This window comes from Tursiops truncatus, chromosome 9 (assembly GCF_011762595.2).
Source record: "Tursiops truncatus isolate mTurTru1 chromosome 9, mTurTru1.mat.Y, whole genome shotgun sequence".
NCBI lineage: Eukaryota > Metazoa > Chordata > Mammalia > Artiodactyla > Delphinidae > Tursiops > Tursiops truncatus.
The window spans coordinates 98,955,168-99,074,089 of NC_047042.1; the positions used below are offsets into that span (position 1 = coordinate 98,955,168).

Genomic DNA, 118,922 nt, shown 5'->3' on the forward strand with positions numbered 1-118,922 from the left:
CCCTTGTGCCACAATGAAGGCCCGATGCAGCCAAAAATAAAACAAACAAATAAATAAATATTTTTTTTAAAAAAAGCACTAACAATCTGGACACCAACAGAAAGAAAGTGTGGATGGAGGAGACAGCAAAACAGTCCCACTGCAGGGACTCTCGGCACGGAAGGAAAACAACACTTTGGTGAGACATGTGAAAACTGTCCTGAAATTTGTGTATGCCACACAGAGCTAAATTAATCTGATTTTCTCACACTGCACAGAGAATGGAAGATAAATTTGATGTTCTTCTTCTAAAAATACTCTACTATTTAGAAACAATAACGGGTCCCTTATGGCCTATAGTAACATAAAGTGTTTCAAGTGGGTTGATGGTTATCTGGCTTGATATTTTAGACGACAATCCTGCATCGGCTGAGAAAACAGATTGGCTAATGTCTTAAATTTTAAATTACGTACATCTATTGTAGGTAAATAGAGCTTATAAATATTGACTCCGTTAGAGACATAAAGTTGAAGTAGACCAGTGATCATGGAAGAATGGACAGAGAAAGCAGTCGAGGTGCTCCCCGCAAAACATTATCAAGTCCCAGGTGGCTTCACAGCAGAATTCTATTAAGCCTGCAGCGATCAGAGAATCCCAATTTTACTTAAATTATCCCAGAATATAGGGAAATAAGGTAAACCTTCAAATTCTTTCTAAGTGACTGTAACTTTGAGCTGCAAATCTCACAAAGATTCTACCAGAAACTACAGATGAATCACATTTATGAATATCAATACAAAATCCTAAAACAATATTAGCAAAAGCAGAATCTGAAACATTCTTAAAAGGGTTACAGTATAACCAAGTGGGATTTACTCTAGAAAACTAGAGAGCGGGGGGATGTTCATTAAGAGGAAAATTATTAACATAACTCACCAATAGCCATTCTCAGTAAAAACATTCTGTAAAATATGAATTGACACATACTTTCTTATCTATTTCTCTACTCATCCTGAAAGCCAGCAACTTACAGTGGGGAAATACTTTCTCACTAAAACTAAAACCATCTTCAACTCACTTTCTCATGGTAGTTGAGAAATCAGTCCATGCAAAGAGAAGAAGTAATTATAGGAATGAGAATTAGAAAAAGAACAACAGGGAAGGCCAGATAGTACACAATATTGTAAAGCCCCTTAGAGTATTGGTGCATGAATAGAAAGACCAGTGGGAAAATCAGAAAATCTAGAGAAACACTCATTGGCATAGGGAAATTTAGTGTATAACAAAGGCAACATCCCATATCAGGGGAGAGCAGATGGACTTTATAATGAGAAGTATTGAAATAACGGAATAATCTTTTGAAAAAGTGTTAAAATTGGATTCATTCCTCATACCAACCCAAGAAGTATTCCAAATGCATCAGATAGTTGTTAAAATAGTAAACTATGAACTATTAGAAGAAAACAGAAAAATTCTTTCAAAACCCGAGAGTGAGGAAAACTTTTCTAAATTGAACTCAAAGTACAGATGCATATCTGCTCTGTAAACACGTTCATAGCAATCAGGTTTTTCAATGATCATATTTATCAGCTAGAAATAGTTAACTAAGGCAAATTAAATCATTATCAAAAATGATAAGAGTTGTACCTACGTATCCAATATATTGAGTGCAACTTAGAATTATTTTTAACGTATTGCATTAGAAGGGAGTAATAAGGCCTTAGGACTCCAAGTACAGGTTAATTTGTAACCATTTTCTCTTTTCACTTCAAGCTTTGTCACTGGACTTATATATTTGGTTCCTTATTATGTTTTCATTACTCAGCGATTTCACAATTACCAGGAAAATAAGTTAATTCTTTGTAGGTTCTTTTTTTTAATTTATTTTATTTTGTTTATTTACTTTTGGTTGCGTTGGGTCTTCGTTGCTGCGTGTGGGCTCTCTCTAGTTGCGGCGAGCGGGGGCTACTCTTCGCTGTGGTGCGCAGGCCTCTCATCGTGGCGGCCTCTCCTGTTGTGGAGCACGGGCTCTAGGGTGGACGGGCTTCAGTAATTGTGGCTCATGGGCTTAGTTGCTCCACGGCATGTGGGATCTTCCCAGACCAGGGCTCGAACCTGTGTCTCCTGCATTGGCAGGCGGATTCTTAACCACTGCGCCACCAGGGAAGCCCCAATTCTTTGTAGTTTTAGACAACAACAAAATACAGATGCAATATGGAATCCAATTGATAAATTTGACTTCCAGATTCCAGTTACATGTCAGGAGCTTGGAAGTCACTACTCCATCCTAAGAATAAGTGAAAAGTTGAACAGACTGAAAAAGCAACTCTTCTTAAATCCTTAAGAGATCCTTTGAGGACACAGGGCAAACTGCTGCCCCCAAGTCTGGAGAACAGACAGGCGAATGCAGGGAGTCCTGGCTTTGCAGAGCCCAGACTCACCCTGGGCAGCAGTGCTGGGCAGGAAGCCCCGAACTGTGATTGACGAATTACTCGATGGTCAGCCTGGAGTTAAAACTCCAGGGGGACCCAGTCATGGGGGGCGTCACCACACCTCTGTGAGTTTCACTTCTAAGAGCTCCACCAGGTTCTCACAGTAAATATCGGGGGGAAAAAATCCCCTGTGGCTTCCTGCAGGGGGAGGGGCAAAGGAACCATTTTGAAATAGAGCAGAGCATCTTGTTCTTCTCAAGAAGGCCTGCCCTCAGGGGAAACCAGTTAACCAGAGCCTAACCTGCAGGGGTTTTATCAGAGCCTCACCAACCTGGAGGAAGAAAACTCTACAACTACAGTCAGCGCTAAGCCTTTCATGTCAGAAAAGGGAAATACCCACTTCCAGACCACTGGAACCCTACTGTCCCACCTAAGTCGGGAGAAGAAAACTGAAAAACACTTGTGAGGTCCACAGTCCAGAGGCAAAGTCTCACTAGAACTGAGATATAATCATAGGACTATAGAATACTTCTCCTCCCCCACCCCATCACCCCATTACTAAAGGCTTCTTTACAGCAGTTCTTTTTCATGTCCAGCTAACAAGAAAAGTTACAAGGTGTACTAAAGAGCAAAAAACATAATTTGAAGAGACAGAGCAAGCATCAGAACCAGACATGGTAGGTGTCGACTGAGCAAAGGTGCACAGCCTAAAAGTTGAGAATTCTGTTTCGTTTGAGGAATTACTGAGGACTATAGCTGGGGAGACAGCCTCTCAGATAGTTCTGAGGGACTGTTCCAAAGAGGTAGTGGAGGAGCCTGGAGATATAGGAGTTTTTGTTGAAAACAAAACAAAACAAATATGTAGTCAAACGTCAAAAGGTTATTGCTAGTCACACAAAAACCGGACATCTCAAGTTAGTGATGTAATGTCCGGGAAGATGCAAGAGTCTGGGCTCACTGAAACCATTCCTTTGATATTCATCTTAGCTATCCAAGGGCAAGTATCCTGCTTTCCTCTGTTCTGAATTCCCCTCAGGGCCCACTGTCCAGGGGCTGCAATGCTGATGGCTTGATGGGCAACATTCATGTTTATAGAAATGGCAGGCAAGATTGTTTTGTCCACGCAGAAATCTTGGTATTATTAAACCAGGAATTTAAAACAACTAAGATGAATATGCACGGACTATAATGTAAGAACAGATGAGCCATGTAAGCAGAGACATGGAAATCCTAAGAAAGAACCAAAAGTAAATGCTTGAGATCAAAAGCGATGTAACAGGGCTTCCCTGGTGGCACAGTGGTTGAGGGTCTACCTGCCGATGCAGGGGACACGGGTTTGTGCCCTGGTCCGGGAAGATCCCACATGCTGCGGAGCGGCTGGGCCCGTGAGCAAAACAAAACAAAACAAAACAAAACAAAACAAACAAAAAGCGATGTAACAGAAATGAAGAATGTCTGTAATGGGCTAATTAGACCAACCAGATTATAGTCTTCAGGACCAGTTTCTACTCAAAGAAACCAGGGATTCTTGGAGAAATGACTGATTCAAAGTCTGAGGCAGGAAAGGCATGAAATGACCTGGGATCATCTTATAGGACCTTTTTTTTTCTTTTTCCATCCTGATTCAAGCAAACTAAACTGTAAATAAATTATGAGATAATCCTTGAAATCTAAACTCTAATGAGAGGATATTTGATAAAATTCAAGATTTATAGTACCTTTGATACTGTGGTTATGTTTTTTGGGTTTTTTTTTTTGCGGTACGCGGGCCTCTCACTGTTGTGGCCTCTCCCGTTGCGGAGCACAGGCTCTGGACGCGCAGGCTCAGCGGCCATGGCTCACGGGCCTAGCCGCTCCGCGGCATGTGGGATCTTCCCGGACCGGGGCGTGAACCCATGTCCCCTGCATCGGCAGGCGGACTCTCAACCACTGCGCCACCAGGGAAGCCCTGTGGTTATATTTTTAAAAAATCATCTTTCTGTTTTAGATATGCATACTAAAATATTTACAGGTAAAATGATACAATGTCTAGTATTTGCTTCAAAATAATCCAGGGTTGGGATGGGAAGTAGGTTGGGATATACGGGAAACATGAATGGTCAGGAGTTGATATTTGTCAAAACTTGGTGATAGATATATGGGTGTTGATTATACTATTCTTCTGTAAATGTCTGAAATGTTCTATAGCAAAAGGTTTAAGATGTATGTATGCCTTTGCAACCACTACTGAGTATATACTATATTCCAGACACTCTGATATGCATGTTTCATAGGAATATTTACTACTTACAAATATTCTAGGGTGAAGGTAGTATTATTTTTCTAATGTTGTAGGTAAGGAAACTGTGGTTCAAAAGTACTGAGAAACTTGCCCAAGGTCATGGTGCTAAAAAGTACTGGGCTGAACAGGAATTTGAGTCAAAGGCTGTCTGACTACCATGCTCACTCTTAACCGCTGCACACTACGGCCTCTTCTTGTTCCTTCTCGGACCCATCATTGTACACTTTACATCAGGTCAGAGGCGGATCAGGGGAAAATAGTCCACACTCTTTCCCAAATGGTAAACTGTTAGCAAGCCTGTCATTAGGGAAGGCAAGGAGGAGGGTTCACATTTCACAGATCGTTTTTCTCTCTCTTCCACCTTGGGAAGCCAAAGGTGGGAGTCATAGTCAGGGGAAAAAAAAAACATTTAAAAATGTTTCTCCAGTGGTTCTTGGAAGATCTAGAGGACCTCCAGGTGAAAGAAAGGCTGCAAAGTGAAAAAGGCATGTGCTTCAGAAAAGAACCAACTTACACTGTGAGTCCAGATCCACCACTTCTAGAAAATTCCTTCAGCTCCCTGAGGTTCAGTTCTTTCTGCTATGAAAAGGGACAATAAAGCCAATCTTGCAGGGTTGCCATGAGGCTTTCGTAGGATAGAAATCTCTATAAAGATCTCTTACGTTGCCTAGAGCATGGCAGCCACTCAATAAAAAGGTAGTGCTACAAAGTGCATTGAAATATAGGAAAACCCGGGAAAGAAACTTAACTGAGTGACTGAGAGACACGTTGCAACTTAGAGATTCAGCTGGATTTACAGGTTATATTCTTTCTTCAGAGTAGCTAATCGTCTCCCTATAGCACCCCTCCTGCACCCCACACCTTGCACCTGGAGGGACACAGCCTCCTTCTTGTGAAGTGTTGGATGAATCCAGATGAGAGTTCAGTGGGCAAGGTTCTAATCTTTCCTTGTCCACCTCCACGAGCCTTGGAGAGCCACCAGTTCTCTGGAATTTGAATCTTTTGGAGAGTCACCAGTACTCCGGAATTTGATTCTTTTTCAGTGAGTAAAGGGAGTTAGAGTAGATTTAATGGAATGCTCTCTAAATTGCCTTCCAGGTCTGAAGGTCTGCCTTGGGAACACTAACTACCTAGTAAAGGAAAACGACAGGTTTCCAGGTAAAACTATCACAACAGCCACCGACTAAAAAGTGCACTATTTTTTTTAACTTTTTATTTTATATTGGAGTAGAGCCGATTAACAGTGTTGTGATAGTTTCAGGTGCACAGTAAAGGACTCAGCCATACATATACACGTATCCATTCTCCTCCAAACTTCCCTCCCATCCAGGCTGCCACAGAACATTGACCAGAGTTCCCTGTGGTATACGGTAGGTCCTTGTCGGTTATCCATTTTAAATATAGCAGTGTGGACATGTTGATCCCCAACTCCCTGAATATCCCTTTCCCCCACCCTTCCCCGCAGTAACCATAAGTTTGTTCTCAAAGTCTGCGAGCCTGAAAAAGTGCACTATTAAGACAAGGTCAGCCCCTCCTAACAAAATTGTAAGTGTACAATACATTACGCATCCCCCAGCCTCTGGCAACCACCATTCCACTCACTGAGTCTATGACTTTGACTATTTTGTATATACACGGAATTATACAGTATTTGTCTTTCTGTGACTGGCTCACTCCACTTAGCATAATGTCCTCACATTTCATCCATATTGTCTCATATGGCATATGACTTTCCTCTTTTCTAAGGCTGAATAATATTCCACTGTACATAGATACCACAATTTTTTAGGCACTCATCTGTTGATGGACATTCAGGTTGTTTCCACATCTTGGCTATTGGGAAGAGTGCTGCAATAAACATGCAAGTGCTAATATTGCTTCAAGATCCTGATTTCAACTTTTTGGATCAATGCCCAGAAGTAGAATTGCTGGATCATATAGTATGTTTATGTTTAACCTTTTGAGACACCTCTAGACCTTTTTATGGTTAGATTTCACCTTAAATGTTCTTATCATAAAAAAATAAAATTAAAAAAATCTAAAACCATGATGTAGTAGTTATAGCAATGGCTATAGAACCATAGGACCAAGAGGCCAACAGATCACAATACTATATAATAGAAAAGAGAAAGTTATCAAGATGAAAAAAAAAAACCCAAAAAACCCAATGCATCAACTGGGCAAATGCCACTGAAAAAATGAAAAAGGAAGAAGTTAGTCAAAATGTGTGTGTGCATCTATACACACGTACACATGCACACATGTATATGACACATAAAATGGAATCCAATCACAGTAGAATGTAACCCAAAGTAGAGAACATTCCCACAAGTGCTTTACACTATGAAACACTATCATAAGAACACAAACTCAAAAATGAAAACAAACTACCAAGAGGAGATGGTAGAACAAAGATTCCTATACGCTAACAATGAAAGAACAGAAAGAGAAATCAAGGAAATAATCCCATTGACCATTGCAACAAAAAGAATAAAATACCTAAGAGAATAAACCTACCTAAGGAGGCAAAAGACACATGTGCAGAAAACTATAAGACACTGATGAAAGAAATCAAAGATGACACAAACAGATGGAGAGATATCCCATGTTCTTGGATTGGAAGAATCAACATTCTGAAAACAACTATACTACGCAACACAATCTACAGATTCAATGAAGTCCCCATCAAACTACCAATGGCATTTTTCACAGAAGTAGAACGAAAAATTTCATAATTTGTATGGAAACACAAAAGACCCCGAATAGCCAAAGCAATCTTGAGAAAGAAAAACAGAGCTGGAGGAATCAGGCTCCCTGACTTCAGACAATACTACAAAGCTACAGTAATCAAGACAGTATGGTACTGGCACAGAAACAGAAATATAGGTCAATGAAACAGGATAGAAAGCCCAGAGATATACCCATGCACCTATGGTCACCTTATCTTTGACAAAGGAGGCAAGAATATATGCTGGAGAAAAGACACCCTCTTCAATAAGTGGTGCTGGGAAAACTGGACAGCTACATGTAAAAAAATGAAATTAGAACACTTCTTAACACCATACACAAAAATCAACTCAAAATGGATTAAAGACCTAAATGTAAGGCCAGACACTATAAAACTCTTAGAAGAAAACGTATGCAGAGCACTCTTTGACATAAGTCGCAGTAAGATCCTTTTTGACCCAGCTCCTAGAGTAAAGAAAATAAAAACAAAAATAAATAAATGGGCCCTAATTAAAAGCTTTTGCCCAGCAAAGTAAACCATAAATAAGATGAAAAGACAACCCTCAGAATGGGAGAAAATATTTGCAAACAAAGAAACTGACAAAGGATTAATCTCCAAAATATACAAGCAGCTCATGCACCTCAATATATATATATATTACCATGTGAAGTGGGAATATGTAAACATTTTTACCAGCAGTAAATATTTTAGACTTTGCAGTCACAATCACTCAGCTCTCGTGTTGGAACACAAAAGCAGCCCCAGATCATAGTAAACTAGTAGATGGGTGAGGTAGCAATGTTACACTGAATCTTTATTTACAAACAGGCAGCAGGCTCTATATAGCCCTTGGAGGGTAGTTTGGGCACCTTTGCTTCAGAGTCAGAATTTTCCATATATCATGCCAGAAAAAAACTTTTAAGTGTTAAATTTTATAAAAACACTAAACTTTTGTCTACATTTTGCAATAAATGTTTGTCATTAAAATCGGGGCACATTGTTGAAAACTCAGTAAAATAGAGAGCAGTTTGAGAAGAGAATAAAAATTATATATAGTTCCACTTCCAAATTAGAGGCTATTTAATATGAACATCTTTCCTTTTTTCGTGTGCCTTGTTTTTTCAACGGTAATATATTAATGATTTTATATCCTGATTTTTATACCTAACATTATATCATAAAGAATTCTTATAACAACTAAAACTTTTGTAAGCATAGAAAAAAAAAGGTCTGTCCTATTAAATATGATATCTATGGACATCACACAAATAAATCTCTGAGCTTCTCCTCCTACAACCCTTCCACTCTCACTCAGGCCCCCTCTCTATTGCTCTTTCCTCTCGCCCCTCTCTCCCCCCAGCCCACTCACAAGCTCCATTGGCCCTCTTCTTGGCCAGTCACATTCTCTTGCAAAATTGATGAGATCTCAAGTTCTCTCCAAGAAAACTATCTGAACTGGTATTTGCTTTCAGTTAAAGAAAAGTGTGTTTGCTCCTTCTGAAATCTCTGACCACAGAAGCTTGGATCGGGTGCAGCCGATGAAGACAACATTTTGTATTGAAACAGAAAAAGAAAGTGTTGCCTGGTAATTTGATTGGTGCTTCAGGGTTGCCTAGCTGAAACCTTTACCTCCATGCACCTGCTGTACTACTGAGATTCCCAAAATCTTAGTCATTGCTTTGGATTTTAGTGTTGGCTCCAGAAAACCCTGTGAAATGGCCCCAATTTTTAAAAACACAACTACAGCTGATTTACAATGTTGTGTTAGTTTCAGGTGTATACCAAATTGATGTATATATCAGATTTTCAGATTCTCTTCCATTATAGGTTGTTATAAGATACTGAATAGAGTTCCCTGTGCTATACAGTAGGTCCTTGTTGTTTATCTATTTTATATGTAGTAGTTTGCACCTGCTAATCCCAAACTCCTAATTTATGCCTCCCCTCATCCCCTCTGGTAACTCTGTTTTCTTTGCCTGTGAGTCTATATCCATTTTGTAAATAAGTTCAATTGTATTTTAGATTCCACATATAATTGGTATCACATAATATTCATCTTTCTGTGACTTACTTCACTTAATATGATAATCTCTAGGTCCATCCACGCTGCTGCAAATGGCATTATTTCATTCTTTTTTATGGTTGAGTAATATTCCACTGTGTATATCTATCTATCTATCTATCTATCTATCTATCTATATATACACCACATCGTCTTTATCATTCATCTGTTGGTGAACATTTAGGTTGCTTCCATGTCTTGGTTATTGTAAATCGTGCTGTTATAAACATTGGGGTGCATGAATCTTTTCAAATTAGAGTCTTCGTCTTTTCCAGATATATGCCCAGGAGTGGGATTGCAGAATCATATGGTAACCCCATTTTTAGTTTTTTATGGAAACTCCATATTGTTTTCCATAGTGGCTGCACCAATTTAGATTACCATGAACAAGGTAGGAGGGTTCCCTTTTCTCCACACCCTCTCTCTAGTTGTGGCGTGCGGGTTTTCTCCCTCTAGTTGTAGCGCGCGGGCTCCAGGGCACATGGGCCCTGTAGTTTGCAGCATGCAGGCTCTCTCGTGTGGTGCACGAGCTCAGTAGTTGTGGTGCACCGGCTTAGTTGTCCCGCAGCATGTGGGATCTTAGTTCCCCGACCAGAGATGTAACCCGCGTCCCCTGCATTGGAAAGTGGATTCTTTACCACTGGACCACCAGGAAAGTCCTCGTAGTGTAGTATTAATAGAGGAAAGAGCTCATATATGTTTACAGCAGTGGACATTTTGGTGAGGAGCCCAAATACTGAGGAGCCCAAATTTTGCTCCTCAGTATTAGTATATGCTCTGGTCTGCTACTGAGATCCACCCCCACCGCCATTTCAGGACTGGAGCCCCCAGCCTCCCAGCTGATAGGAGTGTTGATGGAGGGTAACTCACCGCTGACCCCCTCCCGATAACCTTGAGGCATTCCCTCAGGATTACTGTCCGCGGAAGAGATTCAGCTCCTGCAAGATCGTCCCGCCATCCCAGGGCAGTCACATCTCCTGACTGGTCGATGTAGAGGCATAAAGGCCCCAGTCTGGGACAGCTCTGTGCCTCCATCGTAGCTCCAGCTCCTGGTAAGGTTGACCGAGGCCTCTGCTGTGACTCATCGCAGCCCAGTGTCTCCTTCTGCCCAGTCCTTCTTCCTTCACTCCCCCACAGGTTTTGATCCCAAGAGCGCTCCTGAATGAATTTCACGCCTGCACATTTTCATCTCAGAATCCGCTCCTGGTGAACTCAGCCAGTGATTCCCATCGAAGCACACAGTGTAATCTTCCTCTCTGAGTTGGGAGGGAAGCGGGGAAGAATTGGGGAGAAGGGGTCCTGGCTTAGCATCGGGGGCACCCAGGTTGTGGAACGTAGGGCTCGGGGCATTTCCCGGTGACTCCATCGTATGAGATTGTTTTAGTCCTTCTGGAAGCTGGCTTTACTTACAGGTGTATTTTCATCTGTACTTTAGAACCAACTTCCCTAACCAGTATAAAAAAAGAAAATTACAAGGACCTTTAAAAAAATCGGCATTGAATTAGATGCATCAGTAAACCTAGGAAGAATGTACTGACATTTTCACGATAGCGTTCCTTCCAGGCGTGTTGCATACACTTGCATTTTCTGATCTATGATCTTGTGTGTGTTCATTAGTCACTTTCTTCTTTTTGTTTTCAATTTTAAGTTTTTGTGCAGTATAGTATATTTTTAAAATATTTATTTTCCTTATTTTTTGGGGGGTGCTGCTGCATCAGGTCTTAGTTGCGGCACTCAGGATCTTTGTTGTGGCATGCGGGATCTTTTCATTACAGTGCTCAATCTGCTTGGACTTCTCTCTAGTTGCAGTGCGGGCTTCTCTCTAGTTGTGGCGTGCGGGTTTTCTCTCTCTAGTTGTAGCGCGCGGGCTCCAGGGCACATGGGCCCTGTAGTTTGCGGCATGCAGGCTCTCTCGTGTGGTGCGCGAGCTCAGTAGTTGTGGTGCACCGGCTTAGTTGTCCTGCAGCATGTGGGATCTTAGTTCCCCGACCAGAGATGGAACCCGCGTCCCCCGCATTGGAAAGTGGATTCTTTACCACTGGACCACCAGGAAAGTCCCCGTAGTGTAGTATTAATAGAGGAAAGAGCTCATATGTTTACAGCTCACTAAATTGTCAGTTGTCACAAACTGAACACATCCAAGTAACAAGCACTCAGCTAAAGACACAGAATGTTGTTGGCACCCCAAAGCAGGGGTTCTCAACCCCCGGATGGTGGACTGGTCCTGGTCCACAGCCTGTTAGGAACTGGGTGGCACAGCAGGAGGTGAGCAGTGGGCGAGCGAGCGAAGCTTCACCTGCCGCTCCCCATGGCTCCCCATCGCTTGCATTACCGCCGGAACCATCCCCCCATCCAATGGCATTACCGCCTGAACCATCCCCCCATCCAATGGCATTACCGCCTGAACCATCCCCCCCCATCCAATGGCATTACCGCCTGAACCATCCCCCCATCCAATGGCATTACTGCGTGAACCATCACCCCATCCCTCCCTGTCCGGGCAAAAATTGGCTTCCATGACACCGGTTCCTGTTGCCAAAAGGTTGGGGACCGCTGTCAAAAAACACAGACCCACTTTAAGAGTGAGATTCAATCCCAACATGATGCTTCCTCTCCTTCACTCCCTACCCCACATTAGCAGGAGTCCAGTATGAAAACGGTGAATTAAAGCTGAGAGAACAGCAAGGCACAAGCTCTAAGAAGGGGTTTCAGGGAAACCCACAGACAATGGGGGAGACAACACAAGGGCACTAGAGGAAACTGAAGCCTCTAGCAGCTACAACAAACATTAAACACAGCTCGTAGCCAGATCAACGTCAAACCTCACACCATAGGCCTATTCCCCTCAGTTCCTAATATCTGACATATCATGTCTGGCTTTCAGCAACATTACAGGGCGTGCTGCAAGGCAGGAGAAAACACACAAAGCAAACACTAGGACCAGACTCAGATGTGACACAGATTTGGGAATTTTCAGACGCAGAATGTGTGTGTGGGCGTGTGTGTGCATATGTGTGTGTGTGCGCGTATGCATGCCGTGCGTGTGTGTGTGTGTGTGTATATACACACACGCATGTAGAGAGCTTATAAAGAATTGGCTCGTGTGGCTCCTGGTCCATGGGATTATGGAGCTGATGAGTCCCAAGATGTAGGGTCAGCAAGCTGGAGACCCTGGACAGCCAGTGGAGTGGCCGAAGGAGGAGCCTGGGGGAGAAAGAGAGACAATGAATATCTGTCATGACCCGGAGGACAGAGGATGTCTGCAGGAAGTGGGCAATTCTCAAAAAAGGGAGGAAATCCGTAAAATCATTCCCCCGGCGCAACATTTTCTGAGATCTGCTGCTTTCCTTTAAGCCTCTGAGCTCTAGTTGTGCTAGTGCAGAATAAAAATCATAACAATGCGCGTGTTGTTTTTCCTGTGGCTGTTATCACGGCTGCAGAGGAAGTGCAGCCGGCAGAGCTTCCTGGGTGTTCCTACCACTTCCTCTTCCCTCATCTCACAGCTCACAGCTGCACTTTCAAGGGCAGTTTCTGAGCTGAGCTCTCAGATCACATTTTGCTGAAAAACTATAAGCTATGTCCTCTATCTATTCACACGCCCGGGACACCTTCTTTTACCTTCTCCATTCAGCCTGCAATGTGGCAGCTCTCGAAAGGGAAACAAAGAATTCACGAGTGCCTCCGACCCCGGGAGACACAGAACACGGCCATTCGTCCTGCCCAGCGGGCAGCAGGGCGGTAAGTCCGAGTGTGTGGGGACTGTGTCTGTGTGTGATGTGTACTTGTGTTTGTGTGTGTGTCATCTCTGAGAGTGTGTAGTGGGGATGGTGTGGGTAGTGTGTTTTTGTGTATGTCTCTTTGTGTGTAGGTGAGTATATGTGTGTTTTCTGTGTGTGTTATGTTTGTGTGTGTGTGTGGTAGGTATGTTTATACGTTTGTGAGTATATGTGTGTGAGTGGTGTTTGTGTCTTATGTTCGTGTTTGTGTATGTGTTTGTGTGTTGTGTTTGTGAACATATATGTTCATGTGTGTTGTGTAGCTGTGTGTGCTATGTTTGTGTGTGTTCGTACTTTTGTGAGTGTATGTGTGTAAGTCGTGTGTGTGTGTGTGTGTGTGTGTGTGCACGCATGTCCGAGGTACAATGAGAGGAGCCAGGGCTGAGAGTCGGGAGAACCTTGGACCCTTTGTGCTCTGCCTGGAAGTCACTGCTTACTCCTGGGCAAGACGCTTCTGTGAGTTTCGCTGCCTTCCTGAGAAACCTCACAAAGGTGACGTGTCTGCTCCGTGTTGGAGACAAACACTGTGGCACGTGGCACACATGTGATGCCTGTCAGGCAGCGTGTAGGCTGAGGCGGCCAGGGGCAGGGCAGACGCGCTGTCTGGGCGCGAGGGTGGAGTGCAGGGTCTGCCCTGGTCCCGGCCCGGCCTGTATCTTCTTCTCACCACCCTTCTCTCTAGAGGAGGAAGGAGGTTTCCTGGGTGAAGTGCTGCTTCCGCTTCCACCAGTGATGTAAGGGCGCCAAGGACAAAGAGATTGAGGGATCTCCACTTTGCAAAGACAGGGGGCCCCTTTGAGAGGTAAAAGCCTGTGTCCTCACAAGAATGCGGCTGAACAGGTCTGGGTGAAGATGTTCACCTGGCCTGGTCACTCTCCCTGGAAAGTCACCAAACCTCCTGGGCTGGGTCCACTCTCAGCTGGCACGTTAGAGCTGACATCACTGAACCCCCAGTCCTGCAGCCACAGCCCCGCAGGTCCCCGGCCAGCCCCTGGGATCTGGCGAGGACTGAGGTGGTGGGCCAGGTGAGCAGAGAGCCTTAGCCCCCCGGGGATGCTGTGGCAACGGGAAAGCTATGTCTGTGGACGTTCCCCCGGAGTTACCATCCCCTCAACTCAGAGCCTCCATCTGGAGAATGTCATCTGACTGTGATTGTCTCTGAGTGTCCTACACATTCCAGAAAAACAGTCATGGGGCCACACCGTTCCCTCCCCATCCCACAGAGACTACCAAGCAGCTACAACATGATGGGCCCCTGAAACAGGGAACCGTGTTGGTCTGCAGGGTGGAACGGATTGAAGGCAGGATACGCTGCTCTCTCCTCAGGATGACGCCAGTTCCTGGGTGGGTGACACGGCCCTCCTTCGCAAAGAGGACTAGGAATCGCTCTACAGAAGGTCAAAAAATGTGCTGGAATCTTCTACAGGGAAGAGATGTCACGAACATGTAGTTGTGGCCCAGCACTCACACCTCCAGGGACATTGAGGCCCAGGCGGTGCGACCACCTAGCTGCTGGCCTGGGGAGGAGCGCCGAGTCCCCTGGGCCCCCAGCAGGACCGGGACTGGGCCCGACGTGGAGAGGGAGCCTGTCCGAGTCTGCCGCCCTCCTCACCGTCCAGCTCTTGGCCTCTGCGGCCCTTGCTGCTGGGCTCTCCCCACAGATCATCTGGCCCCAAGAGCCCCTCAGCAGCCCCTCCAGCAACTTCCTGCTCACGTCCCCCAGGCACGCTGGCCACTGCTCCCAGGACAGTAGCTGTCAGGATGCATCCCTGATCCTTTCTCTCCATCACAGAATCACCCCAAAATGGAGACCACAGTGCAGGGGGGAGAAAGGAGGAAACAGGGTCCCTAAAGGATGTAGAAGGTCTCTTAGACTTCCCCTCACTCTGTCTCTCCCCCCCAAACCAATGCAAACAACTTCCTTTTGGCAAGAGAAAGGCACAAGTCAGGTGCCTCTTAAAACTCGGTGGAAAAGTCAGTGAGACATATGATTCTTTTTTCAGGAGGAAGAAGAATATTATGAACTCATTCTCCCGGAGAATCGCGAGGAAGGGCTGTCTCAGGATCCTACACAAGACGGGTCAGGAGGTAAAACATCTTTCCAGCAGACATAAACTTAGAGAGGCATGGCCGGGGGACCCGTAGGTGCAGGGGGCGCGCTGGGAGAGGCAGCAGGAGCTCCTCCTGTCAGAGATTTGCCCACCCGGTGGCCATCGAAGGGCGTTTGGGTTGGGCCTCTCTTCAACACGGCCAGATAGGAGGGAAAGGCCCCTGATGGGCGCAGTGGGCCGAGGGGGTGACGCACAGCGCCAGCCGCCCCTTCACTGGGTCTCAGGAAGGATGTGCTCGCCCCCGGCCTCCGTGTGGGCATCTCGCTGGCTCGAGTGTGAGAGCTCTCAGGGTCATGAGGACTGCAAGCACTAGTGAACAAGCAGGATGCACTCAGGTGCCCCCAGGACCGGGCTCCGCCTTCCCAAGGGACTCCCTCCCCACGAAAGCTGTTGCATCAGGGTCAGGGCTTCACTTTCATGGGCTCAACTTCACCGTCTAGCCTGAGGACACAGAACTTAGGGATATAGGAATGCCGGAAATCCATCCACTTTCCTGGCCAGAAGAATTGATTTGCGATTCACCATGCATTTCAACAGGACTGATTTTTTTTTACTATATGAACTTCAGTGACCTGAGCCATTGAGAGAAAGCCATATTAATAAGCTGCACAGGAAAATTACAATACAAGTGCTGACACCTGATTTCCCTTTTTTGGCAGCAATCGAGATTAAGCATTACTTTAAAAATCTGGCTTTAAAGTCCAATGACGTGGGCGCCTCCAGGCTTGCCCAGACAGGAGACCCCTGTCTCCCTCCAGCTTCGCATTGGAGGGTGGAGATGAACACTGCACCTTCCCTGCTTCTGTGAAACTCCCACCCATTCACTCAAATTCCTTTCAAGCCACCTGAGGGAAGCTGGAGGGAGCCAATATCATCCAGTCAAAACTGGTCGGAGGGTCAGGCAGCCAAGGGAGAAAGGCAGCAGAAACGCGTTGCTGGGAGATTTGGAAGGAGGCGGTGCCAATCCTACTTTCAGGAGGCCGGGGCTCTGTCACAGAGACACATCTATGTCCTCAATGTGGAACAGACTTGGAAGCCGGCTGGGGTTGGGCGCTCCTCTATGTGCTCTGGCTCCTGGGAGCCCACGAGAAGGGAATTCCCTTCCTGCCCTCCAGCTCCGGTCGTTTCTAAAACATCTGGACATTGGGTTTCTAAGTATTAGATTGGCATGACAAAGCTTCTCTCAGCTGATGGCTCTGAACGTTCTGCTGGGTGAGAATGTCCAGCCCCAGCTCCAAGGATGTAGCTTAAGAATGTGACCCCAGTGTGCAGCTGTGCTGTGGAGCTGGGGCTCAGGCTGAAAAGAACCCACCCTCACAACACTCCTCGCTGGGAAAACTAAGGGTAATGTGACGTGGTCGATCACGTCAGGGAGAGGACCGACACAGAGGCTGTGTGCTTTCAATTTCACCACTCTTCCTGAGAAGGGTCTCCAATCAGAGGTACTTGAGGAAGCTCAGGGTCCCAGGTCATGATGGGATGATTCCCACAAAGGTGACCCTGAGAAGAAGTTTCAAAACCTAAACATAAAATGTAGCTTTTCTACCACATCATCCAGCAATTCCACCTCTGGGAATATAGCCCAAAGAATGGAAACAGATGTTGAACATATGTGCATCAAGGCTCATGGCAGCATATTGACAATAGCAAAAAGGTGGAAACAACCCCAAAGTCCATATATATATATATATATATATATATATATATATATATACACATATGAATAAACACAATGTGGTCTACACCTACAGTGGAATATTATTCAGCCTTAAAAAGGAGGGAAGTTCTGACACATGCGACAACGTCGATGAACCTTGAAAACATTATGCTAAGTGAAATAAGCCAGACACAGTAGGGCAAACATTGCCTGACTCCACTTACATGAGGTCCGTAGAAGAGTCAAACACACAGAGACGGAAAGAACAGGACTACCAGGCGTTAGCGGGAGGGAGCAATGGGGCGTTAGCGCTTAACGGGGACAGGGCTTCAGTTTGGGAAGATGGAAAATTCTTGGGCTGCATAGTGGTGATGATCGCACAACAATATGAAGGTACTTAATGCTACACCTAAAAATGGTAAACTTCATGCTACGTATATTCTACCATAATTTTTTTTCTAAAAGTTACAAAAAGAGAGAGGGAAGGAAAGAATGTGAGTCTAGGGCACGTCTCAGATGCTGACGCCGGTCTTCCCTGCTCCTGATCCCCGCCCCCCCGGACATTCTGCCCCTGGTGAGGCTAGAGTGGGTGGATGGGCTCTAACCCCGGTCTCCCACCTTCTCTTGATGCTTCCAGGGCTGAGGGAGGATGAAGGGACCCCGCAGAGGCTGAGGCTCATCCTGGTGGGAAAATCCGGAAGCGGGAAAAGCGCAACAGGAAACAGCATCCTCGGCCGGAGAGTGTTCGAGACCAAGGTCAGCGCCGGGCCCGTGACCAAGGCCTTCCAGCGGGGGCGCCGAGCGTGGGCGGGGAAGGAGCTCGAGGTCATCGACACCCCCGACATCCTGTCCCCGGGGGCGGCGCCGCGAGGGACCACTCAGGGCCCCTGCGGAGCCATTGCCGCCTCCTCGCCAGGGCCCCATGCGGTGCTCCTGGTGATGCAGCTGGGCCGCTTCACCAAGGAGGATGAGGAGGGGGTCAGGCGCCTCCAAGAGCTCTTCGGGGCGGGCATCCTGGCCCGCACCATCCTGGTGTTCACGCGGAAGGAATACCTGGGCGGCGGCACCCTGGAGGAGTACCTGCGAGAGACCGACAACCGGGAGCTTGCCAGGCTGGACGTCCTGTGTGAGCGGCGACACTGTGGCTTCAACAACAGGGCGCAGGGGGCGGAGCAGGACGCCCAGCTGAAGGAGCTCATGGAACAAATCGAAGCCATCCTGTGGGAACACGAAGGCCGTTATTACAGCCACCAGGCTTACCGTCAGTCCCAGCGCGACGTCCTGCTCCAGTGAGAGCCGGCGGGGCGGGTCCCCCAGGGCCAGGGCTCCGAGGAAGGGCGCAGCGAGGAGTCCTGGTGGCAGGGACTGTGTCGCATCCGGAAGGAATCTGGGCGCACTGACACACAGCTCCTGGGGAGGCCGCCCATCTGAGACGCGCTGGATTCCACGCAGCCGCGGCTGCTTCCTGCCAGCCTCCCTCGGCCCCGGAGTCTGCCTTCCAGCCCCTCACTTGCTCTCTCCGTCCCACAGGTCACTGACCCTCCCAGTGTCCAGGGCAGGGTCTGGGGTGGCGAGCGGTGTGCGGGCTCCTGAGTTCGCAGGTCCTTCATCACACCTTCCAGAACACGCGGGCCCTCCCTCCTCTGTGCCCCTCCATCCTCACGTCTCCTTGGCATTCCGAGTCTGCAATAGAACACCGATAGGACCACAGCTTCCTGCGGGCAGGCCCGTGCCTCATTCGCCCATGTAACTCCCACAGCATCCTGGCCACTGGAGTCACCGCTTAAACGTCGATGTAGCAAATCAGTGTGGGATGTCGACCAGGTGCCTCTGCATCTCTTGGGCTGTGTCCTTGCCCGCTAAGGGGGCAGGCATGATGACTTTTAAGGCCCTGTGCCATGTGGGGCAGGACAGGCACTGGGCTGGGGAGGAGAAAGCAAGTAGAAACGGGAGGGGTAGAAGGTGCAGCCCTTTTATTCACTCTTGAAAGAGGCCACCCAATCGCAGCAAAGGAGCCCCGTGGGAACCTCTTGGTGGGATGATGAGCAGAGCGGGGTGGGGGTATCCAGGGGGCCAGGTCTGGTCAAGAAATGGAGCCTAGACCTGGCTGCAGGACATGGAGGCCCCCGGAGGTGCCAAGTGGGCTTGGGCAGAGAGGAGCACTTCCCTGAGGCAGACTCGGACTAGGGAGGTCACACACCTGTTACTGCCCCTTGTGATGCCTGCCGTCCGGCTGTAGAGAACAGAGGCGATGTTCAACCCCTCCTCTGCTTCACCTGCAACTGCTTCCCTTCTCCCTTGAGAGTGGGGAGAAAGTGTGGGTGGGGTGTGTCTTGGTGTGTAGGTGGGTCCCCAGCAAGGTATTTTGGTGCACAGAATGGGAGGAGGCAGAGAAGAAAGGGAAGCTGCAAAGCAAAGAAGCAGGTGAATGATGTAAGACGTCCTAGGGAACAGCCTGCCGGGCTGATGGGGAGAGCCCTGCAACACGCGGCTGTCGTCTTCTCCAGACGCAGCGGACGCCTAAGAAAGCTTAAGCATTTCTTTTGCTAAAAGATTCAGACAAGTGTCTCGAGGCAGAACAGAGACTTATTTTGGTATATGCTTACGATAGCCTTTGTGCCAGATCATTTATTAAGCAGGTGATCCGCGTCCCGCTGAACTGGAACGCAACGTTTATCATATGTTAATTTTTCATATTCCCTAAGATCTCTGTCAGGATTTTCGATTCTGATCTTGTCTTCTGACTTTTCTACTCCTGCATGAATAAAACATGGATTTGATTAGAGTGGCTTTGATTATAATGTGACACACTGATTTCCTCCCCAGTCTCCATTTTTGTATTTCCTTTGTTATTTTCAGGCATTTATTCTTCTGTGTGAAAGTTAAAATCGCTTTGTTTAATTTTCAGAAAAGAATCTTGTTGGGATCCCAGTTGGAATTGTCTTACATTTATGTATTAAATTTGGGAGGATTGGAAGTAAGATAAGTTAGAGAAAGACAAGTACTGTGTAATATATATCACTTATATGTGGAATCTAAAATGTCAAACCTGTTTAAAGAAAGAGTAGAACGGTGGTTACCAGGAGGTAGGGGCACAGGGGATAAGACTGGTGGTATTTAAGGGTCCAAACTTGTAACAAGCACGAAATAAGCCATAGAGATCTAAGGTACAGTATACTGAATGTAGACAGTAACATTGTACTCTAAGAATGTGGTGTGATGAATATTGTTACAGCAGCCATACACCCTGCACACCTTAAATTTACACAATGTTAAAAGAAACTCTTTCAGTTACATTAAAAATCTAAAACACAAAAAAAGTTGGGAGAATTGGTAAATGCCTCCAGGATAAGTGAATTAAGGCCATCTTGTTTCTAAGTGAATAGACTCATGACTTCAGAGCTATTGAAGTAAAAGCTAAAATCATTTGCATTTCCTTCAGGAGAAGAAGATACATTTCTTTAATTTAGGTACTTTTGTTTGAACTCTGCTGGCTTGATTGATTTCATAATGGAAAATACAAGCACCTGACCAAATGACACCCATCCAGTGACTCTAAATGATGCGCCACTCAAAACATGTCATTCATTAAAAATTCTAAAGGAATTGTTTAAAATTATATCGAATATGGGGTTTTCTCTCCTTTATTGCTAAAAATCAGGGAAAATACCTCCCACGACTTTTCAGAAGGAGGGATAGATGTTGCTTCATGCCATCACTCCCTCAGCATCAGAGAACGGGGAAGGCATGTGTCGGTATGTTCTGGAAACTCCATGGTCTGTGTACCAATAGGAAAGAAGTGGTGTGGGTGAGGGTGGGGGCAGGGGGAGGAGAGAGGGTTGTCTTGGCCAAGGCTGTGAAGATAGTGAACTTTGGAATTCATTATTCTCAAAAAATATCTCTACACTGGAGCAAAGCATGAAAAACACAGATCTGGAGAATCCAAAGTGCCCAGTGAGCACGTGGGTTGCTTCCTCCTTGGTGGGTCAAAGCAGCGGCTAAAAACCCCAGGGAAGGCTTCCAGCTCCCAATCCTCCCGTAATGACATTCATACACTATGTAGAAAATTCAAAATAATGAGAATTTCTAAACAACTGTTAGAAGATACGGAAAAGTGACCAAATACAGGGAGACACTATAAGGAACTTGACAGTTAACATAAGGGGCCATGCAACTGCCACTTTTTTTTTTTTTTTTTTTTTTTTTGCGGTACGCGGGCCTCTCACTGTTGTGGCCTCTCCCGTTGCAGAGCACAGGCTCCGGACGCGCAGGCTCAGCGGCCATGGCTCACGGGCCCAGCCGCTCCGCGGCATGTGGGATCTTCCCGGACCGGGGCACGAACCTGCGCCCCCTGCATCGGCAGGCGGACTCTCTTCCCTGGTGACTGCGCCACCAGGGAAGCCCGAGCTGCCACTTTTATGTGGCTTTTCCCCCCCGAGAGCACTTCCCCATCTTGCTGACCCAGGGATATCGCTCAAGCAGAAATTCACAGTGACCTGAGAGTAAGAGGATTGAGTTTGGGGGCAGCCAGAGAGGGTAGAAATTGATGGAGAACTCCCAAAAGGAGCCACACAGGGGGTTGGGTGGGAGCATTAGAAATTCTTCATATAAACTCCCTTCAAGTCTTTGACTGACCCATGAACGGCAGTCTCTGGAGGGTCCAGGGGAAACTTTTTTTGGAAGGCTGAAAGAGGTAGTTAGAGATTTCAACAGTTGCCCTCAGCAGCAAAGACAAAATTTGAGATTCCGGTCCACCACGTATTCCACTGAAATACCAACGGGAGTAAAATCACATCAGGACTAAGGGACTTGCCCTAAAAGAGCAAGATTGGAATAGCCCCTCGCTAATGACGTCGACAGCCAAGCCTTCCCAAGTTCAAAGGGATCTGCCAGGAATTTAAGTGCCTGCTAGAGCGAACACAGTACTATTCAGAAGACCATAATAATACCCAGAGTCCCTACAACATACTATCGACAATATCCTGTAAACTATTAAACATTCTCCTTTTCTAACATAAGGATAGAAAGCAATAAAATTTCCCTCTACACATGTTTATCTACATCTCCCAAATTTTTGTGTGTTCTGTTTTCACTATCACTCAGTTTGTAACATTTTGCATATTCTTTGTGATCTCTTTTTTCACTCATGGGTTATTTAGGTGTATGTGTTTAATTTCCAAATATTTGAGTATTTTCTAGAAATTGCAATATCCAATATGGTAGCCACCAGCCATATGTGGTTATTGAGCACTTGAAATGTAGCTGGTGTACCTGAGAAATTGAATTTTAACTTTTATTTCATGATAATTTGTTTTAATTTAAATTTAAACACTGAAGCACTGTAAAATATTTTACCATGAAACACAGCTTTGTTGTTTGGGTAGAAATACACTTCACTCTAACTGTTGTATCACATATTATTGCTGTATTGCAATGTAAATTTTGGCCACATTTATTGTTTCTAGTATGAGAACATATATACATCATTGATCTAGTCAATGTCAGAAGATTGATTCCCTTTGAACAATCTTCCTAATGCAGTGATGTAATACTTTTATTCGAATACTTTGTGTAGACAGCATGAGTTATAGTGATACCTGTCTACATTGTAGTAGATAATGACCATTAAATTTAAATACAGTTTATTATTTTATTTATAATGGGGTTGAGTTAAATCTTAATTTAAAAATAAGTATGGACAATATTTAATCTTTAAAATGAAGGCATGATATTGATGCAGAATGAATGGAGATGACTAAGCAGGTAGTAAAACTGGAACAGGAGAGAGAAAGAGGCTGGAAGATGTGTTATAACATTCACAGTGGCAACTGCAATTTGATGCTGTGTAGCAAAACCAAAAAAGAAAAAAAAAAGCTGTTAGAGACCTTTTCAGCAAACACATACAGGATTTGATAAAATGTTTCCTCTCAACCATCAAAAACAGACTTGACAACTGAAGGCAGAATTAAATGTCCAACAAAAACCTCTAGACAACTTTTAATAGGCTCTGAGCTTATAACTTGGGCCAGGTGTAAAACACTTTGGATTACTGCATGAAAAAGAAAAACACTTTTAGTTGGAGAGATGGTGAAAACAACTTATTACTTTGGTTATGGAAAGTTGTTTTTTTTTGTTTGCTTGTTTGTTTGTTTTGCGTTACGCGGGCCTCTCACTGTTGTGGCCTCTCCTATTGCGGAGCACAGGCTCCGGACGCGCAGGCTCAGCGGCCATGGCTCACGGGCCCAGCCGCTCCGCGGCATGTGGGATCTTCCTGGACCGGGGCACGAACCCGCGTCCCCTGCATCGGCAGGCGGACTCTCAACCACTGCGCCACCAGGGAAGCCCTATGGAAAGTTTTACTGCAAATTTTTAAAGAAAAGACTAAAAATTCTAAAGTATGCAAAACACGAAAGACCTTCCATCAAGGCACCAAACAATTGCCCAGAGAAGGTAAGACTTTTAAAATAATATCAAAGATGAATTGATTTAAGGTTTGAAAAATTGCAAGTCTCTTTCTTTAGAGTTATATGAGAAGTGTGACTTAAGACATGATCCGAGTGATACTTTGAGTATGTCTTAAAGTCGTCCCACGTCTAGGAAAAGATGTAAACTCAGGGCAAAAAAAAAAAAAAAAAAAAAAAAAAATTCAAATTAGGGGTATAGATATTTTTACATCTTTCAAAACTGTCAGAGAATTTTAATAGATACTTGGCACAAATTGCTCATGATGGAAGCACATGCAGTCATCTCCAGTCTCACACTTGTACTCTGCGCCCCAGAATTCCTGGACCATATGCTCTTCTCCACTTCTGGATCCTGCTTTATTTTGCCTTGACTGTTTCCAGTAACATTTCATCCCTCTCCACTTATACAGAGTATTCGATTAGGAAAACTGAAGCCAATCTAGGTACTAAAAGTAGGATGAACTTTTTGTTTATCCTTCTAAAATGGTAAAAAAAAAAATTTTTTTAAGTTGCCTTTAGATACATTAGATTGGTGAGTGTATGACTTTCATCCACATCTTTCTTTTTCTTTTCTTCTTTTCATCTTTATTGGAGTATAACTGTTTTACAATGTTGGGTTAGTTTCTGCTGTACAACAAAGTGAATCAACTACATGTGTACATATATCCCCATATCCCCGCCCTCTTGCGTCTCCCTCCCACCCTCCCTATCCCACCCCTCTCGGTGGTCACAAAGCACCGAGCTGATCTCCCTGTGCTGTGCAGCAGCTTCCCACTAGCTATCTATTTTACATTTGGTAGTGTATATATGTCAATGCTAAAAGTTGGATGAACTTTTAGTCCAAGGAATGAAAGGCTTGCCCTGGCCTGGGGAGCGAGGTGGTGTGCTGACCTGGGTGATTTTCAGCAGCTATGAGCTGTGAAACACACCGCCGTCTCCCGTAGTCTATTTGCAACGGTTGCCATGTGCTCCTTCTCCAGCAAGTTCCAAATCTTGTGGGAGTGCTTCTCATTGGCAGACCGTAACCCGGACCTGTAGGGAAAGGGATGATAAGGAACGTTGGCCCAGGCTCCTTCCCTGAGATGCAGAGGACCCAGGAAGAATCAATGGTGCCCCGTTTACAGCATTCAGCACAGCTCAATAATTCAGATGGAAGGATTCACCTTACATCTGACCTTAGGGAAAGCTTTCCTATCTCATCCACGACATCGAATAGGAGTTACACCTATTTGATGCTGGGTATGCCTGGGACAAAGCATTAAAATATTATCTTGAATTTTCATTTCAACATGTACTCCCTCAGTAGTGAGTGGCAGCTAACTCTTCCTGTTCACTCCTGCGTACCAACTTGCTGGCATACGTGAGGCCCTCACTAAATATTTTTTCACCCTACCCCTTGAAGAGTTGGTGAAACTTGGCTCAAGCTACATTTCCACAGCATGGAGAGCCCCAAATCTTTCTTGTTCTTTCTGGGAATTTCCTGAGCTCACTTCTTTATGCTTCCCTCTACTTTCTCAGTCATGTACTACTGTTCTCTATTTGACTCAATTTCATGAAGACTCAAAATTCACTTCTTTAGCTGGTTTCCACAATAACCATAGATACTAAGCTTCTTGTACGTACGCTTCTTGTACGCTTTCATCTTTCCTAGTGATTTTGAAACTCATGGGGCGGGTCCCACGGGCAGCAGTGGGTGTTATTACATCAAGTCGACTGCCTTCCCTCTAGCTTGGAACGAGGAAGTGCTAATCCCTCCAGAACCCAGGAGGGAGAAACTCTGGAGTGACACTTCATAAACGGTCTCCCTCTCACGAAAGGCAGAGGGATTGACCTGTTTGGGGATGTTAAGAATGTTAGGAGAGCCATTAGACCCATTAGACCACTTCCTGCTATGAGTTTCATTTTTCAGAAACAGGAAACAAACGGCCCTCTCAACCTTTTGACCTGCTGTGATCAGATATGACCAACACTTTTGGTTCCTTGTTTCATCCTATAAGCAGACCAAAAAAGTCCTCTTTCTGGTGGTCCAGAGGAGTCTTGCTTTTTGGGTTTCACCTTCTCAGACTATGACTCTTTGGTTGTCAGGTGGCCCCATTATGTGAAACTAGCTCTCTTCCATTTCAGGGAAAAGAAGGAAGACTCCTAACTTAGGTTTTTCATCCCTGCTCTGGTCTCCACTTCATCTTTACCAGGGAGTCCTAGAATTCTGGTAACAAGATGGTATTTAGCTTTATTTGATTCAGTTCTTTGTGTGTATAGTTTTCCTGCAGAATCCTGGAGGGGAGAAGGGTCTTTGGCTCCCTGGCTCTGGCTGGTAACATTTGGAGCAGGGGAAATGCCTTGATAATTATTGAAGTGACTTTCCCTTTTTATTCAAGCACAGGATATTTGCTCCAGTGTAATCACTCTCAAAGTATATTCCTGGACCAGCGAGATCGGCAATGCAGGGAACTTGTTAGGAATGCAGATTCCCAGGTCCACTGACTCAGAAACTTTGTACGTTAGCAAGTCTTCCGGGCGACTCTGATGCATGCTAATGCTCCACAAAATACAGGAAAAAACCTGAATAATCAGATTTTAATATTTTTAAAAATACTAATAGAATTTTGTCGAAAGATGACAACCTTGTCAAGCTGGGTGTTTTCTCTAGAATGGATGGTCTGTATTCTATCACTTCTCCAATTTGCATGAAAAGGTTTAGGCACTAAGCGATAACATTTTACACGGTAGAAGTCCAGCTGATAAGAGATGAGAACAGCTCCTCTTATAGGGGAAAGGAAACAGGAAGGCAGAGGAATCAAGCCATCAGATATGTGTCCTAAAGTTTGTGTCTCCAAGTTCAGGAAACAAGAGGTATATTAGATAGTTAAGTTCTGGTCACTTCTTGAGCTAGGATCTGGGGAACACCCTCTGCGAAAAGCCTTTAAACCTGGATGTCACCCTATGTGGTCCTCGTCTCAAGGATGGAAACACTTTCCGTTTCTATCTGGTTTGGCTGCTCCCCGGTACTTTCTAGCATTTGATTCTTCGTAGTTTATCCAAAGTTTATCTGTAGGATATTTAGTATGTTACAAGCCTCTGTCCTTTTGGAACCAGACTCAAGTTCTGACGTTGTATTCTCTTTCTTGGTTTGTATGTAGAATGAACAAGAGTTTAGGATTCTAGGAAAGTCTGGTTGGGAATTGGCAAAGGAATTCACCATGAGGGTGGGAGTGAGGTCGCTCTAGAGCCAGGTGTAGAGCAAACTCGCCCCAGCTGCCTCTGGCACGTGCCGCTAGTCATCTGCTTACTAGCATTTACCCCTCCTGTTCACTAACAAAACTACAATTTTGCTTATAACTGCAACGTACCCGTGTGAAATACTGAATTGCACAGTGTTTCTTGCAGCTGGGGGTAACCATATGACCACGAGGTAGTAGCAGAAGCTCTGTGGACATTTCTGGGTAGCCTTTGCTTCTGTAATAGATGTGGCATTCTGTCCTCCTTCTTGTGTCTGTGTTCTTTCCACCCGCAATTCAGACATGAGGCTGAAGGTGAAGCAGCCGTCTTACCACTTTGAGGACAAAAGTTACTTGCAAGTAATGGTGGAGAAAAAAATCAAGTTCTTTGGGTAGTTACATGGGCTCTGGACTTACCAGCCGTAAACGCCTTGTATCACAATTGAACCCTTTGTTAAGCTGCTTTGGTGAAGTTCTCTTCCATGCAACCAGACATAGCCTCCAGCTTACATTCCAGGGCTGAATGAGCGTCACTGCCGGACCAGCCACAGAGATTTTAGACCATCAGGAGCTGTGGTGAAGTCAGCCAGGAGACCCTCAAAGGGCACTGCCTGGAGTGAGAAATTCATTCACTTGGTGACTTTACACCAGCTTGTGGACTTTCTTGTTGGGGACCAGCAGGGCTGCAGAGGCTTGACAGACATGGGATGTCACCCAACAAGTAGAGGAGACAGGGACTGAGGCTTGGAGACCCCATCTTTCTCCGCAGATCACGATGTCACAGAAGAAACCCATCCCCCACTGAAGGAAAGAAATACGATGGTTGCAAGGAGTCTCTAAGTCACCTAAATGGGGACTAAACACGGCTCTTTAGCAGATCCGATTGGACTGGTTTTTAAACAAGAGTAAACATTTAGTTGTATATTTTCCCTAGAAGTAATGCATGGGATCTAGGAAAGAGTATAAAATTATAGACAAATTAAACAGGTACATTTTCTATTTGTGTCCTAAATGTAGTATATGTTTAGTTTTGCCTCGTAGGCTGTTTCCAGTGAATTCCAAATTGTTCCACAAGAAGCAACTGACTTATATTCTCAGAGGACTCGTTTCCACAAGCTTGCTCAAAGCATTTTTTCTGCAAATGCAACTATTGTCTCAAGAGAAATTAAAAATAGAGTTAAAATTTCCGTATCTCATTATCCTTTCTCACAAATCCTATATCAGAGACATAATGCCTAAGAAAATGTACGCACTACATAGCATAGCCATTGTGTATATGAAGCAAAAAGTACAGAAAATGCAAGGAGATATGGACTAACAGGTCCTAATAATATGACTTTAATATAAACTTGTCAGAAAAGACAAATCAAGTAGACAAAAAATAAGTAAGGAGATAGAAGAATAAACATAATGAAGAAAGTAGCTCTCTTGGATTTATAGAAAATACACTCTTTTTGCGTAATATCAGAGAATACACCCTTTTTCAAATGCACATGGAACATTCACAAATATTGATCATATATTAATATACGTTAGCAAACATCAGTGAGTTCCATGAAGTAGAAATAATAAAAACAACACTTTCTGATCATGATGAGATAAAACCAGAAATTACATTTGGAAAAAAGTCCTTCCATCGAGAAATGAAAACACCTTGTATTAAACAACTCTTGTTGAAAAGAAAAATACAAACTGAGGCTTTAGAATTTCTTACAGATCATACTAATAAAAATACTAAATGTCAGAAGCTATAGGCTTCATTTAAAGAAGTGATCAGAGGGGCTTCCCTGGTGGCGCAGTGGTTGAGAGTCCGCCTGCCGATGCAGGGGACGCGGGTTCGTGCCCCGGTCTGGGAAGATCCCACATGCCGCGGAGTGGCTGGGCCCGTGAGCCATGGCCGCTGAGCCTGTGCGTCTGGAGGCTGTGCTCCACAACGGGAGAGGCCACAGCAGTGAGAGGCCCACGTACAGAAAAAAAAAAAAAAAAAAGAAGTGATCAGAGTAAAAAGCATTGCACCAAAAACTTCTTCAACTAAAAAAAAGAAGAAAATGAATTAAATTCTCACTTCCAAAAAAGCTAGAAAAAGTACAATAAGGTAAACCAAAAGAAAGTACAAGTATGAAAGACAAAAATTAATGTAGTGGAGAAAAAAATACACCTAATTAATAAATCAAAATCCTGGTTTATTGAAAAAATTTAAAATTAACAAACTACTCATTAACTTATTCAGGAGAAAAAGAGAAAAGGGCACAAATAAAACTTCCAAAATGACAAGAGGAACAACCATTGAAATTGAAGACAATTTTAAAATTTAGAACCTTTTTGCAAATAAATTTGAAAACCTAGAAGAAATGGATAATTTCCTAGGGAAATGCAGATTACCAAACTTATCTCCATTAGAGACAAATTTATTTTTAAAAATATTTTTAAAAGGTTTTTTGATGTGGACCATTTTAAAAGTCTTTACTAAATTTGTTACAATGTTGCTTCTGTTTTATGTTTTGGTTTGTTGGCCCCAAGGCATGTGGGATCTTAGCTCCCCAACCAGGGATCAAACCTGCACCCTTTGCATTGGAACGTGAAATCTCAACTACTGGACTGCAAGGGAAGTCCCTAGAGAGAGAAGATAGACCAGTGTGCATGGAAGAATTAGAGAAAGCTATTAAGGAACCACACCACAAAGTAAGCACCAGGGACAGACTGTTATGCATGGAAATTCTTCCAAACCTTCTAAGTCCAGATAGTTTCAGTGCTCTTTAAATTGTTGCAGAGCATCGAAAACGATGAGAAATTTCCGAATTGCTTTTTGAAAACAAATCTAACATTGATACCTAAGTCTGATAATGATGGTACAAAAAGATAAAACTATAGAGCCACATCTCTTGTGAATATCAACACAAAAATACTAAATAAAATATTAGCAAACAGGTGCCAACACATCAAGCATGTGATACATCCTGACCAAGAGGGATAGAAAACAGAAATGAAAAATTGGTTCAATATTGGGAAATCTGTTCATATCATTCACCATGATAATTCTCATGGATGATTTTTTAAAAGCCTTTAATGAAATTCAACAGCCACTCATGATAAAAACCCTCAAGAAAATAGTGATTGGGGGATACTTGTTTAACATGATTACACACACACACACGCGTGTGCACACACACACACAAATACATGTACTACTGTAGCTCAGCAGCTGTCTCACTTACCTAATTGGGAAACACGGAGGGCGTATCCAGGAAGAAAGCAAGTATGCCCACCCACTACTAATCAACATTATAATGGAGGTTTTAGCAAATGCAGTTTGACAAGAGCAATCAATTAGGGGCATAAGAATAAGTAAAGGAGAAGTGATACACTGTGGGACATCAATAAGATGGAATAGTAGTCAGCAATAAAGGAGAACAAGCTCTTGGTACACACAGCGTCAATGATTCTCAAGATCATTACGCTAAGTGAATGAAGCCAGTCTCAAAAGGGACTTTGTTTTACTTATCTCTAGATTCTCAGTGTCTCGTATAAAACCTACCACCAAGTACAAACAACCAATGAATGTTAATAAATAGATGAATAGGTATGAACTCCCAAAAGTCTTGAGAGAAGAGAACATGCTTCATTCTTCTATTGTATTAGTCACAATGCACAGTTTCATTAATCTGTCTGCCTTCTGCCCTGGGAGGCAAATAGGCAAAGCTGCTCTCGGGATATGTCACACGGGCTTCTCATTTCCTAACTGCTAGTCAAGAGCAAAACCTTTTTCTTTGTCTCATCTACAGCATTAACTCGGAGGCAAGGGTAAGAATAATTGAATGCATTTACACAGAAAATAACCACTGACGTTAGAATTTTCTTCGTATTAAGCCTGTATTTACTTTTTCTTGGGAGGTGTATGTGGTTCTTTGGTTAAATATTTGTTAATAGAAGGTTGTAATACAATAGCACATTAAATTCATATCTCAGAATTTTGACTACAACGCCAATGATGAAAACAGTAGAGACAGAGATCACCCACCTTCTGCAGAGTGAATCCAAATCTCTCTACTCAGAGCGACTACCTCTAAAGGAGTCATGTGCTTCTTTGCACGGTGCTTCTCATATGCGTGAGCCTTTGCTGATTTTTATTAAGTGTACAGTCTAAACTCCTTGTGTTTGGGGGAAATCATGGAGAGACATATGCCCTAGTTTGAGCAAAATGGGTTAGGACATGGAGAAGACGATTTTAAGGTGACAGAGCAAGGAGAGTTGGCATAGGCCACATATGACCACCAGAACACGTTGGTAGAACATGGAAAAGTGCTTTGGGGAAGCCTAGAAATTATTAGGTGAAGAGTACTCAGTAGAAGAGTAGAAAAGGGATAGGGACTTAGCTATTTTTATCCATATATTAAAAAGAATTGTTGCATCAGGAAAGCCACAAAGGTCTCAGAAACGTAGGTCACGTGTAATTTCTATCAACACATAATGAATGAGACCAAGGGCAATGTAGTCTCTGACTGTCAGAGGCGTTGAGAATGTGGCTGAAACCTTCCAGGGAAAAGGAGAAAGGGAGAAGTCTAGAGGGTAGACCAAGCCTACTTCCAAAAGCATCTTGAACTTTTGCAAAAGACTATAATTCATCCCTGTGCTGTTAGAAGAAATAGTGGTAGTATTTTCCAAAAAAAGATTCCATTTTGTACAAATATGAGAGAACAGAAAAGTTTTATTATAATAACAATAAGCAAACAATTCAACTGGGTGGGACAGCAGTTAGTTTCCCAAGAAAAGGAGAGAACTGGTTATTCAGCAAATTGGCTGGTGTTGGTCAAAGAGTTTCTACAGATACATCTGAATATACCAAACATTGTTCTCTTATCTGTTGAATCTCTTTCACTCTTTCTCGCATTTCACATAGTTGAGTTCTGAAAGATCTATCTTCCAGACAACTCTGTTCGTCAATGGGCAGACGATAAGGAACAATTGAGTCCTTCTGTAAAATTGTAAGTAAACAAATTTCCATTCATCTACAAAGAATTCTATAAACATCTCCATCTATAAGCTTAACTAATGCAAAGAATTGATCTTTCTCATAAACTATAAGGTTAAGATGATCACTGTGATTCTGAGGGTAAAATAAGTGAGACGAAACCACAGGGGGAGATTACCTACCAATCTAGAAAGAATCCAGAGGAGAAACATTTACTAGGGATAAACAGAGAAAGCTTGGGGTCATTTTCTTTGGTCTCCTGCATTCCTTCTCTCTGTGTCTCTGAGAAAGAATTCACAATTAGGGAGCATCAATACGTTGTGCTTTGGAGTTTCACAGATTGAGAGTTTGTCCCTCCCCTGTTAAATCAATCGACATATACCAATTCCCAGCAGTGAGCTTTACTCTCCTTAGTCCTGAGAGTCTGAGAGACAGAAAAACGAGAATGCTCTGACTTACATGGGGCAGGGCCAGCTGAAAATATGCAGGAAGTATAGACACATTTTCATGAAGTTGGATCTTAATGTTTAATTCTTAAACAGAGAGAAAACCAAAGAAACCACCTTAAACAGGCCTAAGATGAATTCAAGTATCCCGCTCTGATTCTCAACTTCGTGTCTGGCATTTTGCTGCCTTGCAGCACAGAAAGCCTCCCTTTCTGCCAACTGCCTCCTCATTTGCATCTCTTGCTTTTGCTGTTCTAGTTCATCCTCCAGCATTCTGATTTTCTCTTCGTACTCCTGTCTTATCTGCGCTTTCTGTCTCTCTAGCTCTGCTCTGTAATTTTCTTGTATCACTAGGATTTGTTTCTGAATCCTCTCCTCGACCTTTTGATACATGTTGTTCGTGAAGCACCTGCCTTTGCACTCTGCGACCACGCGCTGAACCAGGACCAGCAGCTGCTGCCTCTGGTCCTCCTGCTCAGCTCCCGTCGCCCTGTTGTTGAACACACAGTAGCGGTCTCCGAACTTGTCCATCAGCTCTCGAATGACTTCTGGAGCTTCCTTTAAGTAATCACGGAAATCGGTGCCTTCCAAGTCATCTTTCCGGGTGAATAAGAGAATCATGTGTTTCCTAGCTCTCTCTCCAAACATTTCCAGGACCTTTTCCGTGGCTCTCTGCTCTTCCGGTGTGTACCGGCCCAGTGGGATGACGAGGAGGAGAGCATGAGGCCCTGGGGAGGTCAGGGCCATGCAGCGAGCAATCTCCTTGCAAGTGTCAGCATCCTGTACCTCTGTGTCAAAGATGCCTGGCGTATCCACAACGACGACTTCCCTCCCGTTCCAGGTGCTGTCTCCTTTCTTACAGGACCTGGTGATGGATACTGCAGAAAAGCCCGAAGGAAACACTTTCTTTCCGAGGATGCTGTTTCCTGTTGCACTTTTTCCTGCCCCAGTCTTACCCACTAAGACGAGTCTCAGTTGTGAATCTCTGGGGTCTTGGTTTCCAAGCCCTGGCACAACAGGAAACAAAAGCCGTAGTGTTAGAAGGAACTTCAACCGTCTCCCCTGCAAGGCTCCTGCCCACTGGTGCCCTTCTCTGTTGCCTGCTAGGGTCCTCCGCACTCAAGGGATGTCTATAGAAAGCCCTCTGGGCTCGTGTTCCTCTTGCAGTCTTTGGGGACTGCCCAGGTACTTTTCAGCATCCCCCCTGAGCTTCTTACTGTGACCTTGTGTAGGTAAGTAGCCCACAGAGGAGGAAACAAAATGGTTAAGAAGAGAACTCTGAGCTGCTACTGGTAGCTGTTCTTCATAAGATAACATAGGAAGTAACACAAAATTGACGTTGCGTATTTTACTTCCTAGGAAAGTTCGAAGTTAATAATCAGAGCAGCAGAGCACAGCAACTGAAACCTTAAGTAACATACCAAGTCATCTGATAGCTCTTTCCGTGTTTGTATTCAGCAGGTCTCTGCATATCTCTTTAACGTGTCTATAAAGTCAAAGTCTGCCCGATTTGCTAGGCATAGACCCAGGACCGGCGGGAAGAGAAATGGCAATCACGTTTGAGAGGCTGTTTCCCCGAGAAGACAGACCCTGCCAGCCGGCCCTTGAATGTAAGACTGATTCCTGCGTGAGGAATCCTGTGTTATAACTACCTATTTCTGCTTTGAGACAATCCATACATTAGCCAAGTTGATTAGCCAAGTTGATCCAGACCCAAAGACTGCCCAACTGACCCAGAAAACCAAGAGCCAGCTAAACGGTTGATGTTTTAGGCTCCTAAATTGTGGGGTGGTTTGCTAAACCAGCAGAAGCTCAAACGATATAATCAATGTCTATGGATAAGGGAGTAGAAGCAAGGTTATGTGAGGAATGGCGTGATCAGTCTGTTGAATTTGTTGGTTATAGTGAGGCCACCAGCAGCAGGGAATTTAAGGAACTGAATGAGGAATTAATTACATCCACGTTCCTCCTTCCCAATCCTCTCTTGGGCTGAAGAGAGGGGCAGAGAAACAATCAGGGAGGCTACAGCCCACTGTTCTGGTGTGTCCACGCTGTAGGAAGTAGCACATAAGAAACCTCACCAAGTCCGGATCAATCAGGATATTCTAACTCTCTTCCTCTTAGCTGTTTAGCTACATCACAAGAAGAAGGCATAGAGGGTCGAGAGAAATGAGAGAGCAGAGTAAACGAAGGGAAAATAAGAAATGTGGTTGAAAATGTTTTGCTCTTGTGCAGAGGGGGGCTGACTGACGGGACAGGAGAGACCCAGCCCTCCTCCCCCAAGCCTGGCCGGCCTAGCCCCGAGCAGCCTCTCACCATGGCTGGTCCTGGACTTGCTGGGGTAAAGGGCTGCCATTGTAGTTTGAATTCCTGGAAATAAAGAAAAACAACTATGTCATTTCAGGTAAATGGAGAGTAACTGGAAACTGGAAATGTCAACCTCATGTAACCAACAGTTTCTTTTTCTTTTCATAAACTTGCTTGCTACTCGATTTCTCTTCCTCTATTTCCCAATACTTCTCCATTCTCTGTTTTCAGTCTCACTTTCAGATTGTTCATTTTTCTTTACACAAATGTAAGTGCTTCAGGGCCTTCCTCGGCACTGGTTCTGGGTGCCCTCGCCCACTCTATTCAGTGAATTATTGCTTTGAATGCCATTTGTACGTAGCCTGCAGCCTAGACCCTTCTCAGAGTTCCAAACTGTCAAATCCCATTCAACTTGTCCAGTTGGCAACTTTATGGGCATCTCACAGAGAACTCAGACAAAATTGAGCCCTTGACCTCCATCCCCAGCCTGGTCCCCATTTCAGTAAACGGCACCCCCAAATGGCTCATGCAGAATCTTGGGGTCACATCCACAACACTTCCTTCCTCACTTGCTCATCGGTCTGTCACCAAATCCTATTGATTTTACTTCCAAAAATGCAAAACTCTCCATTTCTCCGCATCTCCATGTTAATCCAACCCACTGTCATTTGACTGTAAAGGTAATAGGCTCCCAACTGATACTGCATCTTCAATCCCTTCTCCACTCAATAATCAGACAGCTTTTTAAAACTGAAATTTGATTTTTTTTCCTTGCTTAAATTCCCTAATGGATTCCTTTTGCTTTTTATTGTTCAAATAGTTGAAAACCCTTGGAATGGTCCAAAAGGCCCTGCATGATCAATTACTCTCTCTCTCTCTTTCAAAAGACTTGAGCCATACTGGTCTCCTCAATGTCCCGTGAATCCTCTAAGCTCCCTCCAGCTCCTAGACCTTTGGGGAATATTTCCCCCTCCCTGGAGCACTCCCACACCCATCCAATGCCCAGCTCATTTCTGCTCAGCCCTGAGGCCACCGTGTTCTGTTATTTCTCCAGAGAGGGCTTCTCCATCCCCATCACCAACCAACAAGTTAGCTCTGGTGTGGAGTTTGTGCTAGCCACACTCCAAGGGTTTCTACAGAATACGTACCACAATAGGAAGTTGTTCGTCTGATTTTTTTACTGTCTCCTCGTAGACTGTAAGCTTTGTGATGGTCAACTGTCTGTGTCTTGTCTGCCCCGTTATTCCCTAGGGACAAGCACAATGTTGGACAAAGCATGGATCTCAGTAAGTATTTGTTAAATAAATGAATTGATTAAAACAAATCCCCCTGATTCTTGCCTTCTCTCTGATTGAGCTTTACGTCCAGCCTAATCCGGCTTGTGAAAAAGATTATCCTTTCCTTATTTTTTAAAAACTTAATTAATTTATTTTTTGGCTGCATTGGATCTTCATCGCCGTGCGGGGGCTTTCTCTAGTTGCGGCGAGCGGGGGCTACTCTTCATTGCAATGCGTGGGCTTCTCATTGCAGGGGCTTCGCTTGTTGCAGAGCACAGGCTCTAGGCACGTGTGCTGCGGTAGTTGTGGCACGTGGGCTCAGTAGTTGTGGCTCATGGGCTCTAGAGCTCAGGTCTTGTAGTGGTGACACACGGGCTTAGTTGCTCCATGGCGTGTGGGATCTTCCCGGACCGATGATTGAACCTGTGTCCCCTGCATTGGCAGGCAGATGCTTAACCACTGTGCCGCCAGGGAAGTCCCCTATCCTTTCCTTATTAACAACACCTAGCATCCTTGAAACACGGTAATACGTTTTAAAGGTTTTCTTTCATTGCTACCTACTAACGTTGGGCAACGGAGAAAGCCATTTGAAGAACTCTTAGCAGATCAGATTTTAAGTAGGACAGGCTGAAATGCTAGTTGTTAAAGAAAGCGTGTCTGATAGGAAGCCAACAAATACAAATTTCAAACACTGTTAGAAAGACAGGCACTTCCTCTGAAAGTGGATTAGGAATAAGAAGTAGGAAACAGCTTCTTGTAAACTGGGAGGAGAAATCACAGAATTTAAAAAAAATCAGCTTTGGTCACATGGTTGATGTTGGTGATTGATTTCAGGAGAAGGAGTAAGATACCAGAACTAGGAAAACAAAAGGTTTGGGGTGTTTCTTAAACACCATTAAGAATGGTGTTTCCATTCAGTCTGTGGACTTTCTCTTCAGCATTCTTTAATGCTGTTCTCTTTCTCCTAAATCTGATGTAAAACCAGAGGTCTGAACTTCTCTCCATACTGACACTGGATGGCTGAATTCTCCTCCTACTGCCTAAGGAAGAAGCACCCATGCATCCCCAGATTCTCCTGAACTGTAGATAGTAACATGGGCTGGTATTTCCCTCCTCCTATCTCCTAAAAGTTCCCCTTCCCCAACTCTGGGTGAAGTCCACGGCGGGACTGTTCCTGAGGAGGAAGGTCCAAAGGGGCAGCTCTGAGCAGATCATTAACTAGGTAAGAGAGTCTTGGATCCTGACCGTGTGCTGGCTTTGTGACACGGGGCTGCTGACTGCGCCTCTTACATCTCCTAGTGCTCTTTTCACCACCAGCTCCCCACACAGCTAATTCTGTCTGCTCAGCCAACACAAACCATGAAAGCTTCAACTTTACTTATAAATTCTATCAATGGTGAAAACAATCATTTTTTCATACAAGTATCCTCTGAGCAGTGACTGCTGAAAGAGTTATCAATTTGTAGAGCTCAGTCTTCAAAACAGATTACTGCCTAAAATCAGCAAAGACGGGAAGCAGGAACCAATGAGAAATCTATTCTGAGAGCAAGTTTGCAGGGAGTTTTAAGATATAGATCCAGAAGAGAAGTCCCCCCTCCACCAAATCACACATTTCCCTCCCTCTCTTCCCACCCCCACAAACACCCCTATTCCCTTACCTAAAAAAATTCTGGGTCCTGCTCCCTCCTCTGACTTTGAAAGCAATGCTAAACCAGGAGGTGACACTAAGCTATCAAGAAGCAAGAGGAGAGAGGAAGTGAGGGGAGGAGCTGTCCAAACTTGCTCATGCAAGAGACCTGCCCACCTTATCACCTAGCAGCACCAGAACTTCCTGCAATGATGAGATTGTTTTGTGTGACTCCGTTTGGTAGCCCTGAGCCACATGGGCTATTGAGCTCATGAAATGTGATGAGTGTGATTGAATTTTTAATTTTATTCCATTTTGATTAATTTAAAGTTAAATAGTCACATCTGCCTAGTTGCTACCATATCAGACCATGCAAAGACTCTATAGGGAGGGAAGAAATATGGGTCATGCTGTGAAGTTTGAGAAAAAACCACTGGGTCAAAACCAGAGAGTTGCCACTCAGAGTGTGGCCAAGATGGTGGAGTAGGAAAACCCTGAGCTCACCTCTTCCTATGGGCACACCAAAATTACAGCTATTTAGAAAGCAATTATGACCTAAAAACTAGTAGAAAAGATTTCTCACAACTAAAGATATAAAGAAGGAACCACAAGACAGATAGGAAGAGGTATAGTCAAGGCCCATACACCTAGGTAGGTGACACATAAATGGGAAGATAATTACAATTACAAAGGTTCTCCCCAAGGAGCAAGGGGTCTGGGCCCCACTTCAGGCTCCCCAGCCTGGGGGATCCTGCACCAGAATGACGAGCCCCCAAAATATCTGACTTTTACGGCCAGAGGGGCTTGCACGTGGGAGAGCAAGAAGGCTGTGGGAAACAGAGACCCCATTCTTAAAGGGCACGGACAAAATCTCCATGCTCTGAGACCCAGCATAGAAGCAGTAATTTCAAAGGAGCCTGGGGCAGACTCACTGGCTGATCCTGGAGAGCCTCCCAGAGAGGCAGGAGGCAAGGAGGACTCCCCTAGCGACGTAGACTCTGGCAGCAGCTGTTTGGGGGAGTTTACTCTATGACAAGGACACCTGTCATAGAATGGAGTCTTCTCCATTCTTAGAGTCTTCCCTCTAGCCTATTCCTGCCAGGGGCTTACCTGCCCACCAGCCAATTGGCACCAGTCCCAGAGCCTCCCAAGCCAAACAGCCAGCCATGAGAGGACTCAATGCCACTCACCAGGAAACTGGCACCAGCCCTGCACACTCAGGCAGCCACCCCAAACCTGGGCCCACCCACCAGTGGGCCAGCACCAGCCCTGGAGCACCACAGGTCCCACAGCCAGCTGCACCGAATGCCAGCCCCACCCAGCAGCAGGCCAGCAGCCAGAGCACAAGCCAGGGCCTGGCAGCCAACGGGGCCAGAAAAACCTACAAAGAATCTACACAGCAAGGTTCTGGTTCAGATTTAATGGAGAGATCAAAAGCTTTACAGACACGCAAAAGGGAAAAGAGTTCAGCACCACCAAACCAGCTTTATAACACATGTTAAAGGAACTTCTCTAGGAGAAAAAGGAAAAGCCACCACTGGAAACCAGAAAATTACGGAACAGAAAATGCTCATTGGTAAAGGCAAACATAAAGGTGGGAAATCATCTACGCACGAAGCTCGTGGGAAGGTTAAAAGAGAAGAGCGGTAAAATAATTTATATCCACAGTAAGCACTTAAGGGACACACAAAGCAATTAGATGTCAAATATGATGTCAAAAACAGTAATGAGAGGAGGAGAGTGCAAAAGCAGGGATTTAAAAATGCGTTGGAAATTAAGAGATCAGCAACTTACAACAATCATATATATATATATATATATACACCTCATGGTAACCACAAACCAAATATCTATTATAGATACACACACACACACACACACACACACACACACGGAAAAAGGAAAAGAGAAAAAAGAAAAAGGAATCCAAACATAACACTAAAGATCGTAATCAGATCACAAGAGAAGAGACAAAAGCAAAAGAAATTTATAAAAACACCTACAAAAACAACACACAAACAATTAAAAAAATGGCAGTCAGAACATACATATCAATAATTACCTAAAATGTAAATGCACTCAATGCTCCCATCAAAAGACACAGAGTGGCTGAATGGATACAAAAATAAGACCCATATATATACTGTCTACAAGAGACTCATGTCAGATATAAGGACACACACCAACTGAAAGTGAGGGGATGGAGTCCCTCCCATCAGGAAGCTTGCATAAGCCTCTTAGATAGACTCATCCACCAAAGGGCAGACAACAGAAGCAAGAAGAACTACAATCTGCCAGCCTGTGGAACAAAAACCACATTCACAGAGATACAGACAAGATGAAGAGGCAGAGGACTATGTCCCAGATGAAGGAACAAGATAAAACCCCAGGAAAACAACTAAATGAAGTGGAGATAGGCAACCTTCCAGACAAAGAATTCAGAATAATGATAGTGAAGATGATCAAGGACCTCAGAAAAAGAATGGAGGCAAGGAATGAGAAGATGCAAGAAATGTTTAACAAAGACATAGGAGAATTAAAGAACAAACAAACAGAGATGAACAATACATTAACTGAAATGAAAAGTACACTAGAAGGAATCAGTAGCAGAATAACTGAGGCAGAAGAACGGATAAATGACCTGGAAGACAGAATGGTGGAAATCACTGCTGCGGAACAGAATAAAGAACAAAGAAAGGAAAGAAATGAAGACGGCCTAAGAGACCTCTGGAACAATATTAAACATGCCAACATTCACATTATAGGGGTCCTGGAAGGAGAAGACACAGAGAAAGGATCCAAGAAAATATTTGAAGATTATCATTGAAAAGTTCCTTAACATGGGAGAGGAAATAGCTAGCCAAGTCCAGGAAGCACAGAGAGTCCCAGGCAGGATGAACACAAGGAGAAACACTCAGAGACACTTAGTCACCAAACTGACAAAAATTAAAGATAAAGAAAAATTATTAAAAGCAACAAGGGAAAGATGACAACACACAAGGGAACTCCCATAAGGTTAACAGCTGATTTGTCAGCAGAAACTCTGCAAGCCAGAAGGGAGTGGCACGATATATTTAAAGTTCATCAACAGGAAGAAACTACAACCAAGAATACTCTACCCAGTGAGGATCTCATTCAGATTTGAAGGAGAAATCAGAAGCTTTACAGACAAGCAAAAGCTAAGAGAATTCAGCACCACCAAACCAGCTCTATAGCAAATGCTAAAGGAACTTCTCTAAGTGAAGGAGAGGACCTACAAAAACAAACCCAAAACAATTAAGAAAATGGTAATAGGAACATACATATTGATAATTACCTTAAATATGAATGGATTAAATGCTCCAACCAAAAGACACAGACTGGATGAATGGATACAAAAACAAGACCCCTATATATGCTGTCTACAAGAGATCCACTTCAGACCTAGGGACACATACAGACTGAAAGTGAGGGGATGGAAAAAGATACTCCATGCAAATGGAAATCAAAAGAAAGCTAGAGTAGCAATACTCATATCAGATAAAATAGACTTTGAAATAAAGACTGTTACAAGAGACAAGGAAGGACACTACACAATGATCAAGGGATCAATCCAAGAAGAAGAGATAACAATTATAAATATATATGCACCCAACATAGGAGCACCTCAATACATAAGGCAAATGCTAACAGCTATACAAGAGAAAATCGACAGTAACACAATAATAGTGGGGGACTTTAACACCCCACTTACACCAATGGACAGATCACTCAAACAGAAAATTAATAAGGAAACACAAGCTTTAAATGACAAAATAGACCAGATAGATTTAATTGACATTTCTAGGACATTCCATCAGAAAACAGCAGATTACACTTTCTTCTCAAGTGCACATGGAACATTCTCCAGGATAGATCACATCTTGGGTCACATATGAAGTCTCAGTAAATTTAAGAAAACTGAAATTGTGTCAAGCATCCTTTCTGACCACAACACTATGAAATGAGAAATAAATTACAGGGAAAAAAGAAACATAAAAAACACAAACACATGGAAACTAAACAGTATGCTACTAAATAACCAAGAGATCACTGAAGAAAACAAAGAGGAAATGAAAAAATACCTAGAGACAAATGACAATGCAAACATGACAATCCAAAACCTATGGGATTCAGCAAAAGCAGTTCTAAGAGGGAAGTTTCTAGCAATACAGTCCTACTTCAAGAAACAAGAAAAATATCAAATAAACAATCTAACCTTACACCTAAAGGGACTACAGAAAGAAGAACAAACAAAACCCAACGTTAGTTGAAGGAAGGAAACCATAAAGATCAGAGCAGAAATAAATGAAACAGAAAGAAAGAAAACAGTAGCAAAGATCAATGAAACTAAAACCTGGTCTTTGAGAAGATAAACAAAATTTATAAACCTTTAGCCAGATTCATCAAGAAAAGAGGGAGAGGACTCAAATCAATAAAATTAGAAATGAAAAAGGAGAAGTTACAACAGACACCGCAGAAATACAAAGCATCATAAGAGATTATTATAAGCAGCTCTATGCCAATAAAATGGACAACCTGGAAGAAATGGACAAATTCTTAGAAAACTATAACCTTCCAAGACTGAACCAGGAAGAAATAGAAAATATGAACAGACCAATCACAAGTAATGAAATTGAAACTGTGATTTAAAATCTTCCAGCAAATAGAAGTGCAGGACCAGATGGCTTCACAGGTGAACTTTATCAAACATTTAGAGAAAAGCTAACACCTATCCTTCTCAAGCTCTTCCAAAAAATTGCAGAGGGAGGAACACCCCCAAACTCATTCTACAAGGCCACCATCACCCTGATACCAAAACCAGACAAAGATATCACAAAACAGAAAACTACAGGTCAATATCACTGATGAAAATAGAGGCAAAAATCCTCAACAAAATATTAGCAAACCAAAGCTAACAATAGACTGAAAGCATTATACACCATGATCAAGTGGGATATACCTCAGGATGCAAGGATTTTTCCATATCCGCAAATAAATCAATGTGATACACCACACTGACAAACTGAAGAATAAAACCATATGATCAACTCAATAAGTGCGGAAAAAGCTTTTGAGAAAATTCAACATCCATTTATGATAAAAACTCTCCAGAAAGTGGGCAGAGAGGGAACCTACCTCAACATAATAAAGGCCATATACAACAAACCCACAGCAAACATCATTCTCAATGGTGAAAAATTGAAAGCATTTCCTCTCAGATCAGGCACAAGACAAGGATGCCCACTATTGCCACTATTATTCTACATAGTTTTGGAAGTCCTAGCCAATACAATCAGAGAAGAAAAAGAAAGAAAAGGAATACAAATTGGAAAAGAAGTAAAACTGTCACTGTTGGCAGATGACGTGATACTATACATAGAATATCCTAAAGGTGCCACCTGAAAACTACTAGAGCTCATCAATGAATTTGGTAAAGTTTCAGGATTCAAAATGAATACACAGAAATCTCCTGCATTCCTATACACTAAAAACAAAAGATCAGAAAGACAAATCAAGGAGACAATCCCATTCACCACTGCAACAAAAAGTATAAAATACCGAGAAGTAAACCTACCTAAGGAGGTAAAAGACCTCTACTTAGAGAGCAATAAGACACTGATGAAAGAAGTGAAAGACGACACAGATGGAGAGATATACCATGTTCTTGGATTGGAAGAATCAATATTGTGAAAATGACTATACTACCCAAAGCAATCTATGTATTCAATGCAATCCCAATCAAATTACCAACGGCATTTTTTACAGAACTAGAACCAAAAATCTTAAAATTTGTATGGAAACACAAAAGAACCCAAAGAGTCAAAGTAATCTTGAGGGGAAAAAAAAAGAAAAAACGGAGCTGGAGGAATCTGACTCCCTGACATCAGACTTCAGACTATAAAGCTACAAGAAACAAGACCACATGGTACTGGCACAAAACAGAAATATAGATCAATGGAACAGGATAGAAAGCCCAGAGATAAACCCACACACCTGTGCTCAACTAATCTATGACAAAGGGGGCAAGGATATACAATGGAGAAAAGACAGTCTCTTCAATAAGTGGTGCTGGGAAAACTGGACAGCTACATGTAAAAGAATGAAATTAGAACACTCCCTAACACCATACACAAAAATAAACTCAAAATGGATTAAAGACCTAAATGTAAGACTGGACACTATAAAACTCTTAGAGGAAAACGTAGGAAGAACACTCTTTGACGTAAATCACAGCAAGATCTTTTTTGAGCCACCTCCTAGACTAATGGAAATAAAAACAATAATAAAGAAAGGGGACCTAATGAAACTTAAAAGCTTTTGCACAGCAAAGGAAACTATAAACAAGACAAAAAGACAACTCTCAGAATGGGAGAAAATATTTGCAAATGACACAATGGGCAAAGGATTAATCTCCAAAATATATAAACGGCTCATGAAGCTCAATATCAACAAACCAAATTCAAAAATGGGCAGAAGACCTAAATAAAGACCTAAAGACCTTAATGTCTTTCTCCAAAGAAGACATACAAGTGGCCAAGAGGCACATGAAAAGCTGCTCAACATCACTAATTATCAGAGAAATGCAAATCAAAACCACAATGAGGTATCACCTCAGACCAGTTAGAATGGGCATCATCAGAAAATGTACAAACAATAAATGCTGGAGAGGGTGTGGAGAAAAGGGAAACCTCTTGCACTGTTGGTGGGAATGTAAATTGATACAGTCACTATGGAGAACAGTATGGAGGTTCCCTAAAAAACTACAAATAGAATTACCATATGACCCAGCAATCCCACACTGGGCATATACCCTGAGAAACCATAAATTCAATAAGACGCATGCACCCCAATATACATTGCAACACTATTTACAATAGCCAGGTCACAGAAGCAACCCAAATGTCCATCGACAAACGAATGGATAAAGAAGATGTGGTACATATATGCAATGGAATATTATTCAGCCATAAAAAGGAACGAAATTGTGTCATTTGTAGAGACGTGGATGGACCCAGAGACTGTCATACAGAGTGAAGTAAGTCAGAAAGAGTAAAACAAATTTCGTATATTAAGGCATATATGTGGGATCTAGAAAAATGGTACTGATGAACTGGTATGCAAGGCAGAGATGGAGACACGGATGTAGAGAACAAATGTATGTAAACTCAGGGGCGAAAGCGGGAGGGGGGCATGAATTGGAAGATTGGGATTGACATATATACACTAATATGTATAAAATAGATAACTAATAAGAACCTGCTGTATAGCACAGGGAACTCCACTTTGCTGTACTGTAGAAACTAACACAACATTGTAAAACAACTATACACCAATTAAAAAAAAAGAAAAGAAAGTGAGGGGATGGAAAAAGTCATTCCACACAAAGGGAAATCAACAGAAAGTCAGAGTGGCAATACTTATATCAGCTTAAATAGACTTTAAAGACTCTTACAAGAGACAAAGAAGGACAATACATAATGATCAAGGGATTGATCCAAGAAGAAGAAAAATTATTGTAAATATACATGGACCCAACATAGTAGCACCTAAATACATGAAGCAAATATTAATGATATAAAGGAAGAAATTGATAGTAACACAATAATAGTAGGGGACTTTAATCCCCCACTTATATCAATGGACAAGTCATCCAGACAGAAAATCAATGAGGAAACACTGGCCTTAAATGACACATTAGACCAGATGAACTCAATGACATATAGAAAGCGTTCCATCCAAAAGCCACAGAATACACATTCTTTTCAAGTGCACATGGAACATTCCCTAGGTTAGATCACATGCTAGGCCACAAAACAAGCCCTGGTAAATTTAAGAAAACTGAAATCATATCAAGCATCATTTCTGACCACAATGCTATGAGACTAGAAATCAACTACAAGAAAAGAAACTAAAAAACTCAAATACGTGGAGGCTAAATGATAGTCTACTAAAAACCAATAGATCACTGAAGAAATCAAAGAGGAAATGAAAAGAATACCTAGAGACAAATGAAAATGAAAATATGGCAATCCCAAACCTATGAGACACAGCAAAAGCAGTTCTAAGAGGGAAGTTTATAATGATGCAAGCTCACCTTAGGAAACAAGAAAAATCACAAATAAACAAGTTCACCTCACAACTAAGGGAATTAAAGAAAGAAGAATAAACAAGACGTAAAGTTAGGAGAAGAAAAGAAATCATAAATATTAGAGCAGAAATAAAATAGACTTAAAAAACTATAGAGTAGATCAATGAAACTAAACAATGGTTCTTTGAAAAGATAAAAAAAATTGATAAACCTTTAGCCAGAATCATCAAGAAAAAAAGGGAGAGGGCCCAAATCAATAAAATCAGACATGAAAAAGGAGAAGTTACAACTGACACCACAGAAATATAAAAGGTTACAAAGGATTATAAGAGACTACTATGAACAACAATATATGCCAATGAAATGAACAAGAGAGAAGAAATGGAAAAATTCTTAGAAAGGTACAATCTCCAAAGACTGAACCAGGAAGAAATAGAAAATATGAACAGACCAATAACCAGTAATGAAACTGAAGGAGTTATTAAACGACTCCCAACAAACAAAAGTCCAGGACCAGACAGCTTCACAAGTGAATTCTACCAAACGTTTATGAAAGAGTTGACAGCTCTCCTTCTCAACTGTTTCAAAAAACTGCAGAGGGAGGAACACCCCCAAACTCATTCTATGAGGCCAGCATCACCCTGATACCAAAACCAGACAAAGATATCACAAAACAGAAAACCACAGGCCAATATCACTGATGAAAATAGATGCAAAAATCCTCAACAAAATATTAGCAAACCAAATCTAACAATACATTAAAAGGATCATACACCATGATCGAGTGGGATTTATCCCAGGATGCAAGAATTTTTCAACATCTGCAAATCAATCAGTGTGATATACCACATTAACAAACTGAAGAATACAAATCATACGATCATCTCAATAGATGCAGAAAAAGCTTTTGATAAAATTCAACATCCATTCGTAATAAAAAGTCTCCAGAAAGTGGACATAGAGGAAACATACTTCAACAAAATGAAGGCCATATATGACAAACCCACAGCTAACATCATACTCAACAGTGAAAAGCTGAAAGCATTTCCTCTACGATCAGGAACAAGACAAAGATGCCCACCTTCACCACTTTTATTCAACATAATTTTGGAAGTCCTAGCCACAGGAATCAGAGAAGAAAAAGAAATAAAAGGAATCCAAATCAGACAGGAAGAAGTAAAACTGTCACTGTTTGCAGATGACATGATACCATACATAGAAAATCTTAAAGACGCCACCAGAAAACTATTAGAGCTCATCAATGAATTCAGTAAAATTGCAGGATACATAACTAATACACAGAAATCTGTTGCATTTCTATACACTAGCAATGAACTATCAAAAAGAGAAATTGAGAACACAATCCCATTTACCATTGCATCAAAAAGAATGAACTACCTAGGAATAAACCTACCTAAGGAGATAAAATACCTGTACTCTGAAAACTATAAGACACTGATGAAAGAAATTAAAGATGACACAAACAGAATGGAAGATAATACTGTGTTCTTGGATTGGAAGAATTAAGATTGTTAAAATGACCGTACTACCCAAGGCAATCTACAGATTCAATGCAATCCCTATCAAAATGTCAACGGCATTTTTTACAGAACTAGAACAAATAATTTTAAAATGTGTATGGAAACACAAAAGACCCAGAGAAGTGGAAACAATCTTTTTTTTAAATTCCTTTATTTATTTCTCTTTATTTATTTTTGGCTGCATTGGGTCTTTGTTGCTGCGTGCGGGCTTTCTCTAGTTGCAGCAAGCGGGGGCTACGCCCCATGTCCCCTGCCTTGGCAGGCGGATTCTTAACCACTGCACCACCAGGGAAGTCCAGCCAAAACAATCTTGAGAAAGACAGTTCTGGAGGAATTACACTCCCTGACTTCAAACTATACTATTTAAAAAGCTACAGTAATGAAAACAATATGGTATTGGCACAAAAACAGACACATAGATTAATGAAACAGAACAGAGAGCCCAGAAATAAACCCATGCACATATGGTCAAAGGAGGCAAGAATATACAATGGGGAAAAGACGTTCTCTTCAATAAGTGGTGCTGGGAAAATTAAACAGCTACATGTAAAAGAGTGACATAAGGACATTTTCCAACACCATATCCAAAAAGAAACTCAAATTGTGTTAAAGACCTAAATGTAAGACTGGATATCATATAATCCCTAGAGGAAGACATAAGCAGAACCCTCTTGACAGAAATCGCAGCTATATTTTTTTGCATCTGTCTCCTAAAGCAGAGGACATAGTATAAAAGCAAAAGTAAGCAAATGGGACCTAATTAAACTTCAAAGCTTTTGCACAGCAAAGGAAACCATCAACAAAACAAAAACACAACCTAGAGAATGGGAGAAAATATTTGCAAATGATATGACACATAAGGGGCTAATGTTCAAAATATAGAAGCAGCTCATACAACTCGACATCAAAAACAAACAACTTGATTTAAAAACAGGCAGAAGACCTGAATACACAGTTTCCCAAAGCAGACAAACAGATAGCCAACAGGCACATGAGAAGATAGTCAACATCGTTAATCACCAGGGAAATGCAAATCAAAACCACAATGAGAGATCACCTCACACCTGTCAGAATGGCTATCATCAAAAAGAACACAAATTACAGAAGTTGGTGAAGATGTGGGGAAAAGGGACCCCTCCTGTACGTAACTTGGTGCAGCCATTGTGGAAAACAGTATGGAGGCCCCTCAACGCTAAAAATAGAAGTACCATGTGACCCCACAATTCCACTCCTGGGTATATATCTGAAAAAACAAAACAAAAACAAAAGCACTAATTTGAAAAGATACATGCACCCCGATGTTCACGGCAGCATTATCTACAATTGTCGAGACATGAACGCTACCTAAGTGTCCATCAACAGATGAATGGATTAAGAAAATGTGGTATATATATAGACACAACGCGATACTACTGAGCCATAAAAAGAGAGAAAATTTGCCATTTGCAAGAACATGGATGGACTTGGAGGGTATTATGCAAGTGAAATAAGTCAGAGAGAGAAAGACAAATACTGTGTAATATCACTTATATGTGGACTCTAAAAACTACAACAAACTAGTGAATAGAACAAAAAAGAAGCAGACTCACAGATACAGAGAACAAACTAGTGGTTACCAGTGGGGAGAGGGGCAATATAGAGGTAGGGGACTAAAAGGTACAAACTAGTAGGTATAAAATGAGATATAAGGATACATTGTACAAAACAGGGACTATAGCCAGTATTTTACAATAACTATAAATGGAGTATAACCTTTACATATTGTGAATCACTATATTGTACACCTGTAACTTATATAATAGTGTCCACTAACTATACTCCAATTAAAAGAAAACACAATGAGATATGAACTCACACCTGTTAGGATGACTACATCAAAAAGCCAAGAAATAACAAGTGTTGTGAGGATGTGGAGAAAAGGGAACCTCATGCATGTCGGTAGGAATATAAATTGGGGCAGCCACTGTGGAAAACCAAATGGAGGTTCCTCAAAAAAATTAAAAATAGAACTTCATACGATCCAGCCATCTCACGTCTGGGTATTTATCCAAAGAAAATGAAAACACTAACTAGTAGAGATATCTGCACCCCGATGTTCATTGCAGCATTATTTACAATAGTTAAGATATGGAGACAACCTACGTGTCCACTGATGGTTGGAAGAATAAAGGAGATACACACACACACAAATAGTATTCAGCCACAAGAAAGAAGAAAATCATGCCATTTGTGACAGCATGGATAGATCTCAGGGCATTAGGCTAAGTGAAATAAATCAGAGAGAAAGACAAATAGTGTACAAACTCATTTATATGTGGAATCTAGACAAAGTAAAAGCCAGGCTCATAGATACAGAGAACAGCATGGTGGTTGCGAGAGGCGGGGGCTGAAGGTGGAAGTGGGAGAAGTGGGTGAAAGGGATCAAAAGGTAAAAATAAGTAAATAAATAACTAAATAATAAGTAAATAAAATGAATACTCGTTGCAATGTGTATACACATATATAAGCTCATTACAGGCTCGTATATAAGCTCACATATATACGTCAATACCAAGCTTAGAAATATTGTTTAACTGATTATTGAATCTACTGGAAAAAAATGCATGAATTTTATTTTATGCAAATTAAAATTCAATAAAGCTGAAAACCGCTGCTTGTCCCGTACTGTTTCCTGGGATGCCTGTAACGTGCTGTATATTATGTGTTGCAAAAAAGGTTTGACATTTTTGAGAAAGATACGTAGAAGCATTATCGGTTTTTATGTTGTCGGGAATTTCCATAACAGCAAACGCTTCTAATAAATGAGTTACTACAGCATCAGCTTTTTCAGAAGATAATGGAGGTGCCCATGAAAAATGAGAGTAGGTGTCTACAGAATGATGAATATATTTTAACTTTCCAAAACCAGGATATTGAGTTACATCCATTTGCCGGATAGCATTAGCAGATAAGCCTTCAGGGTTAACTCCAATATTCAAACAAGGTTGATTAACGGCAGCACATTGCGGGCATGTACGGAGAATAGTTTTTGCTTGTTTCCATGTAAGATTAAATTTATTTTTCAATCCTCTGGCATTAGTATGATATCTGTGATGTTCTGCTGTAGCTAATTGTACAGTACCCACTAAAGTATCAATAAAATCATTTCCAGCTACCAATGGGCCGGGTAAATGAGTATGAGCACGAGTATGAGTAATATAAAGTGGTGCAGTACGTAGTCTAAGTATCTGTTGGAGTTGCAAAAATAAAGAGTGCAGTTCGATCCATCATTTGGGATAAAAGCGGTCTCAATATTTTTAACTGTAAATTCCACATACTGAGAGTCTGTAATTATATGAAGAGCAATTGGATAATCTTGTAACAATAGTATTACAGCAAATAGTTCTGCTTTTTGAGCTGAAACATATGGAGATTGTAATACCTTTTGATCATGACTGTTAGCATATCCTGCTCTTCCTGTTTTATTGGCATCAGTAAAAAAGGTTGGTCCTATAACAGGATCTGATTGAACTATTTTTGTCAAAATCTGATTAGTCTTTTTTTAAAAATGTAAACGTTTATCAGAAGGATAATGATTATGTATTTTGTCTATATAATGAGCACAGGCCATTTGCCAGTTATCCTCCAGCTGAAAAAGAGTTTGTATTTTTTTGTTTGAAAAAGGGATTATAAGTTTATGTGGGTCCTGACCACATAATTGTCTTAATCGTAACCTACCTTTAATAATAACATCAGCTATTTTTTGTACATAAGATTGTAATGTTTTTTGAGCTTTATGAGCTAAAAATATCCAATTGATGAGATTACTGTGTTGTTGTAGTAATCCAGTAGGGGAATGAGGAGTATGAAATACAGTAAGTCCTAAATGATCCAGAGATTCAATCCGATCCAACTGTGCATCATGTATATGTTTTTCTATCCATTTAAGTTCTTGTTCCGCCTGGGGAGAAAGTCCACGGTGACTATTCAATGCTGGATCGCCTTCCAAGGTGTGAAATAAATTTTGTAACTTATAAGTAGGAATTCCTAGGCTAGGATGTAACCAATTAATATCTCCTAGTAATTTTTGAAAATCATTTAATGTTACAAGAGAATCTCGTCTAATTTGTACTTTCTGAGGAATAATCTGAGTATTGGTTACAATTTGTCCAAGCTATTGCCAGGGAGCACATTTTTGAATTTTTTCAGGAGCTGTCTGTAAACCCCATTCTTTAAATTTCAACTCTGCTTGTTGTAACATCTGCTGTGGTGTTTGCTGATGGGGATGAGCAAATAGAATGTCATCCATATAATGGAGACTACGTGCCTCAGGATACATGTGAGTAATTCCTCCAAAGGCTGATTAACAAAAAATTGGCACATAGTTGGACTATTTAACATCCCCTGAGGGAGAACTTTCCATTGAAATCTCTGAGCTGCATGTTCTTGATTTAAGGCTGGTACAGTAAATGCAAATCTTTCACAATCTTGAGGTTGTAATGGTATAGTAAAAAACAGTCTTTCAAATCTATAATCATAAGTTCCCAATTGCGAGGGAGCATTGCAGCAGGTGGAATTCCAGGTTGTAATGCCCCCATTGGTTGAATAATCTCATTAATTTTTCGTAAATCTGTCAACATTCTCCATTTTCCTGATTTTTTCTTTTTTTTTTTTTTTTTTTTTTTTTTTTTTTTTTTGCTGTACGCGGGCCTCTCACCGTTGTGGCCTCTCCCGCTGCGGAGCACAGGCTCCGGACGCACAGGCTCAGTGGCCATGGCCCACGGGCCCAGCCGCTCCGCGGCATGCGGGATCTTCCCGGACCGGGGCACGAACCCGCGTCCCCTGCATCGGCAGGCGGACTCTCAACCACTGTGCCACCAGGGAAGCCCTCCTGATTTTTTCTTGATTATAAAAACAGGTGAATTCCAAGGGCTAGTGGATACTTCAATATGTCCTGCTATTAATTGTTCTTGTACTAATTGGTGTAATGCTTGTAATTTTTCTTGAGTTAAGGGCCACTGCTCTGTCCATAAAGGGGTATCCTTCAACCATTTTAATGGTAATGCAAATTTTCGAGCAGTGGCCCCTATCCTAAATTTGGATATCCAAGCCCAGCATAATCTTTCCCTGTTTTAGTTACATGTTGGGGTTCAGTAGCATTGTTTTTATTTTCTTCCAATTTAGCCATCAAATTTTCCAACTTTGAAAGTATATCAGAAATCTCATTCTGTTGAGAAAGTGGCATTTCATTTTGTTTGCTAGCTTGCTTCTAACCTTTATCATCATCAGAAAAAGCCCCTTCATCACTGGAATCCGAAAAATCCTCTCCTGTCTCAGACACAAGGGGAGGAGGAGGGGAGGAAGGTCCTCTATAGGAGACTCACGGGGCAGAGTACGAAAAGCAGCAGAGTGATCGCGAGCAGGATTCGGACGCTGAGGACGCGCCCCATATTTACTTTCAGTTTCAGATTGTAATGGTTCCAGGGCAAGGGAAATTAATTTACACCAAACACGGACAGATATAAGGTCTCCATGCTGATGAGCTCTTCTTAAGGTTCGCATAACCTGTTTCCAAACTTTTAAACTCAACTGGTTATGACTAGTAGGTTGAAACCAGTAACAATATTTACGTACCAGCGCAAACAATTCATCAATTCATCAAAAGATTCTGGTTTCACTTTCACTCCTGAACTCCGTAATAACTGTTTCAGGAGTTTAATGTATTGAAATTCTACTGAATGGGAATTCCCCCTTTCAGTTACTCTACTGTTGCCGAAGGTTTCGCTCTGAGCGGACCAATTTCCCCTTCGGTCCCGCCATCACGCGATTACTTACCTTCAGGTCCCTGTTCGGGCGCCAAATGTTGCAGTTTATCTTATGACAGGGTTTCCGAAAGCAACCTCATCACTCGAGATGAACTGTGCCGAAGCACAGCAGTAGAGGGCTGCCTCTCGCTCAGGCAAAACAGCGCCGTCTGTCCTGCTGTGGTAGCTTTCATTTACGCATTATCTATGTTTACATCTTAAGACTTGTTTTCTTAACATTCCAGAAATGCCAAAGCAGCAACATATGCTTCTATCGATTATACAAGCAACAGTGGGCTTTCTTGAAGACATGCCGTGCTACGCGTCCTTGAGCTCAGAAGCGGCACAAGGACATCTCCGTGTGTTCCCATCATTCTGATTATACTAAAGCAGCACAAGGACGTTTCCTTGTGTTCTGATTATACTGAGGTCATTTCATGCATCAGTGCCCAAAGTCTCCAGGACTGCCTGCAGTCCTGGCTTATTCGCCCGCCCTCGGTTTGCCGAGGGGTGCCAGCCCCTTGCCTTGCAGAGGGGCTCTGGCCTATGGGTCACGTCTCCTTTCCATGTCCTCGGTTATTTCACTACACTTTAAAAGCCTAAACTTTATAAAGAAAACTTAACAAGTCAATTTTTTATCATTGCCCATTTGGAAGTAATAGCAACTTGAAATTTGTCTTAGAATTTCTCTATTTCCAAGTTGTAAATGGCCACAAATAATTCTGTGTAAATATATATATGTAAATGTTGCTCATTCTCTCTCATTACATTTTACTTCTATTTAACAGGAGATCAGGGATTTCAGCATCCAGATAGCAAACTGGCCATATGCCAAGCTTTCTGGATAATGAACTGAGATCAGTTATCGACCACAGACGTTCTCTTTCTGCAAACCCTAATAAAAACCAGGATGCCATAGACAATTAGGAGTATAAGTATCAGAGACAAGAGGTTTCAACAGATTTCTGGAAGGACGCATCGGAGCAGAACACCCACGGCCAACATGGCCCCAGAGAGGCTGTCCTGAGGTGCCCGCGGATGTTGACGGAAGCACCTCGGGGAGGTGGGCTTCAGAAATTTCCACTCCAAGGGGATGGGGCTGTAGGGCTGAAAGCAGGGCATTCGTGGAAGAAGTGAGTATGAGACACATGATCCAGTCATCTCCTCACTTCCCCCTCATTCAGAACCTCACACTTCAAGGTCTCTCTTCCCGAGTGGGTAATTGAAGGAATCTCCCCTAGAGGTTAGAGCATCTCCAGAGAAAATCCTCTGCATTCTGGCATTTTGCATTCCCTCTACATAACAGCCTGTCCTGCGGTCACCTCAGGTGAAGCCTGCAGTCGGCACCCTCACTCAGACGTGGAACTTCCAGGTTTTCTAATGATTTATTCCAAACTACGAAGAGGCAGTCAGGGAGAGCTGCTGTTTGACGAAAAACTGCGATATGAGAGACAGTTGAAAAAGACAACGATAAACAGCAAAAATAACCCCACAGGGAGCCATACACACAGGAAACAAAACCAGGAAAAGACTAACCGAACATAAAAATCAACTTCTCTTTCAGATATCTAGATTACTAATCCTCCCACTGAAATCAACTAACAATACTGAAAAATATTACACACATTTTCTTAAAAGCACAGGTGAGCAGGCAAGAAAATAACCTTTCTCAGACGCGGAACTAAGTGAAGGTGGGCAAGTTGAGCACAGCAGCTAGCTGTCACTCTGAGGGTATTTCACCAGCCCTGGAGAATTTAAAGTCTGCTTCTCAAAACCACATTGACAACAAAGACTGAGAGTTCTTGCCGCCAGCACAACCTCACTAAGAGAATTTGTAAAGAGTGTGCTTGAGGCAAGAGGAAAGTAATCACAGATAGTAAATCAGAGGTTGAAAAGAAAGAAGAAAGAAAGAAGAAAGGAAGGAAGGAAGGAAGGAAGGAAGGAAAGAAAGAAGGAAGGAAAGACAAAAAAAGGGAGAGAAGATAATGGTAATAACTTCTAGGGCTTAAAAAGGAAAAAAATACACAATAATGCATAGATGGGGTGGAAGGTGGGGACGGAGTTTAAATGTTCTATAGTAATTGGTTGTATAAGAGGAAGGTTAAAATATAGATTCCTTTTAGACTTTGTTAAGAATATGTGTTGTATGAGGAATATAGCCAATATTTTGTAATTACTGTAAATGGCATGTAACCCTTAAAAATGGTATAAAAAATTTCAAAATTTTGAAAAAAGAATATGTGCTGTGGCCACTAAGAAAATTAGGAAGAGTGTATATAATTTCCAACTGAGTAGAAAACAAAATAGAATGTGAAAAGAAGAACCAAATAATCCAACTTAAGGCACAAAGAAGAAAGAAAAACAAACTATGAAACAGGTTGGACAAGTGGAAAGCAAAAAATAAAATATTACAAATGCATCCAAATAGATCATAAATTATAACTACGATAAATACACCAAAGATTTCCGATCAAAAATAAATATTGTTTGGAGTGGATTGCAAAGGAAATCCAAATCTAAAACATGAAACTTGAGAGAGGTTGAAAGCAGGAGTAGAGGCAAATACAGCAATCCGATTCTAAACAAACAAGAACAAAATATCAAATGAGATAGAATTTTCATTCAGTGTTTCTTGCGAGCCTGTTATGTGCCAAGCACTGTTTTAGGCAATAGCAAGGTAAAGATCCTTGCCCTCCGGGCCTTTCAGCGTTCCTTGAAGGGACAGAAAAGAAGCAAAAAAGGAATAGTGTGTGAATTATAAAATAAGTATAGAAGATGTTCACTTATGTAAGAAAAAACAATCAGGGAACATATGGTAAAGAGGACCAAGAGTGAGAAGGCAGGTTAAACGTCAACAGTGTGGAAAGGGAATACCTACAAAGTCCTATTCTGCAACATGGCAACTTGCTGATTGCAAATCTCAGAGAATGCAACCCAATCTAGGAAGAGTTTTGGATAATCGAGATGCTTTTTAACAAGAAGAGAGAAATTTGAGAACAATTGCCTTGGATATTCCATTTTTTATATTTGTTTATAAATATAGATGAGACTGATGTTTAAAAATATAAGTTGGTTTGCAACGTCCTCGGGATCTTCCCAGGTGTCATCTGAAACCGACGGTGAGGCAGACCACTCCAGGTGGGCAGCCGGCAGGTTTAATAAGCAAGGAACTTACAAGGCTTGTCCTGAGCGGCCACGAGGAGAATAGCTCTCCACCCGGGTCTGCCAGAATCGTCAACCTTTATACAGAGGCCTTCAGTGGGTTCGGTCCTGTCTAGCATCCAGATAGTGTCAATTTCTACTCAAGGCTGTATCCTTGGGGAGGCTTCTGGGAGTGGGGAAGCCAAGCAGAACACACATACCACGGACAGCGGAGTAGGTGGGGAGCCCCCAACTGGCTGGGTCTAGTTCTTAGGTCCAACTCTCAAGCCCCGTGACCCGCTCTCGCGATGTCACAGGCTCGCGGCTCGCGCAACGCGCCCTGGCGGTCAGCGAGGGCTTTCGCTAGCACGGAGGTGGCTGCTTTGGTAGCTCCCTGGCTGCATTGGTGGCAGATGTCACAGCAACAATACAGTCACATGCAAGAGAAAACGCAGGTTAAGACAATGATTCCCCAAATCAATGACCAACTTTTTCTACCAAGAACCTATGATCGGAACCACTGATTTACTAGGTCCCCAGGTAGGGGGGTCGGATCACTCAGGGGCTTCACTTGTGCCCTCATGTGACTCAGTAAAGATGATACATTAACAGTCTCATCAGTAGGAACACACTGCATTCTGTTTGGACAATGGCACGGGTGCCTCCTTGCCAGGCAGGGATCACGTCCAAGGCCATTCTAGTTTGGAGGGCAGCTTTTCTCATTAGAGAAATGTCAGCGTTCAGTAAGGACAGGCTTCGATGGCTCTCATTCAAGACTTGCTGGGTGAACTTACCAAGGGCTTCTCTGTGTGTATACCTTCCAGAAAGGATGCGATTTTGCCTCTATGTTCAACAAATTACCCTTCCAACGAACTTTTGGTCGTTCCTGGATTATATACGCAGCACTTTACAAATGATTGCTCTGTCTCAAACGTGCCTCCTTTGACCTCGGGGCTCATTACTCAACATCTCTGGAGCCCCTTCTGCTGGAGTCATCTTTGAACTTAAAAGCCACAGTGGAAAACAAGTCTCTGATTTGTAGCTTCTTTTTTTTTTTTTTTTTTTTGCGGTACGCGGGCCTCTCTCTGCTGTGGCCTCTCCCACCGTGGAGCACAGGCTCCAGACGCACAGGCTCAGCGGCCATGGCTCACGGGCCCAGCCTCTCCACAGCATGTGGGATCTTCCCGGACCGGGGCACGGACCCGTGTCCACTGCATCGGCAGGCGGACTCTTAACCACTGCGCCACCAGGGAAGCCCTGTAGTTTCTTTTTTTTTCAACCAGAAGCATGCTTTCAAGTTGGGTCATTGACCCTGTTCACCAGATTGAGACCCCGGCACAAGGTAAATCCGTTCTCCATAGGTCAAGTTGTGATCTCTAAGAACGGTCGGAACTTTGGCCACAGCTCACACCATAAACTTGCTGTGACAGTCTCCTATTCATAGCAGTGAGCCTTACTGCCTGTCCTCTCCCAAGGACGGGGAGACTCCATGGCACAGATTTTTAGCTGGTAAGGCTCCGCTCGGATTGACCGTGAGAAAATAAGGCTCAGGGCTCTTCGGGACACTTCCCCTCCTTCAGATATTGCAAGCCCTACTCCATCCCTTTGAATCCTTTGACTGTGTGGGATGTACACATAAGTACCCCTCTGGGAATGTGGTCATGTCAAATTTCTTTCCATAATCTGCACGAGCAGAGCGCTTCCCTGGACTCCTGCTACACCACTCACGGGAAGCACGCAGCGCCACTCTTACAGGAAGAGGATTGGCAAGATCTTGGCATTCTTCTCTAGCGTGATCTGCTCCATAGCAAAGAAGGTGATCTATGGCTGAGCCTGTGATTAAATAAGACAGGCTTCACGAAGAAGGGAGGGCAAAGAAGGAAGACATTTATTCTTGTCTCCTACTGGCCCATCAAACTGGGTCCATCAGTGCCTCATGAAGGAAGTCTTGGATAGCTTCTGCCCTAAGCGCAAACCCTCTCCGGTCTCTGTTAGTCCCATTTGTGTAATTACAACATCCAACCCAATAATCAAACTCGGAATTTCACTGCAGGGTAAAGCGTCTCCTTCCCCTGGCTGGTGCCTGCTTCCGCTGAAGGACCAGCAGTGTGCACAGGGCTTCTTCCATCTCTCGCCACCCTGCCCTTCGCCACCTCCTCCCCCCGTCACTCGCCTTGGTTGTGACCCCTCGTGGGTTGGAGGAGAAGAGGAAAAACCATTGAAGACAAGGCAGGTGTAATCTGGCTTTGGGGGATGGAGGCACACTTCGTGGCTCTTTTCCTCATGGGGCCCCATTAATGACTCCTCGCAGAGTCTCCCTGGAAATCTGCAATCACAAGTCCGACTGATAGCCACCATCTCCCCCCAGCTGGTCACTTCAACTCCAGTTCCGGGCACAGGTGCGATCCCTGGTGGACTTCCGGGCAAGTCCCCTCAGCCTGCCTTTGGCTGGCTCCCTCCTGTGTGGCCCGCATTGACTTATGGGGAGCACATACTTTTGCCCCACAGTCAGTGAAAGTTATGGTTGCTTCCAATCAGCCTCTTCAGTCTTTACTCTCTGACAAATAGTAACGTCCTTTTGGATTATATTTCCCACAGGAGCACCCGACTCCAAAGCTGAACTCCAGAGGACACAGGTCAGGTCCTCCCAGGAATCTCTTACCATACACCACTCATGTCCTCTGGCAGCATCAAAGCCCAAGGGGCCACCTTACTTGCTGGGAGGTGAGAGGGAAGTGTTGTCCTGTTGGGTAGGGCACGCAAGTGGAGTCCCCGTGGAGCCTCCCTTATTAAATCACACGGTTACACATAGATCCCCCTCTTTACCAGGGAGCCAATTACTCTTGAGATGAAGCCCAAAAGTTTGCCAATCCTAAAGGCTGTTGTTCTTATGATCAGAATGTCCTCTTTTCAAAAGCCCTTTCCTCTTGACCTCTTCAAATACCTACCGAATTAGCTGAAGAGCTAAACCTCACCTAACTGGTTTCCAGCTCCTTCCTTGGCAGGACCTGCCCAGATCTTCTAGTGTATGCCTTTGGAATGTGGGGGTGTTGGCAATACTGAGGACTCAGCTGAAATTCACATTTATGTTAATATCCTGTCACATTCACCCCAGGCCTCTCACATAACCTTCAGTCGAAAATTTCAATGTAGGACGTTTACATTGGACCCGCCCTTTGACGTCTGCTACTCAGCTTGTCACAAACCTAATTCAGTACTGTGACTCCTGAGTCTACCCGATGATCTTATCTGGAGACCCCAACTTTCCTGTTTCTGAAGAGAAGCATGATCAATCATTCCAGGCACCCACATGGACACATCCTATACATCCTTCACAGGAGATTTCAAGCCCTGAATTCTTCCTCAAGTCTTCTCCTATGAATCCTACTTTAATTCCCCAATTATGGGTCATGGCTCTCACATATTTCAACAATTAGGAATGATGCACACAAAAAATGCTGGAATTTCCAGAGACCTCAGAACTCAGAACCACCTTCAGAGAAAACTGGGATGTAAGCATTGTGAAGATAGTCGAGCGGGCAAGAATTCCTTCGACACGGGAGAAGATAATGTCGATGATTTTTATTTGATTTACTCATTTCTCCTCTGGGCATGTCTTACCTTCCAAAGTGGAATATAAGCTGCATCGTCCATAGGCCCTAACGTACGCCTAGATACACACAAGTTAATTGAATTAATAATGCTTCTGCAAGTTGCTGAGAGAAAATGTCATTTAAACGGCTCTTAAATGAAAGTGTCAGGGCAGTGCATGAATAGTTCGCTCTCTAGAGATAATATTGCACTGATGAATCACTCACAAGGAACTACCTCTAAATACAAGAATTGTGTTATCGGAAATAGCAGTTTGGACCAGCGGTGTTACGTCACAACATATATTATGAATGTTTTCTCACAATGGGCTTTTCTTCCCTGCTGTCTTTACTCCATTCATAATATTTGTGACGAACCTTAGAATGAGCAGGTATTTGGGATCCTATTTTCTCCAGATTTGATCTCGAATCCCTGCCTCCCTAAATTTCACCAGTGCAATAAATACTCTCAGTCACATTCATGGGGAAAGCAAAGGACAGCTGTAAAAATTCCAACAATTTGAGTTTGGGTTATCTGCCATCATTATAAATGATATAGAATCATCCCTCTAACTTCGAAGGTTTGCAATTATTTTAGCAAGACAAAACCTTTCATCTGCTCACTGCCAATGTCACAGTCCATGTGGGTAAACTTGTCCCAGAGATTTCAACAGTCAGGAGAGATTTTTCTGCTGGCAGAAAACACTAGAGGGAATTGAAAAACAACAACAACAAAAGTCAGGGGATGCTCTGAAAGAGAAAAAGAAGTAGGTATCATAAGATGTATCGATCAGGATTCCAGCAGAAAACAGATGGCTTAGTATAATGAAGTAGTTGGAGGAGAGCCTAGTGCAGGGGCTTCCTACAAGCTGTGGTTTGGAAATGACAAGGGAGAGGGCTGGTAACAGTGAGGAAATTACATCCTTACCCTAAGGGGTGAACAGAAGCTGGACCCCAGAAGGAGAGCTGGGTAGAGAGCCTCCAGGGGAGGAGTTATGAGCTTCCGGCTTAGAGTTGCAGCTAGTGGGAGAGGCCCCTGCAGGGAGAGAGGCAGGAAAACAGATACCCTGACCCTGTTTTTCTATCCTCAAGAGCTCTCCTGCTTGGATTTCCCATTGGCAGAAACGGAGCAAAAGTCAGAGAGCGAGAGATCCCACTGATGTAGTCCATATAGATCAGCCTCCCAGGCAAAAAGCTAGAGTGAAAGAAGGGTGAACTGTGGATCTGCAGAGGCAAGAAAAATATTTGGCACAGAAGAGATTTCTAAGGTACAGCAGGGACATTTAAAGTTAGGATGGTACCTTAAAAAAAGAGAGAGACAGAAAAAAAAAATCAGAGGATTTATCAACGTCCACATCTCCATGAACCACAGAGGAATGGTGCCAGAGAAGCCTGGTGCTTCACCAACAAAGTACTCATAGATGTGGACTGACATAAGACACATTACCAGTGGGGCTGACACTGAACGTATGCAGGCTTTCTTATTTGAATCTTCCTAAATGGACTCTTTGAACTCTCTGAAATAGATCATTGCCTGCTTATGTCAATTTCATAACCTCTTACATTCACTGGCATTGTGTAGAAGGACAGCTGGGAGCCGGGCGTCGTGGGGAATGTGCTGGGAAGATATTTCATTCTGGTTAGCTCTCACCGCGTAACAAACCATCCCCAAACTTAGTGGTTTAAAACATCAACAATCATTTATTTTTCTCATGAATCTGAAAGGTGGGCAGGACCCCGTGGGGATGGCTCATCTTTGCTCTTTGCGGCTCCATCCGTTGGCAACTGGAGAATGCACTTCGGTGTCACCTCGCTTCCATGACCAGCAAGCTGCTTCTGGCTGGCAGCTGAAATACCAGCCAGGGGAGTGGGCCAGTGACTTCAAGTCCTCTTCGTGTGGGTGACTGGGGCTTCCTCACAACATGGTGGCCAAATTCCAAGGGCAAGCACCCCGAGACAGCAAGGAGGCATTTTCCCTTTCTAACCTTGGAAGTCACATGGTGTTGCTTCAACCACCCAGAATTTATCGAAGCGGTCACAAAGTCCATCCAATTTCAAGGCAGGGGATATAGACCCATAACTCAATGGAAAGAGTAACAAGGTCAGAGTGTAAGAAGACGTCAGAAAGAAGATATGGTTTTAGTTTATGGGTTTAGTCCTCTTTGGGAAATGCAAACTGCCTATTAACAAGTTATAGTAAATTGAGAAGTAAAAATAAAATTGACACTACTTCCAAAACGTTTGCCATATTTTTGAAAGCATATTTTTAATCTCCTTGAAAATAACTTGGAATATATTCTCCTTGGCTTCTTCCCTTATATTTTTCATTCGTTCATAATGCTTCTGCATTAGCAATTGTATTTGTTCCTCCTTTGCTTCCTGTGGTCTATGGGCATATTCCTTTTCTACTAGTTTAATTTCCTTTTCTAATTGATCAGTGTAGATTTTCTTCAAGACTTCCTCCTGCTTTCTCAGCTTTTCCTCTATGTCCTTGTATATGGCATCAGAAAAGTAAGCCCCCCGGTTGTTCTGCACCATCTTCTCTATCAGCTCCACCAGCTCCCGCACCTGAGCTTCCTTCTCAGTCCAGTCTGTACTGTTGTTACTGAAGGTACAGCAGCGGTCTCCACACTCCTGGAGGATGCTTCGCAGGTTTACGTCCGCAGTCTGCAAAAAGTCGCTTAGGCTGCGGTCCTCCAGTTCCTCTTTGCGAGTGAACAAGACGATCAAGTGCTTCATGGCTGGTTCCCCAAACATAGCCCTGATGAACGCCACGGTTTTCTGCTCTTCCTCCGTGTAGCGGCCCAGCTGCAAGACCAAGATGATGGCGTGAGGTCCGGGGCAGGAGGCGAGGACACAGCGGCTGATTTCCTTGCAGGTGGTGTTCAGGCTCTCCTTGGTGTCGAAGAGCCCTGGGGTGTCAACAACGAGAAGGTCTCTCCCCTCCCATTTCCGGGATGCTTTCTGACAAGTTTTGGTAACAGCCTGGGCAGCAATCTTAGACTCGAATTCCTTTCTCCCGAGGATGGTGTTTGCTGTGGCACTTTTCCCATTTCCAGTCTTCCCGACCAGCACGATCCTCAGAGCATTGTCCTGGGCATCAGCCATGTTTATATCAAGAGGCCCTGGGGCTTAGGTACCCACAAGATCTTAAGAAAAAGAAGGAGAGGGAAAAAGGGTCAATTTGGGCAAGTTGGAACCATTCCCAACTCTTTTTTTCTTTCTTTTCCTCCCTGCAAATATGTAATATTCTATTACACATAAACAGCTCAATTGCTGTGGAAGAAATAACAAAGTACTTAAAGAATATCCCCACAAAACAGTCATGTCCAGATGGTTTCACATGGAATTAACTGAAACCTTTAAAGAGCTGATAATCTCAGTGCTACTTAAACAATTCCTGATCACATAAAAAGGAAGGAAAACATTCAGCTCTTTCTATGAAGCAAGTGTAATGTTGATCCCAAAAGCTAACCACGATTTCACCAACAAATAAAGCGATACACGTCTCATGTGTGAGTATTGATTCAAATATCCTAAATAAATTATTAGACACTAAAAAGCAATACACGTTGATTAAGTACTACTGTTTCAGAAATACTAGGGTGGTTCAACATGAGGAGATTGATTGTTGCAACACATCCCATTAATAGGTTAAGAAGAAAAGGAACTAGGTGCAGAAAAGACATTTGGCCAAATTCAACACTAATTCATGTTCTTTTTTTTAAAATAAATTTATTTATGTATTTATTTATTTTTGGCTGCATTGGGTCTTTGTTGCTGCACACGGGCATTCTCTAGTTGCGGCGACCCGGGGCTATTCTTCATTGCAGTGTGAGGGCTTCTCATTGCGGTGGCTTCTCTTGTTGCAGAGCATGGGCTCTAGGCACGCGGGCTTCAGTAGTTGTGGCTCACGGGCTCTAGAGCGCAGGCTCAGTAGTTGTGGTGCACGGGCTTAATTGCTCCGCGGCATGTGGGATCTTCCCAGACCAGGGCTCGAACCTGTGTTCCCTGCATTGGCAGGTGGATTCTTAACTACTGAGTCACCAGGGAAGCCCCACACTGATTCATGTTTAAATCATAAAATTTAAATGAATAGATACTTCTTTAACATGATTTTACATAAATATAAAAATTTTTTTCATCGCTTTTTTTTTCATGCAACTAAAATAGTTGATTATAAAGTTCATTTGGATGAAGACAAAAGAAAATCAGCCTTGGCAATCAAGAAAAGAAAAATGAGGGAAGACTAGCTCTACCAGATAGTAGAACATTATAGTTTGTATAATTAAAGCAGTATGATGTTGGTGCATGGATAGAGGGAACAGTGAAACAAAAACAGAAAATTCAGGAGTAGACCAAACTGATCACACTAATTCATTTATATTCAATTCAGTTATATTATATTACATTTATATTCAATAAGGCAGCATCTCACATCAATGGGAAAAAAGATGGACTAATAAGCAACACTGAGATAACAATACAGAAAAAGATAAAACTGCATCCACTTCCTGACGCCATTCAAATTCCAAATAGATCAGAAATTTAAATGTAAAAAAAAAAAAATCCATAGGATAATAGAAGAAACATGGATAAATCATTGTAACCTGGGGGTGGGAAAATATTTCTAAGATTTGAAATAGAGTAAGGAAAAAGACTCCTAAATTTGATTACATAAAAACCAAAAAGATAATGTGAGGCAAACAAACAAGTAAATAATCCTCCATACACAAATTAAAACACAAATGTCAACTTATATAAAAGAGGGGCAAGGGGCAATTTTCCTTTTACACCAAGAATATCTATACAGATGACCAACAACCACATGAAAAGATGCTCAGCATCACTAATTATTGAAGAAATGCAAATCAAAACTAAAATGATGTATCACCTCACAGCAGTCAGAATGGCCATGATCAAAAAGTCTACAAATAATAAATGCTGGAGGGCTTCCCTGGTGGCGCAGTGGTTGAGAGTCCGCCTGCCGATGCAGGGGACACGGGTTCGTGCCCCGGTCCGGGAAGATCCCACATGCCGCGGAGCGGCTGGGCCCGTGAGCCATGGCCGCTGAGCCTGCGCGTCCGGAGACTGTGCTCCGCAATGGGAGAGGCCACAACAGTGAGAGGCCCGCGTACCGCAAAATAAATAAATAAATAAATAAATAAATAAATGCTGGAGAAAATGTGGAGAGAAGGGAACCTTCCTGCACTGCTGGTAGGAATGTAATTTGGTGCAGCCGCTATGGAGAACGGTATGGCAGATCCACAAAAAACTGAAAATATTGTTACCATATGATCTAGCAATCCCACTCCTGGGCATATATCTGGACAAAACTCTAATTTGAAAAGATACATGCACCCCTATGTTCTTAGCAGCACCATTTACAATAGCCAAGACATGGAAACAATCTAAAAGTCCATTGACAGATGAATAGGTAAAGAAGATGTGGTACATATATACAATGGAATATTACTCAGTCATAAATAAAATGAAATAATGCCATTTGCAGCTACGTGGATGGGCCTAGAGATTATCATATTGAGAGAAGTAAGTCAGACAAAGCAAGACAAATATTATACGATATCACTTACATGTGGAATCTAAAAAAAATACAAATAAACTTATTTACAAAACAGAAACAGACTCACAGACATAGAAAACAAACTTCTGATTACCAAAGGGGAAAGTGGCAGAAGAGGGATAAATTAGGAATATGGGATTTATGGATACATACCACTATATATAAAATACAAAAGCAACAAGGATTTACTGTATAGCACAGGGAACTATATTCAATATCTTGTAATAACCCATAATGCAAAAGAATCAGAAAAAATATATATACAACTGAATTACTTTGCTGTACACCTAAAACTAACACAGTATTGTAAATCAACTATAATTGAATTACAAAATAAAAAAAGAAAGCAAAGAATATCTAAAAGTAGAGAAACAAAAGACCAGCAACACGATAAAAAATGGAGAAAGAGATATAAATAAACAGTTCAAAGAAAAAAATGTAAATATCCCTTAAATATATAAAAAGAGACTAACATTCACTTGTAATAGAGAAAAATATATCAAAACATAGAAAAATTAAATTAATTATTTAATATTACACTAAGATACGATTTCTCACCTACAGGTTTGGGAAAAATCCAAAAGTTTGCTGGCATAATATACTGGTAAAAGGTATAGGGGAGACAGGTGCTCTCCCACATGGCTAGTGCGAATGGAAAAGCAGTGTAAAACATCTAGAGGAGAGCTTCCCTGGCGGCGCAGAGGTTGAGAGTCCGCCTGCCGATGCAGGGGATGCGGGTTCGTGCCCCGGTACGGGAGGATCCCACATGCCGCGGAGCGGCTGGGCCCGTGAGCCATGGCCGCTGAGCCTGCGCATCCGGAGCCTGTGCTCCATAACGGGAGAGGCCACAACAGTGAGAGGCCCGCGTACCGAAAAAAAAAAAAACGAAAAAACATCTAGAGGAGAAGTCAGCAATATCTCGCAAAAGTACATGTGCATTTACCCTTTGATTATCAACCTCAATTTTGGGATTTATCCCAAAGGTACACTGACAAAAATACAGAAAAAAATTATGCAGAAGGCTGTTTACTGCACCACTACTTGAAACAGCAAAAGACCAAAAACCTATCAAATGCCCATCAGTACGGGCCTGGTTGAATAAACTAAGGTATATTCACACAGTGCAGTACTAGCCAACTAAAACAGAATGAGATCTATCTTTATGTCCAGCTATGGAGACATCTCCAGGATATATCATTAAGCAAAAAAAGCCAAGTGGTGAAAATAATGAACAGTTTACTATCATTTCTCTAACCAGGAGGACCGGAGCCTACATATATAAAATGTAATATATATATTTTTTCAATCATACGTAAAAGCAATGGCAGGATAATCTGAAAAGTAAGCAGACAAAAAAGTTACTTATATGGGGATGGAAAAAACAGGGTGGAGGGAAGCTGGGAATAGACGCTGGGAACTAGGCTACTTTGGATATACTTAGATTTCATAGATTTGATCTTGAAAGCATGTATTATACAGCAAAAATTATATTTCAAAATACTAGTAAAAAGCAAATGAAACAAACTAGCCAGATTGTATTTTGTGTGGTGGATGAACCACAAAAAAATTGGTCCTAGAGACTTGACAATGCAGTAGTTTCTTTGTCCATCCCCAGTAGGATATAGTTAAGCAACGCCCCCCCCCCCGCCCCAAAAAGAAAACCTGCAGAAAATTGTTTTCGGGAATCCTATTCTTAGTTGTGTGTATGTGCGTGTGTGTGTTTGTATAGTTTTGAAATCCATTGAAAAGGCATAAAAACAATGATGAGCCCAGCAACAATGAGCACCCTTAGTGCCAGATTGTAATCTTCAAATGCCATTTCCTACCAAAAATTTAGGGCTCTTAGGAGAAAGTATGGATTCCAGGTCTGGGCCAGGCAATGTACGAGTTGAGCATAGACCATCTTGTCATACTAGACAGCAAGGATGCTATGAAAAAAATTACTAGGATCCCATCAAAAGGGCTTAAGAGCCAACTTGAAGACGATCCCCAACAGGACAAAGATGAGACAGTTTGAGCATCGGTAAGAATAATGATTTCAAGGGATTGAAATATACCAAATAAGTTAAAATCTATGTGTTCATAGCAATGCCATCTTCTTAGAAGAAGTCAGTTGTTCCCTTTGGAGTATGCTAGGAGTATGTCATTCTGAACGTTGACAAAGGGAAAGAACAAAGCATTTATCTTGTCTTTCTTATATAACTGTGCCTCGTGGAAATGAAAGGATTGTTGAGGGGAAGTTTCTTTTTATAGGTTTATTCCATCTATTAAATGAAGAAAGAATGATAGAATTAGACTATCATAATTTGTGACCCTTAAGGAAACATATACTCAAGGTAATCATTAATATCTGAGACAACCAAACATTATGTGCCTTCTGATTGACGTTAACAACTGCACCTGTGAAGTACTCCCACCAAAACACCAGCCAAACTTGAATCTGACCAAGCTTCTCCCTAAACAGGATGCACACAAAACACTGGAACTAGAAGAGCAGGTGACATTTTGGGGACGTAATCAGCAAAGTGTACACTTCCAATTCTGCTGGACAAAAGACTTCCCCTTTCTTAAAGAAATTTTATAGCAAGAAACAAGGAAGGTAGAAACCTATGTGTTAAGTTAAATTTAAGAGATATCAGTGAATTGCAATTTATGGACCTCATTTGGGCGCAACTTCAAACAATTTTTAAAATTATGAGACAATCAGGGCAATGTGAATATAACTGGTAATTTTCTAGAAATTCTCGTTGCTTTTTGAAGTCTGAGTCTGGTAATTTTTTTAAATGGTCTTTATCTTTCAGACATACATACTCAAATATTTACTGATAAAGTGACACAAGGTCTGACATTTGCTTCAAAGTAATCTGGGGTGGCTGGGGAGTGGTGAGTATATAAATGAAACAGGACTGGCATAAACGGATAATCGTTGAGGCTTGGTATAGGTACATGGAAGTTCCTTATATTATTCCCTCTATCTTTCAATAAGTTAAAAAAAATTCCACAATAAAAAAAATAACCTGGGTGTAGTGTAACCGCTACTGAACGTATACTGTATACCGAGCACCCTAATAAGTATGTATACTGTATACCGAGCACCCTAATAAGTATGTTTTGTATATTACAGTCATCCCTCCATATCAGTGTGGAGGGGGGATTGATTCCAAGACCCCAACGTGTTCCAGAATCTGCAGATGCTCAAATATCTCAGGTAAAATGACTAGTACCGTTGGCCTCCATATCAGGGCTTTCACATTGGCAGATTCCACCTACCTTGGAGGGAAATTTCCATCCTGTTTTGTTGAATCTGCCAACGTAAAACCAGGGATATGGAGAGCTGAATGTGTATTTATTGAAAAAAAATCCACATGTAAGTGGACCCGCACAATTCAAATCCGTGTTGTTCAAGGGTCAACTGTGTCTCACTTACTCCCAAAAATAACCTGCAAGGAAGCTAACTTTATTACCTGAGTTTTTTAAATGAGGAGACTGATGTGGCTCAAGAATTCTGAGACACTTGCCCAAGGTCATTGTGCTAATAGGTGTTGAGCAGAGAGGGGTCCAGTTCAAAGGCTGTCTGACTACCATGCTCGCTCTTAAGCACTGCACACTACGGCCTCTTCTTGTTCCTTCTCGGACCCGTCATTCTGTAGTCCACGTCAGGTCAGAGGCAGATCAGGGGAAGACAGTCCACACTGTTTCCCGAATGGTGAACTGGTTAGCAAGACTATAATTAGGGAAGGCAAGGGGGGGTCTCACACACATGTTTTTTTAGCATAGCTAATCCTCTCTGCATAGCACCCGCTCCTCACCTCATATGTCACCCTATTAGGGACACAGCTTCTCTCTGTGAAGTGTCAGAAAGCATTCAAAGTGAATTCTACATTTCCTGTGTCATTAGTGACCTGGGTAATCCCTGGAGAGTCACCATGCTCTCAGGGGTTCTGATTCTTTTTCAGTAAAATCAACAAGGACCTACTGTATAGCACAGGGAACTCTACTCAATATTCTGTAATAACGTATATGGGAAAAGAATCTGAAAAAGAATGGACATACGTATATGTATAATGGAACCACTGAGCTGTATACCTGACAGTTACACAACGTTGTAAATCAACTCTACTCCAATATAAAATAAAAATTAAATTAAAAAAAAGAAACAGGGGTTTAGACTGGGTGGCCTCTGAATTGCCTTCCAGCTCTGAAGACCTGCCTTGGGGACACTCATTTCCTACTAAGGGAAAACTCTGGGTTATCAAGTGGTACTCAATATCTATCACAACAGCGACTAGACAGACGGTACAGTATTCAGCAAAAGTTTGTCATGTTAACTATGAGATGTATGGACATTATGCTCATAAACATCTTTCCTCCCCTCTCTCCCCTCCACCACCAGCACTCTGGCAGCATCCTCCTTACTGCGTTGCTTGCTCACCACCTGGTCCCTTCTCACGCCAGAGCCCACCCCCACGCAGACTCCCTGCATCCCACTGCCCCTCTCAGTTCTACCCTCTGTGGCCTCTTCTCAGCCAGGCTCACCTTTTGAAGAAGTTGATGAGTTGTCAAGTTTTCTCCAAAGAAGCTGTTTGAGCTGGTGCTTTCGCTTTAACTATGAGGGGGAAATGTTTGCACCCTCTGAAACCTCTGATCCAGGAAGCTGATTGGGTGGGGCTAGTGAAGGAAGTGTTTGCCTTTAAAGAGACAGAAATATTGCGCCGTAACTTGGTGGGTGCTTCAGCTTTGACAAGTTGAAAGCTTTTTCTCCGTGTGCCTGGTATCACACCAACATTTCCAAAGTTATACTTGTTGTTTGGGGTTATTGTCGTGGGTCCAAAAGGCCCTTAGTAAATGACCTAAATCTTGCCCAGAAAGCCAGTCACAGTGTCTGATCATCTCTCCTGGGTGCAGTGGGAGACTGCAGGGCTCTTCGGGGAAGAAAGAAGTCAGACACGTGGCTTGGTGTATCCTCGGGGTAGCGCCAGTCTATTGCTGGGTGGAGAGTAGAACTTGTAAGTGATGAACTTGAATATTTAGCTGAAGAGATTTCTAAGTACAGTGTGGAAGGTGCAGCCTGGTTTCTCCTTACTGCTTATAGTAAAAGGATATATAGCAAGAGGAAAGATATAGCAAGGGGATATATAGCAAGGGGATATATAGCAAGGGGATATAGCAAGAGGATATATAGCAAGAGGAAAGAGACTGGAGTGATGCAGCTACAAGCCAGGGAATGCCAGGGATTGCCAGCAACCACCAGCAGCTGGGAACACACAAGGGATGAGCTCCCCCTGGAGCCTTCAGAGAGCATGGCTTTGCCAACATTTTCAGTGTGAATTCCCAGAACTATGCAGCAATGAATGTCTCTGCTTTGAACCTTCATAGTTTGTAATAATCTGTTAGAGCAGCTCTAGGAATCTAGTCCATCACCTTTCTCTTTTCCTCTACCTTTTCCCCTGCCAGGTTTCTGTTCCTCCTAACGACCCAAAGACTCCCCTCCTGCATTACATGGTCTGAGCGGTGCAAATTTACTAGAATGCGCTCTTCCGCATTCTCTACCCACACGTCTGGCCCAGATGGACCGTGGAAGTCTCAGTGATGGGAGAAGTTGTAGCTTTCTCAGGAGTTTAGCTTTGAAATTCTCTGGAGACTCTAGCTTTTGTCAACAATTTACACAACACTGTCAACTGAAAAAAGTGCACAACCGAAAAGTTGAGAATTCTGTTTTATTCAGCAGACTTTCTGAGGACCTGAGGCCCGGGAGGCAGCCTCTCAGCTAGCTCTGAGGGACCACTCCCAAGACATAAGAGAGGAGCCTGGTACTGGCATCTTTACAATCGACACGGCGCTTTTCTCCACCACAATCGAGTGTCAGTAGATCAGCTTCACTGTGTGCGAGTGAGTAGGCCCAAGTTTGCTTCAGTGATAGAAATCGTCTGTCACATAAATGCTATTAAAAATGCATTTGCATAACTGTATTTTCTTTAATTTGCTTTTCTATATCAGTGAGAAGATTTTCAACAAACTGAAATTTAAGAGTTCTGTGTTTTAGAACTTTAGGGTTTAATTTATCATGCCTTCAAAAGTTTGCCTACGGTAGGTACTCAGTAAAGACCCTCTTTTAAGTGCACAGGTTAGACCAAGAGCAAATCTCTATTGTCACTTTTATTAGCCCCTGAATATTAGTTCTTAGTTTTCCTTTATATTGTATGGTCCCAGGTAACACTATCAGTTTCCTTTAGTTTGTTTAATAAATATTTCCCGAGGGGCAGGTCTATAAGTCCTGTCTTATAACGCCACACAGGGGAAGCAATCCCCAGTGAAACATGTCTATCCTACAATATAATTAAGCAAAAGAGATGTAACCATCTTATATAAAACCTATTTACATATACCAATATTTATGAACTTTCATCTCAATGTTATGATTTTATACCTTTACCTTTAGTTTCCATTAGGAGCCAATCAACAGGTCTCCTCCTCTCTGGGCTCAGACCTAGGTGGTGGCGACATGGCTAAATGCACCAAGAAGGTCAGAATGGTGGGTAAATACGGGACCCATTATGGTGCCTCCCTCCGGAAAATGGTGAAGACAATTGAAATCAGCCAGCACGCCAAGTACACTTGCTCCTTCTGTGGCAAAACCAAGATGAAGAGATGAGCTGTGGGCATTTCGCACTGTGGTTCCCGCATGAAAACGGTAGCTGGTGGTGCCGGGACCTACGACACCACTTCTGCCGCCACAGTAAAGTCAGCCGTCAGAAGACGGAAGGGACTGAAGGACCAGTAGAAGGGCCACCATTTGAAACATTGCTAGCCTACAATAAATGGGTTAATTTAGGTAACAACAGCAACAAAAACAAAAAACAAGGCTTGTTCTTACAGGGACTCCTAGAAGTTTTTGTTTTCTTTTTATCCCCAACCATTTAATCTATTTTGTATAACAGACTCTGGGTTCCCAGGGACTTCCCTGGTGGTGCAGTGGTTAAGAATCTGCCTGCCAACTCAGGGGACACAGGTTCGAGCCCCGGTCCGGGAAGATCCCACATGCCGCGGAGCAGCTAAGCCCGTGAGCCACAACTACTGCACCGCGTGTGCCTAGAGCCCGCGCTCCACAACAAAAGAAGCCACCGCAATGAGAAGCCCGAGCACCGCAACGAAGAGCAGCCCCCGCTCACCACAACTAGAGAAAGCCCGCGCGCAGCAATGAAGAACCAATACAACCAAAAATTAATTAATTAAAAAAAAAAAAAGGCTCTGGGTCCCCAGAGAGGAGTTGAGCCAAGGGACCCAGGCCCTGTCGTCAATCTTCAAACTTGACTAACTGGCCTAACCACTGCCTCAGGTAATTGTTGTTCAGGTATCTCAGTGTAATTTTCCTTCTGCCCTTTACATATATAGATTATTATAGCTATACATATTTATTTATTTTAAACTGGGATAAATAGAGTGGACTTGATTGGGGCCTTTTAATGTTGGGGACCAGTTGGGGGGACCTTTGGGACCATCCAACCTCAGGTCATGTTCTATCAAAACCTTTTCCTTTAATCTTATTAACATTCATTTTACTTACCCATTTTTAAATACCAGTGATAGGGATAGAGTAGGATAGTTGCACAGGTAGTTTTAGAAATCCCACTGGGGGATTATAGTTAGAGAGGGAACTTTAGGGAACTTTGGGAGACCACTCTAGGTTAAAGATCACTCAGGAAAGCTATTGGAACATCATGAAACAAAGCAGGCTTGCTTAACAATAAAGCTATATATAAAAGCACAAGATATTCAAGGTCAGCAAGATACTGATTCTTAGGACCAAGTGGAACGGAGCAGAACACAGAACCCTGAAGTGCCCCCCGTCCCCAACCAGACTGTAGCCATGACATGAGCTGCTCCATCTTGAGCAGTACTGAATCTAGGGGCACAATTCCAGGAACTGGCCTCAAGAGAATGGGATTAACATTATTGCTCATAATAATCTATATCTTTGTGGGCAGCCAGAGAATTGTAGCTTTTCTGCTCATATATGTAAACAGGCAACTAAAATTGTCAGCAAAGAGGTGCTACAGACCCATCATGTCAACATCTTCCACTCTGAGAAGATGGCATCCTATGTCAGCGTGAAGTTACAGGAGCTGAATCTTTGCCCCTAATCCCACAGAATGGAATCGTCTTTGACAGCGGGGAATTGAAAACAGCTTTTGCCACTTTCCTGTTTGCCCATTTCTGTTCCCCTCTAACCGTAAAATAACCTAATTATAGGAATGAGATCACTAGGCAATTTAACCTAACTCCTGACTTGAGCTCTCCTGAATGCACACCATGCCTCATCTAACCTGTTGATCCTTTTCCTAGATTAAATGAAGAATGAAGTGGTTAAGGAATGACCAGCTCTCTGCCCCCAATAGCCCCCTTGGCAATCCTGCAGGCAGATCACACAGGCAAGATAATATCTGAAGAGATGGGCTTCCCTGGTGGCACAGTGGTTGAGAATCTGCCTGCCAATGCAGGGGACACGGGTTCGAGCCCTGGTCTGGGAAGATCCCACATGCCGCGGAGCAACTAGGCCCGTGAGCCACAACTACTGAGCCTGCGCATCTGGAGCCTGTGCTCCGCAACAAGAGAGGCCGCAATAGTGAGAGGCCCACGCACTGCAATGAAGAGTGGCCCCCGCTTGCCACAACTAGAGAAAGCCCTCGCACAGAAACGAAGACCCAACACGGCCATAAATCAATCAATCAATAAAATCTAAAGAGAGAGCCAGCCAGCCTGCACGCAATGGAGAAGGATGCAGAATCCAACTTCTTGCTTTGACGATTCACTGAGATTCTTGTCCCCCATTTTTCCCTTTAAAAACTGTCATGGCTGAGCAGAGTCTTCAGAATTGGTTTCTGGACATGAGTCCACCTTCTCTCCAGATTGCCAGTTCTTCTGATTAAAACACTTTTCCTTTCTACTAACACTTGCCTTTTAAATTATTGACTTCTGAGCGGCTAGCAGCTGAACCTGGGTTTGGTAACACAAGGACAGGAATATTAAGGGAAAGGTGACATTCCAAAGTACAAGACCCTCATTATACCGAAACCTGAGATGATTTAACGTATTTGAGTGTATGTTACCACACTTCTGCTGATCTGAATAGCGCCAGGACGTTCCTAGTTTGATCATACAGGGTCAAAAACTCCCCGCCCTACGTGAAAGAGGAGCTAATGATGTAAGCATGACATCTACTCAAAGAATGAGGAAGAAGGTGGTCTTCTCTCCCTCCCCACTTGTCCTTGGGTTATAAAAATGTAGCCCATTTAGTTCTCGGGGCAGAGCCCTCTTGCTTGCCTACTTGTAACCTTAGTGAGGGTCCTATATTAATAAATCTAGTTCTTACCTGTCACATTGCTTCTTGCTGAATTCCTTCTGCACCGAGACATGAAGAACCTGAGCTTCATTAAGTCCTGAGATGAGTTGTGCAGTTTCAGTTGGAAGATTGTGGGTTCGAGTCCCAATTGAGGTGTGTGGTTTCACCAATAAAACATCTGTTTATAATGAGAGCTTTCTAAAAATTTACCAATTTAGAAGTTTTTCCAATTTCAAAGATCCATCATCTGGCCATTAATGAGATATAATATTAATAGTGATTCAAACCAATAAGATGCAAGAGGCTTCCCCACAAGAGCGTGCAAAGGATGCCCCTGAAAGAGATCCAGAGGGTTTATTCCCCAAAATAGTCTAAGAAAGTACAGGCTGAGGCAACGCATGTTAAGATGGCAAAAAGAACAAACAAAAACCCTGGAAGTTGACACAGCCAAAAGACTGCTCAGAATCCGAGTCTATTTGATTGGCTGCTCAATGTGCACCTATGGGTACCTTTTGGATGGCAGAGACTGTAACAGGAAAGGGCCAATTCTCACTCCATGTTGGATCTGTTTCTTTGACTTTAGTCTTTGCTTCTCGTTGCTTTTGTGATTATAATCACACATAATGGCCTGCTTCAGGGAACCCTACCCACCTGTGAAGGGCTGCAAGACAGAAGAAATGAATACATGCCCTCCCCGAAGCTGGCCATTCCAGGAGATGTTTTGCAAGACTGACGGCCCTTTTTACTTTATTTCCTCCCCACCTCTCCCTCTCTATTCTGCCTTTCTACTTTACTTCCCTCTCTGATTCTATAAAAGAAACTGGCATCCAGACCCCATAAGATGGTTATTTTGAGACACTAGTCTGCCATCTTCTCAGTCTGCCGGCTCTCCGAATAAAGTCATATTCCTGGCCTCGACACCTCGTCTCAGATTTATTGGCCTGTCATGCAGCGAGCAGAGCGAGCTTGGACTCAGTAACAAGACCAAGTTTTCAAAACACAGGCGCACACACCGAAAAGCCCAAAGAAGATCAGGGAGAACGTTTACATTTCAAAGGCGCAGGAAGAGAAATGCCAGTCCCCCCTTGAAGGGCTTTTGTTTCTTTAAGAACAGAATACTGAAAAGATGTTTTTATTAAGCCAGCTTTTCTAATTCCACTGCATAGGTAATAAAAGAGCCCCATCTTAGCCATTTTAAGGGTGAGAGTTCCTTTAATTTCCAATTAAGTAGGTACTTATAAGTATGAGCTCTGTACATACATGAAGCTGGCTGGAGTTTTAGTCGGAGGTTGGCTTTCTGATGTCCCTCATTTTTGTCTGAGAGAATCTATTTCCCACCTTAAAGTTGAATTTATTGGGGATAAAATTTACTAGTGTCCTTTTATCCTGACAAATTCTTGCGAAGATAGCCAATTTGAGGAAAGATGTCAGGTCAGCCTCTTACCTAACCATTCATCCTAGACCACTCAGTATCCTTCCAACTGAGCAAATCCCAGTGTTTTTCAACCAGGCTGCCCTAGTATCTTTCAACTAGAAGGGGTCACTCCCCAATATCTTTGAACTGGGGAGCCAGGTAAAGACACTGCCCAATAAAACTCAAGATCATCAATCAATAATTGGGAGACCCGAGAACCACGAGGGACTCACGCAAATTCGTCTGGACCCTCCGACAAGGCAGATGGGCACAAGTGGCCTCTGTTGGTACCGAGGCTCTGGTTCCTCGTAGAGTTCAGATGGAGAGAAATTTGCTCTGGGGCGCTTTGTGATTGGTTACCAAAACTGTCAACCGGAAAAAAAAAAAAAAAAAAACACAACCTAAAAGTTGAGAATTCTGTTTTATCCGGTCGACTTTCTGAGCACTTCAAGCCCAGGAGGAGCCTCTTGGCTGTGAGGGGCTGCTCCTGGTGAGGATGGAGTAGGATGGTTACACAGGGAGCTTTAGAAATTCCACTAGGGGATTAAGGATGGAGAGGGAACGTTGGGAGACAACTGTAAGTTAACTATCACTCAAAAAAGCAATGAAAACATCATGGAACAAAGCAGGCTTGCTTAACAATAAAGTCATAAATAAAAGCACAAGATATGTCCCAGGCCATTAAGTGAAAAAATGAGGCCTGCATCCTGCTGGTCGACATAATGATCCTTAGGACATGTACCTCTGCACATACCAAGGACAGAAATATAAGGGAAAGGTGACATTCCAAAGGGGAAGACCCTCACTATATTGAAATCTGAGCTGATTTAACACATTTGAGTATATGTTACCACCCTTCTGCTGATTTGAAGAGCGCCATGACAGTCCCAGTTGGACCATATAGGGTCAAAAACTCCCCCACCTGGTGCAAAGGAGGAGCTAATGATGTAAGCCTGCCATCTACTCAAAGAATGAGGAAGAAAGTGGTCTTCTCCCTCTCCCCACTTATCCACTGATGATAAAAATGTAGCCCACTTAGTTCTCGGGGCAGGCCCCTCTTGCCTCACCTTGTATCCTTCACAGGCATCCTATACTAATGAATCCACTCCTTACCCATCACTTTGTCCCTCACCGAATTATTTCTGTGCCAAGACATAAAGAACCTGAGCTTCATTAAGCTCTGAGATGAGTTGTGTGGTTTGACTCCCAACAGGTAAGAGAGGAGCCAGGATATATAGGAATTTTGCAAAAAAAACTCAGGTAGTCGGAACTTGAAAAGGTTACTGTTAACTCAAAAAAAAAAAAAAATCAGACAACAAGTCAATGAATTGAGTGCTTTTCTCTATCTGTGAAGATGCAAGAGTCTGGGCTCTTGGAAACCATTCCTTTGATATGCACCTTAGCTGTCTAGGGCCAGTATCCTGCTCTCTCCCATCCTGAGTCCCCTCAGGGGACCCGGTTGGGGGTCTGCAGTGGCTGGGGGCTGTTTATCTCCATCCTGAGTTCCCTCAGACTCACCGTGGGGGTGGGGAGGGCGGTGGTAGGGGCTGCTCACCTGATGGCCGCGGTATCCATTGTTTGCTGATAGGGCAAGCAATATTTTTCTTTCACAACACCAAAATAAAAACCAAAAAATTGTTGTTTTTTTTTTTAAAGAGAAGCTAAAGGAATCAAGGCCTGGGAGTACCATTTAAGGTCTCCTCAGCTCCGGACGCGCAGGCTCAGCAGCCATGGCTCACGGGCCCAGCCGCTCTGCGGCATGTGGGATCTTCCCAGACCGGGGCACGAACCCACGTCCCGTGCATCGGCAGGCAGACTTTCAACCACTGCGCCACCAGGGAAGCCCTAAGGTCTCCTAAACTCTTAAGGGGAACAGGCTGACTGCCAGGATATTATGAGCTCAGTGAGTTATACGACCACCTGCCTTACATCATGTCCCAGCCACCACCAAGAGCCCAGCCCACACTTTTACAGAATACCAAATTCACACAAAAGAATTGTTTTATCTAAAAAAATAAGAAGAGGAGGACATTATCCCTCAAAATAAGATAAAACAAGCTTTAATGCATTTAAAGGTATGGAGGGCTTCTCCCCAGGCTACACTGGCAGTGCGGGATTACCACCTCTGTCTGCGTGGTTTAACGGCATTCAGCATCCTCCTGTGAGCCCATGACACCTGTCTGGTTCCATGAGACTCCGTCGCACACTCTCATTTAGCACATGGGCACCAGGTCTCTCCATTAACATATGAAATGCAGACGGTGGAAACATAGGTGGGTCTTGATTCTGCCACTAGCGAGATCTATGGTTTGGGGGAGAAAAATATGACCCCTCTGAGCCCATCATCTTTACAGATGAGACGATAAGGAAGTATTATTGAAGTCAGGTGCCTATCGCGGAATTGTATCATACTCTGATATTTGGGCCTTGCCCAACGAGAACAAATCCGCAGACTCTCCCACTGGCAGGGGTCATGAACCCTGGCCTGCTTACCCTTACTGCTTCTCAGATATCGGTTGGTTATAGTTATAAACTTCCAGCAGTGGCGCAGAAAAGGGAGACCACCATGTGGGGGGAACATTCCTGAGGCTCTCGGCTTCAGCGGTTTGGGATGCGGGACCCATATTAGTACAGGCCCTCCCTTCCCGGTGTTCTTGAGTTCCGAGGGTCACCAGAGCAATGGATGGTTACAGACAGTTACATAGATCAGCTTTATTGACCCCTTGGCTCCAATAGCCAAAAAAGCAGTCAGCAAGGAAATGGGTTTTTCACCCACAGTTTTCTATTTCTCTCAGGAAACCCACAGTTCCCTTCCTTCTTTGCCTACCTAGATTTCTTAGTCCTACACCTCCAAAGCCCACAATGTCTGCTTAGAAATCCCCTGGATTCTTAGCCCTTCCATGATCCTAATGGTGGAAGAGCCCGATTAGGAGAACAAGAGCTGGGAAAGAATGTAGAGGCTGCCATAGTCACCCGATAGCCTTCAATGACTTGCTTTCTTTCTGCCGTTTGTAATTTGGTTTGCGTGATTTCTGCTCTCATTTTCATTTCTTCTTTTTGGTTTCAATTTGACAGCTTTTGTTGCTTCCCTTCAATCCTCCTGTAAAGACATTGTTCTTCAGTGCTTTCTTACTAATGATGGGTGCTATAAATAAAACTTTTACAAGGGGTAAGGGAACCACTGCAACGTAAACCTCAGCATATCACAGCGCAAACTTCTTGTTTCCCGTAAATCCCTAGATTTTCAAGAAGTGGGAGACAGGATGTTCTATTGTACTTTCGCTTGTGCAGAGAACAACCCACATCCTGCCTCAGCTGCAGCCATTTCCTGCTCGCATTTCCTCACCACCCTGTCTTATCCATCACTTGAAATTGTGGTCATAGCACAGGCTATGAAAGGCTAGGTTACGGGGTCCAGGTCCCCTCTTGGTACCTGCTGAAGTGTTCAGAAGGGAGAGGAGAAAGGCTAGGCCAAAGAGAAATCTCACCATGGAAACTGCACTGAACTCTCCTTAGGATTCTTTTCAGACCCCGCCTCAGGCTGCCCTGGCCTGAGGATGAAGTGCAAGGGTTTTCCTGTGAGTCTCCAAACCCACAGCAGGGCCTCATTGAAAGCAGGTCCAGCAGTCAGCACTTTTGACTTTGACTGAACGAAACAAAATAAACTCTGCTCTAGACTTGAATAGGTGTGTATGGGTGTTGCTGTCTTTCAAAATCCTGACAATGAAGTTCTCAAAGCCTAAGTAGCTAATAAACAGCTGAGCAGCCTCATTGCTTTTGACTGTTGTTTATCATGAAAAAAATATAACTTGAAAATGGTACTTAATGACTCATTTCTAAGCTTTGAGAGGCCGCACGTGACTATGTGGAAATATAAGGAGACACTAACATTTTTCTTATCCTCTGCAAGTAGAGCATGTTTGTATTTAGTGGAAAACCAAGGATTCCAGATAAAATAGCAATCTGGAAGACAATGGCGGCTGCCGCCTAGGTCCCTGTTAACTAATGTTCATTCAACTACAATAAAGAACAACAAGAAGGGGAAACTAAACTCTACAAAACCCATGCACTCAGCAGGAAGGAAGAAGAGCGGAGCTAGCGACATGGCCAAAGTTTAACTTAAACTAATGACAGGGTGTCCAACTCCAGAAAGCATTGTGGGGAGCCCTGCAAGCTTATCACTGGTGAAAAACCATAACCAGTGGAAATTCTTTTTAAAGAAAGCAAAGTCTCTAGACGTTGTCCTAAGATCATATAACAAGTGAATAGACATTTATCGGAAAAAAGTCTACTGAATCTGAGTAAGAACAGTGAGAGTCTGTATCGTGCTTGAGCCGTGACCCACTTTCTCCGTCCCCAACCCATCCTCAGCCCAGCTTGAAGGAAACTCCATTCTAGGCAGGGGTGGCCGAGAAGATGGGGCTCCCTCTCCCCTCAGCTACCCAGCAAGAATATAGTATAGTACCAACAGGGCCAGGCTGGCAACATTTCCCATCCCCTCCAACACTGAGCTGCAGAGACGAAAGTTCTGGTGAGTGCAGCCAGCAGTGCCCTATTGCTCTTCTATTCATAGGGCAGACGCTCTACCCTAGGCATGACAGGCCCCAACTGCCCACACTCCAGCTCCCTCTTAAGATAGAGGTTTCACGCTAGGAGAGGCAAGTTGAGAACTCCAGAGGCTACCATCCCCTGCTCTGGGCTTGGAGCTGTGGCTCAAAGATTTTGTTCAGGATGAAAAGAAGTTCATAATAACAGAAAACTCTAAAGCCCTCCCCAAAGGAAGCAATTATTTGAAATAGAGTGTGGGAAGTTCAAGTGAAAGCATATTTCTGAAAATGATAAAGATTTTAGAGGAGACTGGTAACGTTGTGAGAGCCATAAGAGGAACCATAGGCCAACCATTTTACCAGCAAGAACCAGAAAAATAGACAGGTAAGAAGAGTCCTTCTAGGGCCAGAGAAAACCTGAAAAACTGGCCATGAAAACTACCCCTGCAAAGGAAACCAAATTTAATTAGACCAGACTGTGGAGCAATTTATGCTCATGAACCTCGTCAAAAACTAGAGTGCAATCAAATGGCAGTTAGTAAGCCTAACAGCGGGTGTAATACCAACAGAGTCACACAGATGAACAAAGAGAGTAGGGAAACAGACATTCAGAGAGAGCACTGCTAAAACTTTTCATCCCAGCTGACTGTGTGAGTGCCAAAGTCTGCACCCTCTGAGGAGCAACATCAGAGATTCCACACTGCAGGGGAAATAGTCTTCACTAGAAGAGTCTAGCTGAGTCACTAAACAAATCGGGAACAACGGCAAATCAAGCCCCAGAAAAGCAGGAGGTGAATAAGTACCCAGAGTTGCTATACTACGTTACTTAAAATGCCCAGTTTTTTAACAAAAACTGCAAGACATGCAGAGAAACAGAAAAGTGTGATCCACGTACTGGAAAAAATCAGGCAACGAGAATTGCCTGTGAGAGGGCCCAGATATTGTATTTGAAGACAGAGCTTCAAAGCAGCAATTATACGTATATTTAAAGAGCTGAAGGAATCACACTTAAAGAAATAAAGGAAGCTATGATGACAATATCTCATCAAATAGAGAATGTCAATAAAGAGATAGAAATTATTTTTTATAAAAGAACAAAATAGAAATTCTGAAGTTCAAAAGTAGGACTGAAATTTAAAAATTTACCACAAGGGCTTAATGACAGATTTGAACTGACAGTAGAAAGAATCAATGAATTTGAAAATATAACAATTATAAACATATGAACTTAGCAACTGAACCCTGAAACACATGAAGCAGAAAATGACAGCAATCAAGGCAAAATAGACTATTCAACAGTAATAGCTGTAGAATCCAATACCTGACTAAGAATAATGCATCGGTCAACTAACCAGAAAGTCAAGAAAGAAATAGAAGATGTGGCCAACACTATAAATCAACTAGATCTAACACAAGATACTCCACCCAGCCACAGCAGAATACACAGAAAGAGAAAAACAAATACCGTATGCTAACACATATATATGGAATCTAAGAAAAAAAGGAAAAAAATGTCATGAAGAACCTAGGGGCAAGACGGGAATAAAGACACAGACCTACTAGAGAATGGACTTGAGGATATGGGGAGGGGGAAGGGTAAGCTGTGACAAAGTGAGAGAGTGGCATGGACATATATACACTACCAAACATAAAATAGATAGCTAGTGGGAAGCAGCCGCATAGCACAGGGAGATCAGCTCGGTGCTTTGTGACCACCTAGAGGGGTGGGATAGGGAGGGTGGGAGGGAGGGAGACGCAAGAGGGAAGAGGTATGGGAACATATGTATATGTATAACTGATTCACTTTGTTATAAAGCAGAAACTAACACACCATTGTAAAGCAATTATACTCCAATAAAGACGTTAAAAAAAGAAAACAAAAAAAAACACCATATGATCATCTCAATAGATACAGAAAAAGCATTTGACAAAATTCAACAACATATCATGATAAAATCTCTCAAGAAACTGGATACAAAGGTAACAAACCTCTAATAATAAAGGTCATATACAATAAGCCCAGAGCTATCATACTCAACAGTGGAAAGCTAGAAGCTTTTCCTATAAGATCAGGAAAAATACAAGAATGCCCACTCTCACCACTTCTATTCAATATAGTACTGGAAGTCCCAGGCAGAGCAATTAGCAAGAGAAAGAAATAAAAGACATCTAAATCAGAAAGGAAGAAGTAAAACTGTCTCTATTTTCAGACGACATGATCTTATATATAGAAAATTTTAAAGACTCCACTCAAAAAATGTGATAAGTAATAGGCAAATCCAATGAAGTTGTGGGATACAAAATCATATACAAAAATCAGTTGCATTTCTAAACACTAATAATGATTTATGAGAAAAAGAAATTAAGAAAATAATCCCATTTACAGTAGCATCAGAAAGAATAAAACACCTAGGAATAAATTTAAGAAAGGAGGTCAAAGACCTGCACATGAAAATTGTAAGACATTGATAAAAGAAATTAAAAGACACAAATAAATGAAAATGTATTCCATGCTCATGGATTGAAAGAATTAATATTGTTAAAATACTACCCAAAAGCATCTACAGATTCAATGCAGTTCCTATCAAAATTCCAACGGTGTTTTTCAGAAACAGAAAAAACAATCCTAAAATTTGTAAGGAAGCACAAAATATTTCAAATAGCCAAAGCGGTCAGAGAATGACAAATACTGTATGATATCACTTTTTTATGTGGAATTTTTAAAAGCCAAATTCATAGAAATTGAGAGTAGAATGGTGATTACCAGGGGCTGGGAAATGGGAGAAATGGGGAGATGTTGGTCAAAGAGTACAAACTTCCACGTAGAAGATGAGTAGGTCTGGGGATCCAATGCACAGCACAGTGATTATAGTGTAATTCTATATTATCTACTTGAGAATTGCTAAGAGAGTAGATCTTACATGTTCTCACCACCAAAAAGAAATGGTAATTATGTGTCATGATGCAGGTGTTAGCTAATGTTATGGCAGTAATCTTTCTGAAATATAAAAGTGTATCAAATCAACACATCATGCACTTTAAACACATACATTGTTATATGTCAATTATACCTCAGTAAAGCTGGAGGGTATGGGCAGGGGGCAGAGTGGGGGGGGGTGACCAGGTGGAGTTCAGTGGGAGTTGGGTTCTTCACTAAAGAGCTGGCAGGAATGGGTGAACATCACACCCCAGCCCATTAGCTTCAGATGAAGTTAATCCCCTCACTATATCCGTGGAAAGTCAACTCCAGAAGGTTGAAGTGAGTTAGGCAAGATCACACGGTTTGTTAATAATCTAACCAGGTCCAGGGCATGTGTCACCAAAATACTTCTCTCCACACAATGATTGGCTATTTTACTCACCTTCTCATGACCCTCCTAAGAGGAGAAACAGTCACTTGAGTTGGAGGTACTAACAGAGGTGGCTAGGTTAAGCCCCGTATAAAAATTTTCTGTCTTCTGCCGGCTGTCCTATTTTTAATAGCTGGAAAAGCCCTCCTTTTCTTTCAGAATGAAGAGACTTTGCGTGTGATGTTCCTAGCAGGTAGGACCACTTTGGTGGCATTGTCCACTCTGAGGTTCACTCAGAGATTCCTCTCAAATTCCTGTCTTGGGGAAGGAAGGCCATTTTATTTTGTTTTTTAAAAATGCCTGAGGGTTTCCCTGGTGGCGCAGTGGTTGGGAGTCCGCCTGCCGATGCAGGGGGCGCGGGTTCGTGCCCCGGTCCGGGAGAATCCCGCGTGCCGCGGAGCGGCTGGGCCCGTGGGCCGTGGCCGCTGGGCCTGCGCGTCTGGAGCCTGTGCTCCACAGCGGGAGAGGCCACAGCAGTGAGGGGCCCGCGTACCGCAAAAAAAAAAAAAAAAAAAAAAAAAATGCCTGAAAAGCAAAAGACAACTGGAGATAAGATTGCTGGTCAAAGGTCAGAAACAAAACGAGTCCTCAGAAACCTAAAGTGCTCTTCCCCGCTGAGGTTATAGACCCTGCCAGGGACAAGATGCTGGTGTCACAGGAACCTCTGGAAAACAGTACCATAGCCCAAAGCAGCGGGTGGGATTCGCAATGACAACATTGCACACCCACCACCTCACTGGCCAATGTTTCTGTCTCTTTAAGTCATCACCACTGGGCCCCCCCTCCCTGAGCTTCCTGAACTCTGAGGTCTGAGAGGCACAGAGACTTCCTCCATGTGTGGAGAGGAAACCGCCCACTGCACCCACAGTCCAAGGGCAGGCGGTAGGTCAGGAGCTTCTGGGAGCCAGCGTTAGAGCCTGTCGCCAATCCTGCAGGAACGGTGAGCACAAAGGAAAAGGAACCAGCCCGGAGCAGGACCTGTGGGGAACAGGAAGAGCTCTGCCTGTGTGAAGCTGGCTGAGTGAGCAGCTGCGTTCTAGTAAGTATGTGAAAGGGGGGCAGGATCTAGAAACGGTAACTTCATGTGCCTCTAGGTTTGTAAGGTTGTTCTGAGTGTCAAACACAGTAAGTTCAGAAGAACAGGTAATCTTCTCGAGCTCTGCAGCGCACATGCTCTTCTTTGGGACTAAATTCTCTCTCCTTCCCTACTCCCTTAGTCCTTCTGCTGGAACTACCGCAGAAGGCAATGAACACTCCCCAAATGCATGTGCAGCAAATGCAAAAGATATTCCTGGGGACTTATAAGGGAAGCTAACCTCAGAACAAGTTACAAAGTGAAAATTCTGTATATATCTGAGCTGAACCCTCCTAAAACCTCCACTCTCCTTAGCGCTATCCACAATAGTGCAAGAGACAGCTAAGGTTGCGAACTTGGTCCTCAACCCTTGCCCTACATGATCACTTGAACATCTGCTCCCCTCCCCAAACTGGGCTCTGTGGGCTGCTCTGGTGTCAATTAAGGGAGTTTGTTGATTTCTAGACACAAAATAAGGAATCACATTATGTGATTTAGCCCTGGGGTAAACTTTACAGAAGCTTTGGGGGGGTGGGGTGATGGGGGTGGGGTGGGTAACGGAGTGGGGGGGGCAGCGGCAGGAGCGTTACTGCAGAGACACCCACAGCTTTGGCTTGAGCTCTAGGCAAACCTACCATCTGAGTCCTTTGGCCAGAGACAGGTTACTCAGCCAACCTCTCCCTTTGCTTTTGCGTCCTTGTTGGTGCCAATAGGGGGAGAACACAGTTACCTGTAGGAACCAGGTGGGCGACATGAAGAGGTAGAATTTGAAACGGACGTTGAAGCACAGACAGGACTCAGGCAGAAATGTGCGGTGGGATGAAAGGTCCTAGGAATGAATGCACAAGGTGGGTTGGAAAAGGCCCTGAAATCTGCTGTTTGTGGAGGGGCTGACTGGGGAGGGGATTAGGTGGGAATGAGGCTGGAGTAGACTGAGGAGAGACTGTGCTGTCGTGTTCAGGCACTCGTGTGATCAGGCAAACTTGACCACAGAACGTTTAATTGTATTGAATAATGTTGGAGTGGGTATTTTACTTCAAAAAGCCTCAGGTTTGAGGCAAGAACATAAAGAGCTGGAGGGGAGCATCCCGGTCTCTCCAGCACACAGATTATATTTAGACTTATTTATTTACTTATTTTTTACTGAAGTATAGTTGGTGTACAATATTATATTACTTTCGGGTATACAACATAGTGATTCTGCATTTTTATACTTATGCTCCATATAAAGTTAATATAAAATATTAATTAACTATATTGCCTGTGCTGTGCATTACATTGGTGTATCTTAGTTATTTTATACCCAGTAGTTTGTACCTCTTAATCCCCTTCCCCATCTTGCCCCTTCCCCCACCCCTCTCCCCAATGGTAAACACTAGTTTATTCTCTGTGTTTGTGAGTCTATTTCTGTTTTGTCATATTCCTCTGTTTGCTTTATTTTAAATTCCACATATAAGTGGAAACATACAGCATTTGTCTTTCTCTGTCTGACTTACTTCACTAAGCATAATCCCCTACAGGTCCATCTATGTTGTTGCAGATGGAAAGATTTCATTCTTTTTTATCTTTTTCATTCTTTTTTTATGAGTAATATTCCATTATATCTACCTATCTGTATATATATGACACCTTTTTCATTCATCTGTTGATGGGCACTTAGGTTGCTTCCATATCTCGGTTATTATCAATAATACTGCTATGAACATCAGGGTGCACACGTCTTTTTGAATTCGTGTTTTCATTTTCTTTGGATATATACCCAGGAATGAATTGCTGGATGATATGGTAGTTCTATTTTTAATTTTTTGAGGAACCTTCATACTGTTTTCCACCGTGGCTGTACCAATTGACATTCCTGCTATCAGTGTACTAGGGTCCCCTTTCTCTACATCCTCGTCAACAACACCAGTTGTTTCTTGTTTTCGGATGACACCATTCTGACAGGGGTGCTCCGTGCTTCCTGTACCTGATATCTGTTTCCCTTTTCGGGTTAGGAAAGTTTTCAATTACAATTTCACCAAATACATTTTCTACCCCTTTCTCTCTCTTTTTCTGGGACCTCTATCATGTGAATGTTAGCACACTTGACCTTTTCCCAGAGGTCCCATAAACTCTCCTCATTTTTTTAAATGTGTTTTTGTTTTTGCTGTACTGATTGGATGATTTCCACTAGTCTGTCTTCTGTGTTCTCCTACATCGCCTAATCTGCTCTTAATTCCTTCTAGCGAATTTTTCATTTCAGTTATCGTATTCTTCAGCTCTGACTGGTTTTTGCATTTTCTAATTCTCTGCCGAGGTTCCCACTGTGTTCATCTGTTGTTTACCCAAGTTCAGTTAGCATTTTTATTACTATTGCTTTGGACTCTTTGGCAGGTAAATTATTATCTCTGTTTCATTAGGGGTTTTTTCCTGGGGTTTTATCTTGTTCTTTCATTTAAAACACATCCCTTTGTTTTCTCATGTTGTTTGACTTTCTCTGTGTGTCTCTATGAAATTAGGTGAAACGGTTACCTGTCCAGGTCTCAAAGGCATGTCCTTGTGGGTAGCAACCCTTTGCAGTGTGCCTGTCACCAGTGGCTTTGGTGGGAGAGCTGGACGTGAAGTGAGCGGGGACCGCTTCTTCTCCCACAGTGTGCTGGCGGCCACCACCTTGGTGGGAAGCAAGGCTGGAGGCAGAGGGCTAGAGCCAGAGCCAGGTGCCAGCCAGGGCTTCTCCTCGGCTCAGGGCTAGTTGTTAGCCTATTGTGGGAGGAGTCAAGGACCAAGGGGCTGGGCAGGAGTCCTAAGGGAGTTGGGCTTCCCCCAGATGTGATGACAGTCTTCACCTTGGCTGGGGGTGTGGCCAGGGCCTGAGAGCCTGAGGCTGCACTTCTGAGCTGCCTCTGCTTTTTCCTCAGTGTGTACCCCTTGGTTAGAGGCAGGATAGAGAGCCAGAGGGGTTGGAGCCACACACCGGAGCTCTCTCTGCTCCTTCCCTGGTGCACATATGCCCACTGGCAATGGCAGCCTCGGCCTTTGTGGGGGGCAGTGCTGGAGCAGTAGGGGCTGGAATGGGAGCCTGGAGAGGGCTGGGAGGTGCTCTGGGGCAGTCCCGGCAGGCTGGCCAGAGCACCAGGCAGTCTTCAATGTACTGCCTCTGCACTGGGACTGAGAGCAAGCATGCTTGTGCTCTTCAAGACCAGAGTGTCAGGTTCTTACAGCCCTCCAGTAAGCCCTACTGATTTTCAAACCAGCTAAGGGGGCTCATCTTCCCAGTGTCAAGCCCAGGCCTGCGGTGCCTAGTAGGTGGCTCAAACCCCCCACTCCGCAGGGAGGATCCCCAAGCCTGGGATAGCCCTTCCACTTCTAGGTCCCCACTAGGGACTCAGGTCCCAACTAGATTGCGTCTCTGCCCCTGTACCAGACTCCACGTGGTCCTTTCTTTACAGCCTTGATTGTGGAAAAGCCATTTTGCTAGTCTTCAGGTCATTCTCAGAGAGAGTTGCTCTGTACGTAGCTGTAGCTTGGATGTGTTCATGGGGGCAGGTGAGCTCGGGGTCTCCCTCCTCCACCTTCTGGATCCCACCTCCTAGACGTATTAGGACGAGCCAAATTTTGTGGTTTTCTGAGCACAGAGTCAGGAGCTTTCCAGGTCAGCTTGGGAAAAATGTCTGTTTTCTGATTTCCAAAACCAAAATTCCAAGTTTCTTCTTGTTTCCCAGGCCAACAACCCTAAGGTAGGTCTTAAGTCAGTGAGCAAACTTTCTTGTTCTCAGGGTTTGACAAACCCCCCACCCCACCCCCAGCTGCTGAACCTCCAGGGAAAACTTATTTTCTACAACTTACGTCACTGACATAGAATTACCTGGGAAAATGAACATCAAAAGCTTATTCATTGACATAGAGTAAGTGTTGTCATCTCCCCTCTGCTCTGTGCATTTCGAGGCCCTGAAAAGACAGCACAAGCTCACCGGGTGTTCTCATAGTATCGTCCCAACCACAGACTGAGCTCTTCCACTGTCTTCCCTAAATTCTGATGCTCGGAGAGGGCAGGAACTATGACATTTTCACTGTGGTGTCACCAGCATTTTGGGCTTTGCCTGACACCTAGTAGGTAGTTTTACCTATGAATGAATAATGAATGAGTGAACGAATGAAAAAATAAATAACTTGTGCTGGGGACACTTTCAGGGAATCATGAGAGGACAGAAAACAGCAAGAGATGAAGAAAACGCCTATGGTAAGAACATGCCTCACAACGCGTGTTTGCCCCCAGGTATGAGCTCTGGGTAGTAAGGGGGATGGGCTAACTCAACACTGGACAGAGAGAAGCCCCAGAGGTTTCTCGATGCTGGGATGAAACAGCAAGAGCCCTGGGGCTGTCATTTGACCTAGATCTCTGCCCCTGACCTGCTGTGAGATATTGAGTTCTTTGACTAACCTGCACCTCCGTCCCTAAGGTAAAATGAATAAACCTCCTCTGATCTCCACAGAAGGGGGTGTAGAGGGAATCCAACTATATACTAGAGGGAACATGACTCACCAGGTAGAAGGTGTTAGGGAACAAGGATGGAGGGTTAACCAGGTATCTTATTAGGCAGCAGGTCTAAGAGAGAGGAGAGGATGAGGAGGGAAAGAGGGAGGGAAGAAGAGATGGTCTCATCTTATCCTCCCAACAGCCCTATGAGGACGGCGCTACATTAATGATCCCATTTGTGCAGGAGAGGTTTAGCACTTAGATTAAGCAGCTTCCCAGTGTTACACTGCTGGCCGGGGGTGGGGCTGTGATTCAGACTGAGGGTGTGGGACAGCAGACAGCCCTCGTGGCCAGGCCCACTGCCCCTCCTGCCTATCTTCAGTAAGAGGGTATCTGGGGAAGTAAGGCAGAGGCCACTGAAGTTGTCCAATAGGGAGCAGCTCTGCGCAGTGTGGATGGCAGGTCATGTCACACGAAGTAATGGCCTGTATCATACAGGGATGTCCTCTACAGAAACGTTCACCGGGTGCTGGTGCACCTACAGGTGCATGTGTGACGCCAAAGAGGGAAGAAGTAGACGGGTAGAGATCCCCCGGAGTTCACAGATCTCCGACCAGGGCACTCAGTAAAGGTTTGGTCCGAAAAGCAGAAGTCGAAGCACTCTGTTCTCCTTTGTTCAAAGGCATCCAGGGGACCCGGGTGCCAGGATATGTGCTTTCAGGTTCGGGAGCTTACAGATCATTGGTGCTCACAGGTTTAGAAGCCCGCGAGTCTGCCCTGCAGGAGCCCAGGCTGCGGCTCCTCCTGGCCGGGAGGTCAGGGACTGGGAAAAGCGCCACGGGAAACAGCATCCTGGGCCAGAAGCGCTTCCTCTCCAGGCTCGGGGCGACGTCGGTGACCCGGACCTGCGCCACGGGCAGCTGCAGGTGGGCCAAGTGGGACGTGGAAATCATTGACACCCCGGACCTCTTCAGCTCCAAAGTCTCCCAGACAGACCCGGGCTGCGCGGAGAGAGGCCGCTGCTACCTGCTCTCGGCGCCGGGGCCCCACGCCCTGCTCCTGGTGACCCAGCTGGGCCGCTTCACGGCCCAGGACCAGCAGGCCTGGAGTGGGGTGAAGGCGCTGTTCGGGGACGGCATCGTGACGCGCACCATCGTGGTCTTCACCCGCGAGGAAGACCTGGCTGGCGGCTCGCTGCAGCATTACGTGCGCGACACCGAGAACCGCGCGCTCAGGGAGCTGGTGGCCGAGTGTGGGGACCGCTTCTGCGCCTTCGACAACCGAGCCGCCGGCGGGAAGCGGGAGGCGCAGGTGATGGCGCTGATGGGGCTGGTGGAGGAGCTGGTGAGGCACCACGGCGGCGCTCCCTACACCAACGACCTGTACAGCCTGGCGCAGGCCCTGGGGGGCGCGGACCCCGCGGAGAGGCTGCGCAGGGTGGCGGAGCGAGTGGCCTTCTGCGAGCAGAGGCGGCGGGAGCGCTGGCCGCTGACCTGGCTGTGGCGGTGGCCCAAGGCGCGGGGGAACTGGCGTAAGCTGGGCGTGTGCACCCTAATGGGCGCCCTGGTCCTGCTCTACCTGCTCTGCAGGCACCGGCCAGAGGCCGTGACAGGGTGATATTCAGTCTTGCAGGTAACCTGGCAAGAAAGGAACTGAACACTTGAGTCTGAAGGGGGATTTCAAAGGAATCAGTTTTCAAGAGTTTCATATTTCCTCCAGTAAACAGTTTTAAAATAAAGTTGTGCAATTTTAAAACGTCCTTAAAACGTGTTAGTTAGCTTGATGTTTCGGTCCTCTCTTGAAAAATAGTGGAATGACTGGTGATTTTTAGTAGAAAATGGGTTCATAGCAAAGGGAAAACAGCTATTTTTATTTTGAGCTTGTGTTTGTTTGTTTAGACACTGCCTTCCTCCCTTTGGACTGCTATTTAAAAAAAAAAAAACAAAAAAACACAGACTGCATGGCTTAGAAACCACAGACATTTATTTCTCACACTTCTGGAGGCTGGAAGTCCAAAATCACGGTCCGGTTGGAGGGAGAGCCCTCTCTGAGATTGCAGACTGCCAGCTTCTGGCTGTGTCCTCACCTGGATGGAAGGGGCACTTTGGCAAGGGCACTAATCCCAATCATGAGGAATCTACCCTCATGACCTAGTAACCTCCCGCTGACCCCATCTCCTAATACCATCCTCTCCAGATTAGGTTTTCAACATGTAAATGCTGGGGAGGGGGACACAAACATTCAGAGCATAGCCTGCACTCTCTCTTCTTGATGTTTTCTGGTTCTTATGGGTAGATATCTCCCTTCAGTGATCCTTGTAATTTTTTTTTTTTTTCGGTACGTGGGCCCGTCACTGTTGTGGGCTTTTCCGTTGCGGAGCACAGGCTCCGGATGCGCAGGCGCAGCGGCCATGGCTCACGGGCCCAGCCGCTCCGCGGCATGTGGGATCTTCCCGGACCGGGGCACGAACCCGTGTCCCCTGCATCGGCAAGCGGACTCTCAACCACTGCGCCACCAGGGAAGCCCCTGATCCTTGTAAATTTTTATTATCATCAAGGAAAGAGATGTCACAGTCATACATATTAATGTTTACTTCTGATACATCGGTTTATTTACCAGTACAATGGCTTAGTACCAAGAAGTTAAATGTAACTACACTGAAAATAACACAGTTTCCAACTTTCTAGCATGTATTAGGGTTCATGTCTGTCCAAAATGAAGTAAGATTTGGGGAAAATAACATGCAATGTCTTCAATGTAGTCATCTATCTGGATTTTTAAATAATAATAATAATAATAATAAAGCGCCTGTCTCAAAATGGAGAAGAGAGGGGTGGCAGGGTCATCGGCAGAGAGCCACAGAGCACCGGAGGTTAGGTGTGGCTGTACCGTGGGGTTTTTACAGGGGATGGGCCAACCCACATAAGTCTGTGAATGCCAGCCTTACGTTGTGTAAGCAAACGCTAGGATCTGTTTATTTCCATATTTCTGAATGTGACAGAACACTTTAAAGGAAGTCTTTCTATCAGCCATGTGCTAGTTAGGAGGTGTGGATACAGGAGGAGGCAGATATCCCAATACTACCAGGGCTCAGGGGTGCTAAGGGCCGGGAGGTTGTGCGCAGGCATCCTAGGGCCATCCCAGCTCCACGTGGAGAAGGGGCCTATGCACATGCACTTCGATGCCACCTCGGGTTAAGGGCCTGCAGAGACTCAGGATGACTATGGGCTTAGAGTGGCCTGCAGCTGGGTGGGGGGGGGTACCTGAGGGCCATAGTAGTGGGGCAGGGAGTTGGGCTCTGTGAAGCCTGGCTGGAAAAAAGTCCATGATCAATTCCTGCCTTCAGCGTCGTGCTGGGCCCATGCAGGAACTCTCAGTCATGGAGGCACTCTTTCCACACCCTGAGGGCCCCAGGAAGGGGCCGACGTAGCGGAGACCGCCTGTGTCCGCAGCTTGCCCATCCAGGGCCACGTGCGCATGAGCATGCGTTGTAAGCCAAAGACTTCGCTTACCATGGGGTTGATTGTAACCTGCTTGTTCTTTCATTTTTCGTTTTCTCACGTCAGGGTGTCCACATATGCCCTCCAGTTTCTGTCATTGCTTATTATTTTTGTCTTGTTTGTAAATGGACATGTGATTTTTAAAATAAATATGAGTGTTAGGATTGTAAAATTCTCATGCGGACTGTAGCACATAGAAATGTGTAGGACCAGAGGAAGGCTTGACATCCGTGGGTAAAACACCCTGCTTGGGGCATCACCAGGACCATTGTGGGGGACAGTGGAAAGAGCAGGAGATGTGCAGAGGGCTTGTGTGACAAAGCCGGTCCCCTATGAACTTGCTCCAGGACCTTGGGCACAAGGGGAGTCAGCTTTTCTTGAGATGTATATATTAATATTAATCCTTATAGCTTTCATGTATGATGAAGTAACATGAGTGAAAGCACTTTGTAGGTTAAATTCCATAAGAATATAGTACAGAAACAAAAAGTCTAAGAAGAAACTTCTCATAATAATAATCCTCATAAATAAATCTCATACTCATAAATACATAAATTTCACACTCACGAATACTCCGCATTTATTCTTCATAATAATAACTACTCCACATTATTCTATGTATAGAGTTGGGAGCTAGTGGTAATATAAGGTCGGCATGATTAGTCATCAAATATATTTACAAAGTGCAGTCAAAGTTGTATTTGTTCTCTAAAATATTCCTAGTTTCTAATCCTTAGATTTAGAACTATGCAACATGACTCATAAGTAAATGGAAGACACGATTTTTAGTTTTTAAAATGTAATTTAGGGACTTCCCTGGCGGTCCAGTGGTTAAAACTCCACGCTTCCACTGCAGAGGGCACGGGTTCCATCCCTGGTCGGGAACGAAGCTCCCGCGTGATGCGCGGGCAGCCCAAAAAATTTAAAATATATACAATTTAATGTTACACATGTAATACAAGATAGATCATAAAACAAAATAATATAAGACTGATCATAAAATAGAAAACAGAAGCTGTAGAGAGAACACTATAATATAATAACAATTTATTGCCTTAATATTTTATGATGAAAAATACCTCATGAGGTATGAAGGGTAATTATCATTAACAGCCTTTTATTTGAAGAGGAAAGTAATGTACTGAGAGTCAAGTGATTTTCTAAGGGCAAAACGTGGCAAATCAGAACTGGAACTTATTTTTCCTTATTGTCCTATAGGAAGAGTTTCCTGAACCAGACACAGGGTCAAAATGCTATAACTTCTCAAAAACTGTCTATTTGAGTGAATATATATATATATATACACATATATATCTTGATTACTTACATGTCCTCTCATTTTTTCCTTTTTTTCCTCACCTTTTCTTTTATCTCTTCCAGAATAAAAATTCGCTGATCGTGTGCTGATGAAGTTTCTTTCATATTTCCATGCCCTGCTGCCTGGATCAACTGTCATTTTATATAAAGAGGTTCATATTTGACTTACTTTTGAGAGTTGTTTTTGGTCATGATGAGTTTTTCTTTTTTTTTAATTAATTTATTTATATGTTTGGCTGCACTGGGTCTTCATTGCTGCGCATGGGCTTTCTCTAGCTGCGGTGAGAGGGGGCTACTCTTTGTTGCAGTGCGCGGGCTTCTCTATGCAGTGGCTTCTCTTGTTGTGGAGCACGTGCTCTAGGCACGCGGTCTTCAGTAGATGTGGCTCACAGGCTCTAGAGCGCAGGCTCAGTAGTTGTGGCATACAGGCTTAACTAAGCCTCCTCGGCATGTGGGATCTTCCTGACCCAGGGCTCGAACCCATCTCCCCTGCATCAGCAGGCGGATTCTTAACCACTACGCCACCAGGGAAGCCCCCAAGATGAGTTTGTCAAGCAGAAGATTTCAAACAATGCATTCTCTCTTACGTAGTCTTGTACAATATTCATTATTGTACAATATTCAATTCTTGTACAATATTCAATATTCATCACCTGGCTGGGCAGATGCCACTACGCCTTCCAGAGAATATCCTATGGATTGAACTCCCTAGAAGAGGAATTCCTATAACTCCTTGGGGAAGCCAGAGCTAGACTATGACCCAAGACTCTTTTTTTCTGCCCCGGGAGCCTTCATCTGATAGTGGCAATGTTTGCCTTTTCTTATACAACTGCATTTGCGCTTGCTTATTCCAGCAATAAAATATTTTGAGATTTTTTCTAAATTTGTCTTTTACCTCTTTTTTTTTTTTAAGTAGTTGTCTTCCAAAATGATGTAGTATTTTGTTTTAATCATTATTTGGGGTCTTCATTATTTTTATACCTTACATTCAATCTCTTTCTCGGCCCAGTTCTTATTTATTTTATATTTCCTTTCACTCTACACCATTAATTTCAGGCACTCCTTTTTACTTTGGAAATAGTGTTAAATCGTGTATATCCCTTGATTTACTACATCTGAAAACACCTAAGATCTATTCTTCCACATGCTGGCGAAATAGCTCATGGATACGCTGAAGAGAACTGCTTACCACTCCTCAAACATCACACACACCCCCCCAAGAAGAGACACCCAACCCCAAGAAACAAAAGACAAGGGTAGTCACTTTCTGCCTCCCAGCCCTGGGGAGTTTCTGGAAAGGAGGAAGGCTCCATTCTAACCTGTTCCACATCTGGGCTCCAGCTTTGCACGAAGGTAGACAAGTCCTCCTTCCTGAGAAGCCAGTGATTCTTTCCTGTGCCAAAGAAAATAACTAACTTTCTCAGTAGATCTCTTTGTAGGTGCTTTCACAGGGAGACTCAGGTCAGCGTGGTCTGTGTTAGAGTGAGAGGTACTTGGACTCAACAGGAGAGATGAGACGTTGATCTTCCGGGAATGGTGGCCGGAGAGCACGACACGCCCGCGGAGGCAACAGGGGTCTTTAGCAACGGGGGAACTGGGGGGATTGGGGCCCGTGTTCTTCTCTTTCACGCTCCAAACATCACTTCTTTGCACACGTCTTAAAGAGGAAATGGGAGTGGGCGAGGGGCTCGCGGGCTCCGACAGGAAGCATCCCATTACGGGGGAAGCACGCTCCGAACTCGCTGCTTTCCGGTTTCCGCAGCAGCAGTTTCGCCCCATCCGGAGGGGGTGTCCCCAACTGCGGGGACAGGGGGCGCACTCCGTCAGCCCCATTTTCCTTCTTGCCCTGCAGCCGTGCCCTGGAACCTTCGGCCGCGCGCTCGCGCCGACCCGCCGGCACCCAGCCCGCAGCGCCGCGCCTGGTAAGGGGAACCCGGCGGGGGTCCCAGCGTCCTGGGTGGAGGCCAGGGAGGGGGGACGCGTCCTGGAGGCCGCGGCTGAGTCAGGGCTACTGATTTCTCGTGGGATCTGACACCGGTTACCGTACTTCTGGGCTCTCCCATCAGTGAAACGGGGCGCCGATGGTGAGCGTTATGGGCAACCGCGGATTCCTAGCGGGAGGGAAGCGGCTTCGGGAACCGCTCACCCCGCGTTCACGGCCCACAGCTTTCCACAGCGTGGAGGTCTTTTCCGTCTAGTTGCCTACTTCTTTAGCTCTTCTGACTTTCATAAGCTTCACGGGGTTTCATAAAGCTTCACTAAGATTCTCATCCCATTTGACAGATGAGTAAACTGAAACTCACCAGGTGCCCGAACTAGGTGGGGCGGACGTCTCAGTTTTAGCTCTTCACTTCCCCGCACCAGCCCCGCCCCATCCCTGACAAGCACCACGCCCCCTGAGGCCTGGGTACCGGGAGTCTATTCCTAGGGGTCCACAGGACAAGTTCGGGGTCATTATGTTCCCGCCCTCATTGAGCCACGTGCTCCAAACGGAACCTCTCAGTGAACATTGTCCCATTGATCTGAAAACCAGCCCATTCTCCCCCAAATACCCACGCTTTTCCTACGACACGATGTCGAACTCGACCGTATGGCAGACAGATTCCAGTGTGTACAGGAACCAACCCTTTGCTAAAGCTCCTGTGAGAGCCGCGTTATGAAATGACAACGCTAAACTCTGACACAAGTGATACCAGGAAACAGCGGGAGGGGGCAGGTGGGCGAAGGAGGATATGAATCAGGCAGACAGAAAGTATTTTTATCTTTCCTAAAACAGCATGAGAGAGCCTGCTTTCCAATGGTTTGATAAAGTAAGGTGCCGTCAAGATAAAATCAGGCTCGTGTCGTGTACAAATCAGGAGGTACATTATGTGCTCATTGGCTTCAACCTCCTACCTAAGCTACATCCTCCTGCTGCTCCTGTCAGATACTCTTATAATCTCTGCCCGCATGCTGCCCGCGACTCTCTCACGATTCCTGATCCCGCCTGGGGGAAGATTAAGAGGGTTTTCCTTGTGGAGAAGAAATCTGCCTCCACTCGCGATTCTCCCTCTTCTGTCTACGATGTGATTGACACGTGTCACGTTCCTTCGAGTTTAGGATGTTTCCCGATCTTTTCCTAGGCTGATTCTGTCCTTTTAATATTCTATGACTCATTTTAGCATCTCCATCAATATCCTTTCTGACTAGCCTCTGCACACTTTATTATTTGTTAATATCTGTCCAAAATAATCTACTCCTCGGTGGGACGTGTCTCCCCGGCAGCCTGACCCACTCAGAAGACGGTTCAGGAGGACCGTGCGCGCCTCTGCTAATGTAACCTGAACTTTGACTGGCTTTTGTGAGGCCACAGAGCTCCATTTGGGTCACACTGATCATCAAGTCATGGGAAAACACCAGATTGCTTTAAACTGAAATACTTCCATTCCGAGCAACTTCTGGCCCTGCGATTTTACCTTTGAATAATCTTTTTTTTGCACTCAAGATTTTGCAATACAGTTCCCTTTGTTAGTTTTAGGGTAAGCTTCCAGCCTGCCTGCCTCAGTTTATGTCCTGACCATGGATGGCAGCATGGTATGTGGTGTTCCAAGAGGTTCATTGACTGTATAATCTCTTCTCCACCCTGATAAATCTAGGAGAATACACAGGCAAAATGAGCCATGTTTTGGTCTTAGCTCCATGGAAGTTGTGTGATCGTGGGCAGGTCAGTTGAGGCTCAGTTTCCTAATATTTTAATAGAAATTTTAATACCTATCTTGATCACATCATAGGGAATTTAGGAGAACGATTCAAAGAACGGACATGAAAGAAACTTGAAAATTACAAACGGCTGCACAGAGGATTATTACCATGGTAAAGTTCATCATCAACATTGTCACCACTGTCGTCATCGTCTTTACCACATCGATATATTGATTCCAATATATAGCAACTGCCGTCTGAAGTAGAAAAGATGTCAGAGGATTTGAGCAGTTTTAGCAAAAGCTGGAGTGTTATTGACCAGAGGCCAGGACAGCGTGTGGGAGAATGTGGTGAGGAAAATGCTCTTCTCTGGGCTTAAGGAAAGGAAAGTGGTGCAGAAGGAGAAGGAAAGGAAGGAAGGAAGTTGCCTTAATAAATTCTGAGCATGTGCCAAGGGCTGGTTTCCCTAATGAGGGCCATTTCTAGTCTTCCCTCCTGAGTGAACAGAAGCATGTGAAAGAGGTAGAAATAACAGAATCGACCTGAATAGCAAATGAACTATGAAAACCGTTTTCAATTCAATGTTAATCAATAAACTGCACCTTTAAACCAATTAAGACATCCTAAGATATGCCCATCAGGGTGACCAAAAAATTAAAAATCTAATATCACCAAGCGTAGGTGAAGATTGGGGGGATTCTCACCCATGGCTGCTGCCAGCATGACTTAGCACAAGCTTCTTGGAGTCGTATTTGGCAGTATCTTGTCAGGTGGAAACTACATATCCCAGAGCAATCGTCCACGTGCACAAGGAGACGTGTAGGGGGATTCTTCTGCAGCGTGGTTTGTAGTAGCAAGCACGTATCTTGGCACACCAAGTGTTTGTTAATAAAATTGAGTTGGATAAAATGCTACATAAATAACATCACTGACATAAAAGATTAAAATACCAAAAAGTACTATATATTACCTATACATACATGTGTATCTCAGAATATTGGTTGCCTCTGAAGGGAAGAGGGAGAATGAGACGGGTTGGGGGGAGTCAAAAAATAAATAAATGGAACTATATGTGTAATGTTTTAACTTTTTCAGTCAAACCAAACAGCAGCAGTGAAAATGCCAAAATACTTAGATCTGCTCACTGCAAGTAGTGGGCATTTGTTTCATTACTCTGTGTATTTCTCCCCTTAAAATGTTTGCTTCAGAACTGCATAATCTTTAAAACTGAATAAATAAAATACAGTCTCGGAGATCATCTTAATTATAGTGGCACATTGCATGCTTGCCTTTTCTAATGCATGCTCACCTTTTCTAGCACCAAGAAGAACGACACAATATTATGTCTCATCTGAATGAAACATTTATCCCCATAGTTTTGCCAATTTCTGGGTGTATCTACTGGAAAAATTTTTAAGTGGTTATTGGGAGACCCACAAGGGAAGACATGTGGTTTAAAACTGAGCAGGAAATGAATTTACCTTGAATTTGTCCTGAATGTTGACTCTGTCCCTCAGTCATGGCACCAGCTTCTCTCCACCAGCTGCTCAGAGGGGAGGGAGGGTGGTGGCCGTGCTCCTCCGTCTTCTACCTCGTCCTCTCATGTCCGTCCTCACAGGAGCCCTGGATCCCCAATTCCACACTCCCATTGGAAGGTACATTGTACTTTCCTCTTTGCCACTGGGATATCCATCTGGTACAAAGAGTTTCTGGGGCTGGAAATGGCCAGTACTTCAAACAAGCCAATGTCATTTACAGCAAGGCAATTTTTATTCTCTAGTCTAGCAAGTTTGCTTACTTTGATTCCAATAATAATAGTAATAATAAAACAATAAACAAAATCCTGCTTCTCATTCCACAGAAGAAGACTTTCTTTATTTCATGCCTTTTCAGGTAGAGGGGAGATAATCAACTGACTTGTTTTCAAACATTTCATGCTTTCCTATAGGATGAGGAAAAAGCAGGAGTTCATTGTGTTAATATAACCTAGAATCACCTGGCTTGCTTAAAGTTATATATGGATATTTGAAAGTAAAATATAAGTTAAAAAATTAGCGATGGAAACGGCTCATCTAAGGATAATTATTCTTGGCTGTCTGAATTGGAGGTGTTCTCAGGCCTTACCAAGTCCCATATGGACACCTGCTTTTTATTCCTTTCCTTTTTTTATTCCAGAAGAGAATGGAAGGGCTTCAGAGGAGCAGATACGGGACTATGGCTGAAGGTAAGAAAGCCTCCAAATTCTCAAGAGCTCTAGGCATCAGGGAAGAGTCACTGTTTTCTCTCCTCCTCTCCCTCACCTCAAACACAGTGACAGAAAAGAAACCCAGTTATTTTCCACTGCAGAAGAAAAGGCAGCTATCATGTTCTTATCTTCCCCACCATCATCACAGCACACACACCCGAGTGTGAAGCTCTCCCCTGTGCCGTGATGTATGGGAAATGAGGAAATGAAACTTCAAGTCAGAGGTCAGGGGACTTGGAAACGAACTGTGAAAATGATATCCTTCCCTGCCTGCACTCAACTGAAAAGAGGAAAACTTCCCCATAAAGATTTAGTAAATCGTGTTTGCTAAAAAAAAAATCCAGGATACTTAAGAAAGGGAAGAACCAACACAGGGTAAAAGGAATAACAATAACAGATTTTAGGAGACTAAAATGAACTTAATTCATCTGAGCTCCTAAGAACTCCAGAAATCCTCGGATTCTCACTCTCTTCATCCCTTGAAGATTTTAGCTCTTGATGCAGGGTCACCCTCAACAACACCACTTTTGTTCTAATTTCCTGTCATTCTATCAGCCAAATTGACGATCTTTCCAATGCATGTATTTCTTACACATGATGGTCTTATCATTTCTTCCTCAGCCACCGATCCAGGGTCATCTGTCAGACTGTTGCGGTCTCACACACACCTGCGAACTTCCCTCAGAGAGGAATCAGAACCAAGACAGAACACCAATATCCAGTGCAAATCCAAAGTAGATTAGTGATAGGCGTTTATTACGCACAAAAGCGCAAACCGATCGGGGCCTCACCAAAAGCAGGGTGAGACCCCGAGTCTTGTACGGGTGTGGTGTTTATATCCCAGGGTAACAGGATGTTCGTTCTAATTTTGAACTATTGGGTCGGCCATCCGGAACCCAGCGTCTTCCTGTTCACATTATGCTGGCAAGAAAAGCTCAATTTCACAGCAGCCAAGTCAGGCGGTTAGCAATAAAAGCAGTTACGGTGCAAACAGTTTTAAACCAAAACATTCCATCATTAATTCCAAGTATTACAATCGAAACTGTATGTTCTGGGACAGCGTGTCCCGTCACAAGACTCCGTCCTTGACTTTAACGACAAGCTTTCTGTAGGCTCACGTTCAAACATCCAACTCCCCACCCAAAAAGAGGAAACCCGGGGACATTCAGCTGGTTCTCGGTGGTAGGTCACTGGAGCTCTGACATCTGAGACTTCCTTTACCCCCAAGGTTCAGATGAATGTGATTGGCAGCCTGTGTACCTGGGAATTAATTGGTGGGTGAAAGAGAGGTGATCATAGTTTCTCACTGATGACTTCTCATCCTCCACCTCTTTCTAATCTCACGTTTATTTAGCATGAAACTGGGCTAAGCACGATCCCTGGAAAAGCTCAGGGACCAGCTTTCTGAAAGCTGTGTTTTCCCTGGTCCTGACGAAGTCCCTGGAGCATCCTTCACAGTGTAGCGGTTCTTACTCCTGGCTATGCGTCCAAGTTCGGGCTCCCAGTGTGGGCTTCCTGCCATTCAAGAGTCGCCTCAAGTTGTCTGCAAACATTTGTATGTATTTAAATATCACTGTTTGGCAGGGAGAGAGGTCCATAGCTTTCATGAGATACCATGAAAGGTCCGTGACCTAAAAATCTTAAGAATCACTAACTTTACCAACAAGGACCTACTGTATAGCACAGGGTACTCTGCTCAATATTCCGAAATAACCTAAATGAGAAAAGAGTTTGAAAAAGAATAGATACACGTATATGTATAGAGTAATCATTTTGCTGCACACCTGAAGCTAACACAACATTGTTAATAAACTAAACTCCAAGATAAAATAAAAAATTTTTTAAATCACTGACTTAGTAAAACACGAAAAACTCTTTTTTTTTTTATAGGCGGGATAGAAAATAAGCTGTTTGCAACCTCGTCCTCATTGAGGATCATCCTGGTGGGCAAAGCAGGCAGTGGGAAGAGCGCCACCGGGAACAGCGTCCTCTGCCAGCCAGTGTTTGAGTCCAGGCTGGCGGCCCAGTCGGTGACCAGGAAGTGTCAGGGCGCAACGGGCACGTGGGATGGGAGGAGCGTCCTGGTGGTGGACACGCCCCCCATCTTTGAGGCGAGGGCCCAGGACCAAGAGGCGTACGAGAACATCGGGGACTGCTACCTGCTCTCGGCCCCGGGGCCTCACGTGCTGCTGCTGGTGACCCAGCTGGGGCGCTTCACAGAGCAGGACGTGGTGGCCGTGACCAGGGTGAAGGAGGTCTTTGGGGCGAGAGCCCTGAGACACACGGTCATCCTCTTCACCCACAAGGAGGACTTGGGGGACGGATCCTTGCATGACTACGTAGCAAACACAGACAACGTCAGGCTGAGGGCCCTGGTCCGGGAGTGCGGGCACAGGTACTGCGCCTTCAGCAACCGGGCCTCCGGGGACGAGCAGAGGAAGCAGCTGGCCGAGCTGATGGCCGTGGTCGAGGGGCTGGAGAGGGAGCTCCAGGGCGCCTACCTCAGCAACGACCTCTTCTTTGATGCACAGCGGCTCCAGCAGGGCGGGGGCGACCCCCATGGAGAAGGTCACGTGCGCTACCTGGCCAAGGTGCGGTCGCATATTGCAAAGCAAAAGCAAGACCTGAAAGAGGCCCAGAGAAACGGCGCCTTCAAGGCGCTCCTGCGAGTCAAACACTGGATCGTTTCTCACATCGGAATATTTGCTGTTTTTGTTATATGCTTTTTGAGTTTTGTTGCCATTTTAATTAGCTTGTGTAGCACTCACGAATGCTGAGCATTTTCAGATGATACCTGCCATCAGCTTCCATTTTTTCAGAGTCAGTATCTTTGTCTATGTTGATAAGGAACTTTATTTGCTTTTCGTGTAGTTTCACTTTCAATTTCCCTTCCTTGCACCAGACACACCATCCATTTTCTTCAGTTGCTTTTTAGGTAAATAAAATCCAAAGGAAAATTCCCTTTTTGTTTTGTTAAAAATGGTGAAAGCAAATAATAAACTAACTGGATACAGTCGTGAAATATTAGGGAGCTTGCAGGAAGGAAAGTGAGTGGACTGTCACGCTGTGTGAGCATCTCACCTCTGTGACCTACTTTTTACAGCCTTGCTGTTGAGGAGAGAAACATGTCATATTAAAAGCTGGTAGTGGAATTCCTTATTGTATTCAGAAACGTACTCTGACTTCCTTGTGGGATGTGGAAAAAAAAATTAAAAGGCACACCCCCCCCCCCCCCCGCAAGAGAGAAAGATGAGGACATTTCGGTGGGGGGCGGGGGTGGTCTCTGGGGCCTGAAGAGGCTGAGGGAGAAAGGGGGAGGGGCCTGGGGGTGAGGAGAAGAGGAATGGGGTCTGTGCAGAGTCAGTGCCTGGGGAATTAAGGAACTGGAATTTGTTAGAGCGGGGCTTGGCAAGGGCCAGACTGTAAGGGTAGTATTTCAGGCTTAGCCGACTATCTGGTCTCCATTGCAGCCACTCAACGGTTCCCTTGCAGCGCAAAAGCCGCGGTGGACAAGATGCAGGTGCCAGGCGAGGCTGCATCCCCATACGACTTTATGAAATTTGAATTTCATGTACTTTTCATATGTGAAACATTTTGCTTCTTTTGATTTCTTCACCCTTCAATACGTGTAAAAGCCCTTTTTTAGCTCACAGGTTATGCAAAACGGGCGGCAGCCCGGATTAGGTCTGCAGCCCGCGGTTAGCCGACCCCCGCCTTAGGAAGTTTTCCATCATGGGTTGAGCTCTGATGTAGTGGAACATCTTGAACCCCAAAGTCAGCACAATCGTGTGTGATACCTGCAGAAATTTGGGGAAAGGGTGGCGTTGCCCATTTCAGTGGTAGCAAAGAGAAGAGGGCAGACATTGGCGTGAAATCCGAGCGGAAGTCACGAAGTCAGTGGAAACAGGAAATCCGAAGAGGAGGGCCCTGTGCGGCCCCTCTGAGCTGCTCCTTTGGGATAGCCGCCGCCCCCAGCCCCTGCTTCGTACCCTGTAGGGGAGACCCGCAGTCGTCCCAGGCAGCCTGTGACTGGATGGGCAAGTGATGAATACGCTAGAATCTCAGGAACTTGACTGTGATGCCCAAGCGTCATTCTGCAAACCTCCACTGGTTCTAAGGTGCGTGTTGGTCTCTACAGCGCTACCCCATAACTGATTCCAATCTCGTGCAAGGAGTGCTATGTCTGAGCTCCACAAACTCTTGAAACCCCAAGACACTCTTGCGTTCTCAGACCAAGGACCCCCTCCTCAATGCAGTGTTTCCAAACGGTCCGACCTAACTCGGTCTCTCCCTTCCTTGTCTTCATTCAGTCCCGCTCCACCAACACCCTTGTGAGCACTGAGTGTTGGGCTCTATGCTCAGCGCGGTAGGGGGATAAAGGCATATAAAAATGCGTATGAGAGAAATGCGTCAGCCAGAAGGAGGGGGCGGGCTCAGAGGGGGGGTGGGGGTGGGGTTGGGGGGTGGGCAGAGGCAACCTAGCCAGGGCTGGGCTTCTAGGAATGTGCCGGCCCCTCCCTCCCGGGACTCACTCAGGAGGAGGGAGCCCACGCTCAACGAGGGGAATGAGCATCCTGGTAGGAGGGATGCAGGGAGGCACCTGGCTGGGCGGGGCCCTGGGCGTCACCCCCAGGGTTCAAGGGCTACCTCCCCGAGGCTTTTAAGCAAATTAGGAATTTTAGGAAGACCATGCTGCAGCAATGTGGCCATTGGACTAAATAAGCGTAAGCCTGAGAACAAAGGATACCATTCAGAAGAAAAGGATTCCATCTTGGCCATCAGAGTCTGCGCCCTAACACGAGGCGTGGGGAAGGAGAGGAGAGAACGCGGAGGGGCGACACCGACGGGGTGGAACTGACACAGTGTGGGCACTAGCAGCAAGGTCGGGAGGGAGCCAGGTTTCCGTCTTGCCTGCCTGTGACTGTGGCTCCCTGCACTGTCCCGGACCCTCAGAGGGAGAGTGGGCTGCGCAGAGGAAGGCAGACTTTGGAGCTGGTTGTGCCGTCCTTGAAGCCCTCTGGGCGGGGCGGTCTCATCCTCCCTCCAGGGAAGGCATCCCTACCAGGCAGGAACTCGGCCCAAGAAAGTATTAGAGAGCAGGGCTGCAGGAGGATGGTCTCCCTCCAGGCGTGTAGATGGTCCATTCCCAGGCCTCCCCGCACCAGGAAGTCATCTCTTTCCCCAGGAGCAGCGTTGCCCAGTGATCCGGACGACATTCCACCTTTGTTGATTTCCAAGAGGAATAAAGCCGGAGGGTTAACCCAAGGATACTTTACTGCAGAGAAGGAGAAAGGGTTTTGCTCAGCCTGTGCTCACACGTGAATGTTCGCCAAAGTAACTCCTTGGAAAGTGTTCAAATGTGGCTCTGTTTCTCCCTCAAAGGATAAACGAAGCATGGAAAAGACCCCCCTCGGGATCGTCCCATTTACTCTGCCCCCTCCTTTTGTCATTTCCAAAATAATACGACTCTAGGGATTTTTCACTTTCTTCAGGATTCAGTGAATGTCTACTCTAAGCAGGAAATTTGGCTGTAGAGGGAGGTCCTTCCTGATACTGGGAACAAGAAAAGAGAAATTCGTTTACTTAGTCTCGATTCACTTACTCACAGGAAGCATGAAAACAGGGAAGTTCTGATAGATTTAAGGATTTTTTTTAAAGGATATGGAGAACGCTTCACTAGTTCAAATGTTTTCAAATGCAGATAAAAGAGACCCCAAACTCCAGTAGCTTAAGCAATAAGGGAATTTATTGGCTGACATACTGGAAACCCAGAGACGGTGCAAGCTTCAAGGCGGTGGAGTCAGTGGCTCGGGCTGACTCCATCATTCTGCTTGGCTTCAACCTCAGGTCGGTAGCCCCACGGCTGCTGTCATTCCAAGCATTACACTCAGGTCCAACAATGCTCAGAGGAGGAAGAGACTGTCTCTCTCTGGGGGTCTTTCCTGGGCAAGCAGAAACCTGGCCCCAGCTCTGCAGACTTTTTCTCACTTCCCATTGGCCTGAATTGGGTCTCAGGCCTGTGCCTGAGCTGCTCACTACAAAGAAAATGAGATTGTATACAGACCAGCCAGGCAACCCTCGAACTGAGCCATCGTCATCTTCCTCTGAGGCACGTGGCTTCACCGAGGGACTGGTGGAGGCATGAACCGAGCCAGAAACCTACAAGGAAGATGGGAGCCACGGAGGTGACAAACCATGTCCTCTGCAGACCAACAGAATTTATTTCTGAAATGAACAAAGAATCCTTGAGGTGATACTTTAGAAAAGCCTCTGACAAACAGATGAGACGGAGGAGAATTAAAGATGATACCAGATGACCAGCAGAATAAGAAGGAAAAGTACGCTGCCCCAGACAAGACAAACACAAAGAGCATCGTGCACGACGGCCCAGCGCTTGACTCGCAGGAGCGCCTTGAAGGCGCCGTTTCTCTGGGCCTCTCTCAGGTCTTGCTTTTGCTTTGCAATATGCGACCGCACCTTGGCCAGGTAGCGCACGTGACCTTCTCCATGGGGGTCGCCCCCGCCCTGCTGGAGCCGCTGTGCATCAAAGAAGAGGTCGTTGCTGAGGTAGGCGCCCTGGAGCTCCCTCTCCAGCCCCTCGACCACGGCCATCAGCTCGGCCAGCTGCTTCCTCTGCTCGTCCCCGGAGGCCCGGTTGCTGAAGGCGCAGTACCTGTGCCCGCACTCCCGGACCAGGGCCCTCAGCCTGACGTTGTCTGTGTCTGCTACGTAGTCATGCAAGGATCCGTCCCCCAAGTCCTCCTTGTGGGTGAAGAGGATGACCGTGTGTCTCAGGGCTCTCGCCCCAAAGACCTCCTTCACCCTGGTCACGGCCACCACGTCCTGCTCTGTGAAGCGCCCCAGCTGGGTCACCAGCAGCAGCACGTGAGGCCCCGGGGCCGAGAGCAGGTAGCAGTCCCCGATGTTCTCGTACGCCTCTTGGTCCTGGGCCCTCGCCTCAAAGATGGGGGGCGTGTCCACCACCAGGACGCTCCTCCCATCCCACGTGCCCGTTGCGCCCTGACACTTCCTGGTCACCGAGTGGGCCGCCAGCCTGGACTCAAACACTGGCTGGCAGAGGACGCTGTTCCCGGTGGCGCTCTTCCCGCTGCCTGTTTTGCCCACCAGGATGATCCGCAACCAAAATGATCCTGCATTTGAGCTCTCTTCTCCTCCACCTGTCAGAGCACACGGAAAGTTCATGCGCCATTGCCATGGGCTGAATGTGTCCCCCCAAAATCATGTGCTGAAACCCTATTCGTCAATGTGATGGGTCTGGAAGTTGGGTCTTTGGGGAGTGCTGAGGCCTAGATGAGGGCGCGAGGATGGAACTCCATGATGGAATTAGCGTCCTTCTAAGAAAAGAAAGAGACTAGAACTCTCTTTCCCCCAGATGAGGACACAGCAACCCGGAAGAGTGTTCTCCCCAGACACCAGCTCTACCACACCTGGACCTTGGACCTCCCAGCCTCCAGATCAGTGAGAAATTAACATTTGCTGATTACCACCCAGTCTGTGGTGTTTGTTTTAGCAGCCTGAACTGACAAAGAGAGTAATAAATGCCTTTTTAGGAGGAAGAGAAGGAAAGATAAAAAGGAAAAGACCTAGAAGAAATAGCGTCCCTGGATCAATCAGGCTATCACACTCTCTTTTCCCACGACAGGGCTGGGCTCAGAGTAAATATTCTTAGGTAGAGAATAAAGGGAAGTCATGCAGGGTTGGTGGAATAAATCATCCCAGCTGGCCAAAGTCCTTAGGAGCGCTCCTTTTGGGATGCTGAACTTTTCCACCCTTTCCAGAACATTCTCCCTGTTCAGTTCCCACCCTGAAGGCCTTCTGATGCTCAGAGCTTCCTGCAACCACTGAATTAATTGTTAGTCGCATACTTTCATCTCCTCCCATCCCTGCCTGGTCTCTGTTTTACAAGATGGCAGGGTTTTATCTGAAAGAACTTACCCTCACTAAGGAGAGCATGACAGCAGATAGCCTAATAAGTTCTATTTCTTGGGGGATATGCATTTTCTTTGTTTTGAGGTGACTCTAGTCTTGTACCTTTCCCTACAGGTGGGAAGTTTGCTGACCCAATGCTGAGTTCATGGTCCCCAGGTGTTGGGCAGGGCTCCACCAGATCTTACCTTTGATGCACGTGTCTTCTCCACCCTTCTGAAGCCCCTCCATTTTGTTCTAGATGGAAAACAGGCAGAGATTGTTCATACTCGAGTCGGATGTGGCATCCGACACAAAACACCACATTTTATAGATGAGGAGATTGAAGGGAGAAGAAAACAACTACTGAAGGTCACACATACTTTAATGGATGAGCCGAGACTAAAACCCAGGGCTGCTGACCCTCAGCCTTTCTTGGCACTAGACTGAACTTCCTCACGAAGAGTATATAGGCAGTCCCAACGCAAGAGCACCGCACGTGGTTTCCCACCACCTGGATTTAGCTGCTAACAGGATGCACTGAAAACGTGCTGTCCACCCAGAAGACCAACTAAGGAAGTTGGTCATATCCTGGCTTCCTGGCTCTCTGTCTTCAGGGTCTCAGTCCTGGCACCCAAACTCAAGATTGCCTCGCAAAGTTTCGCCTTGGGTAAACTCACAAAAGACGTTCTTCCCTGAGTTTCCATGGTGATGGTGGTAGAGAGGGTCACGAATCATCCCAGTTTGCCCAGGACTGAGAGGATCCCCTGATCAAAGGAACTTCAGTGTTGAAACTGGGAGAGCCCCAGGCAAACCAGGACGGGTTGGTCGCGCCAGGAGTAGGAGATTGTCGTGACCCCAGGTGGGCAGTGGGGTGGAGCATACGTCCGGTAAACGGAGGGAAGACCTGATCTGTTAGGCTCAGACCAGCTCTTATGTTACCAAAGATCTATGCTTCCATATTCTCAACTCAAATAGTCTCTGACCAGTAGCTACCTCAGGGGCATCTCTCTCCAGTCCACTCTCCTTCTTTCATTGTACCCCATATGCCTTTTTCTTGATCTTTGTCTTTCTTCCTACTTCCTACTTCCTGTGCTCAGCGAGTGGGGCCACTCAGGCCCCACCCAAGAATGACTACTCAAGCTTCACTATTGGCAAAGAACTTCACGACCCTTCCCAAAACTGCATCAGGACCTCACTGTGTGCCAAGTTTTAGAGTATTTTCTAAGGCCCAAGCAGTTAATGCTAAAGAATGAATCTCTAATTGTGGAATTTCAGCATCTGGGACAGGTGAACCGAAAAAAACTACTTTTTGGAATAAGTAGATTTCCTCCACGCTCCTTGGAATCACACCATATAGGATGTTATCTAGCCCCTCCACCTCTGAAACTGGCCACAGTGATTACCTTTGAAGGGAAAATAATTTAGTAAATAAATAACTTGGGAATTATTTTAATTTGAATGTCAAAATTCAGCCTCTATCAGACAGTTTCCCGGTAATATCTTGTAATTCGTTCTAATGGTATTTTCAAGCCAAAAGAGAATTCGGCCTCAAGACTTCAACATCAGCTCCTGCCTGAGTTTCCAGCCTGCCAGTTTGGGACCTACCAGCCCCCATAAATGCGTGAGCCAATCCTTCAAATAGATTTCTTCATACGTACATCCTATTGGTTCTGTTTTTTCTGGAGAAAACTGATACATCGATCCAGCTAACTCTCTCTGTTGAAATTTGGAAAAGGAGCAAACCTGAAAATAATTCTCACCTTTGGCTGGATCTCTTCAAGCACGAAGTCTACAGGGAGGAGTTTTTAAAAGATGTGATTGCATAGGGGGGGCACATGGGGACACAGGTGTTTTTTAGATATCAGCTTATTTTCTGTGCTGATGACCTTGAAGCCAAGGTCCTCTGTTTTCTCATGTACTGCCCTTGGATCATCTTGAATGGTGGTCTCCAGAGAGGACCAGCAAGGAGGGGCTCCCAAGCATCTGAGGACACCAGGCTGGTACCAGGTAAGTGATTGGATGAATGTTAAGGGGCAGAGAAGGTGATGCTGAAAGAGCTGCAGAAGGGGGAGCTGGAGGGGGGCTGGAGCTGATATGCCTGGACTCAGAGAAATCAGGTAACACTGTCCACGTCTTTTATATATGAGGAATACAGCAGCGACGTGAAGCCACCTGCAGCCAGGACTGGGGGTTGAAGGGATATCCGAGAGAGATGGCAACCCCTTCACGGTGTCTCCCGGCCAATTGGGAGTGCAGGCAGGACCAGAGTGTGCCACCTGCCCTGTGTGCTGGGAGGGATGTTCCCCTCTGGCTGCCCCTCAGACCCTCGGGAACGGGTCAAGCAGCGCTACTCACGTGATGTGTATGGCCAAGCGACTGGTAGCCAGCCATCTTGGAACAAGGATGAGAGGCTTAAATTCCTGCTCTCTCTGAGTCTAGCCTGAGCAGAAGGAGAAGTGAAAAAAGGAGCCCCTTCTCAAGAACCATCTTTCTCAATTATTTTGTGAGGATTTTTTTTCCCTCTCTAATCCAAACGGCCACACCTCTGGCCAGAAGGCTGCCACCGGGTCCCAGCTGCACACCCTCCCCTGCTCTGTTCCCTGCAGATCCCTGTGCCCTTGTCACCACATTAGTCCCCTCCCGACATCACCATCATCGTGCTTCCTCTTGGCCATCAACCTCACTGCAGAGCCATCATCCTTCCATCCACTCATTGAAAATGTTACTGAATACCTGACTTTGCTAGACACTTCTCTCCCTACACTTGGAGGACGGTTGGACCAGTTTAGAGAACAGCTCCTTCCAAAGACAGGGAAAGAAGGTGATTCCTTGTACCACCCTTGGGAAGCCCCACTTCCTGCGATGTCTCCACTGGGCAGGGCTGAAAGGAGCACGTGGGGACAGGAAAGGTAGAGGCACCCTTGGCAAAATTGTGAAATGGGCTGAAACTGGCCTGAAATGGGCCAAAACCCAGGCAGATTATCTCACTCTCATTTGCCAAAAGTATTCAGGATCTCCTCCCTACTGGCCCCACGGGAGAGGGTTGGAGAAGGTGACACACCGATTAGGAATCATAAACAAGATGCCATGGTGAGACACCGTCGCTGTTAAAGGGTGCCAGGCAGGGTAATCCTCCAGGGATAACGCCCTCGTAACTCCATCCTGGTCAGTGAGCAGGTTAAATCATTTTTCAAAACAATAAATTGTATGTCTTTCTCAGAAATAAAGCACGTGTTTTACCCAAGCGGTAAAGCACGTGTTTACCAAAGCACATGTTTTATTTCTCAGAAATAAAGCACGTCCTGCTCCTGAAATCTTTTTCCCTCTTGAAAACAGAAACTTGCCTTCGAGTTGAGCGGTGTATGCAACAGAGACAAGCAACAGACATCAAGTCAGATTAAAATCGCAAGGCCAGTTTTCAGCCTGTTCTTCAAAGGGCATCCTATGACTTCTGGGAGCAGGTTGCAGGGAGGAGGGTCAGACCATCCTCCCTCACCCAGCAACGTGCAGAGAACTCTATAGGTGCACCCAGATGTGGGTGCCTATGTGAATACACTTTTGCACAAACGCGAGAAATAAGCAAGCTAGTATCACCAAAGGGCTACTCTCTGAGCTCATCCTGTTCAAAATTTTAGGTTCTGAAAAATATAGTACTACATTTTCTGTTTGCAGTTATTTGGGGCTTTAAGGTATGTAATTCCTGACCCTGATAATTTAGGAATGATGAAACTCAGGCTTAGAAAGATCACGTGTGCAGATTGACACAGATTGTTACTGGGAGAACTGCACAGAGAGGGAGAAGGAGAGGGAGGGAAGGGGAAAGAGAGAGGTAGAGAGACGAACAAGCCCTGTTACCTGGTAGGTCCTGGAAAGTTCTGCAAGTTCTCAGACGATCTTGCTGCAATCTTCCCTCCTCTCCCAGGCAGCCTCTCTCATTGGCTTCTAGTCTCTTCACAAAAACATAAGAGGAGTGGCAGATGAAAAAACCTGGCCACCAATTCTACCTGCCAGAGAGAGAGAGAGAGAGAGAGAAAGACTGCGTCCCCCGGGGCAGGAAAAGGACAATGTGTGAGTTTCCTCACCAAGCTATCCTCAGAGAGTGACTCAAAAGCCCTCGGAGACGCCAGAGGAAGAGGGTTTTCTTTTTTGGTTTGTCTTGGTTTTGTTTTCTTTTTAAAAACAGTTCCATTTCCTTCTCCCCACCGCATCTCTGTAAGGCTTTTGTGCAGAACAAGGTCTCTGCCTGAGTTAGTCTGGAGACCCGGGGAAGCCAATGAACATCTGGGGCACAGCTGCATCCCAAACCAAGCATCCGCCGCCCTTCACTGGCCCAACTCGCATCTCCCACGCCCACCATTTCTGTCTCCTGCATAAAGATAGCTTCTTATATGTAATTCCAGATGGCAGTGAAGGCTGAACTCAAGGCAGGCATCCTGCTTGAGACCTTCTATGGCTCTGGCCCCCCTTCTTGTTTCTCTGTCAAATGCCCTGCTCTCAAGTCACCCATGCTTTGACCTGAGGAGGAAACAAAGTTTGGTAGGTTTCTCCACCTAGGTGGACTTGCATTTCCACAGAAGCCAGGGACACATCCGACCCCACCCACAGTGCGATTTAGGCAAAGTGACAGGCACTTAAGAGGATAGGGGCGCCATGGCGTCTCCACTGCCCTGGTTAATGTTCTTCCTCTGCTTCTGTGCAGAGGCCCTGCTGGGGGCCCCTGGGTTGCAGGGGCTGAAGCACCTCTCTGGAGACATCCTTAGAGTGAAGGGGGCAGAGTTTGAACCATTACTTGCACATCTGGGTTCAGAACTATAAGTTGAGAAACAGCTATAATCAGGACATTGAGCTGCAAGTAATTCTTGGTTCTTTGCTTAGAGGGGGGGGCGTTTATAATGCAGATAACACCCGCATTTCACATTTGCCATGAAAGCCATGCCTGACTTACAAAATATTCTCCCATATTGATACTGTCATTTTAACTTTTCAAACAATAATAGCTATTACACTGAATGAGGTGGACACACGCCCTCCTGCTGTAGAGGACAGAAAGGCATGCTTTTAACGTACAGAAGACATTTTTTGTCTTTGCTAGCTAGAAATCCCTCTGCTGTCTCATTTTAGTTGGGTGGGGGGGGGTGGGTAGGGGAAAGAAGGTTAAAAAATCAACTCCTCTAAAACAAAAATAACTCTTTGTGCTAAACATTTACCAGCTCTCAACTGGTTTATCGTGAATACTTCTATGCACGAAGTCAACCTGTACAGTCATCTCAGCACATAGTTTGTAAATACCTGGTACACAAGACATTGCTCAACGATATCAGATCCACACCTGCCACGTGAGTTCTGCACGGTTGAGGTAAACCTGTCCTTTTACTTGTCTTGAGCTACTGAGGCTAATACTCATGACCCCACACCATAGACTGTGGATCCTGACCGGCTACTTTCTGTGCATTAGAAAAAATGCAAATTAATCACTGAAAAAAATCATCTTAGTTCTGTCTTCAGGAATTTCCTCAGCTACTACATAGGGTGAGATGAGCTGCCTTCTACTGGGGACAGTTGTATGCTTTTTCCTCTAAACAGCCTCTTCATATACTTAGCTGATTTCTTCTGCTAAATTATATGTATTTTTCTTGTTGATTCAAGAAAGGCCTTTATTTATTACTCAAGAAAGCAAAATACTACCTACTCTATATAACACTGGTTAACACTCCTTTTCTGCCCCTTTCCTTTCTTTGTGTAGAGTTTTGTGACTATCCAGGACTCCTCTTTTTCTTCAGTGTTAGCTCTTGGAATTCTAGTGATGGCTCTTCAAACCATAAGTGCTTCTCATGGTTGGTGAAAGAAATACCAGCAAAAAAAAGGAGGGAAATTGTTCCTTTGCCCCTACAGCTACAGAGGAAAACAGCAAATATTATTCCTGCAACAGAGTCTGTGAGATATCCAGTCCTCGAAAACTGTAGCTCTGCCCTGTGAAAATAACCATTGGTCTCTCAAAGCTTGTAGAATTATGGTTGTCTTATTTAATAATGTGTTTCCTGGGACTTCCCTGGTGACTTCCCAGTGGTTAAGAATCTGCGTGCCAGTGCAGGGGACAGTTCAAGCCCCGGTCCAGGAAGATCCCACATACCGTGGAGCAACAAAGCCCGTGCGCCACAACTACTGAGCCTGCGCTCTACAGTCCACGAGCCACAACTGCTGAGCCCATGCGCCACAACTACTGAAGGTCATACACCCTAGAGCCTGTGCTCCGCAACAAGAGAAGCCACCACAATGAGAAGCCCATGCACTGCAACGAAGAGTAGCCCCCTCTCACCGCAACTAGAGAAAGTCCACACACAGCAATGAAGACCCAACACAGCCAAAAAATAAATAAATAATAAATTTATTTCAAAAAATAGGGCTTCCGTGGTGGCACAGTGGTTGAGAGTCCACCTGCCAATGCAGGAGACACGGGTTCATGCCCCGGTCCAAAAGGATCCCACGTGCCGCGGAGTGGCTGGGCCCGTGAGCCATGGCCGCTGGGCCTGCACGTCCGGAGCCTGTGCTCTGCAACGGGAGATGCCGCGGCAGTGAGAGGCCCGCATACCACAAAATAACTAAATAATAATAATAATGTTTTTCCTCATTGTGAGATGTAAATTGAAATCTAGTAATTCCTAACAAGTCTAAATACTCATAAGGTTTCTTGGACAGATCCAAAGGAGATCACTGATACTTCTTCCTTCTGCCATAGGCATGGAGGTAATAAAATAAAACAAAATAAAAGAGTCAAGAAAGTTTGAGACTTGTGTCTCTAATTTAAATTGACAATATGCTCAGTAAGAGAGAACTGTCAATTGGTGTCGAATGTCTTGCAGATACTGCCCCCTGCTGTTCATCTAGGTTAGCTACAATAAGTTTTTTGCTCAGTCTGGAAATTTTAACAAACATTTTCTTTATGGCTTCTATCATTCTTAGAAGGCCCTCCTTTCTCATCCCTTTATTTAAAAATATATTATTTAGCTCCATACAAAAATCTGCACATGAATATTTATAATAGCTTTATTCATGATCTCCAAAATTTGCAAGCAACCAAGATGTCCTTCAGTAGGCAAACGGATAAATAAACTGTGGTACATCCAGTCAATGGAATATTATTCAACATTGAAAAGAAATGAGGGGTTTCCCTGGTAGCACAGTGGTTAAGAATCCGCCTGCCAATACAGGGGACACGGGTTCAAGCCCTGGCCCGGGAAGATCCCACATGCCGTGGAGCAACTAAACCCGTGATCCACAACTACTGAGCCTGCGTGCCACAACTACTGAGCCTGTGTGCCACAACTACTGAAGCCCGCACGTCTAGAGCCCGTGCTCTGCAACAAGAGAAGCCACCACAATGAGAAGCCCGCGCACCGCAACAAAGAGTAGCCCCCGCTCGCTGCAACCAGAGAAAGCCTGCGTGCAGCACCAAAGACCCAACGCAGCCAATAATAAAAATTAAAAATAAATAAATAAACAGAAAAGAAATGAGCTATGAAGCCATGAAAAGACATGGAGGAACCTTAAATGCATATTGCTAAGTAAAAGACGCCATCTGAAAAGGCTACGTACTGTATGATTCCAACTCCGACATTCTAATAAAGGCAAAACCATGGGGACAGTGAAAGATCCATGGTTCCAGGGTTTGGGGAGATGGATGAATAAGTGGAGCACAGAGTATTTTCAGGGCAGTGAAACTATTCTGGCTGATGTTATAATGGTGGATACATTTCACTATACATTTGTCAATATCCATAGGCTAGACAACACCAAGAGGGAACCCTCGTGTAAACTGTGGTCTTTAATTAAATAATAATGTATCAGTATTGGCTCATCAGCTGCAACAAATGTACCACACTAAAGCAACATATGAATTGGGGGGAACACAGCATTCAGACCATAGCAAGAATGAAATGCTTAGATCAGAAAAGAAGAAAGTTCTCAGAAAATCTATTTTTGCATCAACCTTAAGAAACTAGAAAAAGAAGAGCAAAAATAAACCCAAAAGCTAGCAAGAAGATTGAAAAATGATAAAAATGAGAGTAGAAATCATGGAATTAAAAACAGAAAAAACAACATGAACCCCAAACCTGATTCTTTGAAAAGACCAATTAATAAACATCTAAAAAATATTTTCCTGGACTTCCCTGGTGGTCCAGTGGTTAAGACTCCATGCTTCCAATGCAGGGGGCACAGGTCCATCCCTGGTTCAGGGAACTAAGATCCCACATGCCATGCAGTGCAGCCAAAAAATATATATATTATGTAAAAAATTTTAAAAATATATTTTCCAAGGGAAAAAGGGAGAAGACACAAACTACTAATATCACCAGTAAAAGAGAAGACATTACTACTGATCCTACAGATATTAAATAGCCATTATTAGATGGTTATTTAATATGTAGATGGCTGTAGATCCTGTGAACAACTCTATGCCCATCACTTTAGGTGAAATAGTCTTTCAATTCCTGGAAAGACACAAAAGCCACCAAAACTCACTCAAGAAGAAAAAGTTAGCCTAAACAGAATAGAGAGCCCCCAAATGAACCCACACTTACATGGGCAATTAATCTACACAAAGGAGACAAGAATGTCCAATAGGGAAAAGACAGCTTCTTCAATAAATGGTTTTGGGAAAACTGGACAGCTCCATGCGGAAGAATCAAACTGGCCTAGTTTCTCACACCATATACAAAAATAAATTCAAAATGGATTAAAGACTTAAATCTAAGACCTGAAATCATAAAACTTCTAGAACAAACATAAGCAGTGAGCTCTTTGACATCCGTCTTAGTAACATGTTTTTGCATCTGTCTCCTCAGGCAAGGGAAACAAAAGCAACAATAAACAAATGGGACTACAACTAACTAAAAAGTTTTGCACAGCAAAGGAAAATAAAAAGTAAAATGAAAAGGCTGCCTACTGAATGGGAGAAGATATTTGCAAATAATATATCCAAAAGGGGGTTAATATCCAAGATATACAAGGAACTCAAACAACTAACATCAAAGAAATAATTTGATTAAAAACTGGGCAGATGATCTGAATAGACATTTTTCCAAAGAAGACATACGAATGGCCGATAGGCACATGAAAAGATGCTCAGTGTCACTAATCATCAGGGAAATGCATATCAAAACCACAGTGAGATATCACCTCTCACCTATCAGAATGGCTATTATCAAAAAGACAATAAATAACAAGTGTTGGCCAGGATGTGGAGAAGAGGAAACCCTCATGACCGTTGGTGAGAATGTAAATTGGTGCAGCTGCTATGGAAGACAGTACGGAGATGCCTCCAAACATTAAAAATAGAACTACCATATGACCCAGCAATTCTACTCCTAAGTATTTATCCGAAGAAAACAAAAGCACTAATTAGAAAAGATATATGCACCCCTATGTTCATTGCAGCGTTATTTACAATAGCCAAGATACGGAAGCAATCTAAGTGCCTATCAATAGATGAATGGATAAAGAAGATGTGAGTAATAACTAGACTTATAATGGTGATCATTTTGAAATGTATCAAAATAATTGAATCACTATGTTGTACAACAAGAACTAACATAGTGTAGTAGGTCAATTATACTTCAAAAACAAACCAAAAGGGCTTCCCTGGTGGCGCAGTGGTTGAGAGTCCGCCTGCCGATGCAGGGGACGTGGATTCGTGCCCCGGTCCGGGAGGATCCCACATGCCGCAGAGCGGCTGGGCCCGTGAGCCATGGCCGCTGGGCCTGTGTGTCCGGAGCCTGTGCTCCGCAACGGGAGAGGCCACAACAGTGAGAGGCCCACGTACCGCAAAAATAATAATAATAATAAAATATAGGAAACTGTATGGACAAGAGTTGGATATACTTTCTTAACCAAGACATGAAGCCAGAAGTTATCAAAGAAAAGATTCTTTAATGTTTTATTATGGCCTCAAAGTTTAAAAAAGATTTGAAAAATACAATGAAATCTTGAAATGCATGTCATAAAAAAAGCTCACAAAAATCAAGGAAACTGGGCAATATATGTGTAGATTGTTCAAAGATGAACACTAAACAGCCGATACATATATGAAAAGATACTCAACTTCATAGTCAAGGAGGTGAAAATTAAAATAATTTGCAAAAATTAAAATGAGCTCCAATATCTCCTACTGGCAAAAGTCAGTCATGAGGTTAGGGAGAGGGACAAAGACCACTTTAATGCACTGCTGGTAAAATGAAAATGATTCTAGCCTTTTTGGAAAGCTCTCTGATAATATTTATTGCAATTTTAAATAGCTATACCCTTTAATGAGCGATCCTATTCCAAAGACTCCATCTCACAGCAGTAGAAGCTCCAGTTACCGCAGCCCAGGAGCACAGCTTTTTTTCTAGAGGCAAAAATACAGGTAGTGAGGTAAAAGTTCGTCGGTCAGGATATCATGGAATTATTGTGCAACCGTTAAAAAGGACGACTAGAATGCTTGAAACTAAATACACTGACCACACCAAGTGTTGGTGAGCATGTGGGGGAAATGGTTGGGGTATAAAATGGTGTCATGGCTCTGGAAAACACTTGGTAGCTTTCTTAAAGAGTAAACATACACCCGTGATGTTTCAGCCATTCTAATCCTAGGTGTTTCCCAAGAGAAAAGAAAGCATATGTCTGCAAAGACTTGTACCTGATTGCTTACAGAAGATTGTTTACCCGTAACAGCCCCAAACTGGGAACGACTCAAAAATCCATCAACAGGTGAGCGGATAAAGAAACTTCGGGATAGCCACACAATGGAATAGTATTCTAAATAAAAAGAAATGAACGACTGATACACAACAACATGGATGGCTCTCAGAATCTTAGGCTTAGTAAATCAACTATACTCCAATATAAAATAAAAATTAAATTAAAAAAACAAAATCAGGTTTACTGAAAAAAAATCATTAGGCTGAGGGAAAGAAGTAAACAAACAGACAAAATGAACACACATCGT

General features: G+C 44.1%; 5 protein-coding genes and 1 pseudogene across 9 annotated transcripts; 3 read left to right on the plus strand and 3 right to left on the minus strand.

Annotated features, from left to right (window-relative positions):
- Positions 1–12,975: 12,975 nt before the first annotated feature.
- Positions 12,976–19,812, plus strand: GIMAP6 (GTPase, IMAP family member 6). Its single transcript, XM_033863472.2, has 3 exons — positions 12,976–13,221; positions 15,263–15,347; positions 17,665–19,812. Exons 1-3 carry the CDS (start codon positions 13,060–13,062, stop codon positions 18,318–18,320), a joined length of 903 nt encoding a protein of 300 aa, XP_033719363.1. The 5' UTR covers positions 12,976–13,059; the 3' UTR covers positions 18,321–19,812.
- An 11,584-nt stretch (positions 19,813–31,396) lies between these two features.
- Positions 31,397–74,530, minus strand: LOC101323319 (GTPase IMAP family member 4). 3 transcript variants are annotated; one of them, XM_073810068.1, is made up of 4 exons: positions 74,455–74,530; positions 35,580–35,678; positions 34,441–34,494; positions 31,397–33,131 (listed from the first exon to the last, which is right to left on the minus strand). In XM_073810068.1, the coding sequence occupies exons 1-4, from the start codon at positions 74,513–74,515 to the stop codon at positions 32,206–32,208; spliced, it is 1,140 nt and encodes a 379-aa protein (XP_073666169.1). In that variant the 5' UTR covers positions 74,516–74,530; the 3' UTR covers positions 31,397–32,205. The 3 variants fall into 3 exon arrangements, with proteins under 3 accessions (XP_073666169.1, XP_019789504.2, XP_019789505.2); XM_019933945.3 differs by lacking the exon at positions 74,455–74,530 and adding an exon at positions 52,801–53,091; XM_019933946.3 differs by lacking the exon at positions 74,455–74,530 and adding an exon at positions 37,367–37,880.
- Positions 61,182–74,478, minus strand: LOC101326262 (GTPase IMAP family member 7). 3 transcript variants are annotated; one of them, XM_073810069.1, is made up of 2 exons: positions 74,455–74,478; positions 61,182–62,649 (listed from the first exon to the last, which is right to left on the minus strand). In XM_073810069.1, the coding sequence occupies exon 2, from the start codon at positions 62,606–62,608 to the stop codon at positions 61,727–61,729; it is 882 nt and encodes a 293-aa protein (XP_073666170.1). In that variant the 5' UTR covers positions 62,609–62,649; positions 74,455–74,478; the 3' UTR covers positions 61,182–61,726. The 3 variants fall into 3 exon arrangements, with proteins under 3 accessions (XP_073666170.1, XP_004323269.1, XP_019789506.1); XM_004323221.4 differs by lacking the exon at positions 74,455–74,478 and adding an exon at positions 69,621–69,840; XM_019933947.3 differs by lacking the exon at positions 74,455–74,478 and adding an exon at positions 68,549–68,765.
- Positions 71,587–72,295, plus strand: LOC101325696 (large ribosomal subunit protein eL43-like; annotated as a pseudogene).
- A 9,991-nt stretch (positions 74,531–84,521) lies between the features above and the next one.
- LOC109547070 (GTPase IMAP family member 8) lies at positions 84,522–103,173 on the plus strand. The gene is made up of 7 exons (XM_019933948.3): positions 84,522–84,774; positions 85,524–85,658; positions 88,981–89,029; positions 89,949–90,871; positions 95,667–96,005; positions 99,940–99,988; positions 101,900–103,173. The coding sequence occupies exons 2-7, from the start codon at positions 85,650–85,652 to the stop codon at positions 102,784–102,786; spliced, it is 2,256 nt and encodes a 751-aa protein (XP_019789507.2). The 5' UTR covers positions 84,522–84,774; positions 85,524–85,649; the 3' UTR covers positions 102,787–103,173.
- Positions 103,174–105,737: 2,564 nt separating this feature from the next.
- On the minus strand, positions 105,738–112,137 carry LOC101334891 (GTPase IMAP family member 5). The gene is made up of 4 exons (XM_019933954.3): positions 112,021–112,137; positions 111,794–111,887; positions 108,145–108,193; positions 105,738–107,187 (listed from the first exon to the last, which is right to left on the minus strand). The coding sequence occupies exons 3-4, from the start codon at positions 108,185–108,187 to the stop codon at positions 106,307–106,309; spliced, it is 924 nt and encodes a 307-aa protein (XP_019789513.1). The 5' UTR covers positions 108,188–108,193; positions 111,794–111,887; positions 112,021–112,137; the 3' UTR covers positions 105,738–106,306.
- Positions 112,138–118,922: the final 6,785 nt, after the last annotated feature.

Coding starts and splice junctions, on each gene's coding strand:
- GIMAP6 (XM_033863472.2), top strand. CDS start 13,060: ATGTCCTCTATCTATTCACACGCCCGGGACACCTTCTTTTACCTTCTC. Junction 13,222..15,262: donor GCCCAGCGGGCAGCAGGGCG/GTAAGTCCGAGT, acceptor TTCTTTTTTCAG/GAGGAAGAAGAATATTATGA. Junction 15,348..17,664: donor TACACAAGACGGGTCAGGAG/GTAAAACATCTT, acceptor TGATGCTTCCAG/GGCTGAGGGAGGATGAAGGG.
- LOC101326262 (XM_073810069.1), bottom strand. CDS start 62,608: ATGGCTGATGCCCAGGACAATGCTCTGAGGATCGTGCTGGTCGGGAAG.
- LOC101323319 (XM_073810068.1), bottom strand. CDS start 74,515: ATGAAGCTCAGGTTCTTCATGTCTCGGTGCAGAAGGAATTCAGCAAGA. Junction 35,679..74,454: donor AGCAAGAAGCAATGTGACAG/GTAAGAACTAGA, acceptor GCTTGTCCCTAG/GGAATAACGGGGCAGACAAG. Junction 33,132..34,440: donor CAAGTCCAGGACCAGCCATG/GTGAGAGGCTGC, acceptor CTGTTGTGCCAG/GGCTTGGAAACCAAGACCCC.
- LOC109547070 (XM_019933948.3), top strand. Junction 89,030..89,948: donor AGATGAAGAAAACGCCTATG/GTAAGAACATGC, acceptor CTTTGTTCAAAG/GCATCCAGGGGACCCGGGTG. Junction 99,989..101,899: donor ATACGGGACTATGGCTGAAG/GTAAGAAAGCCT, acceptor TTTTTTTTATAG/GCGGGATAGAAAATAAGCTG.
- LOC101334891 (XM_019933954.3), bottom strand. CDS start 108,187: ATGGAGGGGCTTCAGAAGGGTGGAGAAGACACGTGCATCAAAG. Junction 107,188..108,144: donor AGAAGACACGTGCATCAAAG/GTAAGATCTGGT, acceptor GTGCTCTGACAG/GTGGAGGAGAAGAGAGCTCA.